At 41.0% G+C, this 101,646-nt stretch overlaps 2 long non-coding RNA genes across 2 annotated transcripts; one reads left to right on the top strand and one right to left on the bottom strand.

Moving 5' to 3' along the window:
- Positions 1-23,181: 23,181 nt before the first annotated feature.
- Positions 23,182-73,305, top strand: LOC140725153 (uncharacterized). The gene is made up of 3 exons (XR_012098278.1): positions 23,182-23,267; positions 59,598-59,795; positions 73,172-73,305. It is a non-coding gene; the product is annotated as an uncharacterized lncRNA (long non-coding RNA).
- On the bottom strand, positions 47,368-73,176 carry LOC140725152 (uncharacterized). The gene is made up of 3 exons (XR_012098277.1): positions 72,802-73,176; positions 72,245-72,330; positions 47,368-48,309 (listed from the first exon to the last, which is right to left on the bottom strand). It is a non-coding gene; the product is annotated as an uncharacterized lncRNA (long non-coding RNA).
- Positions 73,306-101,646: the final 28,341 nt, after the last annotated feature.

Here is a 101,646-nt window from a genome sequence, read left to right as displayed (position 1 = left end):
CTTCTCATCCTCTCCAGCACAAATCCGTTAATTAGGACTGGGGTGTGCTTGCCTGATTTCTCCTTCCTAAAGTCCACCATCAGTTATTTGGTTTTGCTGACAATGAGCACAAGGTTGTTGTTACGACAACAACACTCAGCCAGCTGACCTACCTCATTCCTGTAAACCCTCTTCCCCATTCATGCTTCTGCTAACAGTGGTGTCATCAGAAAATTTGAAGTTGTTGTCATGTATAAAATAGCTTTTACCCACCCATCTGCAATTTTTTGCTTTTGTCCTGTTGTTCCTGTGTCTCAGAACATTGCCTGATTGTTCAGAAATATCTGGTTACAAAGGATTTCTTTTGAGCTGAAGAAGTGATCCCTTATTCCAGCTAATCAGAATTTGGGTTGTACATCGCTTTTATGTGGGGAAAGTTGCTGTCAACATGTGTACAAGATTAATTATCAGATGGGAGTAAAGTGGCTATTCACGATTGAGAAATCAAGAACTTGAAGATGGGGCCAGAAAATAAAAAATCCCTGATGTTCTTCCACGTCACTGCCAGGTTTGTTTGGTGTTGGGTTTAGGCATGATGTCTCCAGTCTGACTGGAGCCTTTCCATTCAGTCACACAACACAGTTAATCAACAACTTAGAAAAATAAATATTGCTGCTGTCATGTTGCATCATTCCTTCTTTAATTTCAAATTGCAGTTATTTTGGCAACAGTTTGAGAACGGAAGAAAGAAAATTGTGCCGTCATTCCAGTTTTAATCTTTGTTCATTACAGGCTTGCCAGCTGCCCCATTTTGATGGATGCTCGCTTAAATTTAAGCGTTAAGTAATCAATAAGAAGTTGTCAATTTTAAACTATCACCAAGAGACAGAGCAGAAGGGAAATTTCTTTGTAGAGGGATTCATGAGGGAATGGAATTCTCTGCTGCAGGCTTAAGGACCATTATGCCTTCAACTCCAATTGCAAGTCCTCAGAACAGAAAGAAGCCCTTGTTCTGAGATCATGCCGAGGTTACAGTATGGATTGGTGAGTGGTAATGAGGATTGCTGGCCCAGGTAATGAGCAGAGAGTCATAGTATCAAAGAGATACAGTGTAGAATCAGAACCTCTTGCCCACTGATTCCATGCCAACCATCAGTTACCCATTATCATCTCCAACACAATGGAGTCTAACCATGGATACTGGACATTACTCACAATAAACCTCCAGCATCAACAATGTGGTGTCAGTACCACTGAGACCTAACTGGATAAGTCATGTGAATACTGTGGTCAGAGACGAGGTACTTTGCTTTTGTTTCCTGACTCCTAAAGGTTTATCCACTATCTGCAAGAAACAAGTCAAAAGTCATTATGGAACACTGTTGGATCTGGAGCTAAGATAATTTATTAATTGAGATAAAGCACAGAATAGGCCCTTCGAATCCTGCTGCCCAGCAATGCCCAAATTTAATTTGAGCCTAATCGCAGGACAATTCACAATGACCAATTATCTTACCAACCGGTACGTCTTTGGGTTGTGGGAGGACACTGGAGCACACGGAGGAAACCTATGTGGTCATGGTGAGAACGTACAAAAACCTTACAGGCAGCGGCAGGAAATGATCTCGGGTCACCTGTGTTGTAAAGCGTTGTGCTAACCACGATGCTACCTCAATGGGACGAACCTGTCCAGGATCCCATGCAAGAGCTACATACCTATCCGAAACCCCATGCAAGTGCTGGCCCATCCAACCTCATGAACATGTAACAATCCATATTGCAAGTGAAAGGGTTTTATTTAAGCAAAGAGGACAATTTTATCTGAGCGCTTTCATTAGGAAACAGAGTTAGACACATTAATGGATAAGCATGATGGGAGGGGCATCATGTGTCCAAAGTTTAAAGTTCAAAGTACATTTGTTATCAAAGTATGTATGCTTTATACAACCTTGGGATTCATCTCCTTATAGACAGACACAAAACAAAGAAACCCAATAGAAACCATTAAAAAAAGAAGGCAGTCAAACCCCAGAAAAAGATAAACAAGAGAAAATCTGCAGATGCTGGAAATCTGAGCAACACACACAAAATGCTGGAGGATCTCAGCAGGCCAGGTAGCATTTGGAGTACAGGCAACATTTCAGGCCAAAACCCTTTGGCAAGACCTGTACTTTTTTCCATAGATGCTGCCTGGCCTGCTGAGATCCTCAGGTGTTTTGTGTGTGTTGCAGATTGTCTTTGTTTGTGGTTTGAGTACTACTCTGTGAAGTCTCTACCAGGGATGTCTACCCTGAAGAAGTTTAAATCTTCCCTTCGATGGGAGTTCAGTGAAACTCTCTCTCACTGCTCCCCTGCTGTGATCCCTGCTGCTCTCCGTCTCTGACCACGTGCTTACCCAGACCCGTTACTACAGCCAGTCCTGCCAAAGGGTTATGGCCCGAAACGTTGAATGTACTTTTTTCCATAGATGCTGCCTGGCCTGTTGAGTTTCTTCAGCAATTTGTGTCTATTGTGCAGAAAAAAGAATGTTTTCCCTTGTTAAAGTTTCTGACAAATTGTCTCAGTCCTGAAACATTAATTGCTTCTCCATCCACAAATACGACTTCAACCTGCTGAGTGTTTCCAGCAGCTTCTGTTTTAATTATGCCACTTCACTTGAACAATTTCGCATAATATTGAATAGGGTGAAAACCAACAATTCATTCAATCTACTGGATTTGCCATTCAGTTTCAAAGTTTTGTCATAAGCTTACATACACAGGCCATAAGTGCCACGAAAATTAGCTTTTTGCAGCAGCAGCACTGCACAATACAAACATGACAAACACCTCTTTTTTTCCACCAGTCCTGATGAAGGGTCTCAGCCCAAAAAGTGGACTATACTCTTTTCCATAAATGCTGCCTGGTCTGCCGAGGTCCTCCAGCATTTTATGTGTGTTGCAAAAAAAGTTATGGTCGTCTTATGCTGAAAACTAGCTCAAACTAGACAGATATGAAAGTTCCTTGATAATAACAGCCTACAAGACAGTTCCATTTATGGCGTGACACTAACTGCAGACAAATAAATTACAATGAAATGAAGAAGCAGCTATGCTGCAAATGACTGAAAATCCACTGAACATTTACAAACAGGTGATTTAGCAAACACAAAGAAAGTTAAGCTACAAGAAAAATGACAATTTAGCTCCTAATCTAACAACACCCTCCACTTGCCTGCATGAGTACAATTCCATCCATACTCAGTAAACTTGTCAACATCCAGGGAAAAAATCTCACCTGCTTGACTGGCACCCCGTTAACCGCCGTGCTAAACATTCGCTCCGTCCTCCACCAAGGCACTGCAACTATAAATGTTAAAGTTTGTAGCTTCAAAACATTAAACTAGTTCAAGGAAGTACACAGGAGTCCAAAATACATGTCCATACTTTAAGCAAGGTTCACCCATATCATGTGCGTAGTGTGCTGATGTATGCAGTTAACAAAGTTTACATATAACGCATAATTAATTATTTAAGTAAACAGGGAATGCTTTATCAACGAATACAGGATTACTAAAATATTATTGAAATAGTAAATACACAACATGTACCATCTGTAGAATACACTACAAACTACTCACCTAGGTACTCCAATAGCATCTCCCCTTGCCATAATGTCTATCACCAAGGACCAACAGGCCACACCACTACCTACAGGTTCTCTCCAAGTCACATGCAGCCCTGAAGAAATATATTGCTGTTTTTTCATTGACACCGAGTCAAAATATTGAGGGTGTGCCTTAACCTGAAGGACTGCAGCAGTTCAAGAAGGCAGGTATTGGTGTGGAATAAATGCAGGCCCTGCCAACAACACGAGCATCCTGTAATGAATAAAAATGTGCCTGTCATGCTCCTTGTGTTAAATCAGGCTGCTGCATTGTCTCAAATAGAAACTAGCTACAGCCTACAATTGGAGCTTGAGCTCTTACTTCAATAAGAGCATTTTTCACAACAAATTCCTATCATTGTAAACACATTGTGACAAGGGTGCTATGGTAGCGTAGTGGTTAGTGCGACACTATTACAGCTTGGGACTCAGCTCCGGCATCCTCCATAAACAAGTCTGTATATTCTTTCCCGTGTGCGTGTGGGTTTCCTCTGGGTGCTCCAGTTTCCTCCCACAGTCCAAAGACATCCTAGTTAGCAGGTTAATTGGTCATTGTAAGTTGTCTCTTGATTAGGCTAGGGTTAAATCAGCAGGTTGCGGGGTGGAGTGGCTGGAAGGGCCAAAAAGGCCTGTTCTGCGCTCTATCTCTAAATAAATAAATTGAAAACAATTACTCTGAACTTTGAAGAGAGCTTTCAGCTATCACCCCTTAGAGACAGGCAATTAAAAGCTGGCTCAGCCTGTGAGGCCTGTGCCTCTTGAATGAGTACAAGAAGCCTTAGTTTTCAGAGTGCTAACTGGGTAGAAAGGGTACAAAACGAGTGTGGAATTTCATGTGGTTGATAATTCGAGACCAGTGAGGTATAAATTATGGGATTAGAAATCACCTGGCAGAGGGGATGTGCTCCTCATCACTTTGGCTGTGTCCCTGTGCTAACCTCACTTTAGAGCAGGCCGAACCTCTTCATGTGAAGTTACACGCTTTGCCCTTTATCTTCATATCTAACATTTCTCTCAGCCTCTCTCTGAACAGTGTCCCAATTCTTTCCCCTCCATCACAGCCTTTCTAATTGCTGTACTGAATAGATGTTCTTCACCAGCCTCCTCATACACTGAAGCTTCAGTAGCTGCTGTCATTCCTCCAGACATGGCCTGCAACCTCACTTGGAGCACTGGGTGCTGGAGGCTTCATTTCAGAGAGACTAACACCTTGCTGCTTGAGGTCACGCTCAACTGTGGTGGACCACTGAAAAGCACAAATCTGAAGAAGCTGGAAGCAGAGGAGTGCAGATAACTCAGAAGTCCTAAAGGGCTGGATTGAATGCCATGGAAGGTTTTGAAGACAAAGAGGAAGCAGCTGATAGAGGGCAGTTGGATTTGGAATTGAGTTTCACTGTATGGAGATACAGTGAAAAGTTTGTCTTACATACTGTTCATACAGATTGGATCATTACACAGTGCATTGAGGCAGAACAAGTTAAAACACTAACAATGCAGAATAAATTGTAACAGCTACAGAGGAAGTGCATTGCAGGCAATTAATAAGGTGCAGGTTTATAACAAGATGGATTGTGAGGTCAAGGGTCCAACTTATTTCATTAGAGAATCATTTCATAGTCTTATGACAGTGAGGCAGAAGCTGTCTTTGAGCCTGGTGTTACAGGCAGTAAGTACAGAGGAAATGAGAGACACATTAGGGACAGCAGCAGTGCAATAAGTGGCCAAAAGAGCTCCTTTACCTCAGTTTCGCTCTGTCCAAGAATAGCAACACCCCTGATGAGCAGATAAAACTCACTGACAGTCCTAAAGTAGCAAAGAAGACAGGGTTTACTGAAGTTCTCTGGAATCCTTTAATACCCTGAGTTCAAGCTAAGGACTCTGTTGTGTTCACTTATGACCATTTGCATTTCTCTGGTTTCCTCTCACATCCCAAAGATTAATTAGCCACTGTATATCAATCCAAGCATGTAAATGAATGATCGAACCTGTGGGGGATTAATGGGAATTGGGGAGTATAAAACTGGATTAGTGTCGGATCAGTGCAAATGGGTGCTGGAGTGTAAGCGAAAATGTGGTAGGCCAAGGGTTCTGAATCTGTTCCGTTTGTCTCGATACCTCAATGGCCCAATGCAGTATCCCTGCCAGACTTTCTTGGGAAGCTGGAGAGTGGGGAGGAGCTTTGACATTTTGAGTTAATATCTCACTGGGGTCCTTGTGACTTCATTGGGTTACGTTATGTATTACATATTGTCTTGACTGCCTGCAATGGGCACCTTCTTCACGATCAAAGCAGCCTATGTAACATGGTGTTGAACCGGAATGTGCAGGAATGGTACTTAGCACTCCCTCAGCCCACTGGGGTGATAAGGTTAAAATTAGGCCTTCCCTTTCACTTGAAATAAGTTACACCCTAAGCAGGTTGCTTCACTCCGAATTAGAGAAGCAAAGTTTTCTTTCTTCCTTGTTAGTCTATCAGCAAGGGTAAGTGCACAGAGGAATGTGACACTTGCAGAATTTTAAACTAACTTCATTATAACAACTGGGCAAAAGGCTGTCTGGAATCAGCTTATAAACGAACTTATAAATAAGATGCACTGAAACTATCTGGTTTAATGAGGATGCTAAATGTGCAGGACATGCCAGATTAGATCTTCAGAGGATCTTTACCCTAATATGAAAGACTAGAACTTGGAAAATAGCCTCAGTTTAAGGCATCAGCCATTTAGGAATAAGATTCAAAACATTTTCAACTGATAGAGGTGTATAAGATGACGAGAGGCATTGATCGTGTGGATAATCAGAGACTTTTTCTCAAGGCTGAAATGGTTGCCACAAGAGGACACAGGTTCAAAGTGTTGGGGAGTAGGTACAGAGGAGATGTCAGGGGTAAGTTTTTTACTCAGAGACTGGTGAGTGCGTGGAATGGGCTGCCGGCAACGGTGGTGGAGGCGGATACGATAGGGTCTTTTAAGAGACTTTTGGATAGGTACATGGAGCTTAGAAAAATAGAGGGCTGTGAGTAAGCCTAGAAATTTCTGAGGTAGGAACATGTTCGGCACAACTTTGTGGGCCGAAGGGCCTGTATTGTGCTGTAGGTTTTCTATGTTTCTATAAAAGCTCGAAGGGCTTGCAGAAGAAACTTGTTTTCATGATGCACCAGTTCAGCCATTTCATCATTACAAGTTGGCAGTGTTGACCTTCGGACAGGAAGTCAGCTGCTTCTATTTAAAGGCTAATAAGAGAATCTGTGGATTTGGCTACTCTCTCCTTGCCTTGTGTGCAAGTGGAACTGGCAATGCAGCTCCCACATGCTGTCCGCTCTGTGAAGTCTGATCAATCCTTTTGCTTTCATTTCTTGGCAGGAATGAGAACATGCATTAAGTAAAGGCCTTCCCCTTTGAGGGAAAAGTCATGGGACATTAGATCCTTGTTTCATCGTTCTGATTGTCTCCTTTACCCACTTTAGTCCAATACATGTTCTACAAATAACTGCATTGGTAATTGAAGAGACAACTTTCTCCATCAAGGTGTCGCCCTTGAATAGTCACAAGGTGATATCATTATTTCAATTTTAGGGTCTTTGTAGGTGTAGAGTATTCATGAGTTACATGGGTTAACACAATTGAAATCTTTACAAATTTTATCCATTGAAGGGATCAGGTGAGATGAAATCTGTGGGATGTATAAAACTAAACGTGAAATATGTTTAGTTGTTTTTTTGTGAAATAAATTCCTATCACTTTTAAGCTGAAGGAACAGGATTTGAAGATGCAATGCTTTACTCATTCATGCATGACAAAGGAAATTGTATGCAAGACAGGAGGCTAAATGTGGTTAGATGTCTTGTCATTCCAGCAGCTCTCCAAAAGCTTGTCATGATCTCAACACTCAGTTAAATACAAGATGTATGCACTTGTCTATGAAAATTATTTAATGAGAGCCATAATCTCTTGAGTAAAAAATTCCAAAATACCAATAAGGATCAGAAGATCAGCTATCTCCAGGATACAGATCCTGCCCTCTCCAACTCTAATGGCCTTGGACACTGCCAGACTGCGATCTCTTCTGCCTTCCGCTTGGACCGATTCGATCGGACGCCTGCAGAGCACGGATCTCATCGACTCCACCCCCAGCTCCAATGCCTCTGGACCGGTGACACTATTGACACCAGCCCAAGTTCCAACGACCCCCAAACCAATCGAGAACTCAGATTCCACCGCTGCCAATGCTGGTTGCCACGACCCCGGTCGCCTTCAGACTGCAAATTGCACGCCTTCTAGCTCTGGCTCCAGCCTGGACTTTGACCGCCTGCACCCCCCAAGCAAGACTTACTTACTGCTGCTGTGCCCTGAGGCTCTTCCTTTCACCCACCACCACTCTCCAACCCCATGAATCGCAGGCTCCACCATCACCTCTTGGGTCCTTGGAGCTTTCATCTTTCTCCCACCTCACCTACCCTGTACACCCCAACCCTCCTCTTTCCTCTGGCTGTTGTAGTGCAGTGCACTGACCTCTACCTTGCTGGTGCCAGGTGGCAAATTTCAGACACTTCCTCATACCTACCCCTCAAGAAGGACCCCACTCCACACTATCAGAAAACTACCTCTGACACCTTCACTGACCTCATCCACTCTGAATAATTCCCAACCACTGCCTCCAAACTCACAGTTTCCTTACCCAGCACTGCTTGCATCTACCTCCTACCTGAGATCCACAAACCTGACTGTCCAGGTAGGCCTATTTTCTCTGACTGCTCCTGCCCCACTGAACTCATGTCCTCATACCTCAATTCCATTCTACACCTGTAACTCTCCTGACGCTCTTGATCTCCTCAGTAACTTTGAATTCCTTGGTCCTGTCTATCTTATTTTCACCATGGATGTTCATAGCCTATACACTTCTATTCTCCATCGAGAAGACCTCAAAGCTCCCTGCTTCTCTCTTGACAAAAGAACCAAAAATTTCCCTCAACCACCACCCTCCTCCAACTGGTAGAACTGGTCCTCACCCTCAGCAATTTTTCCTTCAGCTCTTCCCACTTTCTCCAGTCTCAATGGATAGCCATGGCCCCCTGCAATGCCTTCCTTATTGTTGGCTACATAGAACAGTCCATGTTTGAAGCCTTCCATGGTAATACTCCCCAACTCTACTTCTGCCACATTGAGAACTTCCTTGGTGCTGCTTCATGCACTCAAACTGAGCTCGTCAATTTCATCAACTTTGCCTCTAACCTCCACCCTGCCCTCACATTCACTTGGTCCATTTCTGACACCTCCCTTTCCTTTCTCAATCTCTCTGTTTCCATTTCTGGAGGCAAACTGTCAATCAACATCTTTTATAAACCTACCAATTCCCATGGTTATCTTGACTATACATCTCCCAACCCTATATCCTGTAAAAATGCTATTCCCTTATCTCAGTTCCTTCACTCCACTGCAATTGTACTCAGAATGATGCTTTCCTTACCAGGACATATAAGATGTCCTCCTTCTTCAAAGGACAGTGTTTCCCTTCATCTACTATTGATGCTGCCCTCACCTGGTTCTCCTCCATTTCCTCAACATTCGTGCTCACCCATTCTTCTTGCTGCCTTAACAGTGATAGAGTTCCTCTTGTTCTTATCTACCACCTCATGAGTGTCTGTATCCAACTCCTGTGTCATCCTCCGCAACTTCCGCCATCTCTAAAGGGATCCTACCGCTAAACATATCTTTACCTCCCCCTTCATATCCCATAGTGATCGCTCCCCTCCCTGTGATTCCCTTGTCCATTCATCATTTCCCACAAATCTCCCACCCGGCACTTATCCCTACAAGTGCTACAGCTGCCCATTCACCTCCTCCCTCAACTCCATTCAGGGCCCCAAATAGTTCTTAGTTCTGAGAGCAACACTTCACCTGTGAATCATCTGGGGTCGTCTATTGTGTCCGGTGCTCCTGATGTGGCCTCCTCTGTATTGATGAGACCCATCATAAATTGGGGACCACTTCCTCGAGCACCTCCACTCCATCCGCCACAAGCGGACCTTCCTGGTGGCTAAACATTTTAATTCTGATTCCCATTCCTGTTCCGACATGTCAGTCCACGGCCTCCACTTGTGCCATGATGAGGTCACCCTCAGGGTGGAGGAGCGACACCTAATATTCCATCTGGGTGGCCTTCAACCTGATGGCATGATTATCGATATCCCCTTCTGTAAAATATTTTTTCCTTCCTCTATTCCCCTCTCTGGACTTTTACCTCTTCTCCCCTGCCTATCACTTCCCTCTGAGTCCCTCTCCTCCTTCCCTTTCTCCTATGATCCTCTCTCCTCTCCTATTAGATTCCTTATTCTTGAGCCCTCTACCATTCCCACCCCCCTGGCTTCACCTTCCAGCTAGCCTCCTTCACCCCACCCCTACCTTTTTATTCTGGCATCTTTCCCCTTCATTTTCAGTCCTGAAGAATGGTTGTCAAAGGCAGGTCGTGCCATATGAGCCTGATTGAATTTTTTGAGGATGTAACTAAACACATTGATGAAGGTAGTGTATATGGATTTTATCAAGGCATTTAGTAAGGTACCCCATGCAAGGCTTACTATGGAAAAAGATCTTGGTGATTGTAGTGATGACTTGCAGCAGACTGATAGGCTTGAGCATGTAGATATTAAGAAAGAGAACGTGCTGGAGCTTTTGGAAAGCATCAAGTTGTATAAGTCACCGGGACCGGATGAGATGTACCCTAGGCTACTGTGGGAGGTGAGGGAGGAGATTGCTGAGCCTCTGGCGATGATCTTTGCATCATCAAAGGGGATGGGAGAGGTTCCGGAGGATTGGAGGGTTATGGATGTTGTTCCCTTATTCAAGAAAGGGAGTAGGGATAGCTCAGGAAATTATAGACCAGTGAGTCTTACTTCAGTGGTTGGTAAGTTGATGGAGAAGATTCTGAGAGGCAGGATTTATGAATATTTGGAGAGGTATAATATGATTAGGAATAGTCAGCATGGCTTTGTCAAGAGCAGGTTGTGCCTTACAAGCCTGATTGAATTTTTTGAGGATGTGATTAAGCACATTGATGATGGAAGAGCAGTAGATGTAGTGTATACAGATTTCAGCAAGGTATTTGATAAGGTACCCCATCGAAGGCTTATTGAGGAAGTAAGGAGGCATGGGATCCGAGGGGACATTGCTTTGTGGATCCAGAACTGGCTAGCCCACAAAAGGCAAAGAGTTGGTTATAGACAGGTCATATTCTACATGGAGGCCGGTGACCAGTGGTGTGCCTCGGGGATCTGTTCTGGGACCCCTATTCTTCGTGATTTTTATAAATGACCTGGATGAGGAAGTGGAGGGATGAGTTAGTAAATTTGCTGATGACACAAAGGTTGGAGGTGTTGTAGATAGTGTGGGGGGCTGTCAGGGACATTGAAAGGATGCAAAACTGAGCTGAGAAGTGGCAGATGGAGTTCAACCCAAGTAAGTGTGAAGTGGTTTGTTTTGATAGGTCAAATACAATGGCAGAATATAGTATTAATGGTAAGACTTTTGGCAGTGTGGAATATCAGAGGGATCTTGGGGTTCGAGTCCATAGGACACTCAAAGCAGCTGTGCAGGTTGACTCTGTGGTTAAGAAAGCATTCGGTGTATTGGCCTTCATCAATCATGGAATTGAATTTAGGAGCCGAGAGGTATTGTTGCAGCTATATAGGACCCTGGTCAGACCCCACTTGGAGTACTGTGCTCAGTTCTGGTTGCCTCACTACAGGACAGATGTGGAAGCCATAGAAAGGGTGCAGAGGAGATTTACAAGGATGTTGCCTGGATTGGGGAGAATACCTTATGAGAATAGGTTGAGTGAACTCGGCCTTTTTTCTTTGGAGTGACGGAGGATGAGAGGTGACCTGATAGAGGTGTACAAGATAATGAGATGCATTGATCGTGTGGCTAGTCAGAGGCTTTTTCCCAGGGCTGAAATGGCTAGCACCAGAGGGCATAGTTTTAAGATGCTTGGAAGTAGGTACAGAGGAGATGTCAGGGGTAAGTTTTTTTACGCAGAGAGTGGTGAGTGCATGGAATGGGCTGCCGGTGGAGGCGGAAACGATAGGGTCTTTTAAGAGACTCCTGGATGGATACATGGAGCTTAGAAAAATAGAGGGCTACAGTTAAGCGTAGGTAGTTCTAAGGTAAGGACATGTTCAGCACAGCTTTGTGGGCCAAAGGGCCTGTACTGTGCTGTAAGTTTTCTATGTTTCTTCCATGTTTCAGCCTGAAATATCAACAGTCTATTTACTTCCATAGATGCTGCCTGACCTGCTGAGTTCCTCCAGCATTTGCTCCAGTGTGTGTTGCTTTGGATTTCCAGCATCCACAGACTTTCTCGTGTTTGAGTTATACTTATAGATGGGTCGACAGAGACAACAACCAAAAATTCAATCACTAACAAAAATGCATACTGATTTGCTGCTCTGCATGGATCTTGCATCGATTTGTTGTTGTGATACATAAGATTTCAGTGTGTGTATCTCATGTAAAGCACTAAGCATTTACACAAATCATCTTTTTTTTGCTTTGGGCCACACTAACCACAATTAATTTATTACTATAGATATGTATATTACTGTTTCATGTACTAAGATATAGTGAGGAACTTTGATGTTGCGTGCCGTGCAGTCAGATTATGCCGTAGATAATTACATTGATATAGGAAAAAGAAAACAGAATGCTGGTATTGTGTGGTAATTGCAGAGAAAGAGTAGTTAAAATGAAAGGAGCACAATGAGGTAGATTGTGAGATCAAGTGTTCAAGAGCTTAGCGTACGGGAGTTCAAGATTTTGATAACAATGGATTCTTGAACTCTCAGCCTTCAAGCTTCTATTTGACAAGAGTGGGGAGAACAGAGAATGACTGGTATGGGAAGGGCCCTTGATTATGTTGCCTGCTTTCCTGAGGCAGTGGTAAATGTAGATGGAGTCAATGAAGGGGAGTTTGCTTTGCATGGTGGACTGGGCAATCTCTGTGATTTCTTGTGGTGTTAGGCAGAGCAGCTGTCATACCAAGCTGTGAGGCATCTGGATAATTTCAAGAAACTTGTGCCACCACTGAAGCAAGCCTATGCCACTCGATGCCAAACTCTTAAGAAGGGGAGGGATCACTGAATGTAATCACTGTGCACCTACAGGGCATTTATTTTTAATGGTGGCAAGGTAACTCAGTGGAGGCAATGGTCAACAAAATAATACCCCCACTCTCAGGCCACTAGGTCTGTGATGAAGTAGTTATGTGAGGAATTCAAGGAGTAGTTCCCTTAAACCTTGTTCTACCTCAAAGTTCATTGGCTTCCCGTGTATAGTTAGGTTTCATAAACCCATAGATGGGAAACTGGAGATGGTGTAGACCATATAGACCTTTAATCCTGCTCTGTTATTAAATAAACTTTAGCCTCTTCTTCTGCCTGATCCCTGTAACCCTCTCTTGTAGTGCATCAACAATGCTGACCAACCTAAGTGCTGGTAAATGGCACAATAGGTGGATACTCAATGGACTTCAGAATCAAAATCAAGTTTATTATCACTATCTCATATGATGTGAAATCTGTTTTTCTTTTTGTGGCGGCAGTAAAGTTTAAAGGCACAAATTGCTAGACATTCCAAAATAAATAAATAAATAGTGATGGTGGAGAGGAAGAAGCTGTTCCTAGATCATTGGGTCATTGAGTGTGGGCTTCAGTGCGGCTTTAGTGGGCTTAGGGCATGTTCCTCCACTAAGTAACAGTGATCAGATTACAACTCTCATTTGAGGCATGAGTCAATTGTTTAACTATTTTGGTGTTTCTGTCAACTCCTCCTGCCCGTATACAGTAAGTGCTACATCTGACTGTATTGGGAAATCAAGGTTCAAATAACTTCTGCCCAGGTCCCTGCCAATATGTGTCAGATATGACCACCGTGTGGCTACATTTCATTCCCTTTACTCATTCCCAGATATGCTGGGGCCACAGAATGAAATGTTAGAAATATTTGCAATGCTTATCTTTGAGTTGAAACCTTGTTAACAATTTAACCATTTAATGTACTTGGTGGAAAGATAGCTCGTGAATTGTGGAACTGGAACAAGAGACAGATATTCATTTTTTGTAAGACGAATTCAGATGGATTTTAAGCCTAAGATTGAGGCTTGAAGGTTTGAATCCTGAGGTTGTATATGGTGACATATATGTACTCTGATAATAAAATTTACTTTGAACTTTGCTCCATGCTTTATTAACAATTAAGGAATTTCTGAGAGTCCAGAAGTTATTTAGAGTTAACTGGCAGCATTCACACTGATACATTGTTTCATGCAGCATACCTTAAAATCATCTCTACCAATCAACATAGGTTTGCATCAGTCATATATCCCAAGGTTATGCCAAGTCATAAACACAGTTTAGAGATATTGCAACCTTCAAACAAAGCCTTCACACACTTTGGGAGGACACTTGGCTATATCACATCGGCATTCCGGACATTCTTCCCTCCCTCTCAGGAGAAGGTGCCAGGCAAGTTCTGTCATCCCAAGAACTGTCCCATCAGCCAACTCATAATCATTACACGTTGCTGTAAACAATCATCCACAGTGTAATCAAGCAGAACTTAATTACAAACAGTCTGCTCAGTTGCAGTTCTTTTTGAACACTTGTTTCCAGACTTTCCTGATAGGTGGAGGGGCAAGTAATGCCGAGGAAGCAGAGGGTGTCCAGAAGGACTTGGGAACACTGGGGGGTTGTACAAAGAAGTGGCAGATGGACCACAGTGCAGGGTAGTGTATGGGCATGCTGTTTGGTAGAAGGAATAAATGTGTGGCCTATTTTCTAAACAAAGAGCAAATTCAGAGATTGGAGGTGCAGAACACCTTGTGAGTCCTAGTGTAGGATTCTCTAAAGGTTAATGTGCAAGTTGAATCAGTAGTAGGGAAAGCAAATGCAATGTTAATATTCATTTCCAGTTGACTAGAATATAAAAGCAAGGAATGTAATGTGGCAGCTTTATAAAAGGCATTGGTTTGTCCGCATTTGGAGTATTGTGAGCAGTTTTGAGCTCTATATGTATCTAAAAAAGGATGTGCTGGCATGGGAGATATCCAGAGGAGGTTTACTAGTCCCTGGAATAAAAGGATTAATGTATGAGGAGTGTTTGGTGGCTCTGGGCCTATTCTTGCTGGAGTTTATAAGAATTAGCGTGGATCTCATAGAAACCTATCAAATATTACAAGGTCTAGATACAGTGGATGTGGAGATGGTGTCTCTAATAGTGGGAGAGTCTAGGACCAGAGGGCACAGCATCAGAGTAGAAGGACTTCCCTTTAGAACAGAGATAAGGAGGAATTTCTTCAGCCAGATGGTGGTAAATCTGTGGAATTCATTGCCACAGATGGCAGTGGATGCCAAATCATTGAGCATATCAGAATCAGAATCAGACTTTAATCGCCAAGTACCTATGCACATACAAGGAATTTACTTCCGGCAGATGTTGTCTCTCTGCTCATAACAATAATAATGATAAATATAAATGAAAATATAGATTATACATACAGGTAGTGCAATCCAAGTAATAGTTAGCCGACAGTTAACCGGCAGTTAACTGTTCAGCAAAGTGACCGCAGTAGGGAAAAAACTTCTCCAATGCCTATTAGTCTTAGTCTGGAGGGATCTGAAGCGCCTACCAGACGGAAGCAGATCAAACAGTCCGTGCGCAGGATGGGAGGAGTCCTTTATGATGTTCCCTGCCCTCTTCTTCAACCTGGAAGAGTACAGGTCCACAATAGAGGGCAGGGAGGCTCCAATGATGCGCTCGGCAGTCCTCACTGTGCGCTGTAGTCTGGTTCTATCCTGCTTGGTGGTGGCTCCAAACCACACAATGATGGAGGTGCACAGGACAGACTCAATGACTGCAGTGTAGAACTGCAGCAGCAATTCCTGAGGCAGACTGTATTTCCTCAAGAGCCGCAGGAAATACATCCGCTGCTGGGCCTTCTTCAGGATGGAGCTGATGTTCTGCTCCCACTTCAGATCCTGAGAGATGGTGGTTCCCAGGAACATGAAGTTCTCCACGGTGGACACAGGGCTGCTGAGGACTGTGAGGGGAGACATAGCGGGGGGATGTCTCCTGAAATCCACTATCATCTCCTTTGTCTTGAGCGTGTTCAGCTCCAGATTGTTCCGACTGCACCAGAGTGCCAGTTGGTCCACCTGCTGTCGATATGCAGACTCATCACTATTCTGGATGAGTCCGATGATGGTAGTGTCGTCTGCAAACTTCAAAAGCTTCACATAGGGGTTGGAGCAGGTGCAGTCATTGGTGTAGAGGGAGAACAGCAGTGGAGAGAGGACACACCCCTGGGGGTGTGAAAGGGTGTAGTAAGGGTGTCATAAATTACAGGGAGAAGACAGGAGAATAGCGTTGAGAAGGATAATAAATCAGCCATGATTGAATGGCAGAGCAGACCACGTAAGCCGAATGGCCTAATTCTGCTCAAAGTCTTACAGTTTTGTAGGTTTATAACAGACTTGGTCCAAATGCAGACATAGCTTGGGAGAGTGAGAGTGACTGCCCATTTCATAAAGGTAATAGTTTACAGAATTAGGTGCATGGATCATCCTTCTCCTTCTTATCCTGGCATGATATCTTTTATCATTGCTGGGAATCATCAAACTCTCCACTTACGTGCATTGTTACTATGCACACTGCTGCAGTTCAGGGGGCTAACTCACCACTGCTTCTCAAAGGCAATTAATTGTAACTGTTGCTGCTGACATCCACATCCCATGATTGAATAGGATAAGAAAGTTAATGGTTAATCAAAAACTACTGTTACAGTAGGTAAAAAAAGGCACAAATCAACTCCTCTTTCACGTCTTACCTCATCAAAATGGAATAAAGACAATCTCGTTATCTCTAATTTGACAAAGTAAAAGATAAGGTACAACTGCTTTACTTAAAGTAAATTCTCAACTGCATTACTCATTGACTAAACGTGAATAATCATTATGTCATTGCTAAAATCATAAAACAAGCATACTGAATGAATGCATTATAAAGTTGAGTAAAATTTAACTCTGATCTGTGATTAATCAAATTAGTGCATAATTACTGTATGGAATTTGATAAATTAATTTCTAGTAAGTACTTGCATAATTCAGAATTGTTGCAATAATAACTGTATAAATCAGCTGTCTGCTGTAGAAAAAGGATATTGGATTGCTATGTCACTTAAGTAACCAGACACCTGGACCAAATCCACATGTTATGTCAGAAAATCATTTGTAAAACATACACATTGTGATGTTCTTAGCAGAACATACCTGTTTTAAATTGACCGCCTCCCCTCAGCCATTTTAACAGAAAGACATTAAGGCACTTTTCACTTCAGGTTATAGTGTAAAATGGCCAATTTTGATTAATTTCTTTTGATTAATTTTGAGTATTTTTTGATTAATTATTGGGATCATAGAGCACAGCAGAAAAACATTTGTTTTGTTATGTATGTATTAGCTGATTACAAATGCTCTCCCATTAGTCACACTTCAGGAAATGGAAATAAAAATCTGAAGAAATTAGGTCTAAATAGTGGAGATGAAGGACACTGAGTGACCTTTTTATTATGCTGGCTTTGGAGGCTTGATCTCTTGCATGGTGGGCTGATAGGGGGAGAGGGTGCAGAACAACCTTCATCTAGGGACGAATCAGGCAGGGCTTCTGTGTGCAATATGAGATATCTTGCCAAAATTGCTCCATTGTGTAGGAACTCATTCCTTGAGGTGGCAATTGTTGACACCTCCTGCCACACTCTTCAAGTGTGGTTGGGCTACTGCCCACCTTCCATAATGCATCACTTCCTACTGGGCTGCCTTTCTTTAGTAGGTCCCTCTCTGTAAATCTGGAACCTATCCCTCTTGCCTGCAGCCTGTCTCTCCTCCCCAGCAGTCCACGTGTGTGTTTCTGGTCTCTGGATGCTATGGCGTAGAGTGAAAAGAGAACTTGTCTTCAGAGGCATCACTGTGGACTGGAGACATGTCGGAATTTCATTGACGGTAATGTCAGCTTCCAACCCGAGCAATGTCAATCACCAAGACCTGGAAATCAGGTCAGAGTGTGACTCATCTATCGTGTCTTTACGATGCTCAACTGAAACCACAAATAGCATAGTTGCAGCAGGAGCTGAAGTGGCAAGAATGAGAGCAGAGTTTCCCAAGCATGAAGTTGAGATGCAAATGTAGAAAGCTGAGAATCACATTTAATACCACCGGCGTACATGGAGAAAGCATTTAGCGACAGAGAGCGAGCATGTGTAGAGGCAGGAAGAGTGTGAAGCTGAGGCCGCCTCAGCTGAGGCAAAGGTGCATGAAGCGGCAGGTGACTTAGAAGGTGGTGAGTGTATAATTGGAACCAGTTGAGCTTTGCCATCACAGCAATCAATGCATCTTACTAAATAATATGTCCAAAAGCATTTTGGCTATGATAAAGACAGTGCTGCATGGTGTGACCCACTCTACCAGGAGTAGCTGTCCACATCACACAGCCAACATGCCTTCTCATAGTCAAGGTATTGACATCCAACCACAACACCCCCTTCTGCAGTTCCATCACAGCAAGGACCTCAGCCAAGAGTAGCTATTGATGTCAATCCCATCTGCACAGAGATAGACAGACTGAATTTCCATCCATCCCAGGACACACATTTAGCAAACCAGTCTCAACAATGCTCTCATTCAGGGGCAGCAGGTATGTTAGATCTGGCCCGTTGGAACGTAATCGCAGCAGGACTAATAGTGTTCGACAACCAGTCTGCCAGTTATTTGTCCTGGAAGTCAAGCTTGCATAGTGCTGTGGAACCATTAAGTCTCAAAGCTAGTGAAGAGCTAAGCCTTCTCTGTGAGTGGCTTGATGGGGCGTCACTGCAAGAAGGGTTAGGGCAGTTCATATTAATAATCCAGCGAAGGATCTACAGAGGTTGGACAAGGGCTCTGATTCTCCAGAGGTAATCAAAAGTTCTTCTCCAGCATAGTTGATGACTTTCCAGTCCTCTCACACAAAGAATACAGTAGCTATAGGAGCTTGCAGATCTGTTATCGGAACTGCGAAAAATGAGGGCTACCAACTTGGGCTGAGTTTCTTGGATACAGCAAGAGGAATAAACCCTATAATGGAGAAACTACAAAAAACAATATGCAAGAAGAGTGGAAAACTGTATGTAACAAGTATAAAATGAAGCATCATGGCCCTATCCACCATTTTCATTCTTTGTGGACTTCATCTGCTGCAATGCAGAAATGCGAAATGATCCAGGCTTTATGCTGTCAAGTTCCAGTAACAGGCCATTCAAAGAGCAGTCTCAAGCAGAAGCATGGAAAATCAGGGCCCCTATCACAGTCGACAAAACTGAAGTAGAAAACTCCATCATGAACCTCAATAGACAATGACTGGTCCTCAAGAATCTTCAGCCCTTAAGGGAATACAGAAGATTCAGAGAGAAAAAAACATTTGCAGAATGGAAACACTTTCTAAAGCATTCAATATGTTTTAAGTGCTGAGCTTCAACAGCAACCAAGCAAAAAAACTGTGAAGCTATCAGACACTGCACTGAGTGCAACTCCCCACTTGGAGTACTGTGCTCAGTTCTGGTCACCTCACTATAGGAAAGATGTGGAAACTATAGAAAGGGTGCAGAGGAGATTTACAAGGATGTTGCCTGGATAGGGGAGAATGCCTTATGAGAATAGGTTGTGTGAACTCAACCTTTTTTCCTTGGAGTGACGGAGGATGGGAGGTAACCTGATAGAGGTGTATAAGATGATGAGAGGCATTGATTGTGTGGATAGTCAAAGGCATTTTCCCAGGGCTGAAATGGCTAACATGAGAGGGCACAATTTTAAAGTTCTTGGATGTAGGTGCAGAGGAGATGTCAGGGGTAAGTTTTTTATGCAGTGAGTGGTGAGTGCGTGGAATGGGCTGCCAGCGACGGTGGTGGAGGCAGATACAATAGGGTCTTTTAAGAGACTCCTGGACAGGTACATGGAGCTTAGAAAAATAGAGGGCTATGGGTAATCCTAGTAATTTTGTAAAGGAAGTACATGTTCGGTACAGCATCGTGGGCCGAAGGGCCTGTATTGTGCTTTAGGTTTTCTATGTTTCTATGTGATCAGCACATATCAGCTTCCCCATACACTCTAAAGACATGTTCTGGAAAATCAGAATTTGCTGGAAGAAGAGCCAGTGGATTTGGCATGATGTCAGCAGAAGGGAGATCTGCTTCCCCTTACCAACCCTCACTGAGTGCAACCATATTCCCAACAAAAGTGAAGGATTCCAAACTCCCCAAGCTACAAATGGTTATTCACAACTTAAGGCCAGAGCTGTCAAGATCCCCCCACTTGATTTTTCTGCGGAGATTCTCCGAATGCACATCAGGTACTTGAACAGTGCAAGGCACCTGTATCTGGACTGGGTTATGGTGGGTGAAGTCTGCCTCAATGGTGCCCATCAGCTTGCAGTCAGTGCATTTAAGACTAGTGCCCAAGTTACTTCATTCCCTGTCAGAGAAGACTCTATATGAAAGAGAAGATTGGTGATAAGCAAATCAAATGCCCTGACATACTCTACTCAAACAGATCTGGCAGATGGGTAGTTCCTCTTCCTTTACACTCTCCACAGTTCCTACCAAACAACAGAGAGCTGTCCCTTAGTCAACTCATGTCTCTCAGTCACACATTGAGAAGGGAACTGGAAATGAAAGATCGATACACGGGGTTCATGGAGAGACTCTTCAAGAACAAGCGTGCTGAGCTAGTATCTCCACCAGATCCCAACAAAGGATACTGGCATTTGCCTAACTTTGATTTTGCCACCCCCCAGAAACCTGAACAATTGCAGATTATCTTTAATTTAAGTGCACAGTTCCAAGGTGTGTCACTGAACAATGTGCTCTTGTGGGGTTCACACCTCAATAACAGTCCGATCGGGGTCCTCGTGTGCTTCAGAACTGAGTCCATCGCAGTGATGGCAGACATCAAACAAATGCTCCACAGCTTCCTAGTGAGAGAGGATCATCGACCCCTTCAGATCCTTGTGGTTTCATGACCTCCAACAGGATCAGAAGATTCTGGAGTGCTGGATGAGAGTTTGTGCATTTGGTAACTGCCCCTTTCCAGCTGTGGCAATCTATGGTCTTAAGAGGACAGCCATCGAGGGAGAGAAGGAATTCAGGACTGAAGCATGGAGGCACACGAAGAGGCATTTCTATGTCGAAGATGGTCTTAAATCATTTTCTAGTGCAGAAGAAGCAGTGCTGAAAGTGGCACAAGACATGTTGGCACAAAGACTCAGACTCTGTAAGATTGTGTCCAAGAGTGCAGAGGTCAGGCAATGTTTCCCATCTGAAGATTTGGCCAAAGGTGTACAGAATCTTGATCTTGGATATGACCCTCTTATGCAGCACAGTCTGGGCCTTGGATGAGACCTTATTACCGACACCCTTACATTCCAGGTTGCTGATACTGAAAGTCCCTTGACATGTTGTGGTGTGCTATCGACTATTAACAGCCTACTTGACCCTCTTGGATTTGCTGCTCCAGTCAGTATCCAGGGACACTTCATGCTAAGGGAGTTGACCTCAGGTACCTGTGGATGGGATATCCCACTCATTAAAGAGAAACATGAGCAGTGGTGTTCTTCCCTTCAGGATCTTAAGGCTTGAAAATTCCAAGAACCTGTATAACAGTTCCACTATCTACAGCTCAAAAGAAAGAGATCTGCATCTTCTGTGATGTGTCAACTAAAGCTATTGCTGTGTTTGTGTACCTGAAGATCACAGATGCTGCTGGATAAAGTGAAGTTGGATTCATACTGGGCAAGCTAAAGCTTGCTCCCAAACCAGTTCTCACCATACCAAGGCTTGAACTTGATAATGAGATGGCAGAGATGATAACCAAAGAGCTGGACACGCAACTAGATGATGTCAAGTTCTTTACCAACAGCAAGGTTGTGCTTGGTTATATATTTAATGAAACAAAGAGATTCTATAATTATGCATATAATAGGATCTACCATATCAGGCAATCAACCCAGAAGAACCAATGGGACTATGTTCCCTTTGATCTCAGACTGGCTGATCCTGCTATAAGAGGGCTCTAAGCTGATCAGCTCACCATCTCTTCATGGTTAACTGGCCAGAATTCCTGGCTGATTCTCAGCAGGAAACTTTCAACTTAGCTGTCCCTGAAGCAGATGCAGAAATATGTCTTTAAACGTTAACCAACATCACTCATTTTTCACTGCTCCAAACTCACAGTGCACACTTTGAGTGCTTTTCAAACTGGAAGTCACTTACCAGAGCAACAAGCCAGCTCTCACAAATTGCTTGTTCCTTAACAGCAGTAGACAAAGGCAGACTTCGCAATGCTTGGCACACCTGCAAGCAACCTCTCAGCGCAGAGCAACAGAATCAGGCAAAGGATAGAACCCTTCTTGTTGTTCAAGTTTATGAAGAGGAAGTGCAGTGCATCGCAAAGCAGGAATCTCTCCTAAAACAAAGCCCCATTAGTAAACTCGGTCCCTTTCTTGACTCGGAGGGGCTACTGCAGGTCGGAGGACATGTTAAGAAGCCACAAAGTATCTCACCCAATCACCATTCTGGGTGAGCACCATGTTACCTGTCTGCTCATCCGTCATTACCACTAGCAAGTATGTTATTGATGCACCATCAATAACTCTCGGAGATGTGAGGCGAGAGATAGGCTTTTATTAGCTGGAAGAGAGCATTGTCAGCAGCAAGAGACCATCACACAACATCCTGGAGACTGAGGGAGGAGCAGTGCCTCCAATCGCCTTTATACTGGGGTCTGTGGGAGGAGCCACAGGAACAGTCAGCGGGGGGGGGGCGTGTCCAGACAGGTATATGTAGTTCACCACATTTATCAAGACCAGCATTTTCGATGTGAGAATAAATTCTGTGTAGTAAGACTGTTTTCAAGAGTATTCTCTGAGACTGTGCTTCTTTTACCAAACACATAGTGAAATGATCATTTGACATTTTGTTTCAGTAGTTATGTTTGACATCCCATGGATGGCAGTGTCTTGGCCTCTAGAGGCACAGTTCATTTTCTATGAACATCACTACCTGTACATGAGCTGTTTTTCTTATCATATCCTGCACAGGTTAATTTTTGACTCAATTTGAAGCATAAGGTGGAGAGACATACATCTCCATCCTCTCTTCATTTGCTCCTGAAACAGCGATATTTTTGGTTATATCGGTAACGAATTAGTAGATATAATTCGAAGGGAGTGTTATGTTTAAGTTTAGCTTTGTGCAATGATCTTACTCTTGTTTACACTGTGTAGTTATGGAGTGTTGCATACATGTATTACGGATTGTGAGACGAATCAAAAGTATTAGTAATAGTATATTTAGGGGTGCAATTGTCCTGTGGGAGGCATGGCTTATTCTGCTTGTCAAAAGCTGCTTATCGTGATTGGTTAGTTTAAAAATTGCAGCTGCTCTTCCCATTGTTTGGCTACCAGGTGTCCTGTTTCGGGTATCCAGGGTATGAAGAGTAGCATGTGTGGGAGCTTCTCTCTCTCTCTCTCTCTCTCCCTTTGTCTAAGGCATGCTGTGCAGAGCCCTTGAAGGTATGTTTCATGTGCACTTTTAACTAAGTATCTGTTGGTTGCATATTCAACTTTGTAGTTTGTGTAACTTGGGGGAACATGAATGCTTGATTGAATTTTTACTGTTTGTAAATAAATGATTAATATACTCATTCACAGTCAATGTTTTCTGTCTCATTCACCAAACCCATAAACCTGCTTCAATGTTACAGTGATGGTACTCTGTTGAATTTAATAGTTATTTTACTTAACTTTCTGCGGTTTCTTGGTAAAGAGTTCTCATTAAAAACCCTGAAGAAAGCTTCCATCTCAAGCGATATTTGAGAAGTTGTTTAACTCGCTGCATAGCTGTGTACAGATGTACAGATACTGTGTAAAGGCAGCAGAATTCAACATGGATTCCTCAGCAGTGGATGGTACTTTGAATGCTTTAGGAACATGTTCTGTGAGATGCTCTGCAAACAGCAGCGTGCCAGTCACTGTGAGGGTCAATATGCCTTGCTGAAGGGTCTCGGCCCAAAACGTCGACAATTTACTCTTTACCATAGATGCTGCCTGGACAGCTGAGTTCCTCCAGCATTTTGTGTGTGTTATTTGGATTTCCAGCATCTGCAGACTTCCTCTTGTATATGTTATCTGGACTGGCTTGCCTCTGCATCTTATAAGAAACAAATCCTCATCCTGCCAATCTGAATTAGCAGTGTTTTTCTGCATTTATTTTCATGCTGTTTTACTTGACCTTGTCACATTCACGGCAATGCTGAACTTGTAAGGTGTTTGATAGCAAAATTTAAAAAATGAACACAGCTGATGGTTATTGAATGGGGCACTGCTGTGTAGCTTTACAGATCGGCATTTGCACTGTTTCCCTTCTGTATGAACGGGATAGACAACTTTGTTTAATATTTATATAAATCTCACATTTCCTCACTGAAAAACAGCCATTGAGGAGATACCCTGTGCTGAGTGAGGCCTACGTAGATTACAAACTTTGTGAATGACTCCCTGTTGAAGAGAGGTGGTAGTTAAATATGCAGGTAGTGACACTTGGAGATCCAAAAACGTTTGCAGATGTAAATGTAACCTGATCTGTGGGTGAATGGCTGTCAGGGTGAGACAGGACAAGAATGGACCTGGAGATGCAGAGAGTTGGAGATGAGATCTGGTCTGGAGAAGGATGGAGAGGTAATGCAATTGGGTTCGAGTCTGGGAGGATTGGAGCTGATCCAAATGTGGTGTCGCTGGAGTTATGATCTTGTCCAAGTGCTAGGTCATTGGAGATCTGGTCCAAGTGTTGGGTCATTGTATCCATTTTCATGAGATTTCCTGAAGTCAGATTGATCAATACACATTGATCTGATTGCATACCTGACTATACATTGTACCTGACTGTACACACATGTATACAAAACAATTATGTATGCAATCTTAATCTCTGGGCAATATCTTCCCACATTTCCTTATTGCTTGTACATAATGACAGAGACACAACATAAAGATTTTTACTCCCTCGTTGTGAGATTGATGTGAGAAATAATATTCTAATTCTAATTCTAAAAATGATGTGATACATCCTTATATGAAGCCGAATTGATGACTGATCTCCAACCAATAAATGAACAGTCCAGGTTGAGACAGAAGGTCTCCAGACCTGCACAAGCACAACTCCCCATCCCGGATCTGTGGAGTCTGGAATTTATCTCCGCCCATCCACAACCGTACTTCTGTATCAGCAAATGTCAACAGGAAGGTCCAGCCTCCTTCAGTTCATCAACCTGACTAGTTCAGTCCCTGTGCACACATTCTCTGATTTGTTTAATTCCATGGTAAACATGTACTGACAAATAGATTTACCTCAGAGAATGATTTAGGCGAGATTTAATTCCAGCGGACTCTCAAATAATCTAGTGCAGAATCCCACTTTTGAGCAGGAAAAACACTTCATCTGAGGCCAGTCTCTAAAGATGAAGTGAGAACTTGAAAGTCCTGTCTTCAGTACCCACTGCTCCAAAGCTTTTCTGTTGGAACCTTGCCAACATTCTGTCATGTTACATGGAAGTTAGTTTCTGGTAAGGGCTGAGTTGGCCAATCTCAGCGAGGTAAGAAGAGTCCACAGGTAGCTCTGTAGCCCTGTAGTAAATAAAGGAACTAGACCAAGTAGAGTTCTTGATCTTGTCCTGCCAATGGAATCTAAAATGTGTGAGATTGCACTCAATGAATGCACTTTCTGAATCCCTGTAGCAGCCTGAGTTTGGACTGACCACCTCCAATTAGCACTGCATTTAGGTCCTACTAGGAAGTCATGAGATGTGAATTACAGGTGAGACGAGTATCAGAAACATGAATTCCACAGATGCTGGAAATCCAAAGCAGCACACTCAAAATTCTGGAAAAACTCAGCAGGCTTGGACTGAGTTCTGAAGAATGGTCTCAGTGCAAAAAGTTGACTGATTATCTATTTCCATAAATGCTGCTCAACCTGCTGTGTTCTGCCAGCATTTTGTGTGTGTTTTGTTGCAGAGGTCTATCAGATTCAGCTCACATGTCCTCCTCAAATGAGGAGCTGCCTTTCAGCTATCTGAGGGCCATCTGTGCCCTCAGAATTACATCTCAGCAAACAAGGATGAGACAAGGAAAAGAGAGGACCACCAAACATCAGAAACTAAGATAAGTTACACGGGAAATTGGCCCCTGCCACTGGATGCCTCGGGAAACTATTGCTTTTGATTACATCTTACAAAGAAGAAATGATTGTGCTGATCGAGTGCTGTACTTCAGCCACCGTGTGTGGTACGAATTTTATGTGCGCAGGAAATTTTCCTCTTTCTCGGTCATATATTTTCATTATCCTTTGAGAAACATTTTAACAAAATAAAAAGAACATGAAAGCTACACAATCAAAAAAATTGACTTCATCCACTTGTTGGCCAGAGTGTAGTACAAGGGGGTGTAAATTATTCTTTAATCTGCTGAAGTAAATACTTCCAACATTCAACTGTAAGTATAATTCATTTAAAAATTTTATTAATAAATCCATAAATTTTCATCAGTGAGAGGAAATGGAAGATTACAATTCAATTTAATGTGTTTACTAAGTGACTTCTTGAATGTTCCAACTCTCGCAAATAATGTGGAGAGACTGGAGTTCTGTCTGCAGGAACATTTGCTTCCTAAATGGGAGTAATGAGCTTCGTTGCTCTCCTGGTATCATACACAATACATTCCAACCATGCCGGTCAATGGAATCTGTTTATTGTGTTTCTTCCTTTCACCAAGTCTGTTATGACAGACAAAACTGGCTGAGGCCAGTTGCTTAAGATTACCCATTTAAGGAATTTAAATTATATTTCTTTAAATTAAGCAGTCTATTTAGATGATAAAATAAGTGTACTTCAAGGTCTGGCTTTCTTATTGTATGTGTCCTAAGGTCCAAAAAAAGAAGCTAGTGACAGATTTCATATGCGGACTAATTAATGTAATTGCAAACCTGTTTGAAAAGAGTAAGTACGCAGTTTCACTACAACTATTTCACAGGGGAGCAGCTCCTTTACAATGGGGATATCATGAGAGGTATTGCAAAGTTTTCATAGAGCACAGAAGCAGGGCATACAGCACAAAGTCCATTGATTTGTTTTTGGTCCACACCAGCCTCCTCCCTCCCGCTTTCTCTAATCCCAGTATGATTATCATCAACCTGAAACATTAGCCTTGAGTCTTTCTCCACAGATGCTATCAAACCTATTAACTATTTCCAGCACATTTTTAAAAACTAGATTTCGGACATCTTCAGTATTTTGCTTTGCGAGTATCCTTCTACATCCTCACTTGGCTTTTCCTTAAATGCAGCTATGTATTCAATGAGTTCCACTACCCTTCAAGTTTCTTTATAGTAATCCGGGAACCATAACTTTCATGATATTCTAATTGTGATATAACAAGGATATAATGTGTTTAATTTTCTGTAGTTTCATTATATGCTTCTGGAGAAGAACCCCTATGATTCACTTCTCTCAATGACATTATTAGTCTGCATCACTGCTTTCAGTACTGTGCTAAGCACCTCTGCTTCGTCCCCACCTCATTTTCAGTCTGGCCAGCCTCCAACCTGATGGCATGACTATCAAATTCTCCTTCTGATAAAAAAAATTTCCCTCCTCCTCCCCTCTTCTTCTATTCCCCAATCTTGCCTCTTACCTCTTCTCATCTGCCTGTCACCTTCCCCTGGGTCCCCTCCTCCTTCCAGTTCTCCAATGGTCCACTCACCTCTCCTATCAGATTCCTTCATCTCTAGCCTTTTACCTTTCCTACCCACCTGTTTTCACCTATCACCTTCTCGCTAGCCTCCTTCTCCTCCCCCACCTTTTTATTCTGCCATCTTCTCCTTTCCTTTCCAGTCCTTAAGAAGGCCCTCGGCTCAAAACATCGACTGGTTGGTCATTTCCATAGATGCTGCTTCACCTGCTCAGTTCCTCCAGTAATTTGTGTGTGTTGCTTTAGTAACCTATACATCTTTATATCAATATCCCTCTGCTCCTTTAACCCAATTAGAGGCTTCTCTTCCTGGAATTTTGTAGTTTCTTCCTTCTAGAGATGTTAATAATCGCATTTTTAAAATTTTCTTCTTATTTATTCAGTTTTTACAGCTGTTAAATGCCTTCGAGAAGATGATGGTAAGTCATTTTCTTGAACTACCATAGCCCTTCTGATGAAAATACCACCACAGTCCTAGTAGTTAGGGAGTCACAGCAATGATGTGAATACCCAAATCAGGATGGTGTCTGGTAAAAATTCCTAAACACCTGAATGTGCCTCATATTCCCTGCCCTGTCCTAATAACTCTGTCTTCAGCATCTCACCTCTGACATCCCTGTGTCTTGCTGCACTCCTGTGTGCATAGACCAAAAGAAATAGTAGCAAAAGTGGACCATTCAGGCATTAGAGCGTGCTCTTTCATCCAATAAAATTATGTTTGTTCCTTTACTTCAACATCAATCTCCTTTACTAACCATATATCCCCTGATTCACTTAAGCAACCAAAAATCTATTTAAATCTATCTCATATATTCAACCATTGAGCACCAATAGGTAAAATAAATTTTTACCACTAAAAATGCTCGTCTGAGACTGTGATCCCTGGGGCAACTAGAGAAATCATCTCCTACTAAGCCTGGAAGGAATTTTGTCTGTTTCAATGAGAACTCTACTCAAGCCACTAAATTCTAGAGAGTAAAGACCCTGGCCTTCTCAATTGCCTCTCATAAAGGGCGTCTCTTTCACAGAAATCAGTCTGGGTGAACTTCTGTGGCTCTTCTTCCCTTATAAGAACATACCTTCTGAGATAGGGAGACCAGATCTGTCCACCTTAGTCCAGGTGAATTTTCCCTGGGCTCTATAATATCTAAATAATCTTTTCATGTGCTTCTCCAATTTTCAAGGTCCTAGTCTATTCCCTTTACCTGACTCTCTCCTCTTGAAGCATTTCTACATCCTCTTTACAACTCATGCTGCCATCAGATTTCAGGCTAGGATATATACACAAATCATTGATGTAAATTGTGAACAACCTGTACCTCACCACTGATTCTTATAGCAATCCCTTCATTTAAACCTTCCAGCTTGAAAATCCTGTTCTGTTTCCTCACCATTAACCAGCCTTCAACCTAGCCAGTATATAACCCAAGTGCTCCAATTTTGTTAGATCCAGAATTCTACATATATCAATCTCATATATTCAACCATTGGACATCACTAAGTGAAATAAATTTTTATCATTAAAAACTATTTAGAAAAATGGGGTGGGGTGGGTTTAGAGAGCAGGCTGGAATCTAAGCCTCTGCTGTCTGTTTGAAGCCAAGTGGAAACGGCATGGTCAGATGTGGGTGAGGCCAAAGATCGAAGCCTAGTTTTCAGGGTCTCTTCATTGGTGTGTCTGACTTTTGAGGCCTGGAGTTCAGCCCTCATTCGTCCTCGTCTGTGAGTCCTGCGTCGATACTGAAGATAGAAGCCCAAAGGTCAATTGGAAGTCCAGATCTAAGCCTGAAGGTCAATTAGAAGTCCAGAACAAAGCCCAAAGATTGATTGGAAGTCCAGATCGAACCCCAAAGGTTGACTGGAGGTCCAGATCAGAGCCCAAACGTTGATCTTATGTCCAAAAGTTCGAGGATCTGGAGACTGTGAATCTCTGTTAGTCCTCTAGGGAAGTCGGGTCCAGTTTCTGCAAAACCACATGCCTACTGGAGGCTGGAGGCTGAAGAAGATGGCCTGACCAGCTGTTAGAATACTGTGTATGTACCTGGGTGGGTGGCTGAGGGGGAGGGAAGAACTGGGCTTGTTTGGCTGTTGTTGTTGTTGTTGTTCTGTTTTGTTGTTTTGCTGAGTATTGTGGGCATCCTATGTTGGCGCTGGAATGTTTGGCAACAGTTGCGGGCTGCCCCTGGCACACCCTTGAGTGTGTTAGTTGTTTACATAAATGACACATTTCACTGTACGTTTCTGTGTTCAGTACATTTGATTAAAAAAACGAAATAAATAAATCTAATTCTTGTTTTCATACCTTATCAAGAGGCTCTTAAAGTCCAAGTATCTACATTTACCTACTAATTAAATTAGATTTAAATGAAACTCCATGATTAGAAAAGAAAGATTGCAATTCAGACAGAATGGTTTGCTTAACTCTGTTGCCCTGTTACCACTAGGTTTGAAGTTGTGATGTCTGGTGAGTTTTCCTTCCCTCCTATATGGAATTAATGAGCAGTCTTTCATCTTTGTATCGTAAGTGTAATAAGCCTGAAAATGATTTGCAGGAGCACCGCTCAGTGCACATATGGAAGAATGTAGTTTGCAATGGAGTGAGAACACGACACAGTCATTACAGATGGATATTCAGTGTAAGTGCTCCACAACCCACTCGCAACTGGTGCAAGTTTGCTCATTTTAAACTAGATTTACTAAATCCTTGAAGTAAATTTGAGCCCTTATGTGACTAGTAATCTAGGCAAGATAACAATCACTGTATGTACTGTCACCTAGTTACAGCGGTGTAAATATGACCAGACATCTGCAGTAACGTTATGTGCTCAGAGCACTTGACAGTGCAAGGGAGACAGAGCCGGAACAACTGTTTTGTGGTATTACTCAATACCTTTTGGTCAACATGTGCTTATGGGAATCGTTCCCATTTTTCTTGTCCCCCTTTCTGTCTCCTTGAAGTGCAAGTATATTGCCTGGTCACAATGCGCCTGTTCTCATGAGTGTGAGGCACACTGGATGCATCAGCTAATGGTTTCTTGCTCATTATTTTGGTATGTTGGAATTCAAACAGCCATCTGCTTTCTCTTGCCCTACCCCAACATCTCCTCTACTGCCAAAGATTGTTATATGAAAACAATCTACTGAAAGTCAGAAAGAAATTTGTTGAATTGTAAGAATATTTGTAGAATGAGGTGAGGTTGTCCCACAGGAGAGATAATATGTGCACTAATGCATGCTTGTGTCAGGAGCTTTAAGAAGTTCATTATATGGTGTTTATAACAAAGATATAGCTATAAAGTCTTCAGTTTATTTTATCTTTAGTCTGTAATTCCTGGCATGTAGCAAAATGGGGATGAATTTTATTAACTGGGAAAATTAGGTGAAAGGTTGAAACCGTTAAAAGAGATTCAGTGAGAAATGATTCGATGCCATTTATTTGAATGTCAAAAACCTGTGAAAGAGATTTGGGAATTAATGGTCCCACAAAGCTTTGTGCTCGAAATTGCTTTAGATAGTGAACTCTGAACCTTAGGAAACAAGCATGACCAATGAACACTTACATGGGCCCCAGCTCTGCCTGCCTTTTCACTGGTATTGTGAAAACAGTCCAGGTTCCAAGTCTACACTGGTAACACTCTTTCTCCCCTACATTAATGACTGTGTTGGTGTTGCCTCCTGATTCCTTCCAGGTGAAGTGACATTTTTTTGTATCTGCTGCTCCCAGTGAAGCTTTCTCTACATTGATGAGACCTGATGTAGATTGGAGTTCGTCAAGTACTCTCTTTCTGCCATAAAAGGCAGGATCTCTTGGTGGCTATCCATTTCAATTTGACATCCTGTTCATACTGTATTCTGACATGTCTGTCCATGTCCTCCTTTACTGCCATGATGAGGCCAAACTCAAGTTGCAGGAGCAACACCTCAATTTCCATCTGGGTAGCCTCCAACCTGATGGCATGAACATCAATTTCTCTAACTTCCATTAATTAATCTCCCCTCTCTTTTTTTCCTTCCCCATTCTGGTTATCCTCTCACCCCTTATCTTCTTCTCTTCTGCCCATCAGCTCCCTCTGGTTCCCCTCTTCCTTCCCTTCTTCCATGGTCCATTGTCCTCTCCTATCTGATTCCTTCTTCTTCAGCACTTTTCCCTCTCTTCCCCACCCATCTTGCTCCTCACCTGGTTTCACCTATCACCTGCCAGCGTGTACTCCTTCCCTTCCTTCCACATTATTATTCTGCCTTCTCCATGCTCACCTCCAACCCTTTTCAGTCCTGATGAAGGTTCACCTGCACCTGCTTATTCCTCTCCATAGTTGCTGCCTGACTTGCTGAGTTCCTCTAGCATTTTGTGTGTGTTGCTCAAGATTTCTCTGCAGAATCCCTTGTGTTTATGAAGCATTTGTTTTCATTGGCTGACCTATGTCATTTAGGCAGGCAGGAAGTTGTTGAATTATTGCTACTATTCCTATTTTTGACCGAGCACTGTATCTAGAGGCATTAGAGGTTGCGGATGCTGGAATCTGGAGTGAAGAAAATGCACTGTAGGAACTCAGTGGCAATGGCAGCATCCATGGAAGCAAAGGGATAGTTAATGTTTTGGGCAGGGACCCTGCTGCCCTGACGTTTTTATTTATTATCCAATTCCAAAAAGAATTGGATAATAATTCCAAAAAGAGTCTTCAGGATTGATATCACTTAATGGGAAAATCACTAAGGAGTAGGGATTAAAATTGGGATTTTTTTTTAGCCAAACTTACCATTTTATGAATGGGCATGGTGGTACAGTAAATGGAGTACGTGGAGTAAGGTAGATGGTCTTGAAACATAGATATAGGTTGGCAAGTATGATGCTGTAGGCATCATGGAAGGATGGTTGAAAGAAGATCACAGCTGGGAGCTTAACATCCAAGGATATACTACATATCAAAAGGACAGGCAGATAGGCAGAGAGGATAGGGTAACTATTTTGGTAAAATATGAAATCAAATCCTTAGAAACAAGTGCCATAGGATAAGAAGATGTAAAAGCTGGCTGGGTAGAGTGAAGAAACTATAAGGGTAAAAAGACCCTGATGGGAGTTATATACAGGCCCTCAAACAGTAGTCAGTATGTGAGGTACAGATCACTATGGGAGATAGAAATGTGTGTAAAAAGGACAATGTTACAATGAGCATAGAGGATTTCAACATGCCAGTAGATTGGGAAAATCAGGTTGTGCTGGGTCCAAAGAGAAGGTATTTGTAGAATGCCTATAAGGCTTGTGGCCGAGTCCATTAAGAGAAAAGCTATTCTGATTTGGGTGTTGTTTAATGATCCAGGCTTGAATATGGAGCTTAAGTTAAGAGAAGTCTTAAGAGGCAGCCATCATGATATGATGGATGTATCTGTATTATAGTTGAGTAAAATAAATTACAGAGGTATGAGAGAGGCTCAGGATTCCTTAACTTACAGGTTGAATTGGAAAGGAAGCCAGAAGCCATGTTAGCATTCATTTCCAGAGGGCTAGAGTGTAAAAACAAGGATGTCTTTATTGGTGCCCTTCTCATAGAGTCATAGGATCATAGTCCTCTTCCATTGTTGGACAATAAGGTTGCTGCTTACTCAGGCTAGGCGCCAGCTCACTTAGCCCAATCTGCAGCTGAACCTAGGCTTTGCAATTAAGCCTTACAAGGAGCTCTTTTGCAATGATGAGTTCAAAATAGCACTGAGAATACTAACCTAATGGCTAAATCACTGGCCCCATGGTCAGTCCTTAAAGAGTCCAATATGAACTTACTCCACTTTGGATGATGGTGATACATTTTACGCACAGATCTAAATGGTATCCCTCTCACAAACAAAATTTTATTTTTCTAATTTACTGATAGATATCATCCGTAGGTGAATTACAGCCTAATTCGACTCACATGGAATGCTGAAAAGTAAATTCTCCAGCATGAATTTAATATATGGCCTGGATGAATCATAATCTTATCAGAGTCAGAATGTGCAAAATTGAGAAAGAACATCTGTATTGTGAACTTGTATATCTGCCAAGGATAATGGCATCGCAAGCCGAATCTATAAACCAGATCCTAATGAAAAGAACAGCGGAGCCAGCTGTTTCAAGAAGGCATGTTTATTTAACTTTAAAAAAAGTTAAAATATAAATTCAGTGGCACTCTGTCTCCAAACACTCGATACATTTGAACACTCCCTGTACATTTCGCCTGCTTAATAACTTCTACTTTGCACCAAGATGCCTGCTTTTAAAAATTAAAACCACAAGGGTGCTTATGTTTTATTTTGGACTTGAAGAGCTTTTAAAATTATTCATTTAAGAGGAGGTGGGCATTGCCGTCAAAGTCACAAGTTAATGTCCATACCTCACTGCTGTATTGAGTGGGTTTGGCAAACTGTGTTCATCAATACTGTAAATGTTTACCTGGGTGTCACATCTGGAACCAAGCAGCTAAGGAAAGAAATCCCTAAAGATTGTTAGTAAACCAGTTCGTCTTTAATCAAGCATTTACTCCTCTGCCTTATGGTCTTATGATCTATGGTTTTATCATCATCATTGCAGACATCAATGAAAGATTTTACCTCAGTGGGTTTTAAACTCAAGTTGACTAATGTCGAGTTCAAAACTTTTTTGTTATGCCACCAATTCCTAGCTAACTGGGCAGACCATACAACTGATGATTAGGTGCACGTGCAGTAGTACAAGCCCATCCCAAATGGAGCTGCACACATCCCAAACTCCCTCCACACCATGCAATGGTAGTGTCCCATCAAGCCTATTTTATCATAATTGTTAAAGCATTTTCTGGAAAATAATCAGTGATATTTCTTACTAAATATTTCATTTTATATATATATGCAACATGTTCAGTTCTAAAGTCCAATGCCATTAAGTCCAAAAGAAAATCTCAGAACTCATTAAAATTGCTAATGCCTTAGATTTCTGCTGGGTGGTGCTGTGTTAAGAGTTCGATGTTAAATTTGAGTAGCTGCATTGTCCATCATGAATTCAGGATGGGCAATAAATTTGTTTCCTACAATCAATTGAAAATCCCCATTCTTTGAAAAAAATCTATTTTTCTAGTTACTAAAAACTTACAAGTCCAAAGAAAGGCTTTTAAGTCAAAAATGCATTATTTTCAATAAGATTATTTCTTTCACTATTCATTAAGTTTTCTTTAAAACTTTTAACTAAACTTCTCACTTGAAAACTTGTAGCTGAATGGTACATTTTTTTCAAAGCTTATCTTACCTTAGTACGAAATCTAAGCATATGCAGTGTGCTTCATGTCCAAATATGCATCTGAAATATTCAACAAGTTTAGCCAATGGAAGGCTTCTCTCTCACTTCATGAACATTTACTCAATTATTTTAAAAATGTACAGAAGAAAGGTTAAAAACAAAACATTGAAAACCTCAGATAAGATTTATGTCGCGAGTATTTTGGTTAAAGCTATGTTGTTTGAGTGCAAGAATTTGAGGAATATTTTGGGTCCAGTTGGCTGATTCTTATACATATGTCATTGTTATTAAAGTGAGTCTGCCTGAAGATCTACAGCAGTGATTGATATGATTCTAATGTTAGTTAGTATGGTGTTATCCATTCTGAATAAAGGACTGATCCATATGTGACTAGAGCATTGGCTGTTGTTGCAATACACTATGTGATACAACTATTATATAGACATCCACAGCATTTTAAATTTTAAATTGCCCCATTCAGGCCTAAAGATTAAATTGCTGTGGAGGATTTCTTACTCTTGTGGGATAACATCTTCCCTGACCGGGGGGCGGGGCAGGTAGGTGGTTACTCTGCTTGACAGGCGAGACATGTGGCTGTGAAACAATCTCAGGTTCTGGGCCTTCTCCGTGGTGGTTGTAGGAGATGACTCTGGGACTGCAGGAAATTGTACTGACAGTTCTAGATGCCTTACTTCACTAAAAATTGACTCTACTCTCCTCAGCTGATCAATGTGCCATTTCCAGATGACATCAGATGCAATCTCCTCTATGTAGAAGAGTGGTCTAGTTCTATTGTTAGTCTTTCCAAGTACCCGCTTTTCATCACTTCTTTAGTCCTTTGCCAGGAGTGAAGCATCAAATCTTCTCATTTGAGGATCCCTCAATTTGTCTCAGCTGCTTATCCTGCATCCTGCTTCTGAGATATGGTTTGTGGAGATCCAGGAATGAGCTCAAGGAACAACATAGCTGGTGAGTTGTTGACTTCGGTGTGTTCTGCATTGTGATACACAAGGAGAAAACTGGCGACCTTCTGACTCAGTGTTAGTGAAGCATGTTCTGCTGATGTTGCTTGCAGTGTGTTCTTTAGACTTAGGACAAACATTTCTTCCAAGACTTTTGTAGCTGGGTGGTATGGTGCAGACATAATATGTCCTATTGCACTGATCTTCAGGAATGGCTGAAACTGTTCTGAAACAAACTGTGGTCCATTGTCGCCGATTAAGTCTTCTGGAACATCAGTCCTTGAGAAGAGGCTTCTCAACACGGCAACAGTGTGTGAGGCTGTAGTGGGGGATATTGGGAACACTCCTGGTCACTTTGTAGCTGCATTCCCTGCAGCCAAGAATTTTTTACCCATGAGTGATCCAGCAAAATCCACATGAATCCTCTGCCAGGGCAATGCAGGCCATTCCCAAGGATGGAGAGTTGCTGCACTTGGCATCTTCTGCATGTGTTGGCAACCTAAACAGTGCATGGTGATCTGCTTGATCTGATTATCTATCCCAAGCCACCAGACAAAGCTTCAAGTCAATACTCTCATTTTGACCATGCCTAGAATACCAGTGTGTAGCTCCTCCAACACTTTAGCTCTCAGCTTGGATGGTACAACAACTCACAATCCACACAAAAGGATACCCCCATTGAGGGAAAGTTCATCCCAGCAGTGATAATATGGAGGAAGTGGAGTTTCTGCTGCAAATTCCAGCCATTTTGGGTTGCCATGTAGGCCTGAGTATGTGTGGGGTGTTTTCTGGTTTCCGTTTGGATCATCTCTGCTGTAGTAGGGAGACTTCCAATTTGCATTAGGGAGAATACATCAAGAGGAGTGTCCTCTTTTGTAAAACTTCTCAGGTATTTCTATTTCCAAGGGTAAACAGTACAATCCACCAGCATTTCCATGATTGGTTGTCCTCTTGAATTTGGTCTTATAATTGCGTCCATCTCTGAAATAGAGCCCATCTTTGCATTCATGCTGCTGCTGTTAGTGGAACACTCTTCTGTGGACTGAAAATGGATACCAGTGGTTGATGATCAGTAATGAGGGTAAACTCTTTCTGTTACAAGTACTGGTTGAAACGTTTTACACCTCAAACCAGACTCAAGGCCTCCATGTCAAGTTGTGTGTAATGTTTTCTCAGTAGTGGTAAGGGAACGTGATGAAAAGACTATGGGGTATTCACTTCTATCGCTCATAACATGAGATATGACTACACCTATACCATCAGGAGAGGCATCACGGGCAAGATTCACTGGTCAGTGTGGAACATAATGTGTGAGAATAATGTCTGATGTCACTATTTCCGTTGCCTTTTGAAAAGCCACCTCACACTGCTTTGTCCCTTGACATTTCTACCTGATATGTAGTAATGAGTTCACAGGGTGTAGCATAGTAGCCAGCTTTGGCAGGAACTTGTTATAGTAATTGACAAATCCTAAAAAGGAGCTCAACTATGAAACATCCTTTGTCTATGAAGCAACCACCACAGCTTGAATTTTCTCAACACACTTGTATAATCCTTGTACGTCAATGGTACGACCACAGAGAGTGGTGCTTGATTTAGAGAATTCACACTGAAGAATTGTGCTCTGAGTCCATAATCTTCTAATGTTTTTCATGCTGTCTTGAGATTTTGGAGATGTTCCCTGCCATCCTCACTAGTAGCAATGATGCCATCTGGGTAACACTTGGGTAGCCTTGCAACACCTGGTCCTTTGCTTTCTGCCAGAATTCAGGTGCAGATGCTACTCAAAAATCAAGCCTTTATAGTGATAAAGCCCTTTGTGAGTGTTTATGGTGAGAAACACATTGGACTCTTCTTCCATCTCCATCTGTATGGAGGCCTCAGCTAAGTTGACTGTGCTGAAGTACTTCCTCCAGAAAGGTTTGCAGAGATAGAAACATAGAAACATAGAAACATAGAAAATAAGTGCAGGAGTAGGCCATTTGGCCCTTCGAGCCTGCACCGCCATTTAGAATGATCATGGCTGATCATCCAACTCAGAACCTTGTACCTGCTTTCTCTCCATACCCCCTGATCCCTTTAGCCACAAGGACTACATCTAACTTCCTCTTAAATATAGCCAATGAACCGGCCTCGACTGTTTCCTGTGGCAAAGAATTCCACAGATTCACCACTCTCTGTGCGAAGAAGTTTTTCCTCATCTCGGTCCTAAAAGGCTTCCCCTTTATCCTTAAACTGTGACCTGAATCTTCCTGCATCTAGCCTGTCCAATCCCTTTAGAATTTTATACGTTTCAATAAGAGCCCCCCTCAATCTTCTAAATTCCAGTGAGTAGATACCCTCATAGATACCCTCTATCCTGGACAGAGGGTATTGATCTACTTTAAGTGCTGGGTTGATCGTGATCTTAAAGTCACCACAGATCCTGACAGGCACATCTTTCTTGGCTACTAGAACCACTGATGTTTATTATGGATTCTACTGAAACTTGGAAAGAATTCCTTTAGCCTTCATGCAATCTAGCTTGCTGGCTACTTTATCACAGATGGTATAAGGAAACCGATGGGCTTTGTAAAACTTGAGTGTGGCATTTTCATTTAACACCATTTTACCCTTGATAAATTTCAGTTTTCCAATGCCATCCTTGAACACTGCTGTGGCATCATCCAGTATCTTTATTAATTCACTTTCAGCTGACTCTATTGCAAGGTATGTGGCATGCAAATCGTGGGTGAATCTCCAATCAAGTTGCACTTGTCTCAGCCAGTCACAGTCCTACAATGCTGACCCTCCTCTTTTCACCACCAACAAGCCCAATGTGGCCTGTTGGTTGTACTATTATAACAGGAATTATATTTTACCCAATATAAGTTCTTAACTGGATATCTCCAGGCTTCAGTTTAGTATCTTTGAAATGCCATTCAAACTCATTTTGTGGGAAAACTAAGAAAGCTGAGCCAGTGTCCAATTCCATTTTAATTAAATTGCCTTTCAATTCTGGTGTAAGCCAATTGTTTGTCTCAGTTCATTTTCACATTGTAAATCTCAAGTCTATCTAGTCCTACGTCAATCTCATCATATTAATGTTTTCAACAACTGCATGCAGATTTATGCTCTTTTTGAAATTGCAATATAACTTATTATCTTTTTCTCTTCCCTTTGCAGTCCATTTATTTTTGGCTGCCTCACATGCTCTTTGTAGGTGTCCTATCTTGTTGCATTCTCTGCAAGTTTTGCCAGTATACCTGCTTTGTATGTGAGTCCCTGCCACAAAGGTAACAAAATTTATTCAGCCAGGCTTCTGTTTAGATGTTGCAAATTTGTTTCATTCCTGAATGCAACTCAATTGCAGAATTCTGTTTTCATCAATACATTGATTTCATCTGCTCTTTTAAATGTGGGTTGTAGTTCATTTAGGGGCTGTTTTTGACAGTTTTTTTGTAAGATTCCACAAACTAAACAATCCCTCAGTGCATCATTAATCCCATCACTGAACTAGTGTTGTTCAGACAATTTCTTCAATTTAGCCACATACGCTGAAATGTCTTCACATTCTGCTTAGGAGTCCTAAAGCATTCTGCAATCAGCAATGTTTTTGGTTCTACATTTTCCTGCATTATGTTCACAATATCAACAAAGCTTATTTCGGCTGTTTTGGTTGGAGCAGTTAAACTTCTAAGCAAACTGCATGTTTTTCTACCTATTACTCTCAGTAACACTGGCACTTGCTTTTCATTGGCTATTTCATTCGTTTCAAAATGCTGCTCTTTTCATTCACTGTACATCATGCTCTTATCCGTTGTGCAATCAAACACGTCTATCTTTCCATTGCGGCCAGCCATTTCTGCTTCTTTTAAAAAAAAATTTGTTATTATCATCCAAGTCAAGTCCATTTATGAACCTGCAAATTTCATCCATTTTTTGCCTTTTATTAAAACTCAAATATCTTTTTCCTCTTGCAAAGAAAAAAATGGGCTGCACTTCAACAGATACAATACTGTGCAAAAGTCTTAGGCACATGTAAAAAAGATCTGTAAAGCGAAGATGCTTTCAAAAATAATGAAATAGAAAGTCTCCAAATATCAAAAAATACTATATTGAACAGTAAAGAGTAAAAATCAAATCAATATTTGGCGTGACTACCCTTTGCCTTTAAAACTGCATCAATTCTCTTAGGTAACTTCTCTTAACTTCTCGTGTTATGCAGTTTTATAAGAAAATCAGCTGGTAGGTTGTTCCAAGCATCTTGGAGAACTTGCTATAGTGTTTCTGCAGACTTCGGCCATCTCACTTGCTTCTCTCTCTCCAGGTAATCCCAGACAGCCTCAATGATGTTGAGATCAGGACTCTGTAGAAGCCATACCATCTGAAACCATATAAAAATCCTGCATGCCTAAGACTTTTGCACAGTACCATAGGTAGTTATCTCAGGTTCGTTTTGAAACTATTTTGTTACCGCAGTTATGTTTTGTAACCCTAGAAAATAATGGAAAGAAAAATGTGGGAGCCGGGGATATTCTTGTACTTAGTTTCTTTTCTTTAGTAATGTGCTCACACATGATGCGGTAATGTGATAATATATGCCATTCATGTACTTCTCATATATAAGCCATAATGAATTATGGAAACAAACAAATATATACAAATGATATATGTACAGTATTATTCAAATATTACTGAAATATTGAATACACTACAAGAGGACATTCTCCAATTGCCTGGATGAGGACAGCCCCAACTCCAACCAGAACAAAGCAGTCTATTTGATTGCTACCTCATATAGTAGTCTAAAAAGTTATTCCCTCACTCACGATTGATTCCTAAGTGTCTTCAGGTGTCATCCCACTGGGTCCAAGCATGCCAGAGAACTGAATTCTAGAATGGCATCAACATGTCCTAGTAAAACTGAGATCTATGAGCTTCAAGCAGAAAGCATTCCAAGAGTTGGAATCAGATCTGGCACCAAGTAAAATGATTCTGATTGTTGGAGGTCAATTATCTTTGTTAATAGACAAGTTGATTACTATGCAATTCATAGTATATTTTAAGAAATTAAGTGGAGAGCCACAGATGGAGTTTGTTTTGAACAAAGAGAGGATGGAAATAAGTTGGTCAGCAAATTTTACAAATTTAATCCTGCAAATTTTCTGACTAATTTATGGCTTAATAATTTGGTACATCAAAATCCCATCATATTCCCAGCAAGATTTGGGCCAATATTATAATGTTTGTCAAAAGGCAGGTTGATCCTTTCTTGAATAGACATCTGGATGTTTGGTCGCTTAGACTTGCAAATTTGTCAAGATACATCCCCAAGTTCCTGAGTTGGAGATAAAGGGGACAGGTAGAAAGAGTGGAACATAAATGAACCTCCCAAACTAGCCCTGGCAAAAATAGGTTGAGAAACCTTTCAGATAAATAATATCTCATCATGTGTTTTAGATGAATTATTTTGTACATGCCTACAGTGACTGATTTGTATTAGGCCTCTCTAAATCTCGTAAAGTGGATTTATGAGTTTAATTTTGTAGGGATTATAGCTACAACTCCTCCTGAACTGTGCTGCATGCTACAAGCTCTCTGATGATTTATGGTGGTTTATTACTCATATAAAATCCAAAAAGGTTAAATCTAACGTTGTTCATATGGGTGAATGCTCCAGTTGCCACTTAACCTTTAACCTTTTGGTTGCTTGTGAGCATTTACATCATCAAGCGTTGATAAGGTGTACACTTTTGATTTACTGATCAGGATTAGTTCCAGTTCTTTGATTTATTTGGCTCATCCATTAAACTTGATAAGGTCTATTAAGGTCTTTTATGTGAGCTTGAAAGTATTTAAAAATGTGCAAGGTTTCGCCTATCAAATTAATTTTTTTCTGGTTGAATAAAAGTTATTTTGAGATTGTGAATTCTGTTTGTTCCTGAAGTGACTGGGAAAAAGAAGATGCATTCGGTTTTAATAAATGATGCACCTTATTTATAATTGCCAAAACATCTTCTCCTAATAATTAGGAGCAGATGAGATTATGCCATTCCCCGGTAAAATAGAGGCAGTGCTAGCATCTAAAGGGAAATATGCAAAGAGAGAAAGTTTGCAAAGTCCGTGACTATCTTTCCCCAAACTCTTCACAACGATTTCTTACAACTGATGTAAGAAATACAGCTGCCAGTTTAAACATAAGAACATTCTAAATATGGTAATGGAATAATGATGACTTGATAAACTGTTGTTGTGAGGTTGAGTGAAGAAATGAAGAGACCCTGTTCTGATTTAATCTTTCACATCTGCAGCTTCAGCACTGCTGCATTCCCTTGTCAGTGCACACTCAGTGACAACCTAGAATTAGAGCATGGATCATGTGAGATTTGAACCTCTGCCTTCTGCCTCGGAGGATAAAGTGCTGCAGTTCACCTTGCTTATTGCTTGAAATCTGAAATACTTAAGTTTGTGTGATTTTGGCATTGTGTGATTGCAACATTTTTACAAGAGCAACTTAATGTAAACTTACCCCTCAACGATCAGGCCCTTGAACTCTTCCTTAACTTGGTAGTGTGCATCCTGATGCTCCTGTACCACCTTCCTGAAGGCAACAGTGAGAAGAGAGCATGGCCTGAATAGTAGAGGTTTTTGATGATGGATGCTGCTTTCCTTTGACAGCACTCCATGTAGATGTACTCATTGGTGAGGAGGTTTTATCTGTGATGAACCGGGCCATTATCCACTATTTTTTTTTAAGGGTTTTCCATTCTTGGGCATTGGTGTTTCCATATCAAGCTATGATACAACCTGTAAATATAATCTTCACATCCATAGAAGTTTGTCAATGTTTCATATGACGTGCCAAATCTTTGCAAACTTCTGAGAAAGTAGAGGTGCTACCATACTTTCTTCATAATAGTACTTATGTTCTGGGTCCAGGACAGATCCTCTGAAATGATAACAGCAAGAAATTTAAAGTTGCTGCCCCTCTCCACCTCTGATCACCCGTTGAGAACTGTCTCATGGACTTCCTGCTTCCTCCTCTTGAAGTCAGTAATCAGCTCCTTGGTTTTGCTGACATTGAGTAAGACATTGTTTTTATGGCACCACTCAGCCAGATTTTCAATCTCCCTCCTGTATGATGATTCATTGCCACCTTTGATTCGACGAACAATAGTGATGTCATCAGCAAATTTAAATACAGCATTGGAGCTGTGCCTAGTCTCACCATTATAAGTGTAAAGTGAGTACAGCAGGGGCTAAGCACATAGCCTTGTGGTTCACCTGTGCTGATGGAGATTGTGGAGGAGATGTTGTTGCCATTCCAAACTGACTGGGGTCTACAAGTGAGGAAATCAAGGATCCAGTTGCATAAGGAGGTATTTAAGCCTAGGCATTGAAGCTTATTGATTAGTTTTGAGGGAATGGTGGGTATTGAATGCTGAGCTGTGGTCGATGAGAGTATCATGATGTATGAATCATCACTGTCCAGATGATCCAGGGTTCAGTGATGAGCCAGTGAAATGGCATCTGTTGTTGACCTGTTGTGATGGTAGGCAAACTGGAGCAGATCCATGTCATTTCTCAGACAAGAGATAATATGTTTCATCACCAGCCTCTCAAAGACTTACATCACAGTGGATGTAAGTGCTACTGGATGATAGTCTTTGAGGCAGGTTCTCACATTCTTTTTAGACACTGGTATAATTAAAGCCTGCTTGAAGCAGGTGAGTACCTCAGACTGCCAAAGCGAGAGGTTAAAGATATCAGTGAACACTCCAGACAGTTGAACAGCACAGGTCTTTAGTACTCAGCCTTTTACCCTGTATGCGCTGGATGCTTTCTGTGGGTTCCTACTCATGAAGGATGCTCTCATGTTGGCCTTAGAAACTGAAATCACAGGGTTATCAGGGGCTATGTGAAGTTGTGAAGGTGTCTCCATGTTTTGCTGGTCTAAGCAAGCATAAAAGACATTGCACAATGGGTTAACCAAAACTCATTTACTGGTTGCAGGCTTAACTGTGCTTGACGTGCAAGGTGCCAGCAGTAACGCTGCTCCACAGTGTTGGACAGGGTGGATAAGCATTTACTTGGAAGGTTTAAAATAAACTTTAAATAACGTGCTTCTGAAGAGCCCAAACCATAGCAACTCGCATAACACTTGTAAAAGTGTGCTTGAACTGATTCTCTCCCAGCATTAATACTTGAGTAAGTGTAACACCCTCAATGATTAATGTTAGTGGAACTGCTGTGGGGGAAAAAACGTAACTCCATGCTGTAACTCACGGGCAGCACAGTGTTCAGTGTCTGTACAAGGATGGATGGTGGGTAAAGGTAATGAATGGGCTCCCTGTTGGATTTGTATGGTGAAGGGGAGGAAGAAAAATCTGCTGTTTGGTGAAGAAGTTTTGTTGATTCCCCTGCTTTACTGCTAGTATATTGCCTGGCATTGATGAGAAATCCAGATCACTAGCATTGTCCCAACAATTTCAAGAGAATTTAGTTAGTAAAATGGTTTATTATTGTCTTATATACTGAGGAAAAGTGGGAAACTTGTCTTGCCTACTGTTCATACATGTCAATTTGTTACATCAGTGCATTGAGGTGGTGCAAGACAACGGAATGCAGAATAAAGTGTAACAATTCCAGAAAGAACAGTGCTGGCAGACAACAAGGTGTGTGGCCATACTGAGGTAGACTGTAAGGTCAAGAGTCTATCTTGTCGTGGTAGAGTACCAAGCAATAATCATATAACAGCAGGATAGAATCTGCTCTTGAGCCTGGTGGTATGTGCTTTCAGGCTTTTGTATCTTCTATCTGATGGCGGGTGGAAGCGGGGCCAAGGGTGAATGCCTGAAGCAGGTGGGGTATTTGATTATACAGGCTGCTTCCCAAGGTAGTGAGAAATGTAGACAGAATCCATGGAGGAGAGGCTGGTTTCTGTGATTTGCTCAGTCGTGTCTACAACTCTCTATGGTTCTTGCAGTTGTGGGCAGACCCTTTACCATACCAAACCATGGTGCATCCAGAAAGGATGCTTTCTATGGCAGATCTATAAAAATTGGTAAGGTTTAAGGGGACATGCCAAATTTCTTTAGCTTCTTGAGGAAGCAAAGGGTCTGGTGTGCTTTCTGGCTTGTAACATCTCCATGGTTGGATCAGGATAGGCTATTGATGATGTTCATTCCTAAAAACCTGAAGTTTTCAACCCTCTGACCACAGTACTATTGATGTAAACAGGAGTCAGTGACCAGCTTTTCTGCTTTGCTGAAATTGAGAGAGAAGTTGTTGTCATGGCACCTTGTTACCAAGCTCTCCATCCCCTTCCTGTACTCCAGCTCACTATGGTGGAAATATTTGCAAACTTGTAACTGGAGTTAGTTCAGAATTGGAGAAGCCTATAAGGAGTAGGGTTTGAGGGAACAACTTTGTGGGGCATCAGTCTTGAGGATAATTATGCCAGAGGTATTCTGCCTATCCTTGATTGTGCTCTGTTGGTCAGGAGTTAAGAACCTTGTTGCAAAAGAAATTGTTGAATCCCAGGTCTCAGCGTTTTCTTGAAATTATAGTATTGAAGTCCAAGCAATAGTCAATAGATCATTGTCTAACATAGATATGTTTACTGTCCTGATGCTCCAGTGATGAGTATGTTGCCAGGAAGATGGTGTTTTGGCAAATTACAGTGTGTTGAGGTTTTCTGGGAGGCTGGAGTTAATGTGTGCCATGACCAACTTCTCAAAGGACTTCATAAAGGTGCTTCACAACCACTGGGCAGTGGTCATTAAGGCATATTACCTTGCTTTTCTTGGATACCAGGGTAATAGTGGTCTTATTAAAGCTTGTGAAAACCTCAGACTGATGCAGGGAGAGGTTAAAAATGGCTGCAAATACCCCTGGCTGCTAATCAGCACAGGGTCAACAAACACGGCCAGAGAACCATCTGGACCAGAAGCTTTCCGCAAGTTCACTTTGCAGAAGATTGATCTTGCATCCAAAACAGTAATGGTAGGTTCAAGTACATTGGAAGCTGTCGGGATGGGGATGGTGTTCAAAACAGAAATAGAATGTGTGAATCTCATCAGGAAGGTTTGTGCTGTCGGTTTTTGTGGAAGTTGAGTAAATCACACCATGTCACTAAAGGGATGCCAAATGAGGGTTAGAAGTGCTTTTGAAATCAGAATGGATTTGTTAACTTTCAATTAACCTAAACATCACTGCATGTGCGCTGTGTGTGTAATGTATTTCTTAACTTGGTGCTAATTCCAGTTCTAACTATTACTGGCCTATCTCAGAAACTGAAACCCTTTAAAACAATAATCACTTCTCTGAAGCATTAATACATAATTTATTTTAAAGTTTTCTAGTTCTGTCTTGACTGCATTTTAATCTGGGAAATTCATTGAAGGTCTGTAGTTTTTCTCATCCCAGCTCCTTTTGTGATACAGTATTGATAATTTGTGAGTTTAAAAAATCTTAGCCTCAAAGCAATTGGAGATTGTTAGAGTTAGTTGGTTGTCAATTAACCATGAAGGAGAAAACTTGTTCTTGTAAGCTCACATTAGCAACACATTTTCTCAACCACGATTGGAAGGATAATGATGGATTCACTCGTCAGTACCCAATAGATCAACCAATCACGTGGCTTAATCAAATCACCAGCCTATTGAAGGAAATGCAACCATATAAACAAGATGGGGTAAATAGTGAAACTCTTTATAAATAATTTTATCTTCTTGATTGACTTGTACAGTTTGGAGAAGGTGGAGAAGGAAAATGAAAATAGAGGAGAAATTGCAATCTATATTGCCTCTGATTTTAGTTTTGTTGTAACTTTAGGGGGTGAAAGGCTGCCTTCATCACAGGCCTTTGTGCAATTCTCACTTGATGGTTTTGTGAAAGGAAGTGTGGGTAAGGTTGAGGATTTAGTTGCCAAGAGCAAGATAGTGAACTTGAGTGATACCACATTTGGACATGAGGTCCCAGCTTGATTCCTTTTCCCTCCTCTGCAGTGCTGACAACTCCTGCAAAGAAAAATTAGTTAAAATCATGTCCCACTTTCGCAAATGGTGACCACCCTTTCACAGAAGTCCATGGGTTTAAATAAAAGTATGTACTGTTCTGAAAAGGCAGAACAAATTACACTGGTAAAAGCCAATGAAAGTAAAGGTTATGAAATGGAAGCATTTTAATATAGAAGACTGAAGTCTAGAGAGCTCTTATTTCATGAGTATAAGCTAGAATTATTGCAAAAAAGACAGTTTAATTGCTCTGGAAACACATGATCCAGCAATCAGTTAAAGCCCCCCACTTGGAATTAAAGTTCCTAACTGTCAAATGTTTGATGAGATGGTACTGGTAGCCAATATTAATAATAGTAAAATATGAACTATAGCAAACCAGCACCTAACATATCCTTTACTTATCCCAATTTACCAAGGTCAATAAGTGTTACATAAATTTTGGTGCAAGATGGAGCCATTGGCAACTGTCCTTTACTTTTTATTAAAGGAATCTGTAACAAAACACTATATATCAAGTGGCTGTTCACAGCATTAGACATGAAACATAAAACTTCTCGTAAATGTGTTGATGTCTTAAAGGTGTGTTGTGGGATTTGTAAGTCACTGCTTGCAAAGGTGACTAAAGTAAATAAGAGAAACATGAGGTGGAAATTTATTGAAAAGTCATTTAAATTAAATATTTTTTAGAAGTGACACCAAATGGTTAATAGGTTGAAGTTTTGCAGCTGTGAGATGTTTTCCTCAGCGGTAGGTCAACTTGCTGAATTTCCACAAGGATTTTTTGGAGCTCTTTGACAATGAAACATTGGCTCCCATTATTAGATTTAAATTACCAACAAATCTACTATACGGTGGTATCCACCGGAAAGCTGCTATTACGTGGCTGAGAAATAACCATTTGTTTTTCAAAGGTTCCAAAGGTACAATTTAATGTCAGAGAAATGTATACAATATACATCCTGAAATACTTTTTCTTCACAACCATCCATGAAAACAAAGGAGTGCCCCAATGAATGAATGACAGCCAAATGTTAGAACCCCAAAGTACCCCCCCAGCTACCCCCTCCCACGTGTAAGTGGCAGCAAGCAACAATCCCCCTCTGCTACCAGCGAAAAAAAAAGCATTGGCTCCACCACTGAGCACTCAAGCGTGAGCAAAGCATCAGCAAAGACACAGACTTGCAGTTACTCCAAAGACTACATTGTTCACCTGGCATTCGACATACCGCAGGTTCTCTCTCTCCCTAATAAGTGACGAGGAAGTGTCTCTGTTTTCACAGCGAGCAGGGAGACATAACAAACAACTCACTGGTTTACAATGTTAAAAGTTTGCCACGTCGCTTTTTTCAAGCTCTGAGCCCAAAGATCATGAGTCTCTCAGCACACAACTGCAGATATTCCAACTCTCCTGATGACACACGGGTCTCCTGTCATGACACCGACCCTCAATCTGCCCGCCTCCAGAGGCCCGAGATCCTAGGCTTCCAAAGCCAAGCCCTTAGCATGCCAAACAACGGCCAGTCCTGAAACCCCGAGAGCGGGTCCCATTCCCGCAAAGAACCACAGTCAGCCTGTAACTCCAGGTCAGGGTCTTCAAAAGAACCCTGAAAGGGAAAAATAAAGATATTAAAGATGGAAATAGAGCTGTTTCCGAAGATGCAAGCAAAGGAGTTGCCGTTTAGCGCCATCATTATTCCACTCCGCTTCCCATAGAAACATCATTTTCACAATTTCAGACAGGAACATTTGCTCACTGCCCACAGTTTAACTGATTGTAACATAGGAGGAGAACTAGACCATTCAGCCCTTGAGCGTGCCCCCATCAATATGATTGCTGTTGATCTTCTCAAGTCTTCTGTGCAATTTGCTGATAGGAATTAATTCCTTGATCTTTCAGAAATAATCAGCATCTTCACTGAATTCTCTCATGATCTTAATCCATGACTCTCAGGGGAAAATAATTCCAGAAATATGCCACACCCGCAGTTTTAAATGACTGCCCCCGGTCTTGAAACTGTTTCCCCTCATTTGCAATTCTTCCATTAGTGGAAACATATCAACATCTAGTCAGTCATGATGCTGTATGTTTCCGTAAAATCACCTCTCATTCCTCTAAACTCCAAGAAATATAGATCTAGTTTCCTTACTTGTTTGTGATAGGACACTTTCTCAACCCAGGATTTAATCCAGTGAACGTGAACTGAACAGAAACTGTGCACGATACTCTGAGTGAGTCCACCACCAGCTTTCCGTGGGCTCACCCTCCTGAAGGCTGCTCGCACAAGGGTTTCAGAGACTGAAATCATAAGATCATCAGGGGATATGGGAGTTTGTGATGGTGCTTTTGTCTTTTGACGGTCAAAGTGAGCATAGAAGGCATTAAACACATCTGAAAGTGAAGCCCTGCTGTATTCTATATCACTGACTCACAGAGTACAGCACAGAAACAGGTCATGTGCTGAACTATTTAAACTGTTTACTTCCATTGATCTGCACTGGGCCAAAGCCCTCCATACCCCTACCATCCATGTACCTACCCAAACTTCTCTTAAATGTTGAATGAGCTGGCATGCACTACTTGTGCTGGCAACTTGTTCCACACTCTCATGATCCTCTGACTGAAGAAGTTTCCCTTCATGTTTTCCTTAAACTTTTCACCCTTAACCTATGACCTTTGGTTGTTGTCTCACCTAACCTCAGTGGAAAAGGCCAGCTTGCATTTGTCCTGTCTATACCCCTCATAATTTCGAATACCACTATCAATTCTCGTCTTAAACTTCAATGTTCGAAGGAATAAAGTCCAAACCTGTTCAATCCTTCCATATAACTCAGGTCCTCCAGACCCTATAGCAGTATTGTAAATTTTCTCTGTACTTGTTCAACTTTATTTATATCTTTCCTGCATGTAGGTGACCAAAACGGCACTTGATACTCCAAATTAGGTCTCTCCAACATCTTATACAACTTCAACTTAACATCCCATCTCCTTACTCAATACTTTAATTTATGAAGGCTAATGTGCCAAAAGCTTTCTTTACGACCATATCAATCTACCTGTGACACCACTTTCAATGAATTATGGACCTGTATTCCCAGATCCCTTTGTTCAAACACACTCCTCAGAGCCCTACCATTAACTGTGTAAGACCTGCACTGATTGGTCCTACGGAAGTACAACACCTCACACTTGTCTGCATTAAATTCCATCAGCCATTTCTCAGCCCATTTTTCCAGCTGGTCCAGATCCCGTTGCAAGCTATGATAGTCTTCCTTGCTGTCCACTACACCCCCAATCTTGGTGTCATCTGCAAATTTGCTGTCCCAGTTAACCACATTATCATCCAGATCATTGATATAGATGACAAACAACAAAGAATCCAGCACTGATCCCTGCAGCACTCCACTAATCACAGGCCTCCACTCAGAGAGCAACCATCTACTACCACTCTCTGGCTTCAAAGCAGCAAACAGTTCCTCATCTGGAATCTGCATATTCCATGAAGTTGATGCCACTTTGCCTCACTTCTATAGACTCTGTGTCTGTCTCCTAAGTAAATACAGATTCAAAAATAGATTTAAGATCTTCCTCATCTCTTTTGGCTCCACACATGGATTACCATTTTGATCTTCCAGAAGCCCAATTTTGTCCCTTGGCTCTTAAAATTTCAGCAGAATCCATTAGGATTCTTCTTCACCTTGTCTGCCAGAGCAACTTCATGCCTTCTTTAAGTCCTCCTGACACCCTTGTAAGTGTTCTGATACATTTCTTATGCTTAATTGTTCCCACCTCTCTGTAGCTGCAATGTGCCTCTTTCTTTCTTAACCAGGGCCTCAATATCACATACAAGCTTTGTACTCCATAATTTCACTTGATTTAACTTTATAAGAGGTAATAGCATTCAAGCCCTGCCACAACTGTCGAGCATCCTTCGTTGATTCAAGATTGATCTGGAATTGCTCCTTCGCCCATGAAGTGGCTTTCTGCAATCATACCTGTAATCGTACGTGTAACTTTCTCGGCCACCAGACCTGAATGCCTCTCATCTAGCTCTCAGTAGATTTCAGATCTCCTGGTTCACCCAGGGCTTCTGATTAGGGAGGTCTCTGAATGATTTTGTGGGGATGCGCTCATCTACAGCTGTTTTAATAAAGTTTGTTACAACCATGGTGTATTCATTCAGATCCTCATATAAGTCTTTGAACACAGCCCAGTCCATTGACTCGAAGCAGTTATTCTGCCTCCTGCGACCACCTCTTTGTTGTCTAATCTTTTGAGCATTCCTCTTTGTCCTCTGCCTGTACACAGGTAGGAGAAGGACAGCCAAGTAATCCACCTTACCAGAATGCAGTCTGAGCATGAAACAGTAAATATTCCTATCTTAATATAACAGTGGTCTAGCATGTTGGGACCTCTGATGCTACAAGTTATATGTTGATGGTAATTGGACAGGGTTTTCTTCAAACAAGTCTGGTTGAAATCCCCAACTATGATTTGAAATGCATCGGGATAGACTGTTTATTGTTTGGAGATGGCATCATGCAGTATCACAAACGCTTAATTATTGTCAGCCTCTGGTGGTATGTAAATTCCAGCGAGGATCACAGATGAGAATTCCCTATCTAAATAGAACGGAGAACATTTGACCGTTAGGTGTTCCAAGTTGGGGGAACACGAGTTCAACAAATCCGTCATATCAGAGCACCACCAAGAGTTTATCATGAAACACACACCTCCTCACCAATGGAAACAGCTTTCCTGTATCTACTCTTCCAATCCCAGAACCAAGGATTCAGAGGAGCCATTTTGGACTGATATGAGAAATCAATTTTCCCAGAGACTGGCGAATTTCTGGGATTTTTGTAAATAACCACACAATAGTGTCACACATGATAGGAAAAAAAATTGCATGCAAGGTTTTAGCAATTGATTGTTACCCAACATTGTAGGGCAGCTCAGGTAGCAGAGATAAAATCATAATTCAAGAAGCTGTTAGATGTGATTCTAACAACTAAAAAGATCAAGTAAAATGGGGAGAAAGCAGGAAGAAGGGACAAACTTTGGAGGATCGGCCTTGTTGAACGGCCATGTAGGCTTCAAGGACTGAATAGCCTACTTTCACTTCTATTTTCTATGTTGTTCACCTTCAACACTAAAACATATTATCTGTCATTATTTCCGAGATCTAAGCAAATGGAAGATTTTCTAGATTTGCAGCTGCAGCTACAGATTAAAATTATTTAACAGGTTGTGAGATTTTTTGCATGTCACGATGCCATCAAATAACTACAGTACATTTCTATAGCATATATAATTATAGCAAGGTCTTCATTTCTTTAAATGTTATGTTTCCAAAATTATCTTCTTGTCCAAATGCACAGAGAGCATCACTCTTTTTAGGATGTTGAGTATTTGACATCTGGTTTATTATCTAGTTGACCTTGGCAGATGAGACTGTTTATATTGTTCTACCACTAAAATGAGACTACTAAAATGTGGAGATCAGCTGCAAATCCTGGTTAAATAAATGAGAGAAGTAGCCATGCTACTAATTGGTAGAACTATCAGCCAAGGAACATATACAGGGATATTTGGAGGTCAGAAAACACTTCCAAGACTCGTCAGCGTCACACTACAGGAATGAACCCATGTTGGATCACAACCAGTTGCCAAAATCCTGCCTGCAATTTAGTTCTGATTTACAGGTTAAGTAAACATTGTTTTTGGCACCTTGCTTGTGTTGACTTCCCAGTGAGGCTTTGTGGAGTTAGGTAAGAGGGGGTTGCAAAAATATATATTGGGGGAGAATTTGTTGTCGCCATGTCCCTAGCCTTAACTGGCATATTAGGAGTTTTGAATTTTTCAGAAATGTTAAAATTTTCAAAAATGATTGTAAAATTGTAAACGATTCATTGACAATTTTTAAAACTAAAATTAAGAATACTGTATATAAAAGCATAAAAAAATGTCCAGGTCAATTGGAATGGTTGGAGTTGAGGTTTTTTTTTGCCAGTTTCCAGTGGGTAGATGCCCAAGATCAGAGCTGGGTGGCTCTGGAGGTTCATCCTCCATAAGGCTCTAAGTTACATTACTATTGTGAAAGTCACAGCAATGTACGCCAGCAGGTTCAGACTTTCTTGCCTGCTCAAGAATCTAACCATTAGATCTCTCTGTTTCTATTTCTGGAGACAGCCTATCCGCCGATGTCTACTACAAACCTACTAACTCCCACAGCTAACTAGACTATTCCTCCTCCCACCCTGTCTCCTACAAAAATGCTATCCCTTTCTCTCAATTCCTCCGCCTCCACCGCATCTGCTCTCAGGATGAGGCCTTTCATTCTAGGACAAAGGAGATGTCTTCCTTTTTTAAAGAAAGGGGCTTCCCTTCGTCCACTATCAACTCTGTCCTCCATCGCGTCTCCCGTATTTCACGCACCTCTGCCCTCACCCCATCCCCCCGCCAGCCCACCAGGGATACAGTCCCCCTGGTCCTCACCTATCACCTTACCAGCCTACAGATCCAACGTATAATCCTCCGTAACTTCCGCCACCTCCTACGTGATCCCACCACCAGCCACATCTTCCCCTCCCCCCCACTCTCGGCTTTCCGCAGGGATTGCTCCCTACGTGACTCCCTTGTCCATTCATCCCCCCCATCCCTCCCCACCGACCTCCCTCCGGGCACTCATCCCTGCAAACGGAAGAATTGCTACACCTACCCCCACACTTCTTCCCTCACCACCATCCTAGGCCCCAGACAGTCCTTTCAGGTGAGGCACCACTTCACCTGCGAGTCAACTGGGGTGATATACTGTATCCAGTGCTCCCGATGTAGCCATTTATACATTGGGGAGACCCACCGCAGACTGGGAGACCGTTTCGCCGAACACCAGCACTCGGTCCTCCAGCAGTGGCGGGATCTCCCTGTGGCCACACACTTCAATTCCACAGACCACTCCCACTCCGACATGTCTGTCCATGGCCTCCTCTACCATCAAGATGAGGCCACACACAGGTCGATGGAGCAATACCTTATCTCCCGCCTAGGTAGCCTCCTACCTGCCGGCATGAACATCCAACTCACAGACCTCCATTGATACCCCTGCCTCCCCTTACCCCATCCCTATCTATTATTTTAGTCTGGTTCACTTTCTCTCTCTTTTTCCCCCCCTCACTATAATCTCCCCCCCAGCCCTACCTTTCTTTCTCTTTTATTTTCCATAATTCTCCACCTTCCCCCAGCCCATTTCCCTCCAGCCTATCACTTCCCAGCTCTCTGCTTCATCCGTCCCCCCACTTCTTATCCCCTCTCCACCATCCCATGTTACTTCACTCCTGATGAAGGGTTTCGGCCCGAAACGTCGTCACTACCTCCTCCCATAGATGCTGTCTGGCCTGCTGAGTTCTGCCAGCATTTTGTGTTTTTATTTATTTCCAACATCTGCAGATTCACTCGTGAATCTAACCATTAGTCTCATTTATGTAGGGAATGCAGTGTAGTATTGCCAGTTTTCCCTATACCTGGCTTGCAATGCTCTTCTAATTGTATCTGAATGGTACTGGCACATGAAGGGCATAGTTTGGAGTTTCCAACCTACGTAGTTGATAATCGGCTCTTTCCAACCCAGTCCTTCAATTCCTGTACCACCAGTTTTCCTTCAGCGGATTAAACCCTCCTTCCTCCCCGGTCACCAATCCTCCTCCTGCCCTGGTCACTGGCCAGTCTCTTGGTTGAGATTGCCTCCAAGACTCCATCTATGGTGTCTCCTGCCCAGCAGCTGGCCAACATGGTGGACTGCTGAAGAGGCTGTCACAACAGATTTCACAACCTCCACCCAGAATCGGATTTGACTTATACATTTATTTAGAGATGCAGCACGTAACAAGCCCTTCTGAACCAACGAGCGTGCGTGATCCAATTACATCCATCTGACCAATCAAGCTACTTAACCTGTACGTCTTTGGGGTGTAGGAGAAAACTAGAGCACCTAGAGGAAACCCTTGCGGTCATGGAGAGAACAGACAGCAGCAGAATTGCTATATTCTGTCAGGCAGAGTGGATGGAATGTACTTTGCCATTTAATGAGCTTGGGGTGGGGCAGATGAGCACTCATTCAGCAGGGTGCCAGTAACCAAGCTAGGTTTTTCACTTGGTTATGACGTGAAGTGGGAGGAATCTTGGAAAGTGTTGGTTTACCAAAACTACCCAGTCTAGGTTTCAGTATCAGTGAGTGTCCTGCTAAATTCTAGTTTTGAAAAGAATTACACACTTGTGGGAATGCTTGGTGGAGTAGACAGAGCATTTACCACTATTGGCTGATCCAGTTGATGCATTCCAATGAAGCTATAGAGAAGACAACATTCTTCAAAAATGTTGACTTCTCTTTGCGTTCTGTAGTGCTGAGCATCAGATATGAGCAGCACCGGCAGCAATAAAGTTACTTCAGCTGATTCTCTACATCTCTGCCTGTGGCTGGAGCAGGTGTGATCTAGCAAACAGAATTTCGTGAGCTTACTCAGTAAATCTGTAGAATAGTAACTACAACAGGACCAATGAAAGATCAACCAGAAGACAACAGACTGTGCAAATGCAAATATAAATAAATATCAATACCATGGAGAGCATTCTGACAGGTGGATCACTGTCTGGTATGGAGGGGCTACAGCACAGGACTGGAAGAAGCTGCAGAGGGTTGTAAATATAGTCAGCTCCATCTTGTGTACGAGCCTACAAAGTACCCAAGACATCTTTAGGGAGCAGTGTCTCAGAAAGGCAGCGTCCATTATTAAGGACCTCCAGCACCCAGAGCATGCCCTTTTCTCACTGTGACCATCAGGTAGGAGATACAGAAGCCTGAAGGCACACACTCAGCGATTCAGGAACAGCTTCTTCCCCTCTGCCATCCGATTCCTAAATGGACATTGAACCTTTGGACACTACTGCACTTTTTTCACAGTATTTCTGTGTTTGCACATTTTTAATCTATTCAATATACATAAATGATTTTCTTGTTTATTTATTATTATTATCATTATTATTATTATTTATTATTTTTTCTCTGCCAGATTATGTATCGCATTGAACTGCTGCTGCCAGGTTAACAAATTTCATGTCACGTGCCAATGATAATAAACATGATTCTGATTGTGATGAAATAACAAGATAAAGAGTCCTTAAAGTGATATCATTAGTTGTGGGAACATCTCACTTGCCCAGCCATTGAGTGTAGCGATCCACTTTTGTTCAAGAGCCTGATGGTTGAAGGGTAGTAACTGTTCTTGAACCTGGTGGTGCAAGTCCTGAGGCTCTTGTACCTTCTACCTGATAGCAGCAGCAAAAAATGAGTATAGCCTGGGTAGTGAGGATCTCTGATGGATGTTGCTTTCCTATGACAGCATTTCATGTAGATGTTCTTAATAGTTGGCAGGGCTTTACTGTGATGCACTGGACCGAATCCAGTACCTTTAGTAGGATTTCCCATTCAGAGACATTGGTATTTCCATACCAGGCCATGATACAGCCTATCAATAAACTCTCCACTACACATCTATAGGAGTTTGTCATAGTGTTTGATTTCATGCCAAATCTCTGCAGGCTCATAAGGAAGTAGAGGCGTTGCCGTGCTTTCTTTGCAATTGAATTTACATGCTGGGTCCAGGATAGGTCCTCTGAAATGATCTCTCCCTACCTCTGATCCTCCAATGAGGACTGGCTCATGGACGTCCACTTACCCTCTCCTGAAGTCTACAATCAGTACCTTGGTCTTTATCTATGGAACACAAACAAAAGCTTTTGACAGTATCTCAGTATGACAATATTAAACCAATACCAATGCAATGCCCTCTCTTCAATTTTGCCTTCTTTATCTCATTAATTTGCATGGATATCCAGGTGTCTACTTCCTAATGACTTCAGACTTCTAACTGCAGATTAACCTGTACATCCCATGGGCCCATATCCAGTGCAAACCATGGCAATACTGGCAAAAACTTTCTCTCCCTTATTTAGTCTTCAGTTTGATTTGGACCCAGGTTAGAGTACATTTAGACTGTTTTGCAATTTATTCTGTCACCCAACTTGAGCTTCGGATTATGAGCAGGTAAAAAAAAAACATCAGACATTTCAATAGTGTTGAATGTGGACAATTCCATATTGGCATGGATTAATTCTGTGAACAAAACGTAGAAAGTGTTCAGTCTCTCCTAACATGGAATGATCAATTTTATGTAATTATTTCACTTTGTGTGTGTGTCAAGTTCAACTAAAGAGATCAAGCATTGTGATATGATTTAAGACTCCACAGTTTCTGTTACATAATTTCAGGGAGAAATAATAAAATATAAATTATCTGCAAAACAATATGAATCATTTCTGCAGAGATAGAAGTAAAGTCCCTTCGCCAAGTCTTCTGAACTTCTCATTTATTACATGGTTTCATTGTTGTCATGTGTAAGATAAAGGGAAATGCATGGAGAAAGAACTATGGTTTCTGTAGCTGCTTCCTTTGAAGATGCTTTGTAGCCAGGGCTGAATCTGGTGACATGAAGCTGATAAATTTATTAACATAGAGATATTTTTCACTTGCAAGCTTGGGGAGTAAATCTTTCAAACATATAGGAGATGCATTGTTTGTTCTTCAGTGTGGTTTAGTCCTAATTATGGAGATCACTTTGGAAGCACATTGTTGAATTACTTTCAGTACATGGACTGAAGGGGTTCAAATAGATGACTTACTAGGACTCCTAGGCTGGGGCAATAAATGCTTAACAGCAGTGCCTGGAACGGAAAAAAGGGTGTTTTCAGATCTCTAGAAGTTATTGTCATTCTTTTTATCTCCATGTGTAAGATTGTGGTGGATAAGGGCTCCTCACCAACCCCCTCACCTAGAGGGGAGAATATATATGTCCCTAACCACGCCATCCTTCTAAAGTCTTCATTGCCATATCTACTTTTTCCATGGTTATGCCTGGGAAAATCTTTTAAGTGATCTTCTTCCATTATTCAAATCTACAAGGTTTTTCCATTATTATCTTTTATTATGTACCCTCTCATAACCTTCATTTACAGACATTTGACAGGATCCAACATGGTAGGTTGGTCAAGAAAATAAAGGCACATGGGATCCTGAATGATCTGGCTACCTGGAGCCAAAATGTCTTGGAGGCAGAGGATGGGGCAAGAATGCAGAACAGTCTATGGCCGTTGGTGTACGACAGGAATTGATGCTGGGCACTTGATTTTGTGTTGTATACTTCGATGTGAATGTAGGAGGAATGATTACTAAGTTTACAAATAGCATGAAAATTGGTGGTGTTGTGGCTTGCAAGAAAGGTCTAAGACATCAGAGGATACATGATCCGATGGAAATTTGGGCGGAGTTAACAAGTAAACTCCACTTTGGGTGGTCAGCTGCAAAAGGAGGAGGGTTTGCATGGGGCTAGCAGCACAATGATGTAAAAGCCCAGTGATACAGAAACACCATCAAAAGCTCCAAGGACCTCATCCCCAGGAGAGGAAGAATCTTCACCCTGAAGTGAAAGACTGGCCCAGGACAGAGGACTCCGGTGAGCTTCTGTTTGTGGCCTATTACCAGAAGGGGTGATGGGCTTAACTAAATAAGTAAGTTAACAAGTTGAATTTAATTTTGACAATTTCAATCTGATGGAATTTAGGAAATCAAATAGTGTTAGGACGTATACAGGAAATTGTAGAATGTTAATGAACAGAGAGACCTACTGTGTCCAAGTCCTTATTTCCTTGCACAGGGAGGTGAAGAAGGTGCGAGGCATGCCTGTCTTCCTAGGTTAGGGCATAGAACGTAAGAGATGGAATGTTATGTTGAAAGTTTGCAAAACACTCAAGTATGCAATGTGAAGTATAGTGTGCAGTGTTACCAGCAGTGACCCAGGTCTGTGAGAGATATATCCATTTTTGTTCCGTAGTCTTACTTTTCATTTGTAATAATGCAAGTTGTTCTTAGTTAACTTATTTGTTAGTACTTTTGAGAGCAACTCTCTGTACTTTCTTCGAACAGGGCTACCAAGGATCTTTCTCCTTGCCTCATGAAATGTATAGTTAGGGTTAATTGCTGTGGAGAAGTAATCAGAAATTGAATACTTTCATTTTCAGAAAATGGAAAATGGAACAGTGAACAGCAGTTGATAGATGAGGGATCCATTAAAGTATGAAAAAAGAACTTTATCTTGTGGTTAGAAAAGTGGCCAAATATTTGTACAATGCTCTTATAATGTTCCAGACACTTGGTAGCCACAGTCATAGAGTCAAAGGTTCATACAGCCTGTAAACAGGCCCTTCTGCGAAACTGGTTCCTGCTAATCAAGATGCTCATCTGAATTGACCCTATTTGCCAGTGTTTGGCCCATAGCCTTCTAAACCATTCCGATCCCTGTGCTTGTCCAAGTACCTTTTAAAAGTTGCTATTGTACTGAGCCCATCCACTTCCTTTGGCAGTTGATTCCACATATATTCCACCCCATGTGTTAAATAGATACTCGTCAGGTTCCTATTAAATATTTTCCCTCTCCTTTAAACCTATTCCCTCTAGTTCTTGAGTCCCCAATATGAGGGGAAAAAGTGCATTCACCCTGTTTATACCCCTCTTGATATTTTAAGATCACCTGGATACCTCCATAAGGTCACCAATGAGTCTCACACACCCCATGGGAAATGTCCTGACCTGCCTAAGCTCTTTTTTACTCATTCACTTGAATCCTGCCAACATATTTGTAAATCTTTTCTGCATTCTTTTCAGATCTTCCCTATGGCAGGGTGACCAAAACTGAACTCAGTACTCCAACTACTCCACAATACTTCAAGGATCAGAGTTGGGGAGGATCAACAACTTTAAATTCCTCACTGTTATTATTTCAGATGACCTGTCCTGCGCCCAGCACGTAAGTGCAATTGTGAAGAAAGCATGGTAGCACCTCTACTTCCTTAGAAGTTTGTGAAGACTCCGCATGACATCTAAAACTTTGACAAACTTCCACTGATGTGCAGTATATTGACTGACTGCATCACAGCCTGGTATGGAAATATAATGCCCTTCTACAGAAAATCCTACAAAAGGTAATGGATTCTATTATGGTTTTTGGATTTACTGAGTACGGGCACAAGAAATGAATCTCTGACATATATGTACTTTATAATAAATTTACTTTGAACTTTAAACTTGAACAAGTTTTAACTTTGAACAAGTGTGTTCTCACTAAAGTCTTGTACAACTGCATCATGCCTTCCTAACATTTGGACTCAATGCCCTGACTGATGAAGACCAACATGCCAAAAGCCTTCTTCACAATCCTGTCTCCCTTAGACTCCACTTTCAGATGTATCTGAGCTGTAAGGTCCTTCCATCCCATGACGTTCCCCCAGGGATAACATACACTCTGAAAGTCCTACCTTGCTCAAGCTTTCCAAAACGCAACCACTCACATTTATCTGCATTAAACTCCATTTGCTATTCCTCAGCCCACTTACTCAGCTGAACAAGATCCCTCTGTAATTTTTGATAACTTTCTTCACTGTCCATAATACCACCTATTTTACAATCATTGGCAACTTACTAACCATGCCTCGTACATTCACATCCAAATCTTTGATACTGATGACAAGCAACAATGTCCCAGAACTGACCCCTGAGGTACATCATTAATTACAACCTTACATCATTACTGTCTGTTTCCTAGCATTAAACCAATTGTGTATCCAGTTTAACCAACACTCCCTAATTTTATACAATCTAATCTTTCAGAGCAGTTTACCATTAAGAACCTCTTTAAAGGCTTACTGGAGTCTAGATAGTTGGGTTGAGTTGTTCTCTGATCTTGACAATTTACTTGCAAGTGTTTCGTCACCATGCGAGAAGACATCGTCAGTGTGCTGTTAGCCTTGGCCTTTATATACTTTTCAGTCAGTGGACTGGATGTTATTTTGGCAACTCAGTTGTGATGTGGGGCGGAAATCTTGTTGTTGATTGGCTGTGTGGCAAACTTTGTGCGTTGTGGTCAGGAATTTTGCCGGCATTGGCTCATAAATACGATTGAGGTCCATGTGCTTGTTTACAGAATTGTTCGCAGAAAACCACGCTTCTAGGAACTCTCTTACATGCCACGTGTTCGCTTGCACCATGGCTTCCACTGATGCCCAGTTGAATTTGCGCTACTCTTGATCTTCATCAGTAGATACCAGTGAGAGATCATCATGTCGTTTTACAGCCAGTTGATGTTCCAGGATCCTTGTGGCTAGGTTTCTCCAGTTTGGCTGATGTAATGCTTGCTGCAGTCCCCACAATGGATTTTGTAGACCACATTGCTCCTGTCCAACAGCTTGGTTTGTACTTTTGGTCTCCTCAACATTGCTGTTGGCTTGTGCACAACTGAAATTCTATGTTCTCGGAGCAGTTGGCCGTAATTTCCAAGATATTTTGAATGAGTGGAAGGACAACCTGTTTGGTCACTTCTTGGTCAGTGCATTGTCAACCTCGTCCATATAGGTCATGCCTACTGTCTGACCCTCATAGATCTTTCTGGTCACATCATCAAAAAAATTCAATAAAGTTTATAAAGAATGCTCTACAAAGCACAAAGCCATACTGACTACCCATAATCAACCCTTGTCTTTACAGTTTGATGCATATCTTATTCTTCAAAATCCTTTCCAGTAACTTATCTATCACATGTACTAGAATTACTGTTCTACAGTTCTAATTTTTCTTTGCGGTCCTTCTTAAATGCACAACATTTGCTACCCACCAATCTACTGGCACGTCACCTGTGGCTAACTATGATGCAAATTTCTTAGCCATGGTTCCTGAAATTCCTTTTCTCACCTTACACAGTGTTCTTGGATAAACCAGGTCAGGCTCTGGAGAAACACACACAAAATGCTGGAGTAACTCAGCAGGCCTGGCAGCATTTAAGGAGAAGAGTACAGTCAACTTCATCGGATCTCGGCCTAAAGCATCAACTGTACTCTTTTCCATAGATGTTGAGGTCCTCCAGCATTTTATGTGTGTTGCTTGGATTTCCCGCATCTGCAGATTTTCTCTTGTTTGTTTCAGGCTCTAGAAATTTATCTCCCTTCATACATTTTAAGATGCCCGGCACATCCACTATTGTAATATGGACTAACCCCAAGACTTCTCCACTAACTTTCTCTAGTTCTGAAGTCTTCATGTCTTACTTCACAGTAAAAACCAGGGAGGAATATTCATTGAACACCTTGCCCATCTCTGCAAATCCTCTTTGGTCTTTAGGGTGCCCCATTCTCTCTTTCATTTCTTTAATATATTTATATTACTTATTTAATATACTTATATAATCTCTTTAGATGCTTCTTAATTTTCTCTGCCAAAGCTATAGTATCTCCTGCTCTCTTTTTGCCCAACTGCTTTTCTTCTTGAGTACACTCCTGAATCCTTCTCCAGGGATTCACTTGATCCCCACTGTCTGTACCTGATCCATGCCTCCTTATCTGGGCTAGGCCCTCAATATATCTTATCGTCCAGGGTTCCCAACTCCAACCAGCTGTGCACTTTACTCCAAAAAGAATATGCAGACTTTGAGCTCTCTTCATCACATGTTTAAAAAATTCCCAGTTGCCAAATATCCCTTAAACACCCTTTGTAAGCTCCAATCTCACACCATCAACATTTTGCAATACCCCAATTTAGAACTTACACCTATGGACCAGATCTGTGCTATTCTATTGCTATTTTAAAACTCATCAAACTATGTTCTCTGATCCCTAAGTGTTTTATAGTTCCCATTGTCATCTGAGTCACTTGCCCACTCTGTGAAGTTGAGTGAAGCAAACCGATTTTTAAATTAAAATGCATCCTGGACATCATGGGCTGTGTGGTGTTGAACGTTCAACACAATCATGTCTTTATTCTGAATATTCATAAGGTGACTTTACTGTGATAAAGACATGTATGGGTTAAATGGATTATAACTTCAAGTTTACCTGACGTTTTCCATGACGTCAGTGAAACGTTTGGGGAAAATTTATCCAGTCTCACCCTTGAGAAACTTTTGGTGGAAAGGAAATGACTGATGGGCTTGGATTAAAATATAAACTTGATCCACATGAGCGATTACCTCAATATTTCTTTCTTGACAAGTTGGCTGAAGCGATAATAAACTTCAGCCCAGATTTTCCGCTGGGACGCGATCCATGCCAGAAGTGTGGTGAAATGTCACTGGCAGTGTCCGTGCAGTTGATTCTGGATCAGCTTAATTAGAATGATTCTGGATGAGCTCCAGGTATTCCAAATTCTTCAATAGGAACACCACTTTTTAACATAGAACAAAGGAGCAGAATTAGGCCGTTGAGTCTGCTCCACCATTCCAGGGAGGATTAAGTGTAGGTGATCTGGTCTAATGCCACAGGATTTTAAGTCCTGTAGTTGTGAATAAAGACAATCATCTTTAAAGTTGTTTAGGAAAGCTGTCCATGGGATTGCTTGCTTCGGAGATTCTTAAAAGCTGGATATTGATACTTGGGCTTAACTATACAATACAGAAACAAAGACAAGTTCACATTATTTTTGTGGGGAAATAAGGTTTGTGAATAACCAGGAGTCATTACAATTTAGTACCAGTGGTGACAGGAAAGCCTGAAGAAAGGCAATCATCCAGGAGAAACTTTTCTAATGTTTTCAGTGAGAAAAACAGTGATCACCATCAGAGATGGGCTGGTTGAATGGGCTGATGAATGGCAGATGAAATTTCAATGCTGAGCAGTGTTAGGCAATGTGGGCTGGTAAGGAACTATGATGAAGAGTAGGGATTCCCAACCTGGGTCTACGGACCTCTTGTTTAATAGTATCCATGGCATAAAACAGGCTGGGAACCCCTGATACAGAGTCTTACCTATATTCTCTCTTAATTGAGTAAGTAAATAGAACAGATCTTTCATCCGGACTTCGTTCCATTGTTGGTAAGCAGCCTTACCTTAACTGCCATTTCAGTGTGTATATCCACATGCATTGTACAACAGCTTCTGAGGTAGCAATCAACATTTGCTCCTTGGAATGAGCTCTGACTGAATCAGCTTGAAAAATTGTCACTACATACTGCACTCTTGCTGGCCGAGCAACAGCGACGTAATGTATGCATTCTGGAAGAGTAAGTGAACAACAGTGTTGAATCTGACAAGTTGTCTATTGTATTCACAGGTTGGTAACTTGTGGTAAGTTTATCCATTTTTTCACTATCTAATGCTTAAGAAGATATTTTCCCATTGGACCAAGAATGCTGTAATAGATCGACATTTTGCAGCGTGGTGCGAATAGATGTCAGAAGTTGCTAAGTTTGGTGATGATTGTAGAGTATTTGATTCCATTCACAACTCTCTAGTGAACAAAACAACACTTGCTGGCTTCAGTCACTCAACATCTCAGGCTACCTGAGAAATGGCAGGTAATGATCATTCTTCAGAAAATGAACATCTCCAATACAAGAGTGTATAACCACTGAATCTTGATATTATTGTCAATGTTGACTGTACACTCTGTTGGGTTAGTCACAAAACATGGTAACTGCAAAAGTAGGTCAAAATTTGGATATAGAACATAGAATATGGAAAACTACAGCACAATACAGGCCCTTTGGCCCACAAAGCTGTGCCAAACATGTCCTTACCTTAGGAATTACCATGGGTTACCCATAGCCCTCTATTTTTCTGAGCTCCATGTACCAATCCATGAGTCTCTTAAAAGACCCTTTCGTATCCACCTCCACCGCCACCAGCAGCCCATTCCACACACTCACCACTCTCTGCGTAAAAAACTTACCCCTGACATCTCCTCTGTACCTACTTCCAAGCACCTTAAACCTGTGCCCTCTCATGCTAGCCATCTCAGCCCTGGGAAAAAGCCTCTGACTATCCACATAATCAATGCCTCTCATCATCTTGTACACCTCTATCAGGTCACCTCTCATCCTCCGTCACTCCAAGGAGAAAAGTTCACCCAACCTATTCTCATAAGGTATGCTCCCTAATCCAGGCAACATCCTTGTAAATCCCCTCTGCACCCTTTCTATGGTTCTTATGAGTGACTCAAAGCCTGGCATCCCAAGGCCATTCCACCATCTACATGGCACGAATCAGGAATATTATGCAATATCCTCCACTTACAAGAGCTTCATGGTTGATAGATTATTACCCCTCAACTATCAGGCTCTTTAACCAGTGGGAATAACGTCACTCACTTCACTTGTCCCATCACTGAACTGTTCTCACAACCCATGGACCTACTTTCAAGGTCTTTTCATCTCATATTCTCAATATTCATCATTATTATTTGCCTTTATTTCCTTTTTACTTGCACGGTTTGTTGTCTTTTGCACATTGTTTGTTTGTTCATCCTGTTGGGTGCAGTCTTTCATTGACTCTTTTATGTTTTGTTGATTTATTGAGTATGCCCACAAGAAAGTGAATCTCAGGGTTGTATGTGTTGACACATAAGTACTTCGATAATAAAGTTACTTTGAATTTTGTCTTGATATGTCAACAGCTCTCAAGAATCTCACCACCATCCAGCGCAAAGCAGCCCATGTTGACTGGTACCCCATCAACCATCCTGAACATTCATTCTTTTACCACCCAAAGCATGCAATTGCAAAGTGCACTTGCATAGGCTATTTCAACAGCATTTCCTAAATCCATGACCTCCACCAGGAAGCATAAGGACACCAAGTGGCCTCCAAGTGGCCCACGATCCTTCCTTAGAAAAGAATGCCTGGTGCTTCATCACCACTGGATCTAGTTCCTGGAGTTCCCTCCCAACACACTGCTGGTGTACCTCCACCAGAGAAATTGCAATAGATTGAGAAGTTTGCTCATCACCACTTTCTCAAGAGCAGTTGGGTATGAGGAATAAATGTTGGCCATTGCCACCCAGATATCTATATGTACTGTATATACAGTATGTAAGTGTGTGTATGTGTGTGTGTGTGAGAGAGAGAGAGAGAGAGAGAGAGAGAGAGAGAGAGAGAGAGAGAGAGAGAGAGAGAGAGAGAGAGAGAGAGAGAGAGAGAGAGAGAGAGAGAGAGAGAGAGAGAGAGAACTAACATGTAATGAGGCAATGCAGTTTAAATCAGCAATTCTAAAAGGGTGCAGAAGAAGAGAGATCCTGGGCAGGGGTTCCCAACCTGGGGTCCATGGACCTCCTCAGTTAATGGTAAGAGCCCATGGCATAAAAAGGTTTGGGAACCCCTCATCTAGATATGTATGTAGATATGTATATGTCCTGACAGCAGAGCTTGTTGAAAGATTTGAAATCCTGATTGTTATAAAAGAGGCCAAGTACAGGACAGAAGACAACTATAAGGCACTGGTTTGCCCACATAACAAGACCATAAGAAATAGGGGTGGAATTATCCTATTTCTGCCCCTTTTGAGCATGGCTGATTTCTTCTCTCTATCCTGTTCACCAGTCTTCTCTCTATAATGTCTGACACCCTTACTAATTAAGTACCTATCAATCTCTGCCTTAAATATACCCAATGACTTGGCCTCCTCATCTGTCTGTAGCAATGAATTCCACAGATTCACCTCCCTTTGCCTAAATACATATGAAGTCCTGTGTCACTCTGAATGCAGATGGGGCAGCAAAGGACAGCTGGAGTAGCTTATGGGTTGAGAGACTTTGAATAAAAGGACCCACCAATAAACCTAGAATAGCTCTCCTTGAAGTGGGTTTTGATGGAAACGCTCAAAATAAAGACAAATTGTATCCTTTGGCCGAAGGGTCAAGAACCAAAGGTTGCGGACTCGAGATGATCAAATTAACAAAAGAGACAAGAGGAAACACTTTTCCTTGCACTCAGTCACTGTGATCAGGGAGGATAGGTTTGAAAGGATTGTGAAAGTCAATTCACTTACAGCTTTCAAAGAGGAATCGGCCAACACAAGAGCAAAATGCATCACTGAAAGGATGCAGCCCAGGAATGGAGTGAATTGGATTCTCTTCCCCAGGAGTGGAGTGCTTTGAATTCTGATGCACAATGCTGGCATGAACTCAGAGGGTACATGGCTGGATTTTGCCCTGAAATTATTGCTATTCTAATTGTTCTGAAATTTCAACCATTTTAAAGAACTTGTTTCGAACAATTTGGTCATTTATAAGAGAGCTAGAGTAAACATAAGGTGGAATCAGTTTGTCGGTGACCTGTATTTAGTGTCTGAAATGGGCACGTTTGCTGAGGAATTTAAATGGAACGAGGCAGCTCCAGTGACCCAGATTCAATCCTAACCTGGGTTCAATCCTGTCTGTGTTGAGTTTGCATGTTCTCACTTAAACTGTGTGGGTTTTGCCCAGACATTCTGATATCCTCCCACATCCCAGAACTGTACAGGTTGGAGGGTGAAGGGGCACTGAGGTTGCCCCTAGAGCAGCTAAAGGGGAGGTGTGTGGGATTGTTGTGCATGGGAGGGAGAATGGATTGTATAAATAAACCCTTTCTTACAGCTCATACGTGAGGGAAAAGATTATTTAAGAGAATGAATAGATTTGATAGGCTGAATGAAGAATAATCTTGCAGGGATCTGGACTAATTGGTTTGCAGTTCAAATACAGAGCCCATGATCCTGAGCCAGATGCTATCTTTTTTTTTGTTTTTGAATTCCAGGCAAGACTTCTGATTACAATATATAGATTTAGGAAATTATAGAGAATGCCATTCCTCGTAAGAACAAGTACTGACACACTGATGCACCATCAGTAACTCAGAGATGTAAAGGCGAGGTATCGGCTTTTATTGACTGGAAGAAGGAACAAGCAGTGATTGACCACCATACTACATCCTGGAGACTGAGGCCGGGCTCAGACCTCCAATCGCCTTTACACAGGGGTCTGTGGGAGGAGCCACAGAAGCAGTCAGCAGGGGGGCGTGTCCAGACAGGTATATGTCGTTCACCACACACACTGCCTGAGAAAATGATGGGTGCAGGTAACCTTACAATATTCTGCATCAACACTTGCATCACAAAGGCATAGAGGGCTGCAGAACAAGTGCTGATACATGGGATGAGTATAAGTGAGTACTTGAGGGTCAGCATTTGACATGGCGAACTGCAGAGTCTGCTATATGATTCCAATGTAGAAAGCTTGCCTGTGATGATCAGAATTGCGCTTGAAATACAACCACAATGCATCCAACTCCATCTTCTTTCAGAGCTTATATTTTACCACAGGAGTTGGAAAATCTCAACAAGCCACATATACAGCCGAGGAGAACTGGAAGTGGGCCCTCGCTCTGCTTTATTAATTAACATGCTCTGCTTTATTCAAATTGGCCCGTAAGATATTCATTCTTACTGAAGAAAAACCCTCTCCCCAAACCTTGGATAATGAATGTACCCACAATAAACACTCACTTTGGACCCAAATGATGTAAACTAACACTGTTAGTATGGTGCCAATTTAAAATATTGGCTTTCCAATTGGTTTCTGCAGCACGATCAAGGTCATGTACAGTAACAGTTGCCTGTCTTTTCAGAAGCTGTTTTTTTTTATCTTTACAGACTCCACAGAGTCTATACAGCAAAACCCAAGTGAAATGTTTGCAGCTCAGTGCAGCCATAATTCAAAGTTTAACACCCTGTTTTCCATTGAAGTCTTTTGGGGAACACAAGGCAAATGAGTTACAACAAACTGACAGTGCTTTGGCTTCAAACACATGTTGGTTGGTGGTGTCAACAGGGGGAGTTTGTGGTGGTGTTGCAACCCTCACAAGGTACAAGAAATAAAAGAACTATCAAAAAGTCATATAAATCCTCTGTCACTCCAGAACTTGGCCGTCCAAAAATACTACATTCATAAATTAGCATCCTCGCTTGCTGCAGGCAGACAAAGGTTAAAAGCTTTCTCAAATCTTCTCTGTCTCACCACCATAGATTGCTGTTTTTTTAAAATATATTTTCCCTATCTAAAAGTTGCTGAACTTTTTCTACATTAAAACCAAAATGTGGCTGAGTCATCACTGATTGCTGAGGAAAAAGCCATAGCCAATTTTCTTATCAGACTTGTGTGAGCCTCTGGTTCTGAAGTACTGGCAAGTTGGCTTTTATTTTGGGAGTAATGGCTATTTTTCACCCACTTTTTGTTGACTATATGTTAGTAATAATGATGCTTTTACTATTTTGTCTGGAAGAGATATTTGAACATAGAACATGGGACAGTACAGCACAGTACAAGCTCTTATACACCTTGCTTACCTACTGCCAGTTATGCCACTGGCGTTCAGGGCAGCAATTAAGTATTTTTTCTTTATTGCTGTTTCCTTAACAATTTTTCTTTAATCAGTCAAGGTTATTAGCCCTGAGCTGAAATCCCAAACACTGAGGACTGTTGGATCACTCTTAGTCTGGCCTCTACCCTTTGACCTTTTTTGACAAGGTTGACCCTACCAAGAGCCAAAGCACAAGGCGCTGACTCCAGCCAATGTAGCTCTCTGGGTTATTGATGCATGCAAGTCTCCAAATCCTATGACAAGGCTGTGGGCCTCTTGGAGACTATATAAACCTATTCCACTATCAATCTTCCCTCCTACACAGCACATAACTCTTCATTTTCTTACATCCATGTACCTATCGAAGAGCAAACACGAGGAAATCTGCAGATGCTGGAAATTCAAACAGCACACACAAAATGCTGGTGGAACACAGCAGGCCAGGCAGCATCTATAAGGAGAAGCACTGTCGACGTTTCCAGCTAAGATCTCGGCCCGAAACGTCAACAGTGCTTCTCCTTATAGATGCTGCCTGGCCTGCTGTGTTCCACCAGCATTTTGTGTGTGTTGTTTTACCTATCTAAGAGTCTCTTAAATGTCCCTCTTGTATCAGCCTCTACCACCACATCAACAGTGCATTCCTGGGCACCTACCACTCTTTCTATCACACCCTGAAACACTTAGTATGATTATGACTAATCTAAACTGCCACATCTCCCATTCTTTGATTGATTAAAAATTTATTCACCTTTGATTTCATTACTTCTAATGATCCAACACTATTTGCCTGCTGGGAATTCATCACCTTCTGCTAGAATAAATTTCTATTAATTCCACTTTAAAATGTCTCTTTCGGTCTTTATGTCCTTTTGTTCAAGACTCTTCTTCTCATGAAAGAACCACAGAATCTGCACTGTCAAGCCCTATTAGGACCTTATATGTTTGAATAAGGTCACCCCTCATTTTTCTGAATTCTAAGGAGTACAGACTCAAATTATTTAGTCTCTTTTGGTTGGGCAACACTCTCATCCCAGGAATTGGCCTAGTGAATCTCCTCTCCCTCCAATGTTACTGCACCTTTCTTTAGGTAAGGGGGCCAAAACCGTACTCAGTATTCCAGATGAGGCCACATCATCATCCTGTACATTTACAATCCAATATCATTATCCTTAAACTCTAACTCCTTTGCATTGAAGGGTAATATGCCCTTTGCCACCTTAACTACTTGCTAGACCTGCCTGTTAGCTTTTTGTGATTCATGTACTAGGGCACCTAAATCCCTCAGTACTTCACTCACTTTCACTCTCTATCCATTTAGATAATAACCTGCCTTTTGATTTCTGATACCAAAGTACATGGACTCTCAGTTACTCACTCTCAATACATAGAGAGTGGCTTGGTACTTTGAAAAATGTCACAAGCACTTGAATATGGTTACCTCGTGAAGAGCCTCTCTTGTTTCTTATTAATACCCTCATAATCCGCAGCAGCCCAATGTATCTTCAAAGTTCAAAGTAAATTTATTATCAATGTACATGTATGTCACCATATACAACCCTGAGATTCAGTTTCTTGTGGGCATACTGAATAAATCCATGATAGAATAACAACCATAATAGAATCAATGAAAGACCACACCAACTTGGGTGTTCAGCCAGTGTGCAAAAGAAACAAACTGTCCCAATACAAAAAGAAATAAATAATAATAATAAATAAATAAGCATTAATAATACACTTTTTTGCCTTTATAGTTACAATGTTCATCTTCCAATCTGATGTTAGCTTCTTCTTTCAGATTGGAAAGAAGCCATTTTACCAGAGTGGAATCCGGACACGTTACCCTACCTTGTATGAATGATATTGTATTTACTTCCCCTTGATATTTAGTGTTGGATCATTCTGCCTATTATGCTACTCAACCTACAAAAAGAATAGGTGAGCAAACAGGATATTAATCTTCATCGAGATCCTGTTGCCATTTCTGGGGATGTTCTGAGTCTCCTTACATTAGGTCCTGAAATAACCCTACAGCTGACGAAAAATAAAGGCATAGGACAGTAAGAAACACTTAGTGTCTGTGGTGAGAGAAGCAAAGGGTCTCCAGTCTGGACCCTTAATTCTACTTTCCCTTTCCTACATACTGAGTGTTTCTAACATTTTCTGATCTTTTATCAGTTTTCTTCCATCCTCAGTGGTTTTTAAATTTTCATTAATTTAGGGTGATTTCATCTCTTATCACCAATGACTAGCTAGTCCTATCTGATTTTTGACATTGCAAGGTAGTTGTATTGACATTATATTGAAAGACAGAACCTACACTTGTCTGGCAATGACAGCTTTGAATCCTTTCCTCAATCAACTTGCATTGAATGATGAAACCAGTTAAGAAAGCAATATGGAGACTACAGAATCTGGAGCAATAAAAAAATCTGCTGCAGGAACTCAGATCAAGCAGCATCTGTGGGAGGAAAGGAATATTCAGTATTTCAGGTCAAATCCTTAATCATAACTAGTTGATGCAAGGTTTCAATCTAAAACATTGATAGTTCTTTGTAACAAAGCAATAGGCAGTCCAAACCCACAACATTTTTAGCCTCTATAATCATCAAAGAATTGGAAAGTCTAAATGAAATTCTTCTATTTGTCATCTCACTTTAGCTGATTCTGAAAATGGTGCAATTTTGTACCATTCAGGACAATTCCCCTTTCTCAGATTTCCTGTATCTGCAGTTAAGTCCGGATAATTTCAGACCAGTTATCTTTGTTTATCAGAGATCTTACCATGCTTTTACGTAGCTGGGATTCTATTTGCTTTTCTTGATATCGTCTGCAGTTGTCAATGACACTTTAATGGTCCATGTATATGCACTGCGTTCAATTGACCCATCACAGCTGCTTGCTGTTCAATGTTTGGAAAGAGTTTTGTCGAGTTCCATCAAATAGCTTGCCTGCATCAAAACTGATTTGCCACAACTTTGTTTATTCTTTATAATGATTTGTTCAATCTTTGTAATTTATGCAGCCATCATATTGCATGTGATTCTGCATTTGGTTAGGTTTTTTGACAAATTGGATTAGTTATGGTAGAGTAATAATAATAACAATAAAGCAGGAACCTTAGAAACCACACCCAGGAATGCACTGCCAGATTGACTACCTTTTTATGATCTCCGCCCTTCTCAACCTGGTCAATAGTTTAAAGTGCATAAGCAGAAACATTAGCTAAGGGTCTCTTGTGAGGTACTTTATGTAGCCAAATCACATAAATAACATACTCACAAACACAAGAGGTTCTGCAGATGCTGTAAATCCTAAGTAACACACAGACACAAAACGCTAGAGGAACTCAGCAGGTTAGGCAGTATCTACAGAGAGGAATAAAGATTCAACGTTTCAGGCCGAGACTCTTCATCAAGACATCCGGACAAATAACATCCTCATTCTTTATATTTTTATTTTCTTTAGCTATCTCTTCAAAACACTCAGTCAGGTTAGTCAGAAACAGCTGGCCTTTTACAGATACACAAAAGTTTTCAAGGTTTTTAATCATTCTATCCTTAATTGTAAACTCCAGCCATTTCAAGAAACCAGATATTGAGATAATTTTTTTCCTAAATAATGGAGTATTGTGTACAATTTTCCAATTGAAGGAACAATTCTTGAATTATCACCCATATCTTAACCGTCAAGTGTTTTTACGTACTTTTATTAACATTCTGAAATGGAACATCATCTCCATTTCTCCCTTTAGTACCACTATTTTTTTCTGTAATTGTGTTATTCATAGATTTCAATTATACTAAGATTATATCCCAAATTTTATTTAAGGGACTTACCTGTGATCAGTGGTTTATGGTGATCAGCCTTTTGATGTCCAGGAGGTTTCAGACTTGTCTGCATACACTGAAACATCGTTAAGGTCAGAAGATGGTGCACCTGACCTTATTCTGCATTGCTACACTCTAAAGGTCGGGCTGAATGGTGAATGAGTCACTTCTTTAATGTCATGTTTTCAATTATTTTCTAAAGCCTGGCAGCCCCATTGGAGATTAGGATGCCGTGGTTAGCATGGATCAGTTGGGTTGAAAGGCCTGTTTCTGTCCTATATTACTCTATGGGTCTATAATATTTTGATTTTCATTGTGTTTATTTTATTATATTATTTTTAAACTGAATCCCTTTAAATATTTTAAATGTCTCCATTAGAACTGCCATCAGGATATTATGGGAGGGACCTCCGCTGCCTCTATCTTCTGTGCCTGCTAGGCATCTGTCCAGGCTGATGGGACTGTAGACAGTGAACACAGACAGTAACGCAGCCATGAGTAGCAATTTACTCATGAGTACTTTCAGGTTACCTGGGATGTTTTCCGTTCCATTCACTATAAACATCGATGTAAGGTAATAGTTCACCATATTGACTTCTTAAATTCCTTTTATGTCATCATTGTATGCTTTAAAGAGGTTGCTCATTTTCCAAATTGTGGACCAATGTTATTTTTGATATTTCTTGCAAGTTGTTCTAAGCATTCCCTTGGACTTAATAAGTTTTATCAAGATCTGATTTGCCATGAATCTTTCTTGGTTGCCAGGGCCTGTACAAATGTTGGCTTATCCTGTGCTATTACTTTGCCCTATTACACCTTTCAGTGTCCTTGAGCAAATTTTTTTTGGGCAAACAGCACCCTTATCCTTTGGGCTGTAAGCTAGTGTAGTATCAGGTTAAATTCTTTTTTAGCACCACCTTCACCTCTTTGGTGATATTCCTTATTCATAAGTCTTGCTGAGCTTATCATGGACAACCTATCATTTCATAGACAAGTCAGCTTTGTGCAAATTTAGCATCTAAGTGCTGCTTCCGGTTTCTCCTCTTTCAAATTATGTATTGAACTTGAATCTTATTATAATCACTGTTAGATTCACGTCCACCACTGTTACACTGCTGATTAAACTCCTTGTTCTCACTGTGCTGCCATTATGTGCAGGAACTTTCACTAATCCTCCTTATTGCTGGGAACTTATCCCAGTTATAGCATCTTTAGTGCAGCCCCACATATGATTAATACAGGCTAAGTCTGAACCAGGCGCATGTTTGCCCGAGATTAGCTAAAACAGCACTTGCCTGGGGAGGGAGGCAGGCACTTTGGTGACCTGCATATCTCAGCCACCCATCCATAAATCAGTTGAGCAGCACTGCACAGCTGAAAACAGTTTACATGCAGTTTAGGGAGCCTGTGGTAAAATTGCTCTGATGCTCAAATACTGGTATTTTAGCCTAGAGTCCCTGGTCATCCACTAGGTCCAAACATAGTTGCTCACTTAAATATGATGGGTATTAACTAATCAATAGTATTAATAATCAATTATTTTCTACCAGGTTGTGCATATGCTTAAAGTATTGTTTTAATCATAATGTATTACTCGTGGAGCCTTCTGTCTGTTAAAAGTTATGGGTTCTGCTGTTGTGAATTAGTATTTTATAATGTTGAGCAGATGTGCCCTTTTTTTAATAGTCAAATGCTGTTCAGTTCATTTGCCAGGAAGGTGTACTAGATTTTGTCAAACTAGATTGCATGCGGGGAGTCTTCAAACAGGTCTGAAATGTAATGGCGCCATTAACAGTAGCAGAACAGATGGGGTGCCAATTGCGGGCGAAAATAAAATTAAATGGATTTACCGTACATATTAAAAGATAAGAACTGCAGGAGCATTGTGAGGCTGGCTTGATGTGTGCATTGAGAGCCTTGGCCCATTTATTTCTGAATTGCTTACTTGTACTTCGTGTTTTGTTTGTACTTACTCCATGCAGAAAGGTTGAAGGTTAATCTATGTTTTACACAAGCTTCTGTTTCTCTCAGTCACTTTAAAAATGACTACTTCATGTCATGGAACAGAATTGGTCAGAAGCAGCAAGAAGAATTGATATTGCTCTGAGAGCCACAGGCTAAAGAATTTTGCATTAGTGTAACCTTTGCTGGCGCAGGAAGATTTGAATGGAAAGGCATTGAGAGAGAGATATATGGAGATCGTTGTCAGATGATTTAACTTGAGCTTTGGCAATTGAGCATAATCTGTTCTCATGGAATAGTATTGAAATGATAACATAGAGAGCTAATTTTACATATACGGTGTCCTTACATTGACCATTCATCATGAATGTTATTATCCGTGTACAGTTTGTTTTGGTTGAAGAGTACATTATATGGAGCACATTTGCCCGTACAACAGTGCACAGTATGACTGAAAATCTGCTGCATTCCAGTAGCATGTAGCCCAGCAGGTAAAATTTTTGCAGCCACCTCTTGAAGAGACATACACAATTTCAGCAAGGCCACTGTAGGGATTGTTGCTTTTGAACGCATGGATGCAGCAATGATGGACATGGTGGGAGAGGACCCCAGGTGTACCTGGAAAGCTGGAAGTGAACAAAAGGTGCACATTGTATGAGAAGTGCTAACACAGGCTGTGGGTGGTTACTGGACTGGTAATGAGTTCCCAGAGAGGTGCCCATAAAAATACAGCTGCAATCATCTCTTTGGGAAAACTCCCAATGGGGAGTGTCTGTTTCTGTGTGCTGGAAAAAAAAGATGAAATTTTCCCTCCATGTATATGGAGTTTGAGTGACCCATTTAAAGCAGCAGTAAGCAACAAACTCTGAGACTTAGCAGAAGTCAGCAGGAGAACCTAGATTCCTGAGGCTAGGCAGCTGGAAATGAGTGACCATAATCCTGTCCCCCATAGGAAAGCAATGAAGGCTGCACTAGGTGTTGCAGGAGTTCTGTGTTCTTACTGAGGACAAAGAATGTAATTTTGATGTCTGTCCTTTAAAAGCAACATTCTACTGGAGACGGTATTGGTAGCCATTTTGGTAAGTGCATTTTTCATTGTTCCAATACTTGTGCACCTGACAATCCATTCAGCTTGGTCTGAACTGTGTGTGAAAGCTGATATTTTCATATGAGCAAAGCTAAAAATCCCACTACAGATGAATTTTCCATATTGGACTATCGCTGTCATAATTTGGGGGAGTTTTAACATGTTGTAAGTGAAAATGCAAATTTTAAAAAAGGATAGTCTATTTCCTCCCCCCCCCCCCCCCCTCCCCAATTTTGTGATTTTTCTTTTTGCCAGTCTTTCAATTTGGCAGCACTCACAGCCAGATTTTAACATAGTAATAAATGGTGAACTTGAAGTTCTGGTTTCATAAAGCACATTACAAAGCTGGTGATTCCAGATATGAACTTAATCTAACTTGAATATACAACAGGATCTGGACACAATGACAATAATCATCCTTCCTCTACTGCTGAATTAATTCAATCAAATGACCTTCACAGTCACTTTCAACCCCCACCAACCCCTCCCCACCCAAACCAGGTTCAAGAAATAATGCGAACAAACATCCTTGCACCACTTCTTTTCCTGTATTAGCCTCCTCCTCCTCCATCCTTTTGTCCTCATCTCATTATTATTTACCTGGTTAATGAGTAGGCTTATGTCCTACATGATAATTTTCTGAGGTTCTCCATTGTCCTCCTGCCCCTCCTCTGTTTCTATCAGTAATCATTGAGAGTTAGAGAGCATTCAGAGACAGGCCAAGAAATACCCTCTCTGAGCCCTTTGCTTGACCCAGTACCTTATCCTGTTTTCTCTGATCCGTCTCTAAATCTCCCCACTCCATTAATCCCAGGTTTACCTCTAAATGTTGCAAACCACCCTGGTCCTCTTCATCTCGCAACCTTGACCTCGACACATTTGGAAGTAAGTTGGAAATTATGTACAATTGCAACGGCTGTAAAAGTCATTATTGGCTTCTAAGTTATTTGATGTCAGAAAAAGAATGTTCGTCAATGTACTTCTGATTAGGCATGATCACGGTAACTAATATCACAAAACACACTACAATTGTTACATATAGAGCTAATTTGGAGAATGATAATTGTAGTTGTCAAAGCATGGAATAAATGGTGTGGGGATGTTTTTTAATAAATTTTTTTATTGAATTTTCAAATAGGTTACAGAGAGAAAAAAATTATCAACCCTTCCCCCCTCCCCTTAACCCCTCCCCCCAACATATCCCTATAGAAAAAAAGAGAAGAAAAAAGAAAGAAAGAAAGAAAGAAAGAATGCCTGGATATCGGAAGATCCCCACATGCTACATGGAGTTCATAATAGCTTTAATATGTATATTTCTTTCTTTCTCCAGATAACCAATAATTTTATCTTTGGAGCACCAATATATTTAATACTATCTTTTGTAAATAAGGGCACCAAATTTTCAGAAATATTTCATATTTATCTCTTAAATTGTAAGTAATTTTTTCAAGTGGAATGCAGCTAAAAATTTCATTCTTCCAACAATCTATACTTAAGTATGAATCTGATTTCCAAGTAACTGCAATAGCCTTTTTGGCTACTGCCAATGCAATTTTTATGAATTCTTTCTGATATTTATTCAATTTGCATTTTGATTTTATCCCTTCAATATCGCCTAGTAAAAATAATGTTGGATTATGTGGAAGTTGTATTCCAATAATTTGTTCCAGTAAAACTCTTAAATTTGTCCAAAAAGGTTGAATTTTAAAACAAGACCAAGATGTTAAATTTAGTTTATCAAATGGAGTTTGGGGTCAAGGGGGCAAAAGAATAAAGTTAATCTATGTTTAACTTAAAACTTAAGAACTCTGTTCCTCTAAAACAGGGGTTCTTAACTTGGAGTCTATGGTCCGTGGATAGATTCCAGGGGGTCTGTGAACTTGGATGGGGTAAAATTTACGTATCTTTTTACTAACCTCTATCTGAAATTTAGCACTCCATTCAATTATGATTGTTGGCAACAAGCCACAATAGTATTAGCAGTACCTGTGACTTTGTCACCAATAGAAGTCACAGATATTTTCATAGCACGTTACTGTGTAATGTTTACATTACTTACTACAATTGGAGTGTTTCTTGAGAGAAGCCTATCTTCACCTTGTAAAATGAACTATAGAACTTTAATTCCATTTGCAACAGCATATATTTGCGGATCAGGATTTTCAACACTTGTAACCATTATAATTAAAAGTTGAAATCAATTGGATGTCCAATAGTACATGTATGTTGCTTTGTCAAAGACCACCCCACAGTTTAATGTTCTTATTCAAGCCAAGCAGCAACAGCCTTCACACTGATACGTCTTTAAAACGTAAAATTTAATTTTAACTTGTCTATATTTTAATGTATATTCTTGTTATTTAATGCATTAGGAAGCACATATATTACTATATCACAAATTTGTTTTCTTATATTTTGATGACTGGATTTCAATATAATTGGTTTCTTTTGCAATCCTATGTACTTGATTTATATATTTAAATACATTATTCTGAGAAGGGGCCATAGGCTTCACTGGACTGCCAAAGAGGTCCATGGCATAAAAAATGTTATTAACCCCAGCTCTACAATGTAAAATTTTACATATACGCAAAAAGTATCACAGTATGTGTACTGTACATTCTAAAGGGAAGCTTTTTGTTATATCTGACTGTGTGTAATTTTTAAGAGTTATCTTTTCCTTGTACTAAGAATCTTTTGAAATGCTTTGTGTTGCTGTTCAGATGAGCGTTGATTATCTTCACTGAAGGATATCTTAAAAGTAATTCAATACTCATATCCTACTTCAATAAATTGCTTTCCCTTGATCCTGCTTTCCTTGACCTCCTTGCTTATAGACATTATAGATTTAATGGTCTGGACACGTCATGGCAGTTCATTTCGTACACAGTGGACACTGCAGCCACAGTACCTCCACTGTTTTCCTGACATGCTGAGTAGACGGTGGAAAGGCATCATCTGTATCAGGAGGTGAGAAATATTACAGGACCCTCAGCTTCTGACCTGCTCTTATATACAATAGTGAGCAAAAATCTTTGGCACATATGTATAAAGGTAGGGTGCCTAATGCTTTTACACAGTACTGTAATAATTTTATATACACTGCTGCAAAAAGGTATCATGACGTACGTGAGTGATGATAAACCTGATTCTGATAGCGGTCTCTATTGTGGACTGAGAGTGGGTGAAAGAAATGCACACAAAATGTTTGAGGAACTCAGCAGGCCAGGCAGCATCTATGGAAAAGAGTAAACAGTCAATGTTTCGGGCCGAGACTTCATCAGGGAGAGGGGAGTGAGAGGGAAGCACCAGAGAAGCATTCTGTAATGATCTATAACCAAATTGTTTGGAATCAGAAGATATAGAGTTCTTGGGGGTAGAGTTAAGAAACTGCAAGGGTAAAAAGATCCTGATGGGAGTTATATATACAGAATTAAACAGGAGATAGAAAAGTCATGTAAGAAAGGTAAATCTAGAATTGTCATGGGGGATTTTCAATGTGCAGGTAGACTGCAAGAAAATTAGGTTGGCACTCAATGCCAAGAGAAGGAATTTATAGAATGTTTACAAGGTGCCTTTTTAGAGCAGCTTCTGGTGAAGTCCATTAGGGAAAAGGCAATTCTGGATTTGGTTCTATGGAATACATTTTCTGCCTTCATCCTGCTTCTATTTTGTGTGCTGTTTCCTGGGCAGTGTCAAGTAGGGAAAGGTTTGCAAGTACTGTAGTAAATTTACATTCTGCTTTGATCTCCTATAATAAAAATAAGCAGCTGTTTAAGGCTATTGAAATGCCCCCACTCTTCAGGACTTCCTTGCTCATTTTTTAGTTGACTTGGAAAGGAACTTTACCGAGGAACGTTCTATAAATTCCTTCTCTTGGTATCCAGTGCCAGCCTGGTTTTTTCAGTCTACCTGCACATTGAATTTAGCCACCAGGTGGTTCAGAGCTACTTCTTTCTAAGGTCCTTATTTCAACAAAAACACAGATGTCTGAGCTGGTCTAGTTGTCTTGAAATGCTTTTGTCTCTGGAATTGAGCCTTGTTTAGGCTGAAGAATGACATCTTAAGTGAATATGTATCAAAGTCAAAGCTGTCTTTTTTGTTATAGTGACTAGTTAATGTAAGCACAGGAGCAATGAAAAAGTAGCATCACAGGCGCATATAATGAACATTCACAAGAAAAACAAAAATGAAGCATAAATCATACACAACTTTTTACAAGAAAACACAATTCAAACAAATGAAAGTCTATTTTAATCAAAGTTGTCAAAGTGTGTGTTGTGTTGCTAAACTGTAGTGATTATGGTTGTGCCCATTGCTTCAAGAACCAAATGGTGAAGGGGAAATAGCTGTTCTTGAACATGGTGATGTGAGACTTCAGGCTTTTCGACCTCCTGCTCTATGGTAGCAGTGGCATGGCCTGGATGGTGGGGATCTTTGATCGATATTGCCTTCTTGAGGCAGCGCCCCCTGAAGAGACTACCAATGTGTGGAGTAATGTGTCTGTGGCATATTTGATGTATGGAACAGAGTCCACTATCCTCTGCAGCTTCTTACATCCCTGTGTATTCGTATTGCCATACTAGACCATGATGCAACCAGTCAGCATACTTTAAACAATACCTCTGTAGAAGTTTGTTGGAGTGTTTGCTGACAAGCCAAAGCTCCTTACCTCCTATATGAAAGAAAAAGTCACTGGCACGATTTCCTTATGTTTTCATATATATGCTGAGTCCAGGACAGATTAACCAATATGTTAACATCGAGAAATTTAAAGCTGCTGAACCTACTGCCGATCCCTGGTTAACATTCTCTATTTAATGAGGAGTCAACTCTTCATTTTCGTTGACACTGAGCGAGAGGTTGATTTTGTGGTATCACTCAACAAGGTCTCACTCTGTTAAGCTGACTCATCGTCATGTATGATTATTCCAATTCAGTAATATCACCACCATATTGAAGATGGCTTTCCATTTTACACAGAAGGTGTAAGCTCCATACAGAGTTCTCCAGGTCAGGATTGAACTCAGGCCACTTGAGTTATGAGGCAGCAGCTATACTAGCTGTAGCACAGTGTCGCACTGTCAAGTGATTTTATTTTTGGAGGGGTGAGGGCAAACTTTGATCAGTTTTGCACAAGATGTTCCTTTCTACTTTCATCAGCAGAAACTGATTAACCAAAAGTCAACTGGAGCACTTCTGATTCTGCAGCTTTCTAATCCAATTTTAATTGCGTTATTTCTACTGGTTGATTTAAATCAATGTTGGTTATAATTAACTTGAAAGTATGCTGAAGGAACATTTTTATGCCTCAATAGGGTCGATGAACAGTTAATCCATGAAAACGGAGGCCATAAACCTGCATGTAAGATGGAGCAAGATACTCATTTTTTAAGTTCTTTTGAAAAAAAAATTAAGTACTAGAAATGCAGTGAGTTGAGTCCTGATTAAAGTTCTGCTTGTAAAGTTAAACTTCATTTTTCTAGGTGTTATTACTTTTTAATATGTCAGCATTTTAATTTTTCTTTCGATCTTTATACTTTTAACTTTTTAAAGAATTCATTGCTGGACTTTCTATTCACATTAGTCATTTAAAAAAAGTAAAATATCAAAAAAAAACTATTGGCCACAACACACAAGGCAGACTTAGTTGGTTAATTCTTGAGAAATGTAAAAATGATTTGCTCTGTTTGGATGACTTTTGCAATGTGTAGTTTTTTTTTCATTGGTGCCTGGTAAATGGTCTCATTTATTTTGCTTTTGAAGTGCTTGGCTGTTGAAAAAAGAAACCACGTGAAAAATGTGTGTTCTATAGAAATGCCAAAATCTGGATTTGGTTTGAGCACCTGTGAAAAATGTTCCATTACTCTGTGCATTCATCCTTTCATTTTCACTAAGGCTACAGCCTGCAGCTGTTCTAATAAAGGGACTGCAGGTTTCACGTGTATTATGGACTGAACAAATGCTGAGGTATATTTGTATATTCATTCTCTCAGGTGCTCAGGATTTTAAATCTAAGTATTACTTTTGACTGAGAAATGATTCACGCTAAGAGTATGGAAAAAATAAACTTCTTCCAATTTCTACGATTGGCTATCAGAATAAAAGGTTAACTATACGCCATCAGGTGGAAAAAAAAAGTGGGTCAGAAAGTTTTACATGGAATGGTTTGTTGCTGACCAATGCAGAGTTACAATCTGCTTCTAACCAGTCCAAGTGTGCCTTAATAGAACCAGCTTGGAGAGCAGTCAAAGTAAATTTATTATCTAAGTATATATACATCACCATATACTACCTTGAGATTCATTTTCTTGCAGATATTTTTCAAGAAGTGTAAGAACACAATAGAATTTACAAAAAAAAACTCTATACAAAGATTGGGAAACAACCAAAGTGCAATAGACGGCAAATCATGCAAGTATTTTTTCTAAAAAGTAGCTAAACAATATTGAGAACTTGAGTTGCTGAGTTCTTGAAAGTGAGTCCATAGGTTGTGACGTAAGTTCAGAGCTGAGGTGAGGAAGTTTCCACACTGATTCTGGAGTCTGATAGATGTAAGGCAATTATTGTCCCTGAACATGGTGGTGTGGGACCTAAAGTCTCTGTACCTCCTGCTCAATGATAGTAGCAGGTAACAATGGAGCCCCTGAACAAAGGTAGATCATTGAAATCTTTTAGGGAGGTTATGTTCCTTCTTGCCAACAGCAGTTATGATTTTAGCATGGTCAGGATACACCGGACTCGGGAATCAAGAGTTGCTTGTTGGACAGAAGTTCTGAGGGTCTTTGTCCCATACCCCAAAAAGTTGTCTGGGTGAAGCTGATCCTGACGATCATCATCTAATTGCTCTACTAATCACACAGTGACTTTGTTGTCATCATCTCCTCTCCACTGTACCTGCCATCCAAACCCAACTCTCAACAACAAAGATCACCAGACTTGGCCTTCCCCAATTTCTTTCCCATCTGACAACAAGTCTTGTGTCCAATGCTGCAATCCAATCAAAAAGCCTTTATTCCCAATGTCCTATCTGAAAGTCATACCCAAATTTCCTCCGGAAACTACCTTCAACCATCCCCTCATTCCTCCCCCTGCACCCCCCCCCCCCCCCCGTTTATAGTTCTTTTTTTTAAATTGATTTTGTTATGCATTTTCTACAACACTACAAAAAAAAAACCCAAGAACGAAATAGGAAATTAATACAGTGCAAGATAAACATACAATGGTAATATAATACAAAATATAATAATTGAAAAAGCACCCAAATTGAAGTCGTGTAAAGTTAGTATCCACCCCCACCCCCACAAAAAAAACTCCAGACCAACCAGAGCAAAATGTAGGAAATATAAATCAGAACATTCAAACCCCCCAAAACTGTAAATACAATTAAAAACAGAAGATAATAATGCCTACTACCAAAAAAAAGCTGAAAGCAAGGGACTGAAAAAGAAACTTAGTCAAAAGGAAAGTTATGAAAATACTCAATAAAAGGTCCCCAGACCTTATGAAACTTTATGTCCGAATTAAGAATTGAGTAATGAATTTTTTCAAGATCTAAACAAGACATAATATCGTTAAGCCATTGAGTGTGTGTGGATGGGGCAACATCTCTCCATCTAAGAAGAATTAGACATCTAGCCAGGAGAGAAGCAAAAGATAATATTCGACATTTAGTTAAACTCAAAAGTATATATCTGTCTCAGCCAAGAAACCAAAAAGAGCAATTAAAGGGTTAGGTTCTAAGTGTCGATTCAGAATACAGGATAAAGTTAAGAAAACATCCCTCCAAAATTTCTCTAGACTAGGACAGGTCCAGTACATATGAATGAGAGAAGCCTCGCCACTTTTGCATTTATCACAAAGAGGACTAATATTAGGATAAAATCCAGATAGTTTAGAATTGGACATATGAGCCCTATGAACAATCTTAAACTGTAAAAGACAGTGGTGAGCACAAAGAGAAGTTGAGTTAACCGACTTGAGAATTGAGTCCCATACCTCATCAGATAAAAGGATATTTAAGTCATGCTCCCAAGCCATTCTAATTTTATCCACAGGGGCACGCCGTAAGGATACTAATTTATCACGAATAAAAGATATTAAACCTTTACACAATGGATTAATAGAAAGAAACAAGTCCATAGCATTTTTCTCGGGCATCTCAGGGAAGTTGGGTAATAAAGGATTAATGAAGTGTCTAATTTGGAGATATCTAAAGAAATGGGCATTAGGTAGATTAAACTTAGCAAAGAACTGTTGAAAAGATGTAAAGCGATTATCAATGAAAAGATCTTCAAAATACCTAATGCCCTTTCTATACCAATCATAAAATGTTGAATCATGCATAGAAGGTAGAAAAAGATGATTATGTAAAATAGGATTAGAAAGGGAAAAACCATAGAAACCATAAAATTTCCTAAACTGGGCCCATATTCGCAGAGTATGTCTAACAAGAGGATTAACAATTAGTCTAGACAAACTACTAGGGAGTGCAGATCCAAGAAGTGCAGAGATAGATAGATCCTTCGTGGAATTCAGCTCCATTGCTACCCATTTAGGGCGGTCAGACTGGCTATGGAAAAAAGACCAGAAGATAAGACAACGAATGTTAGCTGCCCAGTAGTATAGACGAAAATTAGGTAAGGCCATGCCGCCCTCTTTTTTAGATTTTTGAAGGAAAGTTTTATTAATTCTGGAACGCTTACCCTTCCACAGATAGGACAAAGTAATAGAGTCTAAGGAATCAAAAAAGGTTTTAGAAATAAAAATTGGAATAGATTGAAATAAGTATAAAAATTTAGGGAGAACATACATTTTAATAAAATTAACACGACCTATCAAGGACATAGATAAAGGTGACCATTGTGACAAACTCTGTTTTGTAGAGTACAAAAGATTGGCAAAATTTTCACAAGAAAGATCCTTAAAATTCCTTGTAACTGTAATACCAAGATAGGTAAATTGATTATCAACTACTTTAAAGGGGAGGTCACGAAATACTAATACTTGTGCTTTATTAATTGGAAAAAGTTCACTCTTATGTAAATTAAGTACACATCAGACTTCCAATATAACTCAGAGTCCTGCCATGTGCAGAAGTTCGCTGATGACACGGCCATAGTGGGGTGTGTCAGGAATGGACAGGAGGAGGAGTATAGGAAACTGATACAGGACTTTGTGATATGGTGCAACTCAAACTACCTGCGTCTCAATATCACCAAGACCAAGGAGATGGTGGTGGACTTTAGGAGATCTAGGCCTCATATGGAGCCAGTGATCATTAATGGAGAATGTGTGGAGCAGGTTAAGACCTACAAGTATCTGGGAGTACAGTTAGACGAGAAGCTAGACTGGACTGCCAACACAGATGCCTTGTGCAGGAAGGCACAGAGTCGACTGTACTTCCTTAGAAGGTTGGCGTCATTCAATGTCTGTAGTGAGATGCTGAAGATGTTCTATAGGTCAGTTGTGGAGAGCGCCCTCTTCTTTGTGGTGGCGTGTTGGGGAGGCAGCATTAAGAAGAGGGACGCCTCACGTCTTAATAAGCTGGTAAGGAAGGTGGGCTCTGTCGTGGGCAAAGTACTGGAGAGTATAACATCGGTAGCTGAGCGAAGGGCGCTGAGTAGGCTACGGTCAATTATGGAAAACCCTGAACATTCTCTACATAGCACCATCCAGAGACAGAGAAGCAGTTTCAGCGACAGGTTGCTATCGATGCAATGCTCCTCAGACAGGATGAAGAGGTCAATACTCCCCAATGCCATTAGGCTTTACAATTCAACCGCCAGGAGTAAGATATGTTAAAGTGCCGGGGTTGATTGTATTTAATGTATTTAAGTAAACTACTTAAGAACTTTTTAAAAGCTATTATTAATGCTTTTTGAGAGAGTGATTTAGATGCATATCATATTTTTACTGAGTTAAGTATTGAATGTAATTAGTTTTGCTACAACAAGTGTATGGGACATTGGAAAAAATGTTGAATTTCCCCATGGGGATGAATAAAGTATCTATCTATCTATCATCTATCTATCTATAGCCAGAGAACTGACTAAATTGATAAAGAAGTGAAAACATTGGAGGTAAGGATGTGGACAGATTTGAAAGAAAAAGTAATAGATCATCAGCATAAAGAGAAACTTTATGCTCAACACCTCCCCCCCCCCCCCCCCCACCCCAGATCCCTGTCAATTCAGGACAACTTCGAAATGCAATCGCCAGAGGCTCTACAGCCAAATCAAAAAGAAAGGGACTTAAGGGGCATCCTTGACGGGTGCCATGTTTAAGGTTAAATAACTGGGATTGCTGAGAATTAGTCAAAACAGAGGCGGTAGGACATAGATATAGTAATTTGATCCAAGAGATAAAACTTTGAACGAGGTCAAATTTTTCTAAAACCACAAAGAGGTAGTTCCACTCTATACGATCAAACGCTTTCTCCACATCGAGAGAGAGATAACGCATTCAGGAGTCCCAGTTGAAGGTGAGTATAAAATATTAAATAAATGCCGTATGTTAAAAAAGGAAGACAATTTTTAATAAAACCAGTTTGATCATCAAAAATAATAGAGGGTATAACAGTTTCTAATCTATGAGCCAAAACTTTGGCCAAAATTTTAACATCAACATTAAGCAATGAAATCGGCCTGTAAGAGGAGCATTCTGTTGGATCTTTGCCCTTTTTAAATAAAAGAATAATACATGCCTCATTAAATGAGGGTGGCAATTTACCATAATTAAACGAATCAGATAGTACTGAGAGTAACTGAGGTGAAAGAAGTGAAGAGAATGATTTATAAAATTCTATGGGGAACCCATCAGGACCAGGAGATTTGCCTGACGACAGTGCAGAGATTGTAAAAGATACTTCTTCTAATGATATAGGTGTGGTGAACTACACATACCTGTCTGGACACGAGGCACTGCTCCCCCCCTCAGTCTCCAGGATGTTGTGTGGTGGTTTCTTGCAGCTAATAAAAGCCTATCATTTGCCTCCCATCTCCGAGAGTTATTGATGGTGCATCAATGGGCTCATTAAGTTTTGCTTTAGAATCAGATGAAGTCGAAGGAATATTCAAGCTATTTAAAAAAAGATCAACAGAAATATTCTCATTCAGGGATTCAGAGGAATAAAGCCGAGAATAAATATTCTTAAATAAGTCATTAATTTCTGAGTGATTTGATGAAATATCCCCGTTCTCCTTCTGGATCTTTGTAATATGTTGTTTAGCTTTAGAACGTCTCAACTGATTAACTAGAAACTTGCCAGATTTATCACCATGAATATAAAAGTGACTCTTACTTTCAAGAAGTTGACGTTCAACTGGTTGAGTAGAGAGAAGGTCAAATTTACTTTGGAGTTCTACACGCTTCTTATATAATTCAGGGTTTTTAGTCTGAGCATATAATTGATCTAATTCTTTAATCTGATTAATCAGGTCTAATCGCTCTGAATGGGACTTTCTATTAAGATTCGCTGTATATGAAATTACTTGGCCCCTCAAATATGCTTTCATAGCATCCCAGACAATCTGGGATGAAATTTCAGATGACGTATTAGTGTTTAGGAAAAAAGTTATCTGGTCCTTAATAAATTTTACAAAATCATCATCCGATAATAAAGTCGGGTTAAAGCGCCAATGTTTATTCCTTTGAGGGAGACCAGGAAAATTTAGAGACAAAGTGAATGGGGCATGATCAGAGATCAGTATACTCGACTCTGATAGTCACAAGAATGAACAAATGAAATAAGTTGATTATCAATTAAGAAATAGTCAATTCTAGTAAAGGTATGATGAACATGTGAACAAAAGGAATAATCTCTCTCAGTAGGATGAAGGAAACGCCATATATCAGAGATACCATAGTTAGAAAGAAAAGAGAGAATAGCTAAAGCAGATTTAGTAGGTAATCTAGTAACAGGGGGCGATTGATCCAAAGTTGGGTCTAACCAGCAGTTAAAGTTGCCACCCAATATAAGAGAGTATAGGTTCAGATCTGGTAATGAGGAAAAAAAGCGTTCAAAAAAATTAACATCGTCAGAATTGGGAGCATACAGGTTAGCTAGTACTACCTTAGTATTATATAATTTGCCAGAAACAATAATAAAACAGCCATTTGTGTCAGATGTCTTACTATGGAGTTCAAAAGGAACATTTGAGTTGATAAGAATAGAAACCCCCCTAGCTTTGGCCGGGAAGGATGAATGAAAATGTTGACCCACCCACTTTGACAGAAGCCGAGAATTATCGAAACTACGAATATGAGTTTCTTGGAGGAAAGCAATGTCAGCTTTAAGTAGCTTAATATGGGAGAAGACCTTTCTTCTTTTAACAGGATGATTCAATCCCTTTACATTCCAGCTCACAAATTTCAATGGACTAACCATTATCAATTGTTAAGACATAAAAGGCAGTAGGCATATATAAGATCAAACATTGTAATAACAGTTTGGAAGCAAAAATATGAACATAAATCAATAAAATCAGGACATAGACATGTCCTGGATAACAAGGAAAAACAAAAAAAACAATAGATAATGTTGGTACTGGAGAATCCACCCCACCCTCACAACCCAAAACTAGATGGCTACCCAAAAAAGCAGCGAGCTCTACAGAAAATAGGACACCCCAAAAACCAACTTCCAGTTCCATAACATTAACATAAGCTCCGTGTAAATAATATAGCAGATACTAACTAATTTATGCACTACAAATCAAAATTACAAATAGGAACAACTTCATCAGAAAGAATATAAAACTTAGTACAAAATAGTAATCAAGAACTAATCTACCCATGAGAAACTATGAAAAATTGAAAAAAAAGGGTAAAAGGGGGAAAAAAGGGGGAAATTCTATATTTAAAGAGCGTACATAACAGCCGTTTTAAAAAAAGGCAGGTCTTATACAGTAAATTGACAGGGAGACCTTCAATAAAAAACTCTAAGCCTCCCAAATAAATTAAGACCATTTGTAGTTCTCTATAGTTAAAGTTATTCAAAAGTAAACTAAATTACACAAATGAAATCTAAGTCCACAGGAAAACATTAATTTAAATCATCTATTTAAGAAAATCACACCAAGTCCAAGGAGAGACCAACTAAAACCCTTAGGTTCTCAGTAGTTAAGGACTAAATTATTGAAATAGAGTCTGAGTTCGCAAAAAAGACTTTAATTCAAGAAATACTCATCAGCCATTTTAGAAAGTCAAACCGGGTCCAAAGAAGTCAAGATGGCTGGAAGATTTCCAACAAACATCTCAGCCTCTCTAACTGACTTAAACCACTTATATTCTCCAGTAGTAAGCGTAATTCGAAGATCGGCAGGATTGCGAAGGGAAGGTTTGAATCCACGATTAAAGAGCTCTTTCATAACACCTTTGAACTCGGCACACATCTTCAGAACCTGGGGAGCATAGTCTTCCACGATACGAATGGTATTATTTCGGAAAGTCAGCGTCCCTTTTCGGCGTGCCTCCATAATCAAACGATTTTTCTCCTGATAACGATAGAAACACAGGATAACTGGTCGTGCTCTAGAACCCAAAACAGCTTGAGGGACATAAATTCTATGAGCTCTTTCTAGCTCAGGTGGAGTCGGGAGAAATTCTTTCCCGAAAATCTCACAGAGAAAAGAAGAGAAAAATTCAACGGGGGAACCCGTTTCAGTGGCCTCTGGCAAACCGAGAATTCACAGATTGCAGCGCCTGTCCCGATTTTCGAGATCCGCCATTTTGGAAATAAGTTTGCTGTTTTGCTCCGTTAAGTTGGAACAGAGAGTTTCCAAATGCTGAACGCGGTGTTTTAAATCTTCAGAGGTTAGGTTGATCCGAGATAAATGTTCGGCTTGATCATCCACTCTGGCGTTAATCTGATCCAATTTTGACTCCAGCTGACTGATAGAGGCTCTAAATTCAGCCTTGATATCAGTTAAAATGTCTTGTCGATTCTGTTCCAGGATAGAGAGAATCTCAGCAGACAAAGACGTGGGAGTTCCTTTTTTCTGGGATTTAGAATTTTTTGTAGCCATTGTAAGATAGACATATTCGCAGGCAGATAAGAAAAAACAGATAGAATAACGAACTAAGGTTTAAAAAGGGAGACACATAGTGCGAAGGTAAGAAATATAACGGAGCAAAAGTTTGAAGTGACTAAACAATCGTCATCTTACCGGAAGTCCTATAGTTCACAATTTGAAATCTGAACAAAGTGGAAATTAGTGCTAAGCTCAATACTGAGGTCAATCTGCTGCACTTGATGTTATTTCTTCCTCCTCGGTCTGCCTTTTGTTTTTCTGTATCTAGCTAACTTGCACTGAATATTTATTTTGTGCTTTATTTCACTAACTTTTCAGATTGCTCGTCACTCCTCTCTCCCTGAGCAACCAATCCCTGCTTGCAGATAAACGTTCGCTTTGGTTTTCTGCTACTCGAGTGGCTTTTTAAAGAATGTGCGAGGTGAATGGTTCTAATGAGTTGGTTCATTAAGTGTCATGCAATGTCCTTATCAAGAGAATTTGTCTCTGCCAGAATCTTCCCCTTGGCCAAACAGTTCCTTGAAAATGGCAGCTCCCAAATTCCGGGAATTCAAAGATGCCCTTTGCATTATCATACATCTGGTATATTCATATTCACAGTCCCTATCACTGTTTGTTTCTCAACACGAATAAGAGACACCAACTGGCTTCTGACTGATATGCCTGGCCTACTTAGCATATCCTGAATAATTCAACATCAATGTATTTCCATACATTAGCAGCACAAGAACCCAACAGTGGATCAAAAATCTCATTGCTAGGGAATCACTACCATTTATATATGTGGAACCATTTATAGTATATTGAAAGGCCAAGATAAAGTGGACATGGAGATGATGTTTCCAACAGCGGGACAGTCAAAGACCAGAGGGCACAGCATCAGAATAGGATGTTTCTTTATAACAGACATAAGGAGGAATTTATTTAGCCAGAAAGTGGTGAATCTGTGGAATTCATTGCCATAAATTGCTGTGGAGGCCAAGTCATTGGGTATATTTACAGTAGAGATTAATAGGTTCTTGATTAAAGGGAAGAAGGCAGGAGAATGGGGTTGAGAGGAGAAATAAATAAGCCATAACTGTATGGTGTATCAGACTTGATGGGCCGAATAGCCTAATTGTGCTCCTGTGTCTTATGATCTTATGGTAATATTGATCGGTTGGGATGAAGGATAAACTCAGAATCATCATCTGCTTTATCATCCACTGATTCTGATAATGAGAAATCTGTTGTCTTACAGCAACAGTACAATGAAAAACCATAAAATTATCATAGATTACTAAATAGTGCAAATAAAGGAATGGTAACGTAATGTTTGTTGGTTTGTGGACCATTCAAAAATCTAATGGCAGAGAGGATGAAGCTGCTTCTGAACTATCGCAGGTCTTCAGGTTCCTGTGCCACCTCCCCAACGTCACTGATGAGAAGAGGGCATATCTTCCTGATGGTGAAAGCCCTTAATGATGGATGTCACCTTCTTTGCGTTCTCAATGATGGGAAGGGCTTTGCCCAAGATGGAGCTAGCTGAGTCTTCGGTCCTCTGCAGTCTCTTGTGATCCTGTGCAGTGGAGCCGCCATACCAGGTTGTGTACAGCGCATCCATAGAAATTTATAAGATGCTCATTGGAACAAGACAGAGGGTCAGACCATTCAGGATTTAGGAATTGGTGACAAACCAGGCGTAGGCCGGTGTTTCTTGCATTAAGATTGCTTACTAAATATGATCATTATATGATCAATTCGGATGAACAGAAAGTGCTGTGGCCCTTGAACAGACCAGACTCTGGGTTTTCATCAGTTAGTGACTCAGATCCTGACTCCCAGTAATCTATCCACTGCCTTCTCAGAACAACCCAGAAGTACAACGGAATCCTGGGTAAATGCAAATATAGTACCGTTAAAGGACTCAACAGTTTCAGGAGCTAAACTGCAACTTGACTGATAATGGAACCCACTTTCCTGAATCTTCACTCATGCAAGTATTAGTGTTACTGGAGCTTTATCAACACAAGAGAAACTGCAGCTTCTTAAGAATTCTCTGATTAATGCTTCCAAATCTATCACCTTTATCAGCTTAAAAGAAATTACAGCAATAAATCAGTAGCTAAACAAAAACCGATGTCAATAAAGAGTAACAGAGGCAAAGATGTTGATATTTTCCGACTAGAGATCATGAAGAAAACATGACAAACTTGCTGATCTTTCCACCAACATCCAAAGCTTCCAGAAGTCATTTGTCGAGATTTCATGCAAGATAAAAGGAAACCAACTGAGCACTGAAATGAAAATTAAAGTGAAGATTACTGAAAATTTATCTGCTAAGAAGGTTGATTAGATGATAGACAATAGAGACTATGTGTGAAATTGCAAGGATATAATTTCTTATTCAGCGGCTGTGCATAAGGGGACTTGCTTCCATGCCAGGTTTCTGGGTTCTGCGGTGACCAATGAAGCTGCTGTGTGAACCATAGACTCTTCCATGGATAGGGGCAGAGTTCCTGATGTGGTGGTTGTGACGTGATGACTGGAGGTTCACAATACCAGCCCAGATGTTCCTCTCCATTCTGAATGATTCTGGGCTGGAGATACCCAGGAGTCAGTGGGAATGTTGCATTTCTTCAAGGAGGCTTTGAGTGTGGCCTTTCTTCCGCCCTCCTGGTTTTCTCTTCCTGTGATAAAGCTTTGAATTGAGTGTCTGACTTGGGAGCCTGGTGCAGGGCACGTCAATGATGTGACCAGACAATGTAGCTGATTGAGTGTAACCATCCTGGCCATGCTAGCAATCTTGGTCTGGGAGAGGAACCTGATATTGCTTAACCTTCCAGTAAATATGAAGAATTTTGAAGAGGCAGTATTCCACCAACATCCAAAGCTTCCAGAAGTCATTTGTCGAGGTTTCATGCAAGATAAAGTTATCATTATCATTATCATTTAATGATGAATGATCTACCTCTCCAGGTGTCAACAAGTATGTAGAAAGACAGCTACACCATAGAATATGAATATTGTCAGGCTTCGAGGTTTTGCTCTTCAAATAACCTTTCCATCAACTGGCCAAAGTGCATTAAAGGCAATGTGAATTTTATCATCCTTTATTGAGAAGTGGTGGTGTAATTCCAGATCAGGTTATCAGAGAGCACACCATCAGAATAGAGGGGTGTTCATTTAGAACGGAGATGAGGAGGGGTTTCTGTAGGCTGAGGGTGGTGAATCTGTGGAACTTGTTGCCACAGGTGGCTGTGCAGGCCAAGAGTTTTTAAGGCAAAGGTTAATCGAATCTTGATTAGTCGAGGCATGCAAGGTTAAGGGAGAAGGCAAGAGGATGGGGTTGAGAGGGAAATGGTTCGGTCATGATCAAATGGCATAGCAGACTCTACTGGTTGAATAACCCAATTCTGCTCCAAAGTCTTATGGTCTAAAATAAAGACGATATATCAGGTATCTTAGCAGGACTAAAATGGGTAAACCCCAGCACCTGATTGTAATGGACAAGCAGAGAGAACAACTCTCATTTCTTGGAACCTCAACTCACTCTTTTTCCTTGGGTTTTCAAGCCTCAGAGCCTTTTACTGGATGCATGTTTTGGTGTGACTAAGAGAGACCCTGATGGAAAGTTTTAAATCCTTGCAGGCTACAGGTGAGCTGACGGAAGATTGGAGTGATTATGGTGTGCCTATTACAGGAGGACAGTGAGGATAAGCCAGTAATTAAAAGGCTGTGAGTCTAATGTCAGTGATGAGGAGAACTGTGGAAAACATTCTGAGGGAGAGGATTAATCTGCTTTTTGAAAGGCAGTGATTATTCAAAGACAGGATGGTTTTGTCTGACCAATGTGATAGAATATTTCAAAGCTTAGTGACAGGGAACTCAATAGCCAGGGACAGACAGGTGTTTCTGTGGCCACAAACAAGACTCCGTGATGGTGTATTACCTCCCTGAGTGGCAGAGTCAGATGTCTCCGAGGGAGTGGAGAACATTTTAAAAGGGGAGAGTGAGCAGCCGGATGTTGTAATCTATGTAGGTACTAACAACATTGGTAAGAAGAGAGAGGAGGTCCTGTAAATGGAATTTAGGGAGTTGGGTAGAAAGCTGAAAAGCAGGAGCTCTGGGGTTGTAAACCCAGGATTACCTGTTGCATTAAATGCCAGTGAGTAAAGAGATAGGAAGATAGCGCAGGCGAATGTGTGGCTGTAAGAGCTGGAGCAGGACAGAAGGCTTCAAATTTTTGTAACTCTGATATCTCTTCTGGGCCAGGGGTGAACTGTATAAGAAGAACAGGTTGAACCTGAACTGAGAGAGGAACAATTCTAGTTTGCTAGTGCTACTCGGAAGGATTTCAATCATTGAGCTTGAGGGGTAGGACCCAAAGTGACAGTGCAGGAGACAGAGAACCTGACTTATAAATAGAAAATAGAACAATGAAGTCCACTAGGAAGCATAGGCAGAGACAGTAGGAGAAAGCATGAGAGAGTCATTTGGCTTAATCTGCATTTATTGAGTCCAGATGAAAAATCTTGATCCAAAACATTATTTCCCTCCATAGATGCTGTCTGACCTGAGTTCTTCCAGCTTTCTGTGCATTGCTCCAGACCCAGCATCTGCAATCTCTTGTTCCTCCTTTTCAGTTTCTCTGAAAGTTTTTGATACTTCTGAGCGGGATATGTAGTGCCATTTCAGGGTAGGTAGCGTCAAGCTCCTTGGCTCCGTGCTTTGACTGCTAAGGTGTACACTGCTGAGTCTTGGAGGCAAGTGCTCCGTGGGATCTGATCCCCCATTCCCTTCATTGACATATCTGCTTCGTGAAGAGCTCTGTGGAGGTGTGGACAGTGGGAGTGTACAGAAAAGAGAGAGGAAAGCCAATATAAATTGTAGGTACCGGTGCTCAGTGTTGACCATGGGAAATATTGGATGAGATGTTGTATGCCATGCAACTGTGATGCAGCAACAAGCATAACCTTTTTCTGCTACATGCAGGGCTCAAAAATCGATCGAGTTTGCAGAACCTTGATGTGTAAACCTCCAAGAAAAGGAGGGAAACAGTATACCTGATGTGGCTCTCGTTCTGACGGTTAAATTCATGTGTGACTGCATCAAGCTCTGTATAGACCCTGGCTAGGCAAACGCCCAGTGTCACTGCACGCTGAGGTTCTCTCCATCTTCAGTGTCGCAAAGTATGGAACTGGCCACGTTACCTCAGAATGTTGCCTTCAGCTGGACCATTGTGTACCGCCTGTCTCTTGTCAAACTCCCATCGAACAAGAACTTCTTTAATCACAATTCAATTGATTAGCACGCCCTACAAAATATCATCAGAGACCTGCAGGGCAATCAGAAAGGATTCCAGTGGAGTGGTTCTCCAGAGAGGCTGTCAATATCATTTGGGAGAGTGCATTGTCTCCACGTTTTCAATCAAAACTATGGTGGTGAAATCAGTCTTCCCTTCAGATATTTCATTTTGTTTAGGGGTTTGGCTGAACTGCTCACAGCCTATGTGAAGGCTGCTTTGGGAATGAAACCATTGCTCATCTCCTTATGGAATGCATCTTTGCCAGGAATGTCCAAGAATGAATGTGGGGTATCTGACTAGCCATAAAGAACTCTATCGTGTCCTGCAGATGGATTATGACACAAATAACAACTGCTGCTAGAAGATTATTGATGCGCTGAATAATATTCTCTGGTCTGCCTGAAACTCATTGATCTTCCAATGCAAGGTGCTGCCCATGCCTGAATACTGGCAGGTCCAGGACTAGGTGCAGGAAGATGGGCTGGATGTAGCTGCTGCAGGGCCTGTGTGGCAAAGGGCCTCAGTTTAGGGATCCTCTTGCCAAAGCACAATAATTCATTGAAATCTGAGGGGGAGAGGGTCAGCAACTTTAAATTCCTCGGTGTGAATATCTGTCCTGGGACCAGTACATAAGTGTTATTACAAAGAAGTTCAGCAAACCTCCACTTTCTCAGAAGTTTGCTCAGATTTACATGTCACCTAAAACCCAAACACACTTCTACAGATGCACAGTGGAGAGTATCCTGACTGTTTGCGTTATGGCCTGGTACAGCAACACCAATGCCCAAGAACAGAAAAGTGTACAGAACGTAGTGGATACAGCCTAGTCCATCATAGGCAAAGCCCTCTTCACCAGGGAGCACTGCACAAGAAATCAGCATCCGTCAGCAAGGACCCCAGCATCCAGCCCATGCCCCTTCCTCGCTGCTGCCATCGGGAAAGAGGTACAGGAGCATTAGGTCCTACACCACCAGGTTCAGGCATAGTTTATGTCCTTCAACCACCAGGCTCCTGAAACAAGGTAGTTAATGTTACTCACCTCAACACTGAACTAATTCCACAACTTATGGACTCGCTTTCAATAACTCAATAGATATATTTAATGTCAGAGAAATGTATACAGTATACATCCTGAAATTATTTTTCTTCACAAACATCCACAAAAACAGAGGAGTAACAGTTAAACGTTAGAACCCCAAAGCCCCCCCAGCTCCCCCTTCCCACGCACAAGCAGCACCAAGGCAACGACATCCCCCTCCCCCACCAGCAAAAAATCGTCAGGACCCTCCACCGAGCACTCAAGCATGCAGCAAAGCATCAGTAAAGACACAGACTTGCAGTTACCCCAAAGACTACCCGTTCACCCGGTATTCAACATACCACAGGCTCTATCTCTCCCTAATAAGGGAAAAAGAGGTGTTCCAGTTTCACAGCGAGAGGGGAGACATCTTATGTTCTCAGTATTATTTATTTGCTTACTATTATTATTATTTATTTTGTATTTGCACACTTTCCATTCTTTTTCTTATTGTCAGTCTTTGTAATTTTTTTCATTATGTTATTACATTTTTTTGTTCTACTGTGAATGCCTTCGAGAAAACGAATCTTAGAGCAGTATATGGTGACACATACGTACTTTGATAATAAATTTACATTGAACTTTGAGCTATTTGCATCAGGGTTGTATATAAATGATAAATAGTGACATATTAACATTATGTCACAGGGTAAAACAACCTGTGAAAGTATTAATAAAGCTGGGTTGAGTTGTTCTCCAATCTTAGCAATCCATTTGCAAGTGTTTCATCACTATACAAGGAGACATCATCAATGCACTGTTCACTGGTGGTGTGTCCTCTGAATGCTTGGCCTTCATATACTTATCAATCAGTTGATTGGTCATCATAGCGGAAACTCAGTTGTGACATAGGGAGGGGGTCTTGCTGTTGATTGTGTGGCGAACTCTGCGCTGTCTGGAATTATGCTTGTATTCTCTTATAAATGGGATCAAGGTCTACATGTCTGTTTACAGTATTGTTTGTAGAAAGCCATGCTTCTTGGAATTATCTTGCATGCCACATGTTTGCTTGCTCTGATGCCCAGTCCAATCTGTGCCCCTCTCAACCTTCATGACAACCCCACTGCTCCAAGAACATAAAATTTTCAATCACTCATAAGCCAACAGCAACACTGAGGCGAACAAACCAAGCTGTTGGACAAGAGCAATGTGGTCTACAAAATCCGGTGTGGGGACTGCAGCAAATGTCACATCAGCCAAACTGGGAGAAAACTATCCACAAGGATCCTGGAACAGCAACTGGTTGCAAAGCAGCATGACCAACTCTTCCTAGATTCTACCCTTAAAGATCGAGAGGGGCACGAATTCAACTCGGTATCAGTGAAAGTCATAGTGCAAGCAAGCATGTGGCATGCAAGGGAATTCCTAGAGGCATGACTTTCTACGAACAGTTCTGTAAAGAGACATGTAGACCTGGATCCCACTTATAAGCCAAAGTGGGCAAAATTCCAGTCAATGCAGAGTTCGCCACACAACCAATCAGCAATGATTGCGTTTCCATAATGATGACCAATCAGCTGATTGCTAAGTATATAAAAGCCAAGTATTTGAAGGACACACCACCAGTGAACAGAGCATTGATGATGTCTCCTCATATGATGACAAAACGTTGGCAAACGTTGCCGAGATCAGAGAACAACACAATCAGCCGAGCTACGTATTTTCTGAGCTATTTCCATTAATGAAGTTTTGTAGCATATATATTTTCAATTTAAATGAATGTCCATTGTCATGGATTGATTGCCAATCAAATGCACACAAGAACATAAATCTGACTATTATCACCCTATGTCTATTTTAATCTAACTGACTCAGAAAACAAACAACTAAGGGATAGCTTCAGAGGAGGATCTCTGTCCTGAAGGTTGTTACCAGTTTATGGAGGTATTAAACAAATACAATATTGGAGTTCCTTTCCATTTCTTTAATGTATTCATCTCTCTCAATCAAATCTTTCTTGTCCTTTATTTTTCTTTTTGCACTTGATTTGTCATTGAATTCACCTGCTCTATTCACCCTCTTCCATTGTACTTACACTCTCTACTTCATTTAAATCTCATTAACCATTTTGCCATTATTCCATTTCTACCAGTTTGAGCTCCAGCAGCCTCCATTCCCAAAACTTTTAAAGCCTAGACGTGCCCATACTTATTGAACTGCTATTGAAAGTCAGGACATCACCCGATGCAGTAAAACCTGGACATTTCCCTTCCAGTACCCAGCAAGGTGTGGACGCTGGATTCTGCAGTGAGCAGCTGGTCAAGATAATTCTTCTGCCTCGTGCTTTGAATTTCAGGGCCAAAACTGGGGGGTTGTAGCCTGCACTTAGTTTTGTTGCTGGATTCTGTGGTTCCATCACGATTTCTGCCTTGGTTAGCATTAGACTTTATCTTTATGTTAACTAACATGCAGGTTTTTATGAGTGGCCAATTGGTCTCTGTAACGTGTAGCTTCTTGCCTGAGGTGGTTTGGGAATGATATGTAGGCGTGATTGCAAAGATGCTTCTGTTTCTGAAATAGGATATCTCCTGGCTTCAACCAGTTGTTCATAATTCTCCGGAGGTGGCAGGGGAGGGGGCTGGGAGAGTGGGAGGGGGACATTCACCTCACCTTTGATGTGCATTTGTCCTTTACTGCGAGAGAGTGCTATGAAGGAGTGCCAAACATACCGGAGAAGTAGAAGTCTGTATAAAACTTTGAACATTAAATTGTCAGGGACCACTAAAGGAGATCACTGTTTAGGTTATTTCCCAGATCCTGTACAATATTTATCTCTCAACCAACGGGGCGCCACAGTAGCGTAGTTGTTAGCACGATGCTGTTACTGCTTAGGAAGTTGGAGTTCAGAGTTCAATTCTAACACCATCTGTAAGGAGTCTTTATGTTCCTCCCTGTGACTGCATGGGTTTCCTCCGGCTGCTTTGGTTTCCACCCACAGACCGAAAACTGGTAGGTTAATTGGTCATTGTAAATTGTCCCGTGATTAAGCTAGAGTTAAATGGGTGGGTTATTGATCAGTGTGGTTCATTGGGCCAGAAAGGCCTGTTGAGTGCTGTATCTCTAAATAAAATAAAGTCTCAGAGGAGGGTTATCTGGTCATTATAATTTTGCTGGTTGTGTGAACTTACTGTGTACAAAGCGTCTGTTGCATTGAAGCTGTAGCAGTGAGCCTCCTAACTCATCGTTCCCCAACCCCTCTCTGTCCATTTCCATCTCCTAGCCAAGAATCACAAATTAAACAAAGGGTAGACTCACAGTTTCTGCATGCTCCTGCCCAACTGAACTTGTCAGTCTGACCCCCTGTTGCATTTCCTGCATCACTGTGATGTCTGCAGTTTAAAGAGTACTCCGTGTTCGCTTTTATCAAAGTTGACCTGGTACATTAAAAGGTTCTATTTTAATGTGGAGAAGGTGAGAAAAGGATCAACAGTGGGTTGATTTCTAAAGCTGGATCTATGCTGACAACAGATACAGAAACTACTCAAAACACTCAGCAGGTCAGGCAGCATCAGTGGAAGGAGAAGCCATTAACGTGTTGGGACCTTCAACAGAACTGGAAAAGAGCGAGATGTAATTTAGGTTTTCAGTATGAAGGAAGGTGAGGAAGGAATGTGTAGATCAAAGGGAATATCTATGATAGGATGAGTCAAAATGCTTTAGCAGGGCCAATTGTGAGCACATTAGCTATGAGACTTCTATTTATTTTATTTTAAATAAAATAAATAATACTTGTGTAATGAGTTGTTAATGATAAGGTAGAAGTACTTAACCAGCCTGCTATCCTTATGCATGTAGAATAACAAAGCGAGGAAACAAAAAAATGGAAATGAGGAGGAAAAACCATTGGTAAGTCCCCTTTCTTAAATTGGTTCCTTATCTTTGAAAAGTGCTGTCCATGTCTTATGGGTTTTATAATTCAACAGAGCACCATTAGGAGTTGATTGCAATTGGTGCAAAGACACACAGTATTCTCCTGTTAGTTTGGAATAATTGTGTTGGGTAGTATCTGTCTGCATTTTAAAATATCCTTATGGAGATGTGATGAAGGACAAATTCCTACCAAACACTTCATCATTTAGATGTGTTGCTTTGCTTACATCTCTGTGTGTTACTTGACACCTTTATGGGACTTGAAAGAGAGAAAGGAATTGAAAATAGCAGAGAAAATAGCAAAACAGTCAACCAACAAATATTCCTATCTAAAGTTCCTCTGCAATGCTGGTTCACAACAACCTCATTTCTTGATGTTTCTTGACACAACTTACCAAGGAAACAGACAATGGGATGAAAATCTTTCTAACCGAGATATCCCTAGCAAAACCATTTCTATAGAGAACAGTTGAAGAGACATTATCAAAGCCATATGATGTCTTGCAAGCCATTTAGGAGTGAGAATGTTCTCAGAGGTATTGTAAGAGCGACAGTAGCAAGTTGTGTGAAATTCATTACAACATTTGTTGGACTACTTATCTTAAGTTGAAGGCCTTAACATAGCACAAACAGGGCTTTCATAAATCAGGTTAATGTAATCATTATAAATAGTGTTGGAGTGCAATTTCAGTTCCTTAATGTGCACTATTATGGTGCATGATGTCATCATGTACACTTTGGACATGCTGTGCTGTATATATTCCAACAAATTATGGGACTCCCATAAGCCACTGCACCATAAATTATCTCCCCTCATTGGACTTCTAGCAGTAATAAGATAAAAGGAGTGTCCCTTATTTGGCTGACCCAATTTAATTCCCACTCTATTCCCTTGCCACCTCCCAAATTTATTTTTACAGATTTTTAAAAAGACGTTCATGAATAAGGGCCTCCTTAAAGTGCAAAGCTGTGGCTTGTGAGGAAAATCACTTGAAACAATGTTAAAAGGACATCAGAGTGCAAAAGGAGGAGGAGCTAAGATGATGCTGAAGGTGACTTTTTCAAGCTCATCCACAAAACTCTCTTTAATGCCTCTTTTTTCCTTTTCAGGGAGGCTTGGGTCCTGTCAGGCTCTGTGATCTACAGCAGCACTCAATCTGCAGTTCCACACAACAGAGGGGTCCAGCTTCCCGAGCTCGCCGAGCGGCCTAGCATTTTCAGGGAGGCTTGGGTCCTGTCAGGCTCTGTGATCTACAGCAGCACTCAATCTGCAGTTCCACACAACAGAGGGGTCCAGCTTCCCGAGCTCGCCGAGCGGCCTAGCATTTTCAGGGAGGCTTGGGTCCTGTCAGGCTCTGTGATCTACAGCAGCACTCAATCTGCAGTTCCACACAACAGAGGGGTCCAGCTTCCCGAGCTCGCCGAGCGGCCTAGCATTTTCAGGGAGGCTTGGGTCCTGTCAGGCTCTGTGATCTACAGCAGCACTCAATCTGCAGTTCCACACAACAGAGGGGTCCAGCTTCCCGAGCTCGCCGAG

This window comes from Hemitrygon akajei, chromosome 3 (assembly GCF_048418815.1).
Source record: "Hemitrygon akajei chromosome 3, sHemAka1.3, whole genome shotgun sequence".
NCBI classification, from domain to species: domain Eukaryota; kingdom Metazoa; phylum Chordata; class Chondrichthyes; order Myliobatiformes; family Dasyatidae; genus Hemitrygon; species Hemitrygon akajei.
This window is presented reverse-complemented; position numbering and strand designations above follow the sequence as displayed.